The sequence below is a fragment of the Peromyscus leucopus genome, chromosome 7 (genome assembly GCF_004664715.2).
Source record: "Peromyscus leucopus breed LL Stock chromosome 7, UCI_PerLeu_2.1, whole genome shotgun sequence".
Classification (NCBI taxonomy): Eukaryota; Metazoa; Chordata; class Mammalia; order Rodentia; family Cricetidae; genus Peromyscus; species Peromyscus leucopus.
In genome coordinates this window covers 23,583,966-23,728,144 of record NC_051069.1, presented here as the reverse complement: position 1 = coordinate 23,728,144, position 144,179 = coordinate 23,583,966, and the positions used below count along the sequence as shown (strand labels likewise).

The 144,179-nt window shown below is 46.0% G+C and overlaps 1 protein-coding gene, 1 long non-coding RNA gene and 1 pseudogene across 4 annotated transcripts; 1 reads left to right on the top strand and 2 right to left on the bottom strand.

The window, feature by feature from the left end:
* Positions 1-14,658: 14,658 nt before the first annotated feature.
* Positions 14,659-16,323, bottom strand: LOC119088413. The gene is made up of 3 exons (XR_005092084.1): positions 16,221-16,323; positions 15,724-15,888; positions 14,659-14,760 (listed from the first exon to the last, which is right to left on the bottom strand). It is a non-coding gene; the product is annotated as an uncharacterized LOC119088413 (long non-coding RNA).
* A 38,837-nt stretch (positions 16,324-55,160) lies between these two features.
* On the bottom strand, positions 55,161-75,428 carry LOC114690355 (annotated as a pseudogene).
* Positions 75,429-75,821: 393 nt separating this feature from the next.
* On the top strand, positions 75,822-142,568 carry Drd2 (dopamine receptor D2). Of its 3 annotated transcripts, XM_028864871.2 has the most exons (8): positions 75,822-76,153; positions 129,427-129,742; positions 133,934-134,043; positions 134,997-135,133; positions 136,340-136,530; positions 137,459-137,545; positions 139,049-139,379; positions 141,212-142,568. In XM_028864871.2, exons 2-8 carry the CDS (start codon positions 129,458-129,460, stop codon positions 141,403-141,405), a joined length of 1,335 nt encoding a protein of 444 aa, XP_028720704.1. In that variant the 5' UTR covers positions 75,822-76,153; positions 129,427-129,457; the 3' UTR covers positions 141,406-142,568. The 3 variants fall into 3 exon arrangements, with proteins under 3 accessions (XP_028720704.1, XP_028720705.1, XP_037063411.1); XM_028864872.2 differs by lacking the exon at positions 137,459-137,545 and having other exon boundaries at positions 75,918-76,153; XM_037207516.1 differs by lacking the exon at positions 75,822-76,153 and having other exon boundaries at positions 129,066-129,742.
* Positions 142,569-144,179: the final 1,611 nt, after the last annotated feature.

Below are 144,179 nucleotides of genomic sequence, written 5' to 3'. Positions count from 1 at the left end.
CAAATACAAATGAGTATGTGTCTAAGCAAGAGTCCTTTCAGAATGTGTGGGCAGAGTGTAGAACAACACTGAGTAGCCTTTTGTAAGACCGATGATGAAGGAACAGACAGGAGTATGGAATTAGTTTTCGATGCAAATAGATGGAGATTTGGTGCTTTCTCAATATTCTATTTACTTTGAAGTTGGGTAGGTTCTTAACATGTTCAAGCTTTAATTTTCCTCCCTCCCTCCCTCTCTCCCTCCCTCCCTCTCTTCTTCTTTCTCTCTCTTCCTCCCTCCTTCCCTCTCTCCCTTCCTCCTTCCCTCCCTCACTTTCTTCCTTCCTGCCTTCTTTCCTCCCCCCCCTTTTTTTTGAGATAGATTCTCACATAGCCCAGGCTGGCCTCAAACCCTTACATAGCTGAGTGTGACTTTGAACTCCTGATCCTCTGCCTCTACCTCCCAAGGATTACACATCTGTATTACCGCTTCCAGCTCTGAGCTTTAGTTCTCTCATTTGTAAACTGATGACATTATATATTGTCTCTACATCTTGAAAAGATATGTGAAGACCAAAGAGGATAATAATATATGCAAGTGGCCTGGCATATAGAAAAAATACTCTGTCAACATTAGATATTATTAGATGGTCCATACCAGTTCTTGGGGAGAAATTGTTAGGTTTAAATCTGTATGTGTGGATCTCAGTGGGAAAACTTGAGTATGTTTTTGGGCTATTTTAGTTTTGTTACTTCTGTAAAACACAGCTGTTCACAGACCCATGGCACTATGTGTCCTGAGCATAGGGAGACCTTGAGAGAGAGGATACTGTAATAGTTTATATTAAGAGTCTAAAGAATGAGCTGGGGTCACAGCATAGAGGCACAGCACTTGCCTACCATGAATTAGAGACAAGGTTCTCTCCCCACCAGCCCCTGGTCCCTGAAAAAAGAAAGGGTGTCAAAATGTAGGGATCTGAAGAGTTGTCTGTCTTTGGGGATACAGCTCAGAAGAAGGTAAAGTAGCCCTTCTGAGACATGAAGGGTGTCAGCGAGTCCTTTTCTTCCAAAGGGCAGAAATAAGGGCCATTAACTCCCCAAGCTGGTGGGAGATGGCTCTTTTTCCTAGGAAGGGGAAGCCCTGCCACAGGAGGGGCATACATGGAGGCTGATTGGCCATCCACTTTAGACCTCTTCTTGTCAAGAGGCCAGAGGAGAGCTACCCAAGAGTTTCCCCACTTGGCTTCCCGATTGGTGCTTATGGAAGAGAGCGACAGCCAGCCCATGTGTTTCCTCAAATGCAGCTCTGACTTGGAGTTCTAAGGCGCACAACACTTGTTTTTAGAAAAAAAAAAAAAAAAAAAAAAAAAAAAAAAAAAAAAAAACCCGGCAGCCAGCTCAGGGGTGACGAGGGTGACAGGGCTGCAATTATCACCTGTTCCGCAGCACCCAGTGCATTGTGAGAAAGGTGCTGACAGCTGGAGCTCTTTGTGTGGGGAGCTGAAGCCCCCCACCTCTGCTCAGAACATTTGACACAGACAGACAGCTGTGGGAATGGCTCGGGGTTGGAGCGGGGGTGGCGGGGGCACGTCACCTCCTCCCATCTCCTCTCCTTAGGCTGTGGGAGTGGGCTGAAGGGCACGACACGTGTTGCCATCCTTGAACGATTTTTAAAAGTAACATCCCGCTAGATATCCCTTAAGAATCCCCTCAGGGTGCCAGACCTTGCAAATAAGAAAATTATTAAAGGATGCTAAGACCTTTATTGGTCTGAAATCAAGGGGCAAGTTGAAGGAGGGACCTCCAGAGGGCGCCAGAGTGATTCCATGCTAAGTGGCGGCTGAGCCAAGTCCAACAGAACAATGTGAAAAGAGTGAGTGGTTTGGGTTCAAACAGGATGCTGTTCCTTTCGGACATGGACTCTGGGACACTGTGTTAGCACTTCGACTTCCTCGTCTGTAGAGTGAGGGCTGCAATGCCTGTCCTGCACGGTTGTTGAGAAGGCTGAGGTGGAAGGTTTAGGATTAAATGCAAGAGTGAAGACCAAGGTGGGAGCGAAAGAAAAAAAGCTCAACAGACCTGCATCTCCACCAGCATCTGAGGCATGCAGTAACTCTCTGGATTAACTCTGCAGAAACAGATATGCCCAGCCCCCGCTCTGAGGCATGTTAGTGCCCTTATAGTAAATAAAACCTGGATTCCGTGGAGGCATCCCAGAACTAATTTGCGATGATGCTTTTTTCCTTTTTCTTTTTCTTTCATTCAACAGATACTAACAGATTGGTTGCTCTCATCATTCAGGGTCTGTTGATGGATTCTCATGAGCCGTCAGCAGGTCCTGGAAGGTTGAGCTAATGCTGGTAGAGCTCCCACTTCCTGCCTCTCCTAGGCCTGGAGGAGGAGGGCCCATGTGACCTGAGTAGATCTCTGATGATTCTCTCCCAGGGCTGTTCAGAGGTGACAGGAAATGTCCTGCAGGACCTCAGGCAGGCCCAGGCAGGGGATACTGAGCTTCACAGAAAGCCTGACATTGAGTTTTCTCCTCCTTTTCTGCAGTACCCTCCCAACAAGGGAATTACACAGGGGGACTTCCTGGTCTCCAGGACAACACTTGTCACTTGTCCCCCTTCTGTGATTAGTGTTAGGAGTATGGGGGCTTTTATGGACTGACTGGGTTCTAGTAGGTGGCTCTTTCTATTCTGTAAAGGACAGCTGGAGTCACTCACGAGAACACATTTAGCCTAGAGTTTTATAGTCCAGAACATCCAGGATGACCTTTGTCTCCTCAGGTCTCTTTCCATGTGGTCTCTCACCATTTTTTTTTTTTTATGGTATTCTAGTCTTCCTGACAACATACTCTCCAGCTTCCAAGAGGAAAAGCTCTGGGGTTCAAGCGCTTATTTTACTTGTCTTTCTTCATGCCGTTCTTGCTCCTGACTTGCTGGCCACATAAGTCCCATGGTCAATCTCAGAGTCTCTGCAGATGCAGATTCCAAGGACCACAAACATCACACTGTACTTGCCACGTGGCTTTTGAAAGCACAGCTGCTGGGAAAAGCAGTACAGGGCTTGATGGAACTAGATGGCCGAAGAGCAGTTCTGGGAAGCAGACATGGCCATCTTGTAGTTCATCCAATCAGTTGTTCCACAAGCACTAAGTCATCCAGATTTCTACCAGGGGCTGTGACATACACCTTCTGCTGTACCAACCTGCTCTCAGGGAGCTCACAGATCAGTTAGCTGTGACCGACAAGTGAGCAATACCACAACACATGTGCTTGAGCTGAATTTGGTTGTGGCTACTATGAAGTCAAAAAGAGAAGACATTTAAATCAGACTGAAGACTCCCATAGGGAAGAAAGACTTGGATGGAGTCCTGGGGACAATCAGAAGTAGCAAGTATATTTCCAGCCGGGTGTTCCAAGTATAGAAGATACCAGTCTAGGTAGAGGCTTAGGAAAGAGCATGACTTCAGCTAGCTAGAAAGGTGGATGGGCTTCCTTGTTCCACATGAAGAAAGGAAGGAAGGAAAAAAAAGTGAAAGCAGGAAGGGAGAAAGAGGGAAGGAAGAGAAGAGGAAGGGAGGAGAAGGGAGGGGAGGGGAGAAAGAGAGGCAGGAGGCTGGATAGATGGAGGGATGAATGAATTACGTGGGAGAAAAGACAGGAAAGCCTAGAGCTTAAATGTTCTTGTACTTTATTATGCTCCAGTCCTTTGAAAGAAAGGCATCTTCTTTATGCATAATGACATGTAAATTGTTTCCTATAATAAACATGTTTACTCATACAAAATATAAACGAGACAGCATTATCCTGGCTGCCACCCATTGAGCAAGGAGGCTGGTATCAAAATGCAGTTATAATTTGATGGAAGCTTTAACTGAACTGAAGGCAGTTGGAATGAGGAGGAAGGAGGGTAATAAATGAGAGGCCCTTAGGGGGCTAAGTGTGAAGTGCTGTCTTCCTAAACATAGTTCTGCTTCTAGTGAACACAGATAGCCTAGCCTGACCATGGGAGCCCTTGACAGGCTGGGTATCCAGATGAGATGTGACTCTAAAAACAAGACTCTAGGAAGGAGCAGGACTGACTATTTGGCTATCTGGTTTAAGAAAATTTAATTTTTACTAATGTGTATTTTCTGTCTGTGTTTGTGTGCAGTGCTTGGGGAGGCCAGAAGAGGGCATTGGATTTCCTGGAGCTGGTCTTTCAGGCAGTTGTGATCCACTTCATGGAGGTGCTGGAACTGACTCTGATCCTCTGCAAGAGTCACAAGTGCTCTTAATTGCCAAGCTACCTCTCTAGCCCGGGTCTACCTTGCATATTCTATGCAGATACTTAGGGTTCATATGCTACTGGGGGACCCTGGGACTCTTAAGCAGGATCCCTGAGGTCCCATCCATATTCAAGTACTTTCTAGCTCTGTATTTTAGCTTCCCTAAATGCTTTATGTCTTAGCTTCATATCTAAAAAGAAGGCTAATTCAGAGGGCTTTAGTGAGGATTATATAGGATAAGGCTTGTAAAGTCTTGCAAGAGTGCTGGGCTATAGAAAGCATTTGATAAGTAGAAGCAATAGCAATGTTCAAAACTAGTTTTTGTCCATGCATGGGACAGAGAAAGCTTTCATATGATTCAAAATCTAAAATACAAAATTCAATGTAACACTGTCCCATAGCTAGGCTTTTTTCTTGCCTGTGTCTAATGTTACTCACTTTGTGAACATTCTTCTCAAAATACCTTGAGTGAATCCAAGAGAATACGTGTACCCCTTTTCCTGTTGTTGAGTGAATGGTGATGTACTTATACACTATACTATACAAATGGTACTTTCTTATTTGGTTACAATTGCTCTTGAGTTAGGAAGTTGATGCGTTCATTAACTAGTCTCTTTCTCTAAAAAGTGACATAATAAAGATTAAATGACAACATTTCACTCATGCAGCAGTTACGAATGAACAAGGAGAAATTCCTGGAAATATGATTTTGGAGCCAGAATTATTATTTTATGTTATTGTAATTTTTTTATTTTGTTTTTGTTTTTTGAGTCAGGGTTTCTCTGTGTAGTTTTGGTGCCTGTCCTAGATCTCACTTTGTAGACCAGGCTGGCCTCAAACTCACAGAGATCTGCCTGGCTCTACCTCCTGATTGCTGGGATTAAAGACATGTGCCATCACCGCCCGACATGTTATTATAATTTTTAAAAATTCTCTTCACAGTTCTGGGCATCAGATCCAGGGCATCATATACACCAGGCAAGTACTATTGCCAGTAGGCTACAGTCCCAGCCCAGGTACATGCATTTTTAATTTGTTAGATATTGCCAAGCTCCTTAGAAATGACATCAATTTACCCTCAAGTCTTGAGGTTGATGAGCACTCAGCTATATCAAGGAAACCTAATACATTACCCAAATATATGACAGTTATGTTTTGATGGCAGCCTGAACTGAGGTAAAGGCAGAACATTGCACATAAATTAGTACAGTAATGCCCAATGCCTTGAGAGGCTGGGGCAGGAAGATTCCAAGATTGAGGCCAGCCTGGGTCATGTAGTGAGCTCCAGACCAGCCTGAACTATACGGCAAGACTTTGCCTCAAAAACAAACAACCCCTCCTCCACAAAAGATGACATCATTTAGTTGTGCACTCAGTATTTATTCTCTTACTGTGTGTGTAGCACATGTAAATAAAAATTAAACAGATTGCATTTTGTCATGTACTTTCTAAAGCATCGGGGGAACTGATTGATCTGTCATTTTCTCTTTATATCTAGTACTGACAAAATGGATATGTTTATTTACTAATATTGAATCTCTTTTGCACTCCTGGAAAAGACTCTTACATAGCTAGGCTTTTGTGTTTTGCCTAGAATTTTGCATGATTTTGTTATGGAGTGAATGTTTATATCTCTGTCAAACCTTCATGCATCGCAACCCCAAATCTAATGTGGTGTAATGGCATTTGAAGATAGGGGCTTTGGAAAGGAATCAGGGTTAGATAAAATCATGAGGCTGAGCTTTAGTGAGGATTACACGGGCTAATGCATATAAACTCTCACAAGAGTGCTGGGATGCTGAGGGCATTTGCTAAATTGAAGCTTTAATACTGTCAAAAGCAGTGTTTGTCCATTTATGGAATAAAGCTCAAATTCAAAAAGTATAACGTTATGTGTGCAGAGGACAGTGCCGGTTACCACTCTGAGATCCAGATATCTGGGCCACTGAGGCCACAGGGGAAAAAAAAAAAAAAAAAAAAAAAAGCTCTGCCAATGAGCTAGGAGTCCTTGATCTGCCTGTGTCTTGCTTCTGGGTTCCTAGTCTGTAGAGCTGTAAACAGCGAATGTTTGTTGGTTAAGCCTCCCTGCCTGTGGTAATGTCTGTTACTAGCATCCTGAACTGATGTTTGGGGTTGGGGCGCTCGCTGGTCAACAGTTCCCTTTTGGAGTCAGTGTTTTGCTTATTTCATTCAAAATAATGTGGAGGAGTTCTTTCCTTTTTCTTCACTCTGGGACAGTGAGATGGCTGAGTAGGTAAAGGTGCTTCCTACCAAGCTTGCCAACCTGAGTTGGGTCTCTTGGGTCCACACGGTAGGAGGAGTGAATTGACTCTTTCCAGTTGTCCTCTGACTTTCACACTTGTGCCTGTATATACATGTGTATCACACACACACACACACACACACACACACACACACACACACACACAGTGAATAAATGTCTTTAGTAAAGGTCTTTCTCTCTTTTTTTTTTTTGGTCTTCTTGTATTCTTCAAAACTTAAGATTAGAGAATACATATATTCTTTAATACCTTGAGAGACTGGCATATATTTATAAATATAAACTCTCACAAGAGTGCTGGGATATATATATATATATATATATATATATACATATATATATATACATGCATATATGTGTGTGTGTGTGTGTGTAAAAACAAGTTGGTCTGGTCATTTCATGGAGAGAAGGTTTTGCCATCGTTTTCTGTGTCTCCTTCCATGATTCACCTGAACAGACTTTCTATCCACTGTAGAGTCCACATAGTGAACTGCATGACCTATGCTGTTCATTGTCTTCAGGTTGTCGGTGATGCCGGCCAGGCCTGCGGAGTGTGGTGTTTGCATGTCTCCTTGTCTGCATCTGTCCCTCTTCATACCCTGCATGTTGTGGGCTTCCCTTTCTCCCTATTTTATTGGTTGGATTATTTTCTCAACATCAGCTCTTGGGTTTTTTCCCTAGCATTTTAAAAATTAAATTAACATGTTGATTTCTACCCTTAGCTATGAAGCCCTACCTTTTGCTTTCTTGAAGCTTGCTTTATTATTTTTATAATTTCTAGAATTGAAAGCTCATCTCATTTATTTTATTTGCCATTAATTATTATTAGTATGTAAGAAATTATTTAAAAAAATTTTTTTGAGACAGGGTCTCACTATGATGCTTAGGCTCATCTTGAAACCTTGAGCTGAAGAAATCCTCCTGCCTCAATATCCAAAGTAGCTGGGACAGCAGGCACTTACTGCTGAGTCTACAGGTTCCTGGTGCTAGTATTTCAGCTCTGTGAATTTTCATATTCTAGCTGCTCTGCTATATTTATTTGCCTTTTCTTGACCTAAGAGTTGTTTTAAAAGACCTAAATTCTCTCCCCCCCCAGTGGTAATGGTTTTTATTTTTCTGTCTAATTATTGATTTCTACTTTTAGTGCACTGTAATCAGAGAATGGAATTTATGTTGTTTTATTTTGGTTGCTTCCAAAGGAAAGATGCTTTCCAAGTTTTGAGGATTGGGGACTTTAAATGTATCAACTATGTGTACTTGTTGAATTGTTATTCTGGTCTTCTGGTAATAATACTTCAGCTACTTGATATTTGGTTATAAAGTTGAGGCTACTGACATGGCTTGTCTGTTCCGCTTACAGCTTCTCCTACCTTTTCCTTATTAGTATTGATTTGCTCTTTTGTGTATTGTCATGACTGTTCCAGTTTCTCTCTTTGCATGTCCGTCTGTCTCTGACTCTCTATCTGCCCCCATACTCTGTGTGTGTGTGTGTGTGTGTGTGTGTGTGTGTGTGTGTGTGTATGTGTGTAATACATGTGTGTGTGCACACATTCTTGTATATGAATACAGCACTTATGTGGCAGTCCGAGGACCACCTCAGGTGTTGGTCCTTGCCTCCCATTTTGTTATTTTTCTACAGTACTTAGCAGGCTAGCTGGCTCATGTGCTTCCGTGAAGTCCCCTGTCTGTGCCTCCCATCTCTCTTTAGGAGTGCTGGGATTGCAGACACTTCTACTATGCATGTGGTTTTTACGTGGGTTCTGGGGATTTGAACTCAAGTCCTCATACTTGCACTGCAAGTGTTGGAGTCATCTTGCCAGACCTGTTTCCTTGGGAACTGGACCTTTTAGTCAGACACGGTGTCTTTCTGTGTCAGAAGCTTTGCACAGAATCCATCTGGCCTCACATTTAAATCTTGACCCATCTAATCTTTCTGTGTATGGCTTTGGTCTCATATAATGCTGTAGGTCTTGTGTTTTCAGTCCTTTAAAATTTTTTCTTCTTTTAGACTTGTCTCTTATTTGCAGATGGGTTGATTTTGCTTTATGATACAATCTGAAGTTACTATCTTTTAAAGGTGAGTTTATTTTGCTAACATATGTTTATATGACAAATATGTTTGTCATTATTTTATGCTGTGCCTTTTGCTTTTAATAGTTTAAGAAGACCTTATTTATTTATTTATTTATTTATTTATTTATTTATTTATTTATATAATTGCTAGCCCAGGTTGACCTCCAACTCCCTATGCAGTCGAGGGTGACCTTGTCCTCTCTGATCCTATCACCTCTTGAGTCTCGGGATTGCAAACATGTCCAATACACCTAGTTAAGGCAGTGCTGGGGTGAAACGCAGGGCTTCCTGCCTGTGAAGCGAACACTTCACCACCTCAGCTTGCCAAACTTCTCCAGGTGCAAGTCTCCCTCCTTTCCTTTGTATTTCTAATTTGGAAGGAGTTTATTTTTTTTGACAGTTATCTTCATAACCATAGCCTTCCATAAACTTTAAATTCCTACTTCCTTGGACAGTGCCAGATAATTCTCTACACAATATATTCAACCCTTTATGTCTTTAGATAATAGGTAGTAATTTCTCTTGTATCTTGGTTCAATGCTTTTTTCTTTCTGAGATAATTGCCTCATTACTTTCTTTCTTAAAAGTCTTGGTGAAATATTTAGTCACAATTTATTCTGCTCTGTGAAAACATTTTTCTCTCAACTCTTCTACCACTTGCTTTTCCTATTTCTTCCTTCCTTTCTCTTTCTTTATATAGACAGTTTTTCTGATATTGGCTTTGAAAGGAGGGAGTCCTTCCCACTCCCACTAGCTGCTGCACAGGTGAGGTGGGTAGTGCCATTTCCTAGGCTTAGCTACTGGACTGTATGGAAGAAAGTAAACTGAGCACAAGCATTCATCTCCCTTTGCTTCCTGCTTGCTAATGCAATGGGACCAGTTCCTTCAAGTTCCCGACACCATGGCTTCTCCAGTATGATAGACTGTATCCCAGAACTGTGAGGCAAAAGAAACCACTCCTTCCTCAGGTTGCTTTTGTTATTTTACCACAGCAATGGGAAAAGTAATAAATAAAGATATTGTTTCTTGAAACGATGGCTAGACTGTATGAAATTTCTTTTTTCTATCTGCCCTCTCTATTCCTGGTGTTAAGCTCAGGCAGCTTCTTGTAGACATCCATGTACTCCATCCCTGTGGGCATGACCTCAATAGGGCTGACATTCAAGGTGGGCACTTTCCAGACACATCTTTGCAAATATTCTCCCAGGACTTGGCTGCTAGGGCTCCTCTCTGCATTTCTTCTAGCCCGACCTCCAAGATCCAGGTGGACTCCCACTTGCCCAGTGATTCTAATTGTGTCATTGTGACAGGTCTCTCCAGTCACTAGCGGGGCTTCTTTTCCTGCCTCTCATTTGCCTCACAACTGAGTTGATATGCAAGAGAATGAGGGCATGCCAGCCTCCTGATGTAGTTGTATCAAAACTGGGAGTTGGCAGTTTTGATACCATGGCTGTACAACTCTGCCGACAGGCCCTGAGTTGGTTCTGCTTGGACGCAAGGCGATGGAGGTGGGGTGGGGCAGTCTGAGTCTCAGGGGTTATAGAGACGGAAGAGCAGATGTGGATGAAGTGGTCCTGTTGCCAGAATTTTTAGGACAAAAGCCTGGGCAAAAGGATAGGCTTGGAAATTCATCCTCTTGTGCCTATAAAAAAGATGAGCAATGAGAAAAGTAACAGGAGGTGTTTTATGTGATGTGACCACAATGAGAAAAGAAGATAATGGGGTCTAATATCCCAAGTCCATCTCTGGGTACTGAAGTCTAGATTAAAATAGAGGGCAAGAAGTAAGCTGTTGTAGTGGTGAATGAGAATGGCCCCATAGGCTCATGTATTTGAATGCTTGGTCCTCAGCTAGTGGAACTGTTTGGGAAGCATTAGGAGGTGTGGCCTGGTTAGAGGAGGTGTGTCACTGAGGGCTACACTTTGAGGGTTCAAAGGCACGTACCATTCCCAGTTAGCTCCCTTTCTGCCTCTTGCCTATGGATCAGGTGTAAGCACTCAGTTACCTGTTCCAGTGCTACGCTTGCCTCGTGCTGTGCTCCTGCCATGGTGGCCATGGACTCTGAAGCTGTATGCCCCGGTAAACTCTTTCTTCTATAAGTTGCCTTGGTCATCGTGTCTCTTCACAGCAATGGAAAAGAAACTAAGACAGCTGTCAAGGTGAGGTTCCATCCAGCATTGACTGACCGCCCCCTCGATTCCAGTTCTATAGGACGGTGGAAAGACGTCTTTGGGTTGGAGGTGTAGCTCAGTTGCTAGATTGCCCGTCTGGTAAGCATGAGGCCCTGGGGTCAGTCCTAGGTGGCATATGCCTGTAATTCCAGCACCTGGGGAGTAGAGGCCAGAGGATCCGAAGTCCAATGTCATCCTTAGCTACAAAGCAAAGTTGAAGCCAACCTGGGTTACATGAAACCTTGTTTTTAAATTTTTTTTTTAAAGTTTTCACTACTGTCTTCTGTCAATACTTTGAAGAGATTAATATGGTTTCTACATGATGCTCACTTTTACTCCAGGGTGCAACAACTTTGTCCTCATAGATAACAGCCCTCAGCCCTCTCTCTCTCTCTCTCTCTCTCTCTCTCTCTCTCTCTCTCTCTCTCTCTCTCTGTGTGTGTGTGTGTGTGTGTATTTTGTGAGGTTTAGATCTTTTGGGTATCCAAGGTGATTGCAGGTTCAGAACAATGGCTTACCTCTGTGCTTTCAACCATGAAGGAGGATGAGGCAGGCTAGATATGCAAAGCTAAGCAGGAGCTTGAGCCCAAAGCGAGGGAGACAGTCACAAAATGAAGGCAGAGAAGGCAGGAGCTCATCTTGCTTTTACTAATCTTGTGGGCCCAGTGAGGACTCAGTGCCTCATTAGCAAAAGCAGATTTGAAGTACCTGTCTCAATCCCGCAGGCCACCCCGCCAGCAGTGCTCAGGTACGGATGCCTGGCTGTAACCAGCAGAGGCATCTCTGCTGGCAGACGACCTGCAGTTCTCTCCACAGGCCCATGGCCCTAACCCCTCAGCCCATTTAGTCCACAGAGGAGGACTCAGAGTGCCGTGTTGCATTTACCACAGGGGAAGTGTAGAGTTAGGGGGAAAAGGGATGTCTAAGCAGATCAACCTTTTGTCTTCCAGCTGAGCCTTCTGCCCTCTCCACGCTCTGCCACACAAACCTCCCCACAAGGCTTTGATCTCAGCACGGTCTCCTAGGAAGGTGACCTTCGCAGACCTTCGCAGGCAAGCTCAGAAGCGGGGGCCTTGCTTCTACCAGCCCCATTTCCAGTCCTGCACTCTGCACCCCTCATCAGCCAGCCCTCCGCAAACTTTCTCCAATCCCCCTCTAATTAGATACCCTGACCTTGAGCTTCCTGTGTGTCCCTCACTTTCTTCACTTGGAAAAGAGCCTTTTCCTCTTTTTTTGTTTTGTGCCCAGGACCTTTACCTTCCGCTTTTTCTACTGGGCTCTGTTTAAAAGTTGTCATCAGCTCAGAGACATTGTTCCCGACCCTCTGTGGGGACCAGCACCAGCAAGATGCCCACAACTCCTTTCTTTTCCAACTACTTATTTTCTGGATGTGTGAATTTGTAAAGTGTCTGCTTTTCTTGCTGGAATGCAAGTGTCATCGGAGCAAGGGCTGTTTTGTGCCTTGCACTACATTCTCAGCAACTAGAAAGATGTATAATAGGTTCTGCATCGATATAAAATATGTGAGGAGATAGTGAGATGGCTCTGCAGGTGAGGGAGCTTGTGGCCAAGCAAGATGACCTAAGTTCAGCTCCCAGAACCTAGGCTGGGAGGAGAAGATTGATTCCTGAAAAGTTGCCCACCGAGTTCCACACACTCACACCATGGCATGCACATGCCCCACACTCACATGCGTGTATCATGCACAGACACATAATGATAGTAAACATTCTTTTAAAGGGGTGAATGAGGGGAGGGAGAGAGGAAGAGACTCCTGTTCTCACTCATCCACTGTCTAGTCCCCAGACATTCTTTACTTTTGGAAACATCTATTTTCTAATGGAAATCTCAGCTGTAGACCCCACGTGGTCAGGGATAAGAAGTATTACTAGAAGCACTAGCTGAAGCGTCTCTTCCTTTCTTTGGGGCGCGAGCTGTGCTCTGCCTGTTGGGATGTCCCTGGCTGATTAGTCAAGGGTACCCCAGAACACGTGGCTATCACTTAAGGACTCATGGGAAGTGATAAATCATCCTGGCAACTCCAGAAACTCATTGACAGAATAGAGATGGAATGGACACCAGGGTCAAGTGCTTTGTTTTCTCTACAACTAACAGAAAATTGCTTAATTTCCCTCCTGGCCCTTTCCTTCAATCTGTTTCCCAAAAAAGAAATGACCGCTTTGATGCCATGTTCTGAAAGTGTTTCTATATAGATGATCTGTCTGGTGCTAATCCAGCCACAACCCCCTCCAGGAGTCTGCTGTGCTCAAAACCCTGATTGCTCAGGCTCAAATAATTAATTGTGATATTTACTTCAAACGGGTGAATATGAAATTGTTCAACAGGCCCAGAAACTTGCCAGGAGAGGAAAGAAGGGGCCAAGGAGCCAGGTCCTACGCACAGCAGCCCCGTCTATTAACCTGTTGGAATCTGACATAGGATGGTCCCTGTGGTGGTTTGAAAGAAAAGGGCCCCCATGAGCTCAGGGAGTGACACTATTAGGAGGTGTGGCCTTATTGGAGTTGGAGGAAGTGTGTGAGGGAGACCAGCTCCCTCTTTTCCCCCCAGGGTACTCTTGAGGAGGGACAAAGTGAGAAGTATGTAGATAGAAATATAGAGGAGAAAGACAGTTAAAAACACAGGACAGCCTCGGGAGAGCCTGGGTCAAAACCCACGAGCCCCTTCTGTCTCTACTAAAGGGCTTTTAAAGGAATGTCAAGGGGTGGAGCAAAAGACCTCCCCCCAGCATAGCCAAGTGCAGACCATCCCAGACACCTGGTGACCATGCATGTGGTCAAGCCATCCCCTAACACAGTCCTGCTGTGTAAAGCAAGCTCAGATCTCACTAGGAAGTTTTTGTGGGTTCCCCCTAGTGTGTCATGGGGGTGAGGGGTGGGGAGTAGGAGGATGGGGAATGGGGTGGGCTTTGAGGTTTCAGATACTCAAGCCAGGCCCAGTGGCTCACTCTTTCTTCCTGCTGCCTACAGATTTATATAGAACTCTCAGCCCCTCTCCAGCACCATGTCTGCCTGCACACCACCATGCTTCCTGCCATGATGATGATAGGCTAAAACTTTGAACTGTAAGCCAGCCCCAGTTAAATGTTTTCCTTTGTAAAAGTTGCCATGGTCATAGTGTCTCTTCACAGCAATAGAAAACACTAACTAAGATGGTTCCTCACTGGACATCTTGCTCTGAAGTTTCTTACTGAAGGGGTAGTTTGGAGGGCTGGGGATAAGTAACCAAGTACTAGGAGTTGCAAAGAATTTATTACAAAAAATTGCAGTGCATATAAAGTTACAGTTTATAATTCAATTGCTTTTTTAAATATGTGTGCATATGTGCATGACATTCATGGAGGCCACAGGCTCAGGGGTCTTCCTCCGTCACCAGGATGACAGGATGACAGGTGCAGAGATCAAAGTCCACCTGCTTGCCTTGGATCCAAACTCCTCACACTTGCATGGCAAAGCATTTCATGTACTGGGCCATCTCACTAGCCCGAACTTAAATGCATCCTAAGCTTTCCTGGTTGAAAGTAAGAGCTGGGAATTGAACTGCTATGAGGGTCTCAGGTTAGCAGTATCTGCTGTGGGAACTCCTGCGATCAAGCAGAGACTCGCTGTTCCAGGTCAAATTTCCCGAGAATGAAGCCCTTTTTATACACCCTTGACACCTGCACCCCTTTGAGAATGGCCAGCATGGCAGCTCTCACAACCCCCAGGCACTTATTGCAAAGAAAGCTCTCACCGCTACAGAACGACCTGCGTTTTCATGCCTTGTCTCAGCTTTCTCTCAAAGAAAGAGACTTTCCCACCAGGACCCCAAGACAGGTGTATTGGTTACTTCTCTGTTGCTATGATAAAACACCATAACCAAGGCAACTTATAAATGGTTTATTTGGGCTTTATTTCCAGAGAAATCAAAGTCTGTCATGGCACAGCAGCAGAAGGAAGCTGAGATCTCACATCTTCAAATGCAAACCTGGAGTGGAAAGAACAAATTGGATGTGCGGTGAGACTATAAACACTCAAAGCCTGCCCCAGTGAAGAACTTCCTCCAGCAACCATATCTCCTAAACCTCCCCAAACATCACCACCAACTAGAGGCCAAGTGCCCAAATGTCTAAGCCAATGGGGGGGGGGGAGCATTCTCACCCAAACCACAACAACAGGGTTTGTAGATGCTGTGTTCTCAACTGCAAAGATGGTATCCTTGATCTTGAATTTTTGTGACAGGGCTACAGGGTCTCATTTGCCTGCATACTCTGGACCAAAGAGCCTGGGAATTAATGTCTTCCCAAGTGCAACCTTAAAGCTGATGAGTTGTGACTGCAGTGGTATACATGTCCAGCTTCCTTGTCCCAGGCCTAGGATAATTCTGAGGCATGTGTATTGCACCATTTTCTAGACTTGCCTTTTCTTTGAGGATTAAGCTGTAGTTGCCCGTGGGGACATGTTAATGGTTAATGTACTTTATTGCTTTCTTTCTGCTCTTGTACTACTCCTTGTGTTTCTTGGCCTTTCTACAAGCCATTTTGGGGTTGAACCTATAGCGCAGGAGTTGCTTCTGGGGTAACTCAAACCAATATACCTAACCCACAAAGTCCAAGACCTTGCTGGAGTAAATTACCTTGAAACAAAGAAGGAGATGCAAACATTGGTGAATGTGAAGACTCAGCACCGTAAGGCCACCGTTTCCTCCCAATTCATCTTTAATGTTTTGTGCAATTTTAATCAGATTCCCAGTGGGATAGTCTTACAATTTGACAAAATGATTTCAAAAGGTACATGGCAGAATAAAGGATGCAAACAGATAGAGTATTTTGAGAAAGAACGGTTAAGGGAGATGAAGAAGGGGCTCAATGGGTAAGAGTGTGCTGTGCAAACATGTCTGAGGTCAGATCTCAGCACCCACGTGTAAAGTCAGGCATAGATGCTCACATACCTTTAACCCCAGTGCTGTGTGGGGCTGAGTCAGGAAGATCTCCTGATTTTACTGGTTGCCAGTCTAGCTCCAGGTTCAGTAAGAGACGGTCTCAAAAGAGTCCTAATAGAGCAGCGTACCTGGTGTCCTCCTCTGGTCTCTAGATGTGCACATAGGTAGATCTACCTACATATTTGTGTGCAATACAATACTCATGAGTGTGTGTATGTGTGCACACACACCACACTCAAGAAGATCTAAGAAGGGAATGAATTCAGCGGTGCTAAGATAAAGTCATCATGATACATGGCACAACAGTGAATTAAACCATGAGGCAGACAGCCGTGGAGAGAATGAAATGGGAGTGTGGTGAAGACGGAAGCATGAACTGACGAAGGAGGGAGAGGCCAGCACCATTTCTACTGAGACCAAAGGGTATGGGGGTTAGGTAAAAGAAAGACTGTGAGGTGTAAGCCTAGCTGACTCATTAATGGTTCTCTGGAGAATGCCAAGCTCACCCGGTTCTTTGTTCTGTCAGACACTCCTGAGTTTGATAAACATGCCAGGGGCTTCTTGGGACAGGCAGTGCATCAGCCCCATTAATCAGTAGGTCAGCCTGATGTTGAGTCTTTTGATGTGACACTTCCTGCTTAGCCCTTCTGTGATCTCACAAAGAGCACCCTGAGCAGCTGGATAATGGCAGCCTTTCTGGACAGTGATGCATCATCAGGTCCAGGAAAATGGCAATCAACATGAATGGGAGGACCAGGTGCTCAGTTCATTGATCAGTGTTGAGAGACAGGTTTTCTGTGACCAGCATCTGGCCACACCTGTTCTTTACCACTCAGGACTCAATAATAGGTGACACCCATGTACAAGGGTCTCCATAGAATACAACAGCTGGGCCACTATAGCGTGGGAACATGCTCACATCAAGGTTAAGTATGATCCCTGCACATTTAGGAAAGAATGTGTGGGTGAGATATATTTTTCTCATGACTTGAATTCCATGGCAGGGACCTTTCTTGGCTTCAGTGTTGGAGACATTATACCTTCAAATTCATCACTCATCACCACATATACTTAATGTGCTGGTCACCTGATTGGGTAGGAAAATGACTAAAGTTTTGGTCAAATACTTTTCTGGGTGTCTGGGTCTTTGGATGAGATTATCCATAGATTGGTAGAATTTAGTGGTGGAGTAATTGTTTAGCTTATGTGAGCCTTGAACTCAATCCCCCTAACTGTAAACAAACAAAAATTTTAAGATAAAAGTAAAAGAAGTGAATAGAATTTGAGTGGATTGGATTGCCCTCCATAATGTAGGTGGGCCTTACCCAAGCAGCTGAGAACAGGACAATCCCTCCCACCCCCACCACCCGAAGAAAGACTGATATCTGACATCACCTGCAACACTCTTTCTATTTCCATAGCAGGCTGCCAGGCTTAAACTGGAACATTAGCTATGCTTGGTTCCAAGTTGTCCTGTTTACCTGCCCATTTTATATTTGCCAGCCTCCATCAACACTGTAGTACACAGTATATATATATTTTCATTCTTTTTCTCTGGAGAATCCCAACATATACAACACAACACACACACACACACACACACACACACACACACACACACAGAGACAGACAGACAGATCCAGACACATACACACACAGACATAGATACACACACACACACACACACACACACACACACACACACACACACACACACACTTGCCCCAGTGAGGTAATTCAGAATCAGGCAATGGGGTTTGGAGGCATAACTCTTTCAAGTCCTTCTCTTCCTACTTAATTCCTCTATCTCACACTTATCCACATGCATAGTCCCCAGGAGACAAAGATGGTATGAATGCTGCTTTTAAGTGTCACCTTGTCAACTTGATCTTGGATCGTCTGGGAAGGGATTCTCAATGAAGGATTGTCTAGACTAGGTTGATTTGTGGGTGTGTCTGTCAGAGACAACTTGATTAGCAAGACTGGCATTTTATGTGGCACTACTCCCTGAACAAGGCATCCTGAAGAGAGGAGAAAATGAGCTAAACACTAGCGTGCATGCATGAATTCGTTGTCCTCTGGTCTTGGCTGTGTATGTAGTGGGATTATATGCTTCATGTTCCTGCTGCCTTGACATCCTCGCCATAATGGACCATGACACAGAATGTGAGTTAAATCAGCCCTTTCTCCATTAAGCTGCTCTTGTTAGAATATTTTATTACAGTAACAGAAAAGAAACCAGGATAAAAACATAGGGATGGACTTCTAGACCTACATCCCAAGAGAAAAGAGGAGACCCAAAGGCTGGACCTGGGAGAACCACCTGGAAGAATTTGGTCCTAATTCAATATTTGTGTTTCTTCAGTGTTGCCACGACCACCTAGAATATTCCTAGAGGGCTCTACTGGACATCTACTCTGCCTGGGGACCCAATAAGATCTCCTCCTTTTATTGTTTTTCTTTTCTCTTCCTTCCCTCTCTTAATTTCTACTATCTATCTATTTGAATTTCTACTACTATCTATATATTTGAGACAGCGTAACTACTGTTGCCTCACATATTTGGGAAACAGAACCTTGATCTTATTTTTAAGAGCAATGAGAAATATTTGGAATAGAAGGAGCTAAGACCAGGAATTGAAAGCAAGTCTTTGAAGCTCAACATCTATTGTTTCCCAGTCCCTGTGTGTGTCACCAAGAAGAGCTCCCTCTGTCACTGAGAGATGAACACGATGAATGAGATGGTCCACCATGGGTGTCTGGGGGAGCTTCTGGCCTGTATCCAGCCATAGTGTAATGGAAAGGATATCATGTGTGCCTGGCCACTGGTGGGGGCATGATGAATATTTGTAGGTCATTGAGGGATTTAGTGACAGAAGACATGGGTTTATGTCCATTTGGCATGAACTTTGTCATGTTAAATTTTAGTGGAAAGGAGTGTTTCTAGAACCCTCAGGCTATGAATTCAGATCAGTAGTAGAGTGCTTGCCTAGCATTCATCAAGCTCTGGGTTTGATTCCAAGCACTCAATAAACCAAGTATGGTGGTGCCCTTCTGTGCTCATGCAATTGGGAGCAGGAGGAAGGAGGATCCTCATCTGCATAGTAAGCCTGAGGCCAGTTTGGACTACAAGAGTCTCAAAACAATGACAGGGCTGAGAAGATGGCTCCAAAGGTCAAGGTGCCTGCTGTCAAGTATGACAGCCTGAGTTTGAGTCCCCGGACCCATATGGTGGAAGGTGTGAACTAATTCCTAAAAGTTATCTTCTGACCTCTTCGTGTACACCAGGGCATGGGTGTGTGCAGATAAAATGAAATACATTAAAATATAAAAGCAACAGTAGCAGCAACAATACCAATAACAAAACATGACCACCTGGGAGACTATACTTATAGAAGGATATTCCTCTTTATGGTTGTCTAATTCCCTACTGGCTAGTCAGTCATTGTACTGGACTCATAGTTACCCTACCAAATCACTTTGGCCAGTCTATGCATGACACTTTATAGTCAGTGCTACATGGAGCTGGGAGACTTTCAGAAGGATTTGGCAGGTGGAATGACCTCTGCAGAATGAGAGCATGGAAGTGCCCAGGCTGAGCCCGAGTGTTCATTCATTCACAGATCCTCCAGGCTTCCATTCAACATGGACCATGGTTGTAGGTCATGGTTTCTTTCTTTCCCCTGGCACTCTCCCCTCTTGTTGTAAGGACTGGAGCTCCGCGTTCTAACGGTGTGAGAATACTGTTGACTGTACCACCTAGGGGGATGGGTAGAGGAAATAAGGAGAGCATGGGACAGAGATCCAAATGGGGACAAGAAGCAGGTCGTGGGCCGAGATCTGGTTAGTTTGTGGAAGGGAATCAGGAGTGCAGGACAGCTGCAACCATGGACCTCGGATCTTTCTGAGACCTTTTCAGAGCTGCTCTGCCTTCATTTACCACACAATCTCCAGAAGGTTCCAACTCTACCCTCTGGTTCCGAATCGCTTAGTCAACCATTGCTCTTGCATACCTGACTTCCACCTTGGGCTGGCAGGACCCTCCTCAGCCCTTTTGAGACAGATGAGAGGAACGAAATGAGCGCTTAGTTCTGGGTCTCACCCGTAGTCACTCTGCATTCAAGACATTTGTCCTAGTGTGGGCCACACCAACTCCAACAGAGTAGCACAACCACACATAGTGTCCCTGGGGAGATGGAGTCCAGGACAGGCCAAGTTCAAGAAGAGAAGAGTGGGGAGCAAATGCAGGTGTGAGACAGCTAAAGGTACCAGGTGCCTCTCAGAGAGATGTGACATCTGACCACGAGAGTCTCCTTTTTTTTTTTTTTCGTTCTCTCTACCAAACCAGCCCCTTGAGTGCTTTGCAAAATGTTTCAGACACCTCTGCCCACTTGGTCACCCTCAAACCAAGTAAGGTACTTGTGACTTGGGTGTGTATTCCAGAAGATTTTATTCCAACATCTGAGCATGAGTCTGTTGCCAATACTCACCACATTCTAGAGTTCTGGAGGGCACAGGCCCAGACCTTAAAACAGGTGCTATATGCAAAAACAACATTTAAGAAATGATTTAAGAGTGAATGAATGAATCAATGTAGAGCTATGTGGCCGTTCCTTGGGAGAATGTGAGGTCATGGAGGCTGAGTTCAGGGTTGCATGCATGTCCCTTGGGTCATCCTTCTCTAATGGATGGCAGCCCTTGGCTCCTCAGCTTGAACACACAGCTTCCCCTTCCTTTTTGGAGTTCATAATTAATGTAGCACCTTTGGTAATGAACATGCATCTGTGGGTACCAATCTTTCTCATTAAGAGCTAAGGCAGATTGCTAATTCATGAAACATGTGGTCTAGCATATGGCTCTGTCTTGGGGCTAAAGGACCCCTCTCCCTTCAGGATCTAGAGCTTAGGATCAACACAGAGATCTCTAGCAGAGGAGCACAGGCTCAGAGTTTCTGTCTGTGGCTGGAAAGTGGTTCAGATGGTACCCAGCACCTACGGATTTCAGGATAAAGCCTCAGGCCTCCATCTGGCCACTCTAGCCTTCAAGGTCTTCCCAGGTGTTGTCCCTGTGGAGTTGGATTCGCTCCTCCAAGCCTCTTCCCACCTGTTCCCATGTCTTCAGGATCTCATTCCTGCAATTTCATCCTTGGATCTTCTTTCTTTCTTCTGTGTTCCTCTGAGCTCACTCACCATGAAAAAGCCTAAAAATGTCCAGGCTCTCCCCAGCCACTCCAGTCTGTACACGCTCTTTTTATAATGGGCATGGGGTGCCTCCCAGCCCTGGCTCTTTTACCAGCTCTGTGCCGCCGCCGCTGCCCCCAGTAGTGTCTCCAATTCCTTCCCTTTAAAGGAAAGAAAATCCCTCCACAGACATTTTGGGAAGGTTTGGTGACCTTTAACCATTCACAAATATTTACTCATATTCTCATCAAAACATGCCAGACCAGGCGCAGAAGCAAAAAAAAAAAAATGAATAAAACAGTGTCTCTCTCTCAAGTAGCTTGCAATCCATGAAAAATATTGTAACAGCACTAGCTTTACATTTATGTTCTCCAGGGCATCTAAATGCTTCCTATACAGACAGATAAAGAGGAGATTACAGTTCCATGTAAGTAATAAGTGTCTTGAGGGTGGTGTCGTCACTTTCTGGCTTTAAATGGTCACCTCTCTGTCTATACACTTTGAATACTCTGTAAATTAGAAGAGAAATCTTCCTTCTTTGTGAATGTCAAAGTGTATCCCTTGGTTGATCTACTGATCTCTCCCTGGAACCTGGAGGATCAGAGGGAGTGCTGCCTGGACGGGAGTAAAGGTCACTGGACATTTGCCCAACAGGGCCCTTGAGGGACAGTAGGTGGGGAACGGCTTACTTTCTTGGAGAGTTTCAAAGCAGGGCCACAAGAAGACCTGGCCTCAGGTTTCCACCCTGGGACCTGACAACTTCTGGGCTCAGTTTCTGTGTCTAAACTCTTGTTCACCTTTAGGATCATTATGAGACACAAAAAAGATGACCTAGTCCCGGATCCACCCAGAACATTGGAGCTGGGGTTTCTGTCACTTCGATCTGAAATAGAAACCTTTAGGTGTCTAGTCTAAAACGTTTTAGTAGGGCTAGGGATGTAGTTCACCTGGTGGAGTGTATGCTTGGCACTCATGAAGCTTTGGGTTGGATTCCTCAGGACCACTCAAAATAGGTGGAGTGGCACACACCTGCAATCCCAGCAACGGGGAGGTGGAGGCAGGAGGATCAGAAGTTCAAGGCTGCCCTTGGCTGTGTAGTAAGTTCGAGGCCAGCTTTGGCTGCATGAAACTCTCAGTTTTCTGTTTTCTTATGGTTTTTAAACAACCAAAAACACAAACCAAGCAAAACCAAAACATGAACTGAGAAAAATCCCACATACACAGAAGCGAAAGGCTCGAGGATGGGACTTTAGGTTAGACCAAGTGGCCCCTGGATAGGAAAGTATAAAGCCTAAGCTCCATCCAGTGGAACATCCAGGTGAACCAGTCTCCTGTCAGTCTGTCTTTGTGCCCTAGCACCCAGGACACATGCTGTAGGAGAGCAGAGACAGAAGGACAGACTCCTGCCATGTGGGGCAGGAGTGGAACAGGTTATTGGTGTCAGGCGAGGGCAGGATGCTCCCTGGGGCCCCCAGCAGCCTCCAGGTCACTTCCTAAAAGGTCACTACACCTGCCTGGTGAATTTTCCAGCTTTTAATGAGGCTACCAAGGCAGTGTGTGGACAAAGTTGAGCTTCTAATCCCCAATTAAGGCTCTGAGCCCAACTGCTTCCGGCATCTGCTTGGTAGCGGCTGGGGATTACACTACTTTCTCTCTTCTTTTCACCTTCCTGTATGGTTTCCAGAGAGAGGGAATCCCTCCTCCAGGACCAGGAACACTAGACACGTCTCTCCCAAAGTGGCATCTTAGCACATGTAGGGAAACCAATCCAAGCTTCTTACACTCCACCCCCACTCTGTGCATCTTGTGACCAAGGCCATTGATAAAAAACCTACCCTGCCAACAATTTACATACATAATCATTTAGTTCTCGAAATAAGCTTTGGTGCAAGCATCTGCTTCTCTCCTTCAGCTAAGAGAGGCCTGAGATCTGGGAGGGTCTGACTTGTTCCAGCTCTGCACACGGGGAAGTAAGAGTTCATTCAGGCCACCCTGTGTTTGTCACCCAGATCCGTCACTGTATATCAGTTTCTATGTCTCTGTGGATAAGACCTCTTCAGAAACCTGGGCTTAGGACAAGCAGAGATGACCTAAGGGCTGTCAAGCAGCTTGTTACAGTGGTGATGATTGCTATTGTTGAGTCAGGAGCCTCCCATTCAGGATGCACTGAATGATCAGCTTTACCTGAAAGAAGTGTTTCAGGGCTGGCACGATGGTCCAGCAGGTAAAGGCACCTTCTGCCAAGTCTCACTACCTGAGTTCCATCTGCAGGACCCGTATGGTAGCAGCTGAGAACCCACTCCTATATGTGATCCTCGGGCCTCCACATAAATGTTGTAGCACAAACATTTCCCACCTCAAACAAATCCTTGCCAAAGGGGGAAAAAGTATGTTCAGGTACCCGGGCACCATCACCTGATTTGAGCTGCAGGGTAAGTAGCCCCCGGATGCTGCGTAACTTTACCTCTTGTGACCTCTGTGCTTTCTGCTGTGGCTCCCATCATGCTGCTCACTGCCACAGTTGCCACCATGATGGACTCTTGCCCTGCATCCCTCTGGAACCATAAACCAAAACAAACTCTTTCTTCTGTAAGTTCCCTTGGTCATGGTGTTTTATCAGAGCAACAGATAAGTTAACTAGTGCACCCCAGCTGTACAGATGAAGAAACTGAGGTGAGAGAGCCTAAATGCATGGTGTACAGTTGCATTGGGAGGCACCTTGTGCAATCACTTTCTGTAGGTAGCAGTGCAGAACCACCATTGGCTGCATATGGCTCAGCCTAGTCATAGGGAGCCAAGATTTGAACCCGGTTCTTTCCTAACTCCAGTTTTTCTTCCCTCCCCAACGGTCACACAGCCTTCCTTCTGTGGGATCTTAGAACTGAATGATAACACAGGAAGGGGTTGGTGTTATTGTGTAGAATGGACTGTGAGCTTTGCTGCTTTCCTCCCTTGATTCTGGAAAGCCTTTTTTTGACCTAAGAAGCATGGCTTCTCTGAGGAGGAGCCAGCTCTCAGGATTGTTGGGCAGAGGCAAACGACACAAATTCTGGACTCAAATCAAAACAAAGACAAAGAAACTACATAGAAACATGCAGATCCACACACAACACTGCCTATGAGCTTGGCAGAAGGGAGGCAGAGACTCTGGAGGGAACGGGCCAGGGTTTTATCTCATGTCTGCTCCAGGCTCAGTGGAACATATGCCTCTCATCAGAACCAAATACCTGACTTTGGACTTCCAAAAAATTCAAAAAGTGAAGTCCTGGGCTAGGTTGTAGCTAAAAAACAAACAAATGAAAAATTTACAGTGCCGTGATTTGAGTGTGAAATATGCCCCACAGGCTCAAGTGTTTGGACAACTGGTTCCCACACGGTGGCGCTGTTTGGGGAGACTGTGGGACCTCGTCAGAGGCAGGGCCTATTTGGAGGAAGCAGGACTCTGTGAGGCGTCCAGCCCCACTTCTGTTGTCCTCCCTGGGTCTGCTGCTTAGTTCACCAAGATGTTGGAAGCAGCCGTAGGCTCCTGCTGCCGCAGCCTGCAGAGGCGCCTGCGACCTTCTTTAAACCAGGAGTAAAAATACAACCTCCCTCTCCCAAGATGCTTCTTGTCAGCATTTGTTCAGCGACTCGAGAAGTAACCAAGCCCACCAGCCATTTAGGAAAGTCAGTGTAGGAGGCAAAGAACATCTTTCTGTTTTCACTGCCAGCTACCACAGTATCACAGGTCCATGAGTCACTGGAACCTTCTGGCATCATTAAGATTTCCTTTCATCACTACTGTGATGATCAACTTGAGAGGATCGAAAATCACCTAGGAGACGAACTTCTGGGCATGCACGTGAGGGTGTTTCTAGACTGGGTTAGCCAAAGTGGAAAGGTCCAGGCTAACTGTGGGTAGTGCCATTCCATGGCTTGAGGTTCTAGACGAATGAGCAAGAGCGAGTGGACTGAGCAGCAGCATCCCCTGCTTCCTGAGAGCCCACACAATGTGACGGGGCTGCCACAGGTTCCTGCTACCACACCTGCCCCACAGTGATGGGTGGTACCCTCAAACAGCAAGCCAAACTAAACTCTTGATTTTGTCCCAGCAGTGAGAAGAGTTACAAACACATCCTCATTTTATGATAAGGAAACCAAGACTTGGCGTCTACCTTGCCCAGACCATGCTCTCCCTAAAGGTTGACATATCTTTTTCATTTCATTTCACCCAAGGGTCTGGTCCATGGCAGGTATTCAAAAGTGTTGATAAGGGATGGGAATGGAGCTGTGTGGTAGAGCACTCATCTGACGTGTGTAAGGCCCTAGGTCCAAACCCCAGCACATAAGGACACACATACAAAATCAATACAATATAGATGAAATTACTGACAAGCAGTAAACAGAGTGGGATGTCAGCAATGGCTGCTTCTACTTCCATCCCCAGCAGTGGTGACACCTCCACATCTACAACCTTGCTTGGACATGGATTCCGTGTTCTTAAAGGGCTGAGATATTTAAGCCTGCAGTTTGATGGACTTCAGCAGCTTCCGTCTCTGGACAGCACACATAACTATGTCCTTTGAATTCTGCCCTGGGCTGGTCCTTTGCGCCTCGTCTACCAGGAGGATAATGAAGACAGCAGGCTGGGATGCTCATTGTAACTATGTCTCTCTACTGGGATGCTGTGTTGATCCCCCACCAAAGCTAAATGGGAGCTTCATCACCGCCCCCCCCCCACCTCCCCACCTCCCTGAGCTTTTAGAGAATCCTCCTATCCTGAAGTGGCAATCCTAAAATGCTGGAGCTTGGGTCTCTCCCCAAGGAGATTTGGAGTCATTGCTTTGGAGGCAGGCCTGTGCATTAGGGGTTTTCAAAACCTTTTCAGAAGGTTTTGAAATGGGTAGCCAAGCCCCGGGAACCTCTGTGTTTGAATGTGAGTTCTGTTGCCACCTACCATCCAAGGTATATTTGCTGGCTGAGAATGTGGCAACCGCGGGGAGTGAATGCAGGGTTCCCACCCAGGAGCCAGTAACAGAATGCCCAGGGAATGTTTTGCAACACCCAAGCCCACAGCCTTCCAGTTCTACCCACTCTGGCCATCCACTGATTCAGATCCAGCTTGCCTGGGCTACAGACTGGGATTGTGCCCATTGAAAATAAGAAATCTTCTCCAGGTGACTCAGAAAAATGAGTGAGTGAGTCGACCACTATCAGATGGTTTATCTCATCAGGTTTAGTTGCAAAAAAGAAATCAGAGCATTGATGCAGAGGACCCACTTGTTGCTTGTTTAAGGCAGTTGGTGGGCGAGTTCTTCCACTAGGCTTATTGCTTCCCAACTGACAAAATAAACCCTTGCTGGGGAGCAAGAGCAAGCCTTCCCTCCTCCCTGCAGCCTCCCCTTCTCCCTGCTCCTCCTCTTCCATTCTTGGGGAGCCAATAATTGTCGGGAATCAGGAATCTGGCCTTCTCTCTTTAGATTCCCATTTGCAGGAAGCAATGGTTGCTATTGCAGTTAGCACATACATTGGACTGGAAATTGAGGTCATGGCAAGAAGAGGGGATGAGGAAACAATTAATTCATCATCCACCCCTCCTTCTCCCCTGTACTGTGCCCAACCCAGCGGGACCTTGGCACCCAAGGAAGAGTTCAGGCTGTTTAACCTGCAGTCCCCAGGGAGCTACAACCAAGTCAGGGATGAAGTTAAAGAAGAAAAGACACAAACAAGCAAGTCAGCACACGGTCAGCCACGCGGGGCGACCTGATTTCCGGCCATCTGCTGTTCCAGAGGGAGGAACCTCAGCAGCTCGGCACCAGTGCACCCCTGCAGGGCTGTCCACAGCCAATCAGGAGCAGTGAGGCAGCGTGCGTGAAACTGTTTTCCTTAAACTCTGGGTTCTGGAAAGAAGCCAACAGCTGGGCTTGTGGCAATTTTTGATTGGAACAGTAAAACATAAAGGAAAACAAGGAAAGTACAGAAAGGGGCCTAAACTATCAACGTGCAACACAGCAGTCACTCCTTATCCAAGTGGGGTGAAGTTTTAGACACACCCCTCCCATCTGTGGATGTCTGAAACTACAGATCAGGTCAAGCCCTACCAGTGCTATGTTTTTGCCTCTGTATTCACATATCTGTAGTGAACTCTCGGCTTCTCGTTTCACTCATGGCACACCTTCTCTTTGGCATGTGGTAACTGTCCACTGCTCTTCGGCATCGGGGCTTTCTTATAGTTTTTCTTGAAGGCAGACACAGTGGTACTGTGACTACTAAGTGATTAAGGGACATATGGAGTGTATGGTATGGCTAAATGTGACAAGGAGAGAATTCAAACTCAGTACAAAGTTCTGATCAGGGTAGCATGAGATTTCTGCCAGCCACTAAGATGAGCATGCAATTTAAAATATATGAACTGAGAACCAGGCATGATAGTGCCCAGCTGGGATACTGAGGAAAGATCATGAGGTCAAAGCTAGCCTGAGGATCCATAGGAAATTCCAGGCCAGCCTAGGCAGCATAGCAAAATCTTGTCCAATTAACCATCCAACCAAACAACCAATCAACCAACCAACTAACCAACAACCAACCAACCAACCAACCAACCAACCAACCAACATAAAACAAAACAAAACTTATGAGTTGCTTACTTCTGGAATTTTCCATGTAATATCTTTGGACTACAGCTAACAGTGTTGGACTTTTTGTCACTATGACAAACACCCAACAGAAGAGCTTTAAAAAGTGAAGATGGGTTTTAATTCATGGTTTGAGAGGTTTCAGTCCATTGTGGAGGGGTGGGTGGGTGTGGAGGAGCCACTCACATCATGGTGATCAGGAAGGAGCTGGCTTTCTACCCCTCCCCCTTCTCCCATTAGAGCCCAGCCTATGCTATTGTACCCTGCACACTCTGGGCAATTATCCCTGATTACTTAGTCCTCTTCGGAAACACCCTCACGGTTGTACCCCAAAGTGGGTTTTCCTAACCTGCTAGGTGCTGGCCCAGCCACTTAAACTGATGATTAACCGTCACACTGAACATAGACGATGCAGAAAACACAGAAAGAGAAAGCATGGATAATAAGGGGGATGCTGCGGCATTTTCTGAGATGACAAGAATGTTCTCCACTGACGTCCTATGTGATAGCCATCGGCTACATGTCACAGTTGAAGTACAGTGTGTGGAAGGCCTTGAGATTTCCATTTTATCTTCTCTCAATGACTTTAAATGTAAAAAGCCACACTATCTAGTAGCTGTCATGGTGGCTGGTGTCAACCTCTATCTTGTGGGGTGAATGGATGGGGAGGAAGGAGATGAGTTTGGGGCAGGATAGGAAAGGGGTAACTGAGGAACAACCCCCAAGTCCCAGTTATCTGGAAAGGACACTTTATAAAAATGTTATCCTCATAGTGAGACCGTGGAGTCCCTCTGGGCTGTGGTCTTTTAGAGTCTTGGGCTGTCTCAGTCACTGTTCTGTTGCTGTGAAGAGACACCATGACCACGGCAACTCTTATAAAGGAAAGCATTTGATTCATTGTCATCATGGAGGGAAGTGTGGCAGCAAGCAGGCAGACACGGTGCTGGAGAAGGAGCTTGAGAGTCCCACATCTGTATCCGCAGGCAGCAGGAAAAGCAGGAGACAGCCTGGCTTAAGCATTTGAAATCCCAAAGCCCATCCCCAGTGACACACTTCTTCCAACAAGGCCACACCTACTCCAATAAAGGCACACTTCCTAGTCCCTGTCAGTGAGCACCACTCCCTAATGACCAGGCATTTAATGATCCATGGGGGCCACTCCTAATTCAAACCACCACAGGGGCTAACACAGAAGGCTCTTTTCTTATGATGCCATCCCCAGCACCAGGACAGGAGGCTACAGCTGAACCCTAGTTCACGCAGCAGAAAGCAATTTTGACCAAGGCAGATATTAAAAAGAGAGATATCCATTTTTTTTCACTGCTGCATTTCGCTTAATTCTTCCCACAGGAAACTCTAAAAGAGCCAGACCCCAACCGCAGGGCTGGAGGGAAGAGCTGGGATTGGAACTCAGAGCTGACTAGGGTCAAAGCTCCCAGACTCTCAGATCTGTACAGTCACCTCTCCGATCGGGAACCGAGCTTCCCCTGAGTCAGAATCTGTTATTAACTTGCTGAGTGGTATTGAGAAAATAATTGAATTTCTCAGAGCCTTCTCTGTCAAATGAAGGAGTGGAGCAGCCCCTGAGATGTCCAGGTTTCTCCTAGCTTTGGAATAGCATGTGGCTGAGGCAGCTAAAATCCTCCCTAGGCACCAATCAAAGCTGCGTAGGAAGTGGGGCGCTCTCCCTGAAGCCAGCTTTTCTTTGACTTAATAAGCCCTGCCTTTAGTCTTTTTTATTTATTAATATTATCATCACCACTATAACGGCTTTTATTTTCTGCTGTGTGGCCTGGGTCACCCTCCAGGGAAAGCACTATCAGTGACAGCCAGTTCTGAGCAAGTGTGGAGGGACAAAGTCATACAACCCAGACTGAAACAGAGAGCTCCTGCGACTCACCTCCCGTCTTCTTTCCCCACCTGTGGTGATATTTTATTTGTGCTGAAATGTGGTGATATTTTATTTGTATGTTAATACATAAAGTTTGCCTGGAGGTCAGAGGAAATAGCAAACCATTAACACAAAAGTCAGGCCGTGATAGCACACGCCCTTAATCCGATCACTTGGCAGGCAGGGTCTCTGTGTGTTCAAAGCCATACTAGGGAACAGAGCCAAGCGTGGTGACACACTCCTTTAATCTCAGAACCAACCATAGAGACCTGGAGGTCTGTGTAGACAGGAAGTGACAAGGAAGTGAGGTAGCTGGGATAAGAGCCAATGAGAGGGCAGGAAAGCAAGACAATAAAGGCACAGGTAGACAGGAAGCAGCTCGCATTTTGGAAGCTACAGAGCTGGTGAGGTAAGGTGACTGGTGGCTCTCACTAGTTCCCTGATCTCTAAGGCTTTCACCCCTGTATTTGGCTCCCTCCGTGTTCTTTATTTAATAAGACCACTCAGAAGTTCGTCTACACCCACCCACCCCTATTGATGTAACCAACCGTCTTATTAAATAAGAAACACAGAAACAATGCAAAAGAGAAAGCCGAGAAGTCAGAGCTCAGAGCTAAAATCTCACCCTTCCGCCTGCGGTGTCCCAGCTTCCCAAAGAGAGCTCTATCTCTTGTCTGTTCGTCTATTTAAAGTATTTTGTTCTGCCTTCTCATTGGTTGTAAACCCAAACGCATGACTGCCTCGTCACTGTCTGAATGTACAGCCCCCTAGGTCTTAAAGGCATATGTCTCCAATGCTGGCTATATCCCTGAACACACGGATATCTATGGGATTAAAGGCGTGTGCCACCACCGCCACACTCTTGCTATGGCTCTAATAGCTCTGACCCCCGGGCAACTTTATTTATTAACATACAATCAAAATCACATTTCAGTACAATTAGATTACCACCACACACCCCTTCCTCACTTTATCATTTCCCAGACCCCTCCTCTCCCTCATTTCTGTGTTTGTTACTTCGCTCATTGTAGTGATAACACAGCTGACAAATACAACGTAAGGAAGGAAGGGTTTGCTTGGCTTAGGGACCAAGGGTACAGTCCCTCGTGGTGGAGGGAGTCATGATGGCAGGAACAGGAGGTCACGCGACATCCATAGCTGGGAAGCGGGAAGAAGATGCACATCGGTGGGCAGCCCGATTTCTCCTTTTATTTATTCCAGGACACACAGCCCATGGAATGGGCTCCCCACCTTAATCTACTCTAGACATGCTGCCTGGAGGCTAGTCTCCTAGAAGATTCGAGATGCTGTCAAGTTGACAGTCAGTATTGACCATCACATCCTCTTTCCTCCTTTTTTTCTCCATCGCTTTCACCCCTCCCCCACCTTGTACTTTTCCTTCGATTCTTGCCTTCTTTTACCCAAATCCTGGGATCCCTGGTGACCTGCTTTTACGCTCTTGCCAAGCCACAGAGTGGGCAGCCCTGGGAGTGGAGGTACACACAAAGGCTGGAGGTGCTGCTCCCACAAATTTCTCCAAAGAAATGGAGTCCCCCAGAGAGGAAGAGCTTTCGTTGCTCCCTGAAGACAAAAAAGAAAGATAAAACCCTTCCAGCCTGAGAAACAAACATTCCAACCTAAATGGTCCACAAAAGCCTGTGTGGTGGTGTTTGGGAGCTGGGTTCTGAGTTGGGGAAGTTACCCCCATCCTCATGCTCTGGGTAATGCACCTGCTCCCAACCAATCTCAGGGAGATCTCTCTCTCAGCAAGAAGCTGATGAGTGGGACCCAAGTCTGTGGGCAGCTTGTAGCTTTAGCGGGGGATCCTGGATTCTTCCACCCACATTTCTTGCTTCCTTAGTCTGGTACCTTTCTGTTAGATCTCAGTGAGGCAGTTGCCCTTTGGGCTGGAGACATGTGTGTTTGTATCTCACGAGTGCTTCTGATTTTCTTACTCATACCAAGATACTAAGAGTGAGTAACATCCTTAGGAGGGTGCTCCTGCCCGGCAATCACGTTTGCAGGCTCTCCCCAGGCTCCATTCTACAAAGAAGCCCTTTTAGAGTTCAGACCTTCGGCTCCCATCCTACCGTCTTTGCACTTGGTCAGAAGTAGCTGAGAGGCAGGAGACTGGCCAATGACCTGGAAATGTTTTCTTTAAGGTTTCAAGGCCATTGCTGAAACCAAGCCTACATCTGTGTTCCTGGCTGTCTCCTCATCAAAGCCAATGCTTTCATCTGTGAAATGAGAATAGAATACCTCCCTCACTGTGGATCTCATGACTAAACAAAATGATGGACACTCCTTGGTCTTAGAGTCTGGTTAGCCTGGACACTAGAGGATGGACCCCATGACCTTGTCAGGTTCCTGTCTTTCTTGGGCATCTATAACACTAGGGAAGCCTGAGCCCTGCGGTGACCACACACTTGGATAGGGTAGGTGAACTTTAATAGCTTATTACTTGTGCGCTGACAGGTGACAAGGCCCCCAAGCAATTCTGAGACCTTCAAGAGAAGCTGCCAATCATGGGTTTGTCTTTAGCACCCAGAGCAGCTTGTCAGGCATCGCATATCAGTTTCCAGTTGTTTCCTGCTGACTCGGTTTTCACGGTGATGTGGTGTGGATGGGTTGAGGCTGATGAGCTGGGAGGAGGGGGGCAAGGGCAAAGGAAGCATTGTCACATTTGAGTAATGTCGACACTCAGCCAGGAACAAAGACACTTGTTATGCAATACACAGAATAGGAAGGCCAACCCAGGGCAGCAGCCCCCCCCCCCACCAGATCCTGGCACTGTACAGCGAGGCTTTTGCCAAAGGGAGGTAAAACCAAACAAACTTCAATTTCCAGACTTGGGTGATAGGAAGGAAGTAGAGGAGGTTGGCCAGCCTTCCCAGAGAGCGATTTTATCCCAGCTTCGTTTCTGTTTCTGTGACAAAATACCACAACCAAAAGCAGCCTAGGGGAAGAAACAGTTCCAGCTTTATTTGTCCATCTTACAGGGAAGACCAGGCAGGAACTTGAAACATCATGTCCTTGGTTAAGAGCAAGAGAATAAATGAATGGCTTCTCGCTTACTTTATATTCATCTAGATTTCTTCTGTCCTATACAATCTGGGAACCCCTACTCAGGTAATGGATCTACCTACAATGGACTGGGTCCTCCCACACTAGTCAGCAGTCAAGACAGTCCCCTAAAGACCAACCTGATCTAGGTAGTGCTTCTTTTGAGGCTCTCCTCTTAGGTAATTGTCAGCTTACAGTTAAAGCCAACCAGCATGATTGCTTTCACTGTCTACCCCTTAGGGTTGTTATGGAAAGTGACTCAGAGTTGGGGGGCAACAGATAGGTGATACGGTCACGGTACTATAAAAATGCAAATGGCAGGGTGCTGCTGAGGTCAAAGAATCAGGTGAATCTTGAGGACTGAGGCTGCTGTGGATAATTCCAGCTGACAGATGATACCTGGGCCCTAACCTTAACCTTTCTTGGAAGCCATCTCTTCTCTTTCTCCCCATCACCTCTGAAGTGTTGGTGGGACCAAAGGGTGATGGAGAGTAGGGTGACCCCAGCTACTTGTTCGTGATGAAGGCAGAATGTGAAGTTTCAGTGGAGTTGGGTATTCTTCATGGAGGACTATAATGAGAAATCCACGGGAGTCTGCTTAAAGGGTAAAAGGAATTTGTTAGGAAAGAAAATGCACTAAACAGAATAGGAGAATCGCGACAGGGTCTGAGGTACTGTTCCATGCTGTTCTGCTGCCTGAGTCAGTCTGCACTGTCCAAACCCCCGAGGGAGAGAAGAGAGCTCTCTGTGCCTCTCTGGTCTTAAGGGTAGCCATAAGGCCATGCCCCAGGAGCTGGCACTTCAAGGTCATAGGTAGAACAGATATCCACTACAGAGTGCAGACTCGAACCTGAAGTTCTATGAGCACTCAAGAAGAAACTGGTTTTCCTTCCCCCAGGGAAAGAGTGGTGCGCTACGGCAAAATTGCCAGGGAAACCCAGCGAAGGTTTCTTGCCTGTGAGGGCTGTTGAATGTGTGAGACAGAAAGTCAAAAGATCTGACTTCTTTAGAAAGGAACAAGGTGGAATGCAGTGTGGGAAGTTTTTGGAGGCTTTCCCTCCATCTGAGATGTGATGGTGCCTCACCCGGTAGGTGAGGGGATGGGGAAGGACCTGTTTGATTTCTGGGCTTCTCAGTCTGGAGGCACATGGGTATATCTCCCGCCATCTAACTCATTTAACCAGACAGAGTGTAGGACAGGGCTGGACCATGGGATGTCCCAGAGTGGAACATTCGTTCTAAACATGCCCAGAACTAATTTATGGAAAAGGGTAGGTTACTACTTTCTGGTTCTCATGAATAATGCCTGAGCTTCATATCGCCTCTCTACCACTTTGTCCCTGAGAAAAAGCCCAGCTTTTCTTGCTCCAGTCTTGGCTTCTTTTCTGTCTCTCTTCTCCTCTTCCCTACTCCTTCCTCCTCCTCCTCCTCCTCCTCCTCCTCCTCCTCCTCCTCCTCCTCCTCCTCCAACTGCTGTCTCTTTCTCCCCCTCCCCACAGAGTAATTAAACTCTGTCTCTGAGCTGGATACCTAAGCTCGGTCCCCAAGCCCTGATGTCTTCATTGGCACAGTGCACACATGAACCATTTGCCTGAATGAATCAGGGCCAATTATCACCAGGACACTGTTGTGATAGGTTCTTCCCTTGGCTTCCGGCCATTTGAGCTGTTTAAAGGCTGCATTCCTCAGCTGCACAGAGATAATAAAAGATGAAGAAACAGGAGGCTCCCGGCCTGTGGAACAGAAAGCGGGGAAGGCAGAGTGTTTCCCTTCTTTCATCTCCGAGGACTAAGAAGACATCATGATACTGTTGGCAACAGTGACACGGTTGAGCATCTGTAATGAATGGTCTGCACAGGAAGATGTGATAATGACTGTTGTCATCCTTGCAGAGCACCTGCTGCATGAACTCAGATACTAATAACATGGCTTTTGCCTGTGAACACTGCCGCTCGGCACCTAGCTCTATCACCACGCACTCTTCCACCTCTTTTACAAACAATGAAACAGAGTGAAGCGTGTGCCTTGCCCCACAGATAGTGGAAAAGCCAGATTCTCAAACCCACATTTTCTGGCCCAAGTCTTTCTAGTAATTTAGCTTTCTGCTGTTCTCCTGCTGGCTCCTATAGGAGTTGAATTCTCAACGAATAAGCCCCATTGCCGTCACCAGATCCAAACTCCAGTGTCAACCCTGTTCAATGGTTGGCTTTCTCCGTCAGCTTGCTTCCCTGGTTTGACTCCAGGGTTCTTTCTTGCTTCTGCCCCTGACCTCAGGGTCAGTGGCTCTGGTTACCCTTCGATGCCTCCTCCTCTTCCTCCTCCTTCTCCAGTTGGGTTGAAGGAATGACTTAGAAGATAAAGTTGCTTAACTACTACTGGAGTCTTCACAGGAGAATGTCCTGTTTCAACCTTTCATTAGTTCTTTATGATGCTGTTATATACTACATCATTATTGAGACTGTGCAATGATTTTTATAGTCCAGGTTGACATACAGCATGGGGCAGTGGCTAAGAGTATGCGTGCAACCATGCAGCTGCAACTCACTGGACTGAAACACAGTGTCCCACAGATGAACCACCATTTAGCATCATCTCTCAGGGGATGAGCAGCCAAGCTGCTTCCAGATTGTTTGTATTGTCACACATAGGACAGTGAAACAAGTGAGAATGTACTTACACAGAGGTGTTTTTACTTGATGGTTTTGGAATAGAGTTTCTAAAGGAGTTCTGAGTCAACATGTAGGGTGTGCACGTCTGTCTGTCTGTGTCTGTGTGTGTGTGTGTTAAATGTCACTGTGGATAAGCTGCCTGCTCTTTCATCTGAAGCTCTTTGCTCTTTTCTAGGTGGGGAATTATCTTCTCACGAAATTTCTAGGAATGAAGTCACACCGTGGAAGAGCATTGTTTTTCTTTGCTGAAAAAGAATACTTGGTGATGGTCTTTCTCTCCAGACACTTGCAGTTTTTTAAACCCAGCAGCAATACTGAAAGTGCTTTGCAGTGACTGTCTGGAAACCAGGGCATCCATCACTCAAGTTTCCAGCTCTTGTTCTATTACATATGTGTCTATCTACGGAGCCTCTAGCCATTCACTATCCAACTGTATTAGTTTCCTAAGGCTGGTGTGATAAAGGACCCAGGACTCGAACTTACTTGGCTCTGGAGGTTGGAAACAACAAATCACCATGGAGAGAGAGACAGATCAGTTTGGGGATCCTCTGTGCTACATGGACATCTTCTCTCTTTTCTTCAGTTTTCCCACTAAGTACATTTTCACTTCCAAGTTATCTCTTCCTATAAAGACATCAGTCATATGGAACAGCAGTCCATCCTAACAGCCCTGCTTTAACATCAGGACCTCAATAAAGACTGTCTTCAAATAGGGTCACTTCTGGGACCCTGGACTTGAGCACATGAATTTGGAAGGGGGACAATCTTTAACCCTGTGTGTTGAAGAAACCATTTCTCCTCTGCTCTCACATCTCAGTTACTGACACAGAAAATCTGTGACTCGCCCATGCCACCCCTCAATGTGGGCATTTCTTTCCACTGGCAGTCAGTTACCCTAATTCTTTTACAAATGGTTCTATAAATTGCATGTATATATAATGTACCATGGGATGTTTCAGTGCATATGTACTTTGTGGTTAAATCAAGGTAAGTATATCCATTTCATCAATCATTTATCATACTTTTGTAGTAAAAAATTTAAAATCTTATCTTCTACTTAAAAAAAAACAAACAAACAAGTATATAGTATTTTCATTATCAGCAGTCCCTGACCATGCACTGGAATCTTCCAAACTGTGAATCAAAATAAAACCCTTTTTTCCTTTTAATTTTAACTCAGACATTTCATTACAATGGCAGAAATCTGGCTGATTCATCCTACAATCTCTGAGATTTTGCATCAGAACAAAAATCTATAAACATAGAACTCTGGAATGCACCGTGAGACATGTCTGATGAGCAAAATTTGCTCCTCTCTGCATCACAAAGTGAATTGTTATGGTATGAGACAAAGTGTTTCTTGTCATCCACAGTACCCTGATCATTGAGAAGCCATCACAGTCAAATCAAAGTAGCTGTCCTCGAGGCAACAGATGAGGAGAGGTGGGTTATGGTGGGTCTGAGGATCACTTAGGCAATGCAGCCGTTTTTACAGCGTCAGTCTGTGAGCACAGGATTCTTGCAGCTGTCCACTGCCATCTTCAGTGTTTGAGAACCGTTGCTATAGAAATTGTTCACCTCTTTCATTGGAGTTTGTTTCCACTTTCCTTTTCTTTTCCTCCCTTTCTTTTTTTTTTTAAAGCTAGTATGCATGATACGTCCCCCTTCCCCCAGCACACACACACACACACACACACACACACACACACACACACACACACGCGCGCACCATGATTTCATCCTCAGTAAGTATGTTGGTAAAAGTAGAAAGGCACCCGGTGGTGGTGGCTCACACCCTTACTCTTAACACTCGGGAGGCAGAGGAGGCTGGCGAAACTCTGTGAGTTCAAGGACAGCCTGATCTACAGAGCTACTTCTAGGACAGGCTTCAAAGCTACACAGAGAAACTTTGTCTTGAAAAACCAAATAAATAAATAAATAAATAAATAAATAAATAAATAAATAAATAAATAAATAAAATAATTAAATGAATAAATAAATAAATAAATTAATTAAAAGAAACTACTTTTTTGTTTGTTTGTTTGTGTTTTAGACAAGGACTTACTCTATAGCCCAGGCTGGCCTGAAAGTCACTCTGTACTTCACTACAATCATTCGGCCTCAGACTCTTGAGTGCATTACACGTGAACCACTGTTCCTGGCTTGAAAAACTCTCGGTTAAGGTATGCTGATTTTACATCCTATTACTTTGCTGAAAGTGTCTAACTGGTGGAGTTTTTAGGGTCTTTTAAATATAGGATCATATTGCTTGTCAATGAGGGAGGTTTTATTTCCACTTTCTTTTTCTTTTCCTTTCTTCTTCTTTTTTTTTTTTAGCTAGTATGCATGATACACCCCTCCCCCAGCACACACACACTCCTCTTTTCCCATTTGTATTCCCATTGTATTGAATCAGTACAGAGAGAGTGGGCCCCTTTGTCTCACTTTTAATTTGAAATGGAATGCTTTTGGTTTTTCTCCATTTTCTATGATGCTGGCTATGGAATTATTATACAGTCTTTATTATGTTGAGGCATGTTCCTTGTGCTTCTACCTTCTTTGGGCGCTTTTCTAGTAAAATGTATTGACTGTCAAATGTATTTTCTGCATGATCCCTTTGATTTGAGAAGCCATGCGGTTTCTAGCCTCGAGTCTGTATGCTGTACTACATTTATTGATCTATGATATTGAACTACTCTTACACCCATGGAATGAAAACAACTTGATCGTAGTGTGTGGCTTTTTTAAATGTGTTGCTGAGCTCAGTGTGATAGTATTCTATTGAGAATTATTGCATTTATGTTCATCAGAGAAGTTGGTCTATTAGTTTTCTGTTTTTGTTATGACCTTACCCAGCTTTGATACCAGAATATTACTGTCCTTAAAGAATGAGTTTGACTATTTTTTATGAAATCATATGGAATTTGTATTTTTTTTAATTTAGCCTGGTAAGATTCTGTGGTGACCCTACCTAGGCCTGGGCGTTTCTTTTTTGGGAGACTATAGCACAAATCTTAAAAGGTCTTATTAATAAAAACAAACCTGGAGCCAGGCATTGGGGTGAGTGCTGAAAGATCAGAGAAACAGAACCAGCCACAGCCACCGACCTAGCCAATTCCTCATCTGATCCTGTTTCCTCAGACTAGAAGCCTCTGAGTCCTCATCCAGAATGAATCTCAGCTGAACTGCTGCTAAAGGCCTAAAAGCTTAACCAGCTCTAGTTCCTGGTTTTCACGCCTTATAATATACCTTTCTGCTTTCTGCCATCACTTCCTGGGATTAAAGGTATGAGTCACCATGCCTGGCTGTTTCCAGTGTGGCTTTGATCTCACAGAGATCCTGATGGATCTCTGCCTCTCAAGTGATAGGATTAAAGGTGTGTGTGCCACCATTTTCTGGCCTCTATGTCTATCTAGTGGCTGTTCTGTTCTCTGACCCCAGATAAGTTTATTAGGATGCACAATATATTGGGGGACACAATATATCACCATAGGAGACTCTTTGTGACTGTTTCAATTCATTGCTCATTGTAGATCTCTTTAAGATGTTTATATCTTCTTGATTTAATTTTGGCAGATCAGGCGTGTCTACAGATCTATCATTTCTATCCTTTCAGAAATCCATTTTCAAAGTATTCCCCAAAGAGTCTCTGGATTGGGTTAACATCTGTTTTAATGTCCCACTTTAATTCTAATTTTATTGATATTAGCCTTTCCTTACTTTCTTTTAGTGAGTTTGGCCAAGGGTTTGTCAAGCTTTTCAAAGAACCAACTTTTTTTTTTTTGGGTATTAGGTATTTTTGTTGTTGTTATTGTTGCTATGGCCAAATATCTTACAAGAAGCAATTTAATGGAGTAAAGATTTATTTTGGTTCATACTTTGAAAGCATGCAGACCATCATTGTGGAAAAGGCTTGGTGGTGAAATGTCTGTGTGTTCGGCGGAATGAGCATGAGGTGGTTTGCTCACATCTTGGAAGATCAGGAAGCAGCAATTTTGGGACATACCTATGACTCTCTGGCTCTATTCCAATGGCCTTTACTTGCCAGTTAGGCACCAGGTCTAAAAGATTCCATAACATCCCCAAACAGTGTCATCTACTTGGGGCCTGGTGTTCAATCACATGAACATTTCACGTTTAAGCTGTAACACATTGGTTCTTGATTCTTTGGGCTGGTTTTTTTTTTTTTCCATCACTACTTCAGTAATTTCTGCCCCGATTTTCAGTATTTCTCTCCACCTACTGATTTGGGTTTTACTCATTCTTTTCCCTTCCTTCCTTCCCTCTCCTCTTTCTCTCTCTTTTTTCAGTATTAGAATTCAATAAGAGATTTCATCTGTGCCAACAAGTGCTCTGCCACTGAGCCACGTATTTATATCCTCAGCCCTCTTAAAATTCTTTTCTCAAGTTTGACTCAAGTTCTCACTAAGTTACCTTGGCTGGCCTTGGCCTTACTCTGTAATACAATGGGTCTTGAACTTGTAATCTTCCAGCCTCAACCTCCCAAGTAGCTAGAATTACTGGCCTGCACCACCAGGTCTGCCTTGTTCTTGCTTTGTTAAGGCCTCATGGTGTATATTTATCTATTTGAGTTTTTTTTTTTAAGGTGTAAATGCTTTTAGCTATAGACTTCCCTCTTAGAACTTGCTGAATCCCAACATTTCTGATAACTCGTGCTATTATTTTGCTTTATTCTAGGATTTAAAATATTTCTCCTGAATTTCTTCAATGACCTATTGATCATTCAGGAGTATATTGGTCAACTTTTCATGTATTTGTAGAGCTTCATTAGTTTATTTTGCTAATAGTTTCTGGTTTTATTCTACAATGATATAAGATACAAGAACTAAATTTGATTTTTTTCTTAGTATTTGTTAAAGTAATATTCCACAACAAGCCAGTGTTCTGGCTAAGTGTCTCCTGAGTACATTGAAGAGTAGAAGGAGAAAACATCTCTATCTGTAAAAAGAGAATCAGTGTCTGTGCTTTCCAAACCTACTCAGCAGCAAATACACTGCTGGAGGGTCGGGCTGTAGAAGTCAAGGAGGACACTGCAACTTCAGAGTTTTCAGTCCCATTGGTAATCAAGTTTGTGATAAATAGGTGGTTCCAAAATTTGGGCCGCCCACTGACTTCAGAGTCAGGGCTATCAAATTCTATAGCTATTGTCAGGTATTGGAGTCAATGGCTTGCTACAGAGAATGGGACTTCCAACCACTGTATCCTTCAAGCTGACCCTTGGGGCATCTGTACTTCTTTGTATGTTCACCATGTCCTCCAGACTGCTTCCCAAACCTGTGTCCACCCTGGACCTATGGTTGGTTGATTTCAGTATCCTTGACTTGTGATTGTTACTGTTGTCAGGGTCTCAGGGTAGCTCAGTCTTAGATACTAGGTGTCTTCTCAAGAGGGTTTCTGAGCGAAGCCCTCAAATATACGGTGACTGATAGAATGAACCTCTTCTAGATTGCTGGCCCATTATGCTGGAGGACTTCTTTCCTAGTCAGGGGTCCTGGGTTCCTTTTAATAAATCTGCGTAGCTCACCTTTTCATTGTCATGCTGCAGAGCCATGGCTGAAGCCATGTTAACCTTGCTCATTTTCACCATCCTGTGCTTCTGTGCCTCTACAGTTACCACCTTTCCCACTACCCCTTTAATTATTCCAAGTGAGCTTGTCATTTTCTCTCTGGAGTAGAATTGATCATTTATTATCCTGACTCTTCTAATCTACTGTGTCACATGGAGGCAGTATCTTATACCATGCAACCCCAGAAGCCTTGATTTCCATTTTAGCAAAACTCTTTAATGTCCGTCATAGTGGAAGACAGATGTATTCCTAGATGCTGACAGTTTTTGATGGTATTACAAAATATGTAATTCATACATTTCATTTTCTATTAGTGGCTGGTATGCAAAATACCATATTTTATATATAGCATGCTTACTAATCTTTTATTAATGATAGTAGTTTAATTGTAAACTCTTTCATAATTTCTAGGTGCATAATAATTTTGTCAGTGAGCAGTGACATTTTATTTCTTCATTTGTAATCTTTGTATTTTTGATTTATTTTTCTTGCACTAATGCTCCAGACAAGATCTGCAATACAATGCTAGGCTGCAGGCATTAGTATTAAACATCTGTTTCTATTTCCTAACATTTCTCTCTAGTGTTAAGAAAGCACTCTTTCTGTGTTTTTCCAGGTAAACGAGTCTTTAAAATCATCAATAAATATTGCATTTTGCCAAGAGATAATTTCCCACTTTGTGATAATGTGTTTTTCTCCCCATCACTTTCCCCAATGGCTTTTCTTTTCTTTTTTTTTTAAAATTAGTTCAAATATGATTACATCGTTCCCCCTTCTTTTTTCCCTCCTACTCCTTCCATGCCACCCCCCAGTTCCCTCCCAAATTTGTGGTCTCTTTTACTGTTTTTCTGAAAATAGATTTTTTTTCTCTCATAATATATCCCAATTACAGTTTCCCCTTCCTGTATGCCTTCCAATTCCTTCCCACTTCCCCTCCCATTCAGACACACTCCCTTTCTGTCTCTCCTTAGAAAACCAACAGGGATAATAATAAAATAATAAAATAAAACAAAGCCTGACACATTGGAATTTGACAAAACAAACAGAAGGGGAAGAGCCCAGGAGAATGCACAAGAGTCAGAGACCCACTGTTCACACACTCAGGAATCCCATGGAAACACTAACCTGGAAACCATAAAACCGATGCAGAGGCCCTGTGCAGACCCTGCAGGCCCTGCTCGTGCCACCCCAGTCTCTGTGAGTTCCCGTGACCTTCGATCATGTTGGTTCGGAGGACCTTGCTTTCTCGGTGTCTTCCATCCCTTTGGCCTCTTCTGCTCTTGCTGTCTCCTCTTCCACAGGGTTGTCTGAGCCCTGGGGTGGGAGGGGCTTGATGGAGACACTCTGCAGAGAGTAAGAGACCTTGGAACACTCAGTCCTCATTACCTCATCATAAAGTAAGTTACTTCGGTTTACTTTTTTTTTTTTTTTAAACAATTTTGAATCAGTCTTTCATTTCTGTGTTACATTTATAGGGAGGACATTTGCACAAATGGATGATAGAAAACAACTTCTGATTGTCAGTTCTCTCCTTCCACCCCGTGGGTTCTGGGGATCAAACTCAGGTCATCAGGCTTGGCTGCCGGTTCCTTCACCTCCTGAGCCGTCTCCTCAGCCCCTACTGCTATTTCTTAGATGCTTTTTGAAAATTTTTGAACCTGCTAATGAATCATGATTACATATAATTTTCCTTTTAAAAATTATTTCTGTCAACTTTTAGAATCAACATTCTGCCTAACTTGGGAATTCTCCCTCTTCTCTTTTTCTTCTTCAAGATTGTTTGTATAAAGGTTTATACTGTTTTCCCCCATAAATTGCTGGTAAACTTACAGTGCTGTCTAGTTTTATGTCGTTGACAGGAGCTAGAGTCCTTTTAGAAGAGGGAACCTTGATGGAAAAAACGAGTGGGCAAGCCTGTGGTATCTTTTCTTGATTGATGGTTGATGTGGGAGGGCCCAGCTCCCTGTGACCAACGCCATTCCTGGGCTGGTGGTCCTTGATAGCATAAGAGATCAGACTGACTGAACAAACTATGAGGAGCAAGCCAGTAAGCGGGTCTTCCAGGGCCTCTGCATCAGTTCTGGCCTCCGAGTTCGGCCTTGAGTTCCTGCCCTGGCCTCCCTGGATAATCAACCACAAGCTATAAGATGAAACAGACCCTTTTCTCCATAAATTGTTTTTGTTCATTTAAAAAAAAATCACTAAACTAGAAATCCCAACTAAGACACCTACTAATTAAACCATCTGGATTTAGAATTCTGAGGGTTTTTTTTTAAATGCAAATTTAATGCTAGATGGAATTATTCGGCTTTTCTCTGTAATTTATTCAACTCTATTGATATGAATGTCCATTGCTCTCTCTTTTTACTATTGAGAGGATGCCACAATGAACCTTTTATAAAGATGATTACTTACATCTTAGACACATTTTTATAAGGCAAGTTCTTGCCAGAGGAATTTATGGTCTAGAACATGACACTTCAGTTGTTTTGCTATTTTGATCAGATTCTTTCTTTCTTCAAGAAACAGCATTGAGGGCTGAAGAGATGGATCAGTGATCATTGGCTGCTCTTGCAGAGAGGACTTGAGTTTGAGTCCCAGCAGCCACACAGATGCTCACAACTTTCTATAACTCTACTCCCAGGATTAGACACCCTCTTCTCATTTTCTTGGGTTACCAGGCACAGATGTGGTGCACAGACATACATACATGCAGACAAATCATGCACATTTTAAAAACAGCATTGAAAAAATGAATTTCCTATGTATTAGTTATTGTATGTAGCAGGTTACCTCACAACTTGGTGTCTTACCCTGGTTGTAGGACATAGAGCAGTCAGGCTGGAACTGGGCTGGGAGCTTCCTTTCTGCTGTCTAGACCTCACAGTATCAGATGATGCTATACAGTCTGCTTACAGAGAACTGTCATCAACAGTTTTACTCAGCTGTGGACCCTGTGGGCAGCTATACTGATAAGACAGGCAAGGTGTGCCCAAAGATGCAATAATGGCCAGTCTGTTATGGGGTAACCAACTACTTTCTGATTGGATTTGAGGCCTGATTCACAGGAAAGAGTTCACTTCTGGTTCTGTATACCCAGTCAAAAGACCATGGCAAGAGAGATCATAGACCCTAGTGAGGATGCTACCATTGTTTTGCTAAATAGAGACATGATGTGCCTACCAAGCTGCCTTCTAATTGACTATGCTTAGGATCATAGAATGGCATATTGGTGAAATTATTAAGGCAACTCCACGTAGTTAAAAGGGAGGTTTATTTGGGGGGGGGTAACTTACAAGCAAAGGGGTTGGTTACAGGGTCTGGGAGAAGTGAAGTGCAGTCCAGCAGTGCTCTCTGGAGAACTCCGCTCGGTCTACCATTCAACATCCAGGATTACCAGGAACAAAGAGACCAGCACATCTGGATCCCGGGTCTTAAGGCTCCCATCTCGGCCCTGCCTCTGGGGCAGGCCATAAGTAGGCATGACAGTTACCAAAAGCCTCAGTAGGGGTAGTACTTCCAGGTCAAAGCTGGAACAGCTACCCACTACAATAGCACTCCTGTCTGCTTTGGTCAGAGAAGCTTCTTTTTGCAGTGGGCAAAAATGCCTGCAGAGACTCATAACTGGTTAAAGTAATTAGGAGAATGACTGTTAAATGCTCAGTCATAAGCGGTTCATCAATATCACTCCCTCCAGGGCTCAGGGAACTTCGGAAGACAGGGCAGAAGGAATGTAAGAGTCAGAGGATGGGCAGGAAGTGTAGAATGCTGATTTATGGGCATGGTATGTCTGTTACACACTTGAATTCATAGAAGCTGTGATTAATCTGCACAAGGCCTGCACGTAATTGAGCCTATCAGTAGCCTGTCATGGTATGGGTCGGGAATCATGGGGCTCAGCCCTCCCTGAGAATTTATTTGCAGCTCACGATTGGTGGAGGAGAGAGAGAGAGAGAGATTTTCTTCTGTTGCGTAGCCACTGGGAAGGTACCCGTGCTTCTGCAAACAAATCCTTACCCATGCTCCTGTGAGAGGCCTCCATAAAATCCATCGGGTATGAAAGTGGAAGAGGATGAGTGAGTGAAAGAAAGGGATCAGTAAGAGTGTGAGGAGGACAAGAGAGAATATGGTGGTGAGAATAAGATGGTGAATGTGATTGAAATAAATTATGCACATGAATAAAAATATCATAATGAAACCCTTTGTTGTGCATGGTTTACTTATGTAATAAGTCATTTTTAAAAAAAACTTATAACCTAAGAAATGTTATACTATCTCACAGTCAGGAATTTGGGGAAAACTTGGCTGGCAGTTTCTTTCTTGGGGTCTTATAGGCTTGACTTATGGGCTGCAGTCATTTGAAAGCTTGGCGGAGGCTGGAGGACTCACTTCCACTGGAGCTCACTAGTGTGGCTAACCAGTGCATGCTGTCAGTTGGAGGAAGGCCTCAGTTTCTCCCTAGTGTGGGTTTTCAGTGAGCTTTTTGAATAGCATCATAATCCAGTAATCATCCCTCCACCCCAGAACAAATTGTGAGGAAGAGGAGGAGGGGCGTGGGAAGGAGAAAGAGAGAGAGAGAGAGAGAGAGAGAGAGAGAGAGAGAGAGAGAGAGAGAGAGAGAGAGAGAGAACTGTTGCTGATCCACTGACTGGTCTATACTAAAGGGAAGGGTAACTGGGCTTTGTTCTTTGAAGAAACAAGAATGAAACTGTGAAGATATTTTTTAAAAAATCAGAGCCTCTCTCTAAGTCCAGTTTTAGTAGACTAATCTCCTTGGCATCAGCCTTCAAATATATGTGTCTAAAGAGAAGTTCTCAGGCCACTGAAGTCACAGGGGTAAATGGGATCAGCTGGTAAGACCATAATGCTGGGACTCCAAGCTGTCCTGCACCTGCTGCCCTTCATGTCCAGTCTCCAGTGCCCTGGCTACTATCCAAACCTAAGACTTCTGTCTTAATTATGTAAATGGACAGATTATGCCATCAAGGGCTCTGGTAAGCTAATTACTAAACAAGAAATCAATGCCACTGAAGTCAAGATTAATGAATCCCAAGGCCACCAACACTCTGACTGTAATTGCTTCAGTGAGCATCTGACTTCCACAGACTACCTAGCAAGGAAGAGAGGGCCCTGTCATTGCTAATGATTCATTGAGACCCTGTCCCAGATTTTCTTTCCAGTGGATACTGGGGCTGGAAGAATTCCTGCCATTCATTCTCCCACCCACGGGTTCTTCAATCAGCTTTAAAAGCTCAGGTGCTGGAAGTGACCAAATGGACCATTACACACATTGACAGTGGGAAGGCAGGGACTTCAGCCAGTCTTTGCTCAACTGGATGTGGCATTTGCATTTGGAGGACAAAGTCGTTGCAGGGTTTCACTAGGGCCTCTTCTACCTCTGTAGTTTGCATATGATATCTGATTGCCCCTAACAACAGGTAAGTCTGAACAAGAGGTTCCTGACCTTCCAGGCTTGCGGAGGCACAAGAGCCAGTACTTCTTCGTGGTCCCGCTCTTTATCCTCCCAGAGTCCTGCCTTGCAAGATCCTGGACTCAACCTCACTTCTCTTACATGGGCATTTTCCCTTTAATCACAAATGTCTTAGTCTCACCTGCAGCTTTTTTTCCCCCAGTGTTACTTCAAAAAAGAGCCAAATGCGATTGATTTCTGCAATAATTACATAAATATTGTTGTGGATTAGGATGGGCACATCTGCAGCAAAATGATGAGATTATTATGCTGCCCAGAACTGCTGCCAAGACCCAAACCAAAGCATGAGAGAAACATCAATGAAGCCTGTGTTCCAATTAGATAGGCTGAGGAGCACAGCCAACACATTCTGACACTGCTGTTTGGAAGTCCCACATTGCAGGATTGACCTACCACCCAAGACCTATCTTCTATTCTGACCTCTTTCCCTCTACTCTCATTTATATAAGGTGAGGATAGGAAATGGTGTGATGAGACGGCTACAGAATGATTACAATTACAGTATCATGTCCTTTGTCTCCCCTTGGAGACATCCATGGCCAGAGACCAGTGGCCATATGTGGTCTAGAGATTTTTGCAAAAGAGTTATGAATGTAGCTCATGTCAGCAAAGGGGGAGGATGCTGTGTAGGGTTGCTGAGACATGAACAAATCTCTGTTCACCCTAGATAGAGTACCAAAGGCCGGAGAAACCACTGGTAGTGTATTTGAGTACCTACAGGAGTATGGGTAAGGAGTTATTTCTAAGAATGTGGATGACTCAAAAGCAGTTACATCATCTAAAAGCCCACCTCAACATGGGCAATGAACCATAAAGCTGCATTTCTGGAACTTCCTATACAACGTGCAGGCAGCTCAGCCTAAATCTCCTCTTCCTATCCATTGCTGGTGCTTCTATAATCTTAGGGAGGGACCTTGTGAATCCTGTTACTTTCAGGAGCTCCTTGAACCTAATGAGTTGTACTTTCTGAGCCTCCTGAGCCTCCCGACACCCTTGAGGAAGGACTGCTTCATTTTGAGGCAATAGCTTCACAACCAGGGCCTATGAAGGAAGAACTGGAGGTGCTTCCATTCTTTTTCCCCTCGATATTTGAAGGACAGAAAGGAAAACCAACCTTTTCTGTGGACTGACCTAAAGGGGTGTGGGATTAGGAGGGGCAAGAGCTGGGACCTGCCAGGCTGGTTGCTAGAGCAAGTGATGATATCTCCTTTCAGAGGTGGCAGGGCACATGTTAGTGGAGACTTCACCTTTATCCAAGTGAGTTAGTCCTTATATGAAGTTGAAGTCTTGGTTGAGTTGAACATTGCTCCAACAAAGAATCCTATAGTCCACATGGGAACTGCCATACCAGAGCTGATCACTGACTTCCTGCAGAACCAGAACTAATTAGATCAAGATTGGTGAAGCCCCATCATGACTTCTGCTCCCCTCTGGAATGAAGTGCCTCTCATCTCCTCATCCCTTTTTCTACTCCCAAGTCTAGAAAAGCTAAAGACAAGAGAAGGAAGAGTAGAGAAGTGAAAGAAGATGCCACACAGCTCCTCCCACCTCTGGGTCCCTAGAGCCTCCTGGGCCTTGAGATGGCAGGGGGAAAGTAGAGCTTTGAAACAAACACACATTTTGAGTTTGGAACTAACTAGACTGAGTTTTTAATAACTAAAAGTGACAGGAACATTTATTTTTTTTGCCCAAAATATCACTAAGTGATGGGGAAAGGGAATTCAACAGAACACAGCAGAAAGCAAAGCTTGGAAAACATGAACTTTCATGTTTCTACCCTACTGTGCTGAGCCTCCTCCACGAACCACTGCACATCATTCCAGTCAGGGCTCCCTAGACAGATCCCATAGAGAGCAATGGTTCTCAAATTTTCACATGCATCAAGGCTGTGGGGAAATGAGTAACTTTACACACTGTCAGAGCAATAGCAAGTCAGTGCAAGGCCTTGCAAGGGACCAGTTAGGACATGCATCGCATGCCTTGACAAGTGGGGCCTTTGGCTTAGCAGTCTTGTCCTGAGGAATTTAGTCATTGAATACTCTGCAGATGTTGATGGAGTACTGCTTGTGTGTTGGCATTGTTTCCAGGAAGTTGACCAAGACAGACATTATCCCTTCCCCGATGAATGGACCTTACAAATGAGTGAGAGGTAAAAGAAAGTGATACCTACTACACCTGCCTTCTGTTTTAAGAGAATGAACAATGAGTGTTGGTGAGGAAGGAATTGCATGTGGTGGGAGAACTTTCTGAGACACGAGAAGAGTAGATTCTAGAGCAAAGGCAGAGAACGTGGTGGTTTAAGGGGCCCTAGGAGGTACAGTTTGGATACAAAGATGACAGAGTGAGAGGAAGGCAAAAGGATAAAGAAGGGAGAGCAGAAAGGAGGGCAAAGACTCAAGGGGGTAATTCAGAATGCATGAAGAGGTCCATGGAGCCATCATTTACTGCTATGACATCTGAAGCTCGGTGACAACTTAGATGTCAGACAATAGATTATCATCACCACCACCTGTAAAGTAGAACGCTGCACAGCTGTAACAATGAGATGTGTGGGGAGTGATTTATGGACATGAAAAGATGTTCAGTGCACACTGTCAAATAAAAATGAGGATATAAAATTATATGCACAGTATGCTCTAAGTTTTATTTTAGAAATTATGCCAAGGTTCAGGGGAATTATATATCAGCCAGTTAACGGCAGCTATCCCAGGTTGCTGGGACTACAGTTAGCTGAATCTCATTCCTTACATTTTTATCCAGCTATAGTTTCTCCTATACTTCATTTGCATGCAAGTTATAAAGAAGTGCAAGTTCCCAGAACAAAAAGCCACCAAAATGTAGGTTTAAAGTTGTAGTGCCAGGAAAATCCTAATCTCTCTGTGATATAAGAATAAAATGACGCAAAATTGTGAAGAGCAAGTTGATGTAGATACAATTGACATAGAATAGCAATCAACATTATAGGCTTCAATAAACTCTGGATGGTCACAAAGACTGTGTGCACTCCCTTCCCACAAACACACCTGATGGTATTACCCACCATGTGCAGCCATGGCTGGGACTCAGGCAGTACCACTTTCCCATAGAGCACTCTTACGATGGTTCTGTTAGCTTTAGTGGTTCTCTTGTTTCATCTCAGATACTTCCCAATCCATTAAGATTTGCAAGCAAATTAAACTGACAGTTACATTAGGGCCCATTCAAGGCTTTAGAAATTCCAATGGACTTGCAGCTTTGCCTAGGAAATGGGTCTCTGGTCTTAGTGGTGTGAGTCAATTTGGGAGTTGTGCATCCATGTCTACTTTTATGAATGTATGTCCCTGTCTTACAGGAACTTGTATATAGAGAGGAAAAGGTGATGGTGTTTTTTCTTCTGCCTGGTAACATTTATGTATATGCTAACACATTTTCCTTTTGATCCAGATGTTTTCAATCAAAGTCCATTTGAGACTCAGCTATTAGGGAGCAAGAGTTATTATTTGACGTTGAATTCAATCTGGCCTTTGGTTGTGGTCTTTCATAACAGTGTGGACCCTTTGCCCACCAATCTATCCATCATCACTGTTTCTGTTCCAGGGTTGCTGTTGGTCACTTCGCCATCAGTTCCCATTCTCAACACATTTTGGTTTATCAGTGTTTGAACGGGTGTTCCTCTATCATCTCATCTTACAAAATGACACTACATCTCAGGTCCAGCTCACGATTCATCTGTGTGAGACTTCCTCAGTGCTGCAGTCTGCCTGTATCTTGACTCAATTTGCTCCAAGGAAAACCATAGACTTTGCCACAGGAAGCTTAAAGTATGATGAGATCAGTACTTATTCATGGAGTATTCTTATAAAAGTGTCATATATTTTCAGAATATCATTTTCTGTTCTCTGAGACTGGATTGCAAACTATAGGTTTATAGAATACCCCAAGTTCTTGAATACCAACCATGGTATGCATTTAATAAGCACATATGGAGCACCAACTCTGCACATGGTATTGTGCTGGACAGGAAACAAGTACTGGTTTTACTCTAGCACTTAATTATCAATAACACTGTGCCAAGGAATTTAGGAAGTGACAATGTCTAGTGATGCTAATGTTTTACCAGAGAGAAACATATTAACTTTTTGTTTGTTAATATCAGATATTTATCAAATTCTTATGATAAGCACAGTGAGGATAAAATGACCACCAAAGATCTTCTTTCACACAGCTGCACAGATTAAAAACAAAAACAAAAAAAATGAAGGTTTTAAGCCTGGGAGTGATGGGATTTGTGTCTTTAAGGGGGGCAATTCTTTCCCCTCAATGGTTGGAAAGTGTCCCTCCCATACACCTTTTTGTTGCTTGCTGAGTTCTGCTTATTCTTTGTCAAACTTGAGGCCTCTAGATAGGGAAGAGTCCCTGATCTCTGGATTTGGGTTTTTTTTTTTGTGTACTTCCTTGCATATCCTTTTCACCCCTGTGTAGCTTAGTATGTTGGGTATTCACATATCCAAATGCCCCACCAGACGGTCAAGGCTCCCTACCAGTGTTTTATATTTGTATCCTCGATGCCTAGGCAGAGCACAGAGCAGTTACCCAGTAAATATTAGTTGGATAAACCCCGGGAAGAGCAGGTTCAGGGAAGTGGGGAACACAGTCAGACTGCAGGAGGGTGAGGCAAGAAAAGGAGGTGAGTCTGGAAGACTGTAAGAAAAGGTGGATCTCACCTGAGAGGAGATGGTGAGGTGGCAGCAGGTAGAAAGGCCACAGAGGGGGCAGGGATGGGGGAGAATTATATTTCTTTACAAGATGGGAGAGATACACATTTGAATATTGATGGGAAGGGTCTGGAAGGAGGATTAAGATCCAGGAGACTCTATTAGTTACTGATGCAATGATGTCATGTAATAAACTACTTCCAATCTCCGTGGTTTATAGTTATGATAAACAAGTATTGAGCTCATGTGTCTGCATGCTAGCTGTGTGGTTCTGGATTACATTGCAGGTTTGTGTATCTGAGTCTGCTCTATTCTCCTCAAACTCAAAGCTACCCAGACATGTTCTTCTCCTATGGCAAAGGCTGAAGAAGGAGGACCAGGAATATCTGAGGTCTTCTAAGGCCCTGGCTCAGAACCAGCGCATCATCACCACTGCCCACACTTGGCTATTCAAAGCAAGTCACATGGAAATCTCAGTCTCAACCACCATAAACAGGGAGAAGTACTCTGCCTGCAGTGAGCCATAGCAAAGAGGGGGAGGAAGAAAGAATTGTGGGTTAGTAATTGTTTGGAATGGCAAGAGAATAAAATGGTGGCAGGAAAGTAATTTAAATGATAAATGATAACATGATAAAATTTAATAATTAAATTTAAATCATAAACAACAAGGTCCAAAGTAGATGGTGGAAGAGGAAAGTGGAATCTATGGAGAGGATACGGGGAGCAAGGGGTGATGACCAGCATAAAGATTAGTGAGCGTACAAGTGTCTGAGCAGAAATAGTAAATAAGATATTGAAGGAGCTGTTGGGATGCTGTCAGATTCAGGCAATGGTTAGATAGGAGGCGAAGGAAGTGGAAGCCGTGGAGAACAATCCTGAAAGAGGCCTAGACGTTAGAGAGGTGGTCCATGCAATGGACAGACGTGCAATGAAAGGACAGCTGGATGAGGGGGTGCATCAAGGGAACCTAGAGGTAGCATTGGAGTTCCCAGTGAAGAAAGCATGTTATCAGGGGCTCTTGGAAGCCAAGATTGGAAGGGTGCTATCCTGTCCTGAGAGTGGAAGGGAAATGTCTGCACATAACACTGGAGAGGGTAGGGGATGCCACCCTCAGGTCCTGATGGAGATCTCTGTGTTGAAGAAGGAAGAGAAGAGATCCTAATGTGAAGCCTGCAGGGGAAGCAGCAGCCCCGGGAGAGAGCAGAGTTGCAGTTAGGGTGAAGAGTCCATGTGGTTGAAGAGGCTTCTAGAAAGGCAACATTTGTTTACCAGAGAGTTGGTTCTCAAGCAAACTTGGGGGATTGTGTGTTGTGATGGGACAAGTCCAAGATGGTGGGAGAAAAGGGTCAGCACAGCAAGGTGGGGGGTGGCCGAGTCAATATGAAGAACATCCAGCCTTTTGGAAAGAAGGGATCCACGGCCAAAAGAGCACACAGACAATGAACTGAGTATTCCTACTCTCTCTCTCTCTCTCTCTCTCTCTCTCTCTCTCTCTCTCTCTCAAAATTGTTTAATATGTACCTCATGTATCTCAGTGAAGATGGGGAGAAAATGTACAGAGAGAGAGAGAGAGAGAGAGAGAGAGAGAGAGAGAGAGAGAGAGAGAGAGAGAGAAAGTGAACACACTAAACAGCCAGAGGACTCATTCTTCGTATTGATAAGACTGCAGCTCTCATCTTTTGGTCCAGGCAAAGGGAAAGGCTAGCACCCCGAGGTGCTAAAGTTGTAGAAATCAGCTCTGTTGTCTCCAAAGCTTAGCAATTACCTGCCCAGAAACTCCAGAACCTCTGCTTATGAGTTTTCATTTCTTATTAACCTTCATAGGGCTTGCCCTGATAATTAAATCACACATATTATGTACCAGTTCATCTTCACCAATTAAGATGATAATTAGCTTTCACATTCTGCCAGGTATTTACCAAACACTCTATGAAAAGGCGCTTAATGAAACAATCACCATGTTTAATCGCATTAACAAGGGAGGGAACCCATGGGGAGGATTTGAAATGTCTTAACAGTAGAGTGGTGAATAATGGGACTTCCAGGTAAACACAGACCCTAGAAGAGCTACCACAAGTCCAATGGCATTTGAAGGAGAATATGGGTCATCTGAGAAGACTGGGTGCTCTCTACTTTGGGAGGTCATAGGAACAGGAAGCTGGTATCCACTACAGTATAGCTTGTAGGCTTTGACATTAATAGAATGACAGCCAACAAGTATCACTTGTCAAAGGCTCGCTTTGTGTAAGGTGGTGTGCCTGGTGCTTTATGAGCCTTGTGTCAGTTTGTTATACAGAAGTCTTATGACGTCGGAGTGACAGTTTAAAAGCTAAATGTCTCCCACAGGTACTATTTTCAAGGCTCTGGAACCTCTTGGAGGTAGCTAGAAGTACGTCACTGGGAGAAGCCCTTTAAAGGATAAACCCAAACCCTAGTTCCAGCTGTTCTCTGCTTCCTGGCCCACCACATGTGAGAAGCCTCCATCACGGGCTCCAGCCATCATGTCTCCCTCAACACTCCAGACTGATGTTTCTCTAAAACCTTTCCTGCTCTCTTAAGTCATCTCTGTCACGTATTCTGTTCACAATGAAAGGAAACCATATAGTGGATCCTGTGATTGCTGCAATGTACAAACGACTGTGTCCCAAAGAGGCTAAGCAGCTTGTCCTGCGGTTGGGAACAGCAAAGCTGAGGCTTGAATGCTGACTGTGAAGAGGCTAGCTCTTCCTCCTGGTAGGAGACTGATGGGAAGCAGGGTTTCTGAGGACAGTGGTACCCAATACTGCCATGTAGCTTCCACAACAGCTTAGTCCATGGGTGGTGAATGCAGGGCACCTGTGTAGACCGTCACTCTCTGGAGCTACCCTACTCCCAGATACCTCTAGCATATCACATGCTTTCTCCCACTGAGTCCAGATATGGTTTTACTGCTTCTTGCCCCATCACTTCAGGCAGCCAATCAGGACTGACATTTGAGATGAAGCTTCTTTGCCATCACTGACTTAGAGGCCCCATGAAAAGGGGCTGAAAGCAGAGTCCTGAGTTTTCACACGTTTAGGATCATGTTTCTTCCTCTTCAAGTGATTCCCAAAGATGTTCCACTGTCAGTGAACTCTGAAAGAAGGTGAGGACTCAATGGGATAAAAATCTGTTAATGGGGTGTTGTTGATTTTTTTTAACTCTTTGGCTCTTTTGGGGGGCCCGCCACCCAGCTCTCAGATAAATCACACAGAGGCTTATTCTTACTTATGAATGCCCGGCCTTAGCTTGGCTTATTTCTAGAGAGGTAACATTTGAATAAAAATGCAAAGCTGAAGAAAAAGACCAGGTGATCAAAACTGTCATGTCTGTGTTTCATGGGGAATCAGGAATCCCCACAGTACGCAGCCGCACAACCCAGTGCATGATATGACACCAGCACCCGTTGGTAGAAGCCATGACCTCCCTACACAGTCATGTCTACACAGGTATCGCAGAGTGTCTGTTTAGCTTAGACAATCAATAATGAGGTCATGTGGTAAATTGTCATGCCCCCCCAAAAGAAATGCAAAATCAACTTCTACGACTCAAGATCTGACCCAGGTCAAAGCTTTGGTATATGCTGGAGGTTGTTTTGGTGACAACCAAAGCTTACTAAGATTCTCTGCTCTAGGGATTGTCCCCAAAACAAAACTCCTGGTCCACAAAGCTCAACGACTATAGAAATAAGAAACTGTACAAAGAGAACAATGCACAATCCCCTTTCCAAGGGCTTAAAGGTTCCTGTGCAGCAGTTCTGAAGGTGCCCACTACAGCCACACACTTTGACCATACTCAACATGCTGTAATTTGTGAGATTGTTCTGAAGACAAGCACCCACAAGCAGGCGGCTGCTGTGCAACAGAGGAAAGACTTAAGGCAAGAAGAGGTGCTGGAGAGTCAACCCCACGGCCTCCATTAGGAACGGGTTCTTTCTTTCTTTCTTTCTTTCTTTCTTTCTTTCTTTCTTTCTTTCTTTCTTTCTTTCTTTCTTTCTTTCTTTCTTTCTTTCTTTCTTTCCTTCCTTCCTTCCTTCCTTCCTTCCTTCCTTCCTTCCTTCTTTCTTTCTCTTTCTTCCTTCTTTCCTTCCTTTTTTCCTTCCTTCCTTCCTTTCTTTCTTTTTATGGTTTTTTGAGACAGGGTTCCTCTGTATAGCTTTCAAGTCTGTCCTGGAACTTGCTCTGTAGACCAGGCTGGCCTCAAACTCACGGAGATTCTCCTGCCTCGGCCTCCCATTTCCTCCTCCTCATCTTCTTCATCTTCCTTCCTGTCTATTTCAGAGCTGCCTGAAGACTCATGGAGCAAGACATACTCTGCTACTGAACCTAAATTAAAGGATATCTTTTTCTTTCAGTTCACGGTATCTCTGTGGCTCAATACGCTTGTTGTTCAAGAAGGTTCCATTGCCTGAGCCGAGGTCAATGAAGGAGGGCTTCACCCTTCGTCAGCACGCATGTACTCCATAAGCCGGTACTGGAAGACTGCATGCTGCTTTGAGCAAGAGGGATGGTCGATGGGGATGTTGGCGATGATTTCCACCCAGAAGGAAAGCACTCTGCCGACTGATGTACATGACTGGAAGTACCTCATCATTTTTAAAGGGGTAGAGACACCACCGTTTTTCTGGGATCCGGGCTTCTGGGGGCTCGCTGTACTTAATAACCACACCTCGGAAGGTATTGGTGTCCTCAAGAAGTGCCCCAGAAAGCTTAAAGCTTGTTTTTTCTTTAACTGACGACACTTGTTGCTACTGTTACCAGTAGGGCGAGTGATCACCTCCCGAGCTTCACCGCTGGCGCCTTCATTCTGCCGGTGATGCTCCCTCCCAGCGAAGGCGCCTGGCATTATGAAAGTTCCTCTCTTCTTCCCGGGTCTGCAGACTCTGGCTGTCTGGACCCTGCCCACCGACAGGCCTCTCATCAGAGCTCCTCCTCCTTTGGTGGGAAGGGCCCCAGTGCGGCTTTCATTCACTGTTAGGAGCTCTCTGCTCTCCTGTTCTGATGGATCCTTCTGGGGCTGCTGATCCTCTCCTTCACCAGGGGGATGGTTCTCACGTTCCTGATTCACTTTGACCGTTCCTGGTTCACTTTGACAGTGCAGTAGTGAGGACTCTGGATTCTGTTAGCCGGTGGAGACTTGCTTCTCCCTGAGGACTTGTTTTTCCTTTTGCCTGGGGACCGGCTCGCTGCCATGGTGACCCCGGGCAGCCCAGCTCAGGCTAGCGGCTGGGGCATGGGGAGTGAGACAGGCGTTCAGAGGCACCTTCTTCACTACCACCGTGGCCACCCGTCCTCTGCCCTTTGTCGCTGTTGGCCCCGACGCTCCAGCTTGCTCTTTCCAGCCTAGAGCCACTTAGGCTGGCTTAGAGCCACTGGCAAGGTGGTTGAGCGACTCCCAGTTTGTTTGTTTTGAACTTAAATTAACCCGTCTATCTGTTGCCTTTGGACTTTTATCTTTCTCTATTTCCGTATACCTTTCTTTACTTCTTGCACCGTGGCTTGCTGTGTAGCTGGATGACTGGCCCCTGGAGTCCTCCTTTTCTTTTTTTCTTGCTCCTGTTTCTACTTTCTAATGTTCCTGTCCTTCTGTTTATTCTCTGTGCCTGCCAGCCCCACCTATTTCTCTCTCCTGTCTCGCTATCGATAACCATTCAGCTCTTTATTAGGCCAATCAGGTGTTTTAGACAGACAAAGTAACAGAGCTTCACAGAGTTAAACAATGCAACATAAAAGAATGCAATACAGCTTTGCATCATTACAGAAATGTTCCACAGCATAAACAAATGTAACACATCTTAAAATAATATTCTGTAACAATGGGGGAAGCAGAGAGCCTGAAAAGTCTGTTTTAAGGTGGGTGCTAGCTTCCTTCTCTCACAGAGGCCATCATCAAGTTCAGACTGCTCAGGATCAAGTGTAGATTTCTCAAGGTCCTAGAAACACTTCTGTTGGAGAAAGAGTGAATGATCCAACCACCCAGATCCCAGGGGAGGTATGGGAGTTGAAGGCCAAGGGCCAGAGACTGGTGGTGGCTAGATGTGTACCAAAGAGCAGTCTGGCAAAGATGTAGAGAGAGGCCCCGAGGAATAGCATGGTCAGTAACTCTATTCTAGAGGATGATGCTGAGAATTCTGAGGCCAGGCCCAACCTGGATGTAAAACTAAACCTTAAGTGACCTAGGCAGGAGGCCCAAGGAGCCCTGGGATAAAGACTGTGTACTAGACAAACAGAGTGTGTCTTGGTTGGCCTTTTCATTATTTTCCATTTCATTATTTTTCCGTTTGGGCTGTGTTTGATTTTCCCTCAGTTTTCTACAGTTGTAAAATATCATCTTCTTTATTGATCTAAGGGGAGAAAGGAACTGCCCACAACAAGAAAGGAAGGTGAGGAGTTATGAGTAGCATGGAGGGCACTGGCCATCTTGAGAAGAACCGTGAATCTGGAAGATTCAGGAGGACACTTGGGGGTGGGGGAGGATACTCAGGAAAGCAGCCATCAGTGGGCTTTAAGGTCTTCCTCTAACTCTGACTTTATCTATCTATCTATCTATCTATCTATCTATCTATCTATAAATATATAATTAAATATATAATTAAACAAACCATTGAATATTTCCCTTGAGTTTTAGTGGTCTCCTGTCTCATTTACCCCATTGAGGTCTTGGCTTCAAGTTGACAGAATTAGGAAAGGCTCAGAAGGAGTCCCTAATTGGCAATGCTAACAAGTCAACCAGAAGAGGGCTTGGGTCCGGGGGAGAAGGAAGGAAACTGCTGTTCAGAACTAGGTATCCCCCTAGGTTTGAGGGGGTGTTAGGCCCTTTTGAGGAAAGGACTCAAGCCTTCTTGGGTTCCATCAAGTAAGTAGTGTGCATGTGTATGGGGTAAGGGAAGGAAGGCTGAGAGAAGAACATAACACTTAGTGATTAGAAATCTCAACTATACAGCCAGGCCTTAAGGATGCCAGGAAGGGTTTTCCAACCTGCCTCCCAAGAAGCCTAGACTAAACCTGATTGGCTCTAGCTCTTCACTGAAGTGCACTGTGCTTACACATCTGCTTTTTGTGTGGTTGTCTATGTCCCAGGCCACAGAACAATTCTCTAGCTTCTCTCTCATCTCTTCCTCATTCATAATTTTAGGTTGCTCTGAAATGTCACTTACTCATGATTGTTCATGGTCGTTGACTCATCCTGACTGCCTTCCACATTCATTTCTGCTCCCAATCCCAATACAGTCCTATCTATAGAATCCCATAGTTCCATTTTCTGACAGAGAACACCTAAAAGTCCAAGTTGAATCTGATTGTCTCCAATAAGAGAAATTTTACACCAGACCACCTCATACATTAACTGTCTGATAATGAGAAAGAGTTTCTCACTGAACTCAGCATGCCTTCCCCATTGTCTGTCCAGACTGGAGGCTCCAGGAGAGTGATTCATCAGAACAATTACCCCATCCTAAGTCAATCAGAGATGGTCCTGAAACTGATGGGGTGGAAGCTGAACATAATTTAAGGGTCCGGTACCCCTCCTGTGATGAATAAGAATGGCCCCCATAGGTTTGTATATTTGAATGCTTAGTCATCAGGGAGTGGCACTACTTAGAAGGATTAGGAGGTGTGGCCTTGTTGGAGGAAGTGTGTCACTGGGGATGGGCTTTGAGCTTTTAAAAGCCCTAGGCAAGCCCAGTGTCCCTTTCTCTCTCCTGCCTGTGGATCCAGATGCAGAACTTTCAGCTCCTTTTCCAGTCCTATGTCTGCCTGTGTGCCACCATGCTTCCTGCCATGCTCACAATCCTCTGAACCTGTAAGCAAGTCCCAACCAAATGCTTTCCTTTATAAGAGTTGTTGTGGTCACGGTCTCTTCACAGCAACAGAACATTGACTAAGACACCTTCCTGTATGAGAAAGAAATAGGCAGTGTCAGGCTGTGTTAGTCAGCTGAAGTCAGCTCCAGTTTTTAACTGAATCTAGTTGTCTAGTACAGAGACTGGATGCTGTCGCACATCATCTTCCCCAACTTTACCTTTCACAGTGTATGAAGAGATTTTCCAGAGTATATGAAGCCAAATCATATCCCAGGACCAGGTTTTCTTACTGCTGTGCATCTGAATTAGGTCTTATATTTGTTAGATTGACAAGGTTTGATCTCTGAGCTGTGCTCAGGGCAAGCCTCAATGCCTTCATGCTGTCAGTGGCCCTCTAATTTTACGAAGGCACAGTGGACTGAGAGGGCAGATGCTCAGGACACTGATGAAGCTGGGTAAAGTAACCTGGGAGGAGTCTCTTGGTGTAAGTCAGTCAAAGGGTCCAAGTGTCCTAGGCTGCAGATTAGTGTGTGATGGACTGGACCTAAAGAGTCTCCTCAAGGGTAAGTTCAGCCTGGCCCGTGGAGTTCCTTCCCAGGATTTCTTTTCAGGGAACCTGGTGCTGGTGTACAAGTCAGGGCCCTTGCTTATGGACATTGGGGTTTGATGCTGCCTAGCAAAAATAGGCAAAACAGTTGAATAGAAAGGCACAGCAACTCTCAGAACAAAGACCTTCACATGAAGATGGCCAGGCACCAAGGTTGCTGTGAGAGAAGGGGACACACATGTCTTTTTATCAGGGACAGTCTAAGATGTCACTATCTCCTACAGGGTACCCCAATCACGCTGTGCAGTACTCCTAATGCTCTTCACTATAGGGTCACTGGCTCCAGGGGCAAAGTAGAACTGTAAGCATCCTTTTGTTCATCCCAGGCCACATGGTACTGCCGAGGGGGAGGGAGACAGAGAAAGACTCTACCTGAGAATGTACTGGAGGGCTGGGCAGTGAGACCCACCAAAGGTAATAACAGAGCAGGGTGGTGGTGCATGCCTTTAATCTAAGCACTTTGGAGGCAGGCGGGGTTCTCTGGGTTTGAGGCATGCTAGGTCTATAAAGGAGTTCCAGGACAGCCAGGGATACACAGAGAAATGGTCTTGAAAAACCGAACTGAACCAAACCAAACCAACCAGCCAACCAACCAACCAAACAAAACCCCAAAGACTTCCCAAAACAAAAATACCAAAAAATAATCATAATAGAAGATTTTTACCAGATATGAATCAGAATTAGCCAAAACAAATAAATAAATAAATAAAAACCAAATCTACTTTTATATTCAACCTGCTGCTTGAATGAATTGGACCTGCTTTGTATACTGTTCAGCACCCCAACATGTCTAGCCTTGTTTGGTTGTGTGAGGTCTTGATCTTGGTTGTCACTCATACTTGTGACTAGGATCACTGACTTCTCCTTGATTGAAGCCCCTGTCTGTGTACCTTGATTTTCACTTTGAGCTTTCTGTTCTACCTTTCAGACCCCCAGCAGGCAACAGATAGTAAACTCAAATGGGATCATTTGAAAGGAATTTAGTAAGAAAGGTTACTACACATGTGTAGACAGCATGTAGAAGAGTCAGAAGGAATAATGTAGCTTTCTGGGGCTAGTGGCAGTGGGACTTCATTGCTATTGGAAGGGGCCAAAGGGGTTGACAGGAAGCAGTTACTCTCAGGCAGGAAGAGAGGGAGGGAGGGAAGAGAGACAAGAGCATGAGAGGCCTGAGCTATGAACCCGCAATGGAGGAGGAAGCCTAGCTAGCTCCCAGGAGTAATGGCCTCCCTTTCCTTGATTCCCTTCCAGTATCCCAGTCAGAGTCCTGGAAGGCAGAGAGCAGCATCCTTGATGCAATCCATGCTGGCGCACGAGGTGAAGAAAAGAGAGGAGGCCTGGAAGGGCAGATAAGAGATCTCCAGCTTACAGGATTTTCTCCCCGGAGAGCCACTTCCAATCCAGAACTAGAGGACACTTCATATGGTACCTGCATTTCCTGGTTTGAGTTTTACTGATCTGTGCCATGGCTGGTAGAGATCTGGGAAGAGGAAAAAGAAGTTTATATGGTATTATAGGTCACCTGGTGTCAAGCAAGCAGAGTGTAGGGCAAAGGTTGTGAGGTACGGATAGCTGGCTAGTCTGACAAGTAGATGAGAACTGAGCAAAAGGCACCAAGATGGGTGCGATCACAGGCACGGGGAGGTCCAGCTTGGAGGGACACAGATGGTCTATCCAGTGGGTTAGGCACAGCCATGTGGACTCTTGGACAGGATTCACAGACTTCAGCAGATAAATTCATCTCAATGTTCCTAAGTATTTTCTTCCAGAGTGCCATACTAGGCACTGAGAAACTGAAGATGGAGAAGAAAATCCTTTCCAGAGCCAGATATGGAGGTGAACACCTATAATGCTTACACTTAGGAGACAGAGGCAGGGGGATTATGAGTGCTAGGCCAGCCTGGAATACACAGTGGGGCATCCTTTCTAATTAGAAAAACACCTTTTAAAATAATTTCAGTCTAATGTGAAGTATGATTACATAGAGGTATCAAGGGGTTTTTAGGATCCCTCCCCCATTCTGATCTGGGACTTGCTAGAGAGAAAGATTCCAGAACTCCTTCATAGGGTGAGAGTCAGGCCAAGGATAGAGGAACAGGCAAGCCTGTGAAGGAAGGGCTGCAGGATGGTCAGGCATTGCTGTGGAGGAAAAGGAGAGGTAAAAAGTGGCGAAAGATGTGGCTGAAGATGGGTTAGAGGCACTCTTTGGCAGCTTGGGTACCTCCCAGGAGCACACATCACAGTGTGGCTAACAGGTAGGTCTAGTGCATTTGCAGGGTCCTCTAGAGCATGGGGGAAACTGGATCTAAGGGGCAATGGAGGGTACTATTGTAATAGTGCAGACTGGTGAAAGTGAGGGCCTGAGCTAGGCAAGAGTGTCTACTAGAACTGGCCTTAAAGAGCCAAACCAGAGCCCATCAGAGCCCCACAGAGCTCCACAGAGCCCATCAGAACCCATCAGAACCCATCAGAACTCATCAGAGTCCCCACAGAGCCCATCAGAACCCATCAGAACCCCCACAAAGCTCCATAGAGCCCTACAGAACCCCACAGAACCCATCAGAGCCCATCAGAGCCCCACAGAGCTCCATAGAGCCCTACAGAACCCCACAGAACCCATCAGAGCCCCACAGAGCTCCATAGAGCCCTACAGAGCCCCACAGAGCCCCACCAGAGCAGATGCTCAGAACTCTTGGCTGCCGTTCTCACCACACTTAACATGAGACTGAGAGCCCTCCCCGCAGCGCCCATCCACTCTGGCTGCTGTTCTTCATTGCGATCTGTCTGGGCAGCAACTGGTCCTAAACTACTTAAAGGTCACAGATTTCAGCAGATAATTCTGCGTCCAGGTAATTAAGGATTTCCGAAGCTCTCAGGAAATCCAGAGAGTTCTTAGGCTTCCAGTCTAAAGCGGTAAAAGAAAGCAGGAAGCTTAGTGGAACGGCCAGGCTCTCTAGTGAAGATTTGTAGGACTCTGCATGGCGCTGTGGATGATGGGGAAGGATGGCTATCTCCATAGTTAGGGAGCCTCACCTGTCCGCCACAAGAATGCAATATCCATGGATGTAAATAAGTTCATTCTCCAGTTCCTGCACTTCAGGTGATGGAAGTGATGGACCTGGAAACTGTGTCCAGAAAACAGTGGTCTCTTCCATCCCACCAAGGAGATGCTTCTGCTGAACATAGGCAGAGGATGGGATTCCTGTAAATCCCACCGCCAGTTTATTCTCTGCATGGAAGAACCTGATGCCCACAGTGATTACCTTCTCTCTTCTCGTAGTTCCTGCCTACTCTTTAAAGGAAGGGGCCGGAAGGTGTTGGCCTCCTTCCATTCTTGTCTGAGGGCTTGCCTTGAAGCACCTCCTGCCAAGAGTTCCCACTGCGGACTCGTCAGCTCCACTGCAGATGCACCTGACTTTGGATCTGTGAGAACACAGGTTGACAACTTGGGTGCCTCTGTGGGGTCCTGGGGTCGCAGCTAATCTTTCCTGATGGCCCCCTTTCTCCTGGGCTGACCCTCCTCCCCCAATGTTTGATTTCTACAAGTGTAACAACAGTCCTCCCTCTGATTAGCTTACCCACCATTTATACCTAATTTCATATGGCACAATAAGGAATCGCACTAAATGTGTCAAAATAACTTTGCTCACATTTCTGCTTCATTACAATAGTGGATGAGGTGCATGTACCTTGAGAATTTAACCTCTTTGGCCTTTGGCTCCCATACGTGGAAAATAAGGGCAATAGATTAATGTGTCTTCCCTTAACCCCAGCTGGAGCCTGGAACCACTGGAAGGCTTTGTGGAAACAGGGAACCCTAGCTTCTGCATTCTAAATTCTGATCTAATAGGTGTGGAGTTGGGATTCTAATTATGTATATTTTTCTTAGTTCTCCAGATTCTGTCTTTGCCCTCAACCCCATTACTGACCTGAGGGAAATTCTAGCGTAGTTCCTCTCAGCTTGCTTTTCTGAACCTCATTCTCTCACTCACGGATTCATTCCCTCAGAGGAAAATGACGGGCGAGTAGCTGGAGATAGGCAATGAGAGATGAGATGAACTTTTAATTCACTTTAGTAAGATTAGAATTTATCTCAGTGACAACAGGAATGACTCTGAAGGGTTTTAAGTAGGTGATTCAATCAGATTTATGTTTTAGAAACGGTGTTCATTTATGTTTTAGAAATGGCGTACTTATCCAGCGGGGGAGACGGCTCGAGGCTGAAGTCGTCGGAAGGCTTTGTGATGATCTGAATAAAGGAGTGTGTTGGACTGGATGAGAGCCGGGGCAGGAGTTGGAGACTGGGTGATTTGTGTTCTGTTAGTAAAGTAGATTGGGCAGGACTCTGGAATCCCACACTTTGGATTTGAAGGGTGGTGGTGGTGTTTGGTTCTGTGGTACCTTTTGACCCATTTCTGTGTTGAGAATATGGGGCATACGGCTCTTGGTGGAAGGCAGAGAGAGCCCTTATCCCACTGAAAGATGCTCATGACCCAGGTTGGCCCGTGACAGGCAGCTACTCCACGCTGCCACTGAGGAGTTCACAAACCTAACAAGTGCAGACAGGGGAGCATCAATTACAGAGGTAGCACAAACAGAGAAAACTTCTAGTGTACAAGGAGACTAGCATCACAGAGTGCCTGGAGGATGCCAGCCTCCGGCGCCAGCAGCCGTGGACCTGCCATCTGGTGCCTTCATTTAACTACAGTGGTTGCCTTCTTGCTAGTATTGCGCAGACTTGATTTTTGCTGGAAAATAGAAGAGTCGAAGCATTTTGTTACTGTCTGCTTTTACAAACCAGGTTCTCTAATCTTCCCTGTGACTTGGCAAGCTACTATGATATTTTCAGTGAAATTTGTTTCTGCTCAAATTACCAGAACTGTTTCCCACATCTGTGGTCCCTGATTCCATCCCAACTGTGTTGGCAGAACAGGGGGCCATGAGCAGTTGGATGCTGCAGTCCTCAGAAATGGCAATGTACACCCGGGAAAAGGGGCAGAACCCCCCTGGCTGCCGGTTAGTTTATGGACTAAAAACACCCCTGTTCCTTATCTGATCAACCTTGATAAGTCTAGCTGGGGTGGAGCTTTCTTCATAGCAGAGAGTTATCTTTGAGCTGCACGACTCCATTCAGAACGGTTACTGGAGCCTTGTATTCACAGGTCATTGTGAAAACTGTCCTATTCTTGCCTAGTCTTACCTTCTGGAAGGGGAAACCTTTCATAACCTACATGGCATCCTCCTGAGTCCATTGTCGACATCATGAGGCCACTGGAAAGTAGTGAGAACACAGATGCAAAAGGGCCTCATGCTCTGGGGGTGAGGGGGGGTGGAGAATTTCAGGGCTTTGCACTATAGTACAACCTCATTGCATCTACTTATCAAGGTGTTTGGTGGTTTTCTGTTTTTTTTTTTTTTTTTTTTTTTTTTTTTTTTTTTTTTTTTAATATTATCACCTGTAGTGACCACTGGAAGAGAACTGTGTATTTTATTTGTTTGTTTTTTCCAGACAGAGTTTCTTTATGTAGTTTTGGTGCCTGTCCTGGATCTTGCTCTATAGACCAGGCTGGCCTTGAACTCACAGAGATCCGCCTGGCTCTGCCTCCGGAGTACTGGGATTAAAGGCGTGCACCACCAGCGCTTAGATGAATTGTGTATTGTTAATTGTGGCAAAATACAGAAAAAGGTCAGATATGGTGGCACACGCTTTTAATCCCAGCACTTGGGAGGCAGCAGCAGGTGGATCTCTGAATTTGAGGCTAGCCTGGTCTATATAGTGAGTACCCAATTATCCAGAGCTACACAGTGAGACCTTGTCTTTTTTTTTTTTTTTTTTTTTAATACCAAAATAAAGTTGTGGCACAGAGGTTCTTGTGCTCCCGGATAAGCCCTAGGGGAACCACAGCAGATCCTCTCCCACACCTTTATCAGGAGCTTGTTTTTCTCAGTTCATCTAGAGAAGCCATCTTGTAAAAGATGTCATATGTACTTTACAAAAAGTTTCAATGTGGTCTTGTCTTAAGCTTTGTTGTACCCACAGGATTGAGTTATTTATCACCAAGAAACTTTTCACCAAATTGTGCTGTGCTTAAATATATCTAAAATAAACTACTTTGGGTCAGACTTGAAGTTGGAACCAACGCCAGCTACTGAGTTGTGTTGACGTGAACTACTTTCTTGAGAACAATCTCACACGGATTGTTGCTCTGCTGGCCATGGTGGTCACAGTGACCCCCACAATTGGCCCCCAACCTGTGGGGCTCAGCCCTCAGAGAACATAAGAAAATGTTTCTTTAAATAAAAACGGAGGGTAGGAATCCAGTCCTCTTTAAGTAGGCTCATGACTGTAAGTGAGGGTGAAATAGCATGGGCTCTTCTCATTCCTCCGAGGCAAAGCATCTTATACAATTATTAAGATGCTTGCAAAGACAGAGAGGAACAAAACATTCAGAGTAACAGCTCTGTAACTTTGTATGAGTGACTGTGAAGTTTGACATTGGTTTCCTGAACAAGGAATCATAGATGCTGATTGTTGGGAGCACATAGGAGCTAATGGAAAAAGAGCCCTTGAGAAAAAATAAAACTCCAGTTAATTATTTTGTAAGCTGGACTACAGTAATGTATTGCTTGGACCTTCTCAGGAGGATCATAAAAAAATTTCTCAGCTGCACAACTTTGGGCAGACTGAGTGGACTTCAAGGTTACTACAGCTTACCTGTGGTCACTGAGCCAGGCACAGCTTGGGAGCATGACCTGACCGGAATTTAGAGCCCTCCAGCCTTGCAGACCTTTCAGCTACCTGGAGGCATCTGATGAGCAACATCTGAGTTCCAAGTGGTGGTGGGCGGGGCTCGACTGCTGTATGAGTGCCATGGCTGCCCCAGCACCTAGAGCTTGGTTTTCCCTCATAGCAGGAATGGCCTAATACAGATTTATCAATGGACTCTTCATGGAGAAAAATTGGAATACATCCAACTTCTAGTGCAGAAATAACTGCAACTAGGACATGTAGAGTTTTCAGTCGGTCCTTGGAATTCCCTTATTTTTGTGATTCATAAAAGGGGAAAAAAATTCGGCTCTTAGGTGATCACAGGGACATAAATGCTACTATGAAAACAATGGGGCCCCTCTAGCCAGGACTCCCTGCTCCTACCATGATTTCTCAAGGTCATTGCACTATTATACTTGACTTAGAAGACTGCTTTTTTTTTCTCTCTATTCCTTTACATCCTGGTGGTAGACTTGGTAGACAGGCCGAGGAGACTGGAAATAGCCAGAGTGGTCAAGATCCCTGTCTTTCAGGAGAACAGAAAAGGCCCAGAGGCAGAAATGGGTCTTGAAAAGCCAGACCCTGCTGTTCGTTTACATTTGGACGGCAGTTCATTGGGTTGACTTAGTAGGAATCAGACCTCCAGTCATGGCGGGTAGCTTTGGAGCCCAGCTTATACATTTTCACACAAAGTGGGTATCCTGAAGGAAGACTGGGGCTCAGCATGCTGACCTCACCGTAAACGTGGGATAGACATGCACTGAGAATGTGAACTGGCTGAACTTGAGAGAAAAGGAATGTCACAGAAGGGTTGTGAATGTAGAGAGGATGTAGTGGAAGGGTGGAGACATTTGGGCTGGGCTCCTCAAGGACCGGGTCTAGTAAATGGAAGGTTGACACAGATGGGACATGGAGAAAGATACAAAAGAAAGGGTTAGCAGGCTCCTTCAGCTGAGTTTCCTTGCCTGGAAGATAAAAAATGAGTTGGAAAATAAACTCAACCCTACTGAAACATGACAGTAATACTGAGCTGCTGGCACCTCTGTCTCTAGACAACACAAGCAAAAAGAGCCTGCCTAGGAGGGACACCGTGAACAGCCATGGCTGCTGCTGGTCGGAGGCTGTTCCAGAGGGTCGGTATGGAGTTGTCTGTTACGGAGACTGGAGGCAATGCTTGCCCTGCTGAAGCTTGGTCAAATTATCAATCTATCCAACCATGCACTTGCAGCGTTACCCGAGTGCATTAGCAAACTAAGGAATCTTATCTTGTCCTTTACCATCAGAAGTGGAGACTTTCGCAGTCCAGGCCTTTCATGCACTGAGAGTCCAAACACCACCCAGATTCCTCTGTATTTATGACTACTAAAACTTCATTTTTTAAAATTTGTGTTTTGTACAACATAAAAAAAGTAAAAATAACAATTCAAGCTGTCTTGGGATGGATTTTAAAAGGAAAATGGGGGTAAATGGAAATCAAGAAAGTTTTTCTAGAATATTTTTTTCTGGATAACACAGTGGCCAAGGGATGCAAATAACTGCATGCTCCTCAGGTTCCCTTGGAGGCCAGAAGGGGTGGAATCAAAAGTGCAGTCAGTAGGAATTAGACTATTTTCAAGCTTGCACCTACAATTATTTTTGGTACAGCCTGAGAATCCGTAACGTCAGACTGTCTGCGAACCGTAGTAAGAACTTTAGAGTCTCCTGTTACCCAGTAGGCGAGCCTTCCTGAGCTGAGAATTAAAATTGCCCTGAATTTTGAAGATTCCTAAATCTTACATAACTAGCCTTAGGTTTAAATCTTTAGAAATGGATGTCCATTGTTAATTAAGTGGGTGTTGTTTGATTTTTAGTTTCGTTCTTGTAGTTGGTCTGACATAAATGATCAGACTCTGGCAAGGTGACAAGTTTGAGGAGGCACACAAGAGCCTATCCTTCACTGGAGACAAATTTTACACAGCATCCCAAGCTTCTAGTGTATAATTAGTAATGGACGGTTCTCACATCAGCTTGACATCTGGGACTAGGGATGTCTGTGTCTGAGGCCTTCTCTGCTGTCAGGTGTGTAGAAACTTGTGCTCAGAGTACACCACTGGAGTGCACAGTGTCTCTCCCTAACTAGTCAGCTGAAGGGCATGGCCCCAGGCATGGCATGGGCCCTGGGGGCTCCAGGAAAATAACATTGTGTCACATGTTGAACTTGACTTGTCAAATAGCTCTTTTTGCATTTTCTTTCTAGGACTCCCATTACAATTAAAAACTAATAATAGTCCTGTTTATACTAGCAAATGCTTTAGGGACTTTTGCAATTTATGAAATATTAATCATGTTACAGAAATCCCTTACAATCCACAGGGTCAAGCTATTGTGGAACAAGATCATCAAACACTTAAATAGCCAACTTTAAAAATAAAAAGGCGGTGTATACACCTGCCTGAGTCCCTACATACTATGCTACATTTAGCTATGCTGACTTCAATTTTTTTTTCACTTTAAAAGATAACGCTTCTTATGCTGCCCCAAAGCATTTTGCCCTAAAGATGACACAGTCTAAAGTATATATTAAATGAAAAGATCTAAAAACCAATCAGCGGAAAGGGCCTGCTGTTCTTCTAACATCAGGGCAAGGTTACACTTGCATATTTCCAGAAAAAATGAATAAGTCCCAGATGGCTCTCACTCAGACGCATCTGACCAGGAGATCACCACAGAGAAATGAAGCTTCTGAAGATCGACGGCCAACCCATGAAGAGGAAGAATAAGCCAGTGATGCAGGAAGGCAACAAGGACACAACATTACTGACCCCCAGTGAGGCTGCTATGTTAACTATTACATGTTAATACTCAACTTATCAATGCACAATCCAAATGCCTTTTGTCAGGGGTGACAAAAGGCATGCATATAATAGGAGCCAGTACAATGTTGTTTTGCCATGCCAAGGACTGTTTTTATCCTTTTGGACCAGTTGTCTGAACAAAAGATGGTATACAATATGCAGCCACGTGAATGGTTGTACTAATCTAAATGATCAGTCCAAAAGCAATAATATAGAATATTTATTTTAATAGTTTACAATAATTAAGTACTCTTTAGAAAGCACTGAGAGTGAAAATTATAGTTGTATGAAGATAAAAAAGGAATATCTGATGTATTGCTTACTCAAGCTGATGTTATTGTACCTAGAATAGTGTATCTGTTGCCAGTAGTCTAGAAAATGACCTCTGGCTTCTTTTGGCACATGGCACTTGACAAGAAAAATCATTTTGTATCAGAGGAGACCTGTCTATTCCTGGCCTCTTAAAGAGAAATTTATGACATAGGAGTCACTAATAGGCATTATGCGCAAGTAACGGGACAAAATAGAGTCACACACACCTGTATTCATAGGGCGTCACCTGTCAGTGCTGTGTTTATTTTTGAAATCACATTATGCTTTAAATGTACGCATAGCCCTCTTTTATTGCAATTCCACCACTAGTCATACCCTTCTCTTTGGTAAACAGGTCTCTTTGGACCATTTTTTTCTCCAAAAATTCTACTTATGCTGCTTGTCCTGCAGATTATAAAGGTTTATGTGGGGCAGGCCACACCACACCCATTTTGTTCAGTAAATCTTTGCATTCGATCTAGAGAATTAAGAGAACTTTTTCTGAATATTGTTCTGATTCTTTGATCAATTGAATCATGTAATGGTTGCAGCCACAACAATTTTTTTTTTTTTAAATTGCCAGTCCCAGCAATGATTACTGGAATATAAAAAGAGGTTTCAAAAATGGCCCTTATATTTAATAAAACTAGTATTACAACAAAAAAATATTAGCAGAAATCAGTCAAGAGATAGGCAAATTGAGAACCACAGTTTTACAAAATAGAACAACTATAGATTATTTGTTGCTCAAGCATAATCTTGGTTGTTAACAATTTACTGGTATATGTTGCTAATGTGTCAGATTTTTCTCATACTATGGATGGTCAAATTAATGATCTGTATAAAGAGATAAACAAAATCTCTCAAGTGACCTTTGAATGGCCATCATGGTTAAGATGGCTTTCCCCTTTCCTTGGTCCTCTGCTAGCTATTCTTATCATTTTCTCATGCTTGCCCATGCTAGACTAGCCATGCAGGCAATGCATTCAACCTTGGTCTTTATTACAGCCACAATTTTCTCTTTCAAAAAAAAAAATGGGAGGAGATGTGGGAGGCACAGAGGTTCTTGCTCTCCCAGACAAGCACTAGGGGAGCCAGGAATGTTAAACATAGAGGGTCATCTCTTTAAAGGGAGAGACGTATAACTTGTTTTCCTCTCAGAAGGCTGGGAGCAGACATGATTAATAGGCTGGTGAGCTTTGTGCTATCTGTATGGCACTACTCTGGATCCTCCTCTAGATCTTTATCATGAACTTGTTTATTATAGTCAGTCTGTAGAACCCATTTTATGAAAGATGTCCTATGTACTTTATAAAGAGTTTTGATGTAGTCATGTCTTACTAAGTTTTGCTATGTACATAAGATTGAATTTTTCATCACCAGGAAACTTTTCACCAAATTGTGCCGTGCTTAAATATGTCTAAAATAAACTAATCAGGGTCATACTTAAAGTTTGGCTACAACACTGGCTACTGAGTCATGTTGAACTGAACTACCTTCTTGCTTCCTGCAGATTATTACTCTGCAGGCCATGGTAGTCACAGAGAGCCCCCCAATATGGCTTAGTCAGCAAAGTGTTTGCTATGTAAGCATGAGGACCTGAGTTATATTTCCAGAACCCACACATAAAAGCCTGGTGCATTGGCATGCACTTAGAATAACAGAGCTGAGGAGCAGAGCAAGGCAGATTACTGCCACTTGCTGACCAGCTGGGCTTAACAAACCAGTGAGTTCCAGTGAAACTGTGAGACCCTATCTCAATCAATCAATCAATCAATCAATTTTAAAAAGTAAGAAGCTCCAGAGAATGATACCAGAGGTTGTCCTCTGACCTCCACATTTATATATATACATACATGCATGTGTATGTACACAGACACACACAGACACACACACAGACACACACACAGACACACACACACACACACACACACACGGCATGTCTTTGTTACTTTTTTATTGCTCTGCGGAGACACCATGACCAAATCAACTTATGGAAAAAAGAGTTTAATGGGGGCTTGATGTTTCAGAGGTTTAGTCCATGACCATCATGGTAGGTGGCATGGCAGCAGGTGGACATGCATGGTGTTGGAGCAGTAACTGAGAGCTTACTATGATCTTCAAGCTGGAGGCAGAGAGAGAGAGAGAGAGAGAGAGAGAGAGAGAGAGAGAGAGAGAGACAGACAGAGACAGAGACACAGAGAGAGACGGAGAGACACAGAGAGAGGCAGAGACAGAGAGACAGGGAGAGAGAGAGAGAGAGAGAGAGAGAGAGAGAGGCAGATAGGCAAAGACAGAGAGACACAGAGAGAACATAGGCCTTTTAAAACACCCCAGCTCCCAGCGATAGACCTCCTCCAACAGGGCCATGCATTCTAATCCTCCCCAAACAGTTCCACCAACTGGGGAACAAATATTAAAACATATGCACCTATGGGAGCCATTCTCATTCAAAGTACCACATTATAAGAAATAACTTCCCACATATTTACTGTTACACGACTATCCATTTACTAATACATTATTACTATGTAAGTGTCCAGTTCAGTGACATTAAGTACATACATACTCTTGTGAAACCATCACCACCAGCCACCTCTCAAACTACTTTGACTTCCAAAACTGAACCCTGAGCCTTTCAAATAGTTCCCCATTCACGTCTGCCCCCAGTCCTTGCAATCCCCAGTCTACTATCTATATGAATTAGCTTCTTTAGGTTTCTTGTATAAGTGAGACCAGGCAGTGTCTGTCCTTCTGTGAGTGATTATTTAACATAATGCCTTCAGAATTTGTCCACATGGTATCATTTGTGAGAAACTCCTCCTTTTTTTTTTTTTTTTTTGGTTTTTCGAGACAGGGTTTCTCTGTGTAGCTTTGCGCCTTTCCTGGAACTCACTTGGTAGCCCAGGCTGGCCTCGAACTCACAGAGATCCGCCTGACTCTGCCTCCCGAGTGCTGGGATTAAAGGCGTGCGCCACCAACGCCCGGCGAAACTCCTCCTTTTAAAGGCCGAATAATATTCCATGTGTGTACATATATTTTATTTATCCATGTTGATATAATTTTGTCTACTATTAATGTTGCTAAGGACATGGCTCAATTTTAGAGTGCTCGCTTGCCTACCACGCATAAAGCCCTGGGTTCAAACTCCAGTAGTACATAAACCAGGCATGGAACTAGGCATTTTATAATACCAATACTTAGGGGATAGAGGCAAGAGAATTAGCAGTTCAAAGTCATGTTCATCTACACAAGTTCAAGGCCATCCCAGGTATTTGGAATGCACCCCCACCCAAAAAAAAAAAGGACAAAGTAAAAGTCATCTGCTAAAAACATTATTTCTGTGAGCATGGGTATATAAATAAGTCACATACTCTCAGGACTCCTTTCCAGAAGGCAAGGAAATAAACTACATGGGTAGCTGCACTCTAATTTACCTGTTTTGTAACTAGGAAGAGTTGTACAGTTGAATTTTTTAAAGTGGGTCACACCTGTATTTTTGTTATTTATCATTAGAAGGATGCAAGAAACATCCACAAATGTCCATTTCACACCGAGGCGCAAAGCCCCATTAGAGCCTGCTATTAAGGAAATTGGTCTGTGAGGGTGCTGTTCACACACAGCTGCCAAAGCTCGCAGGTAACTGCTCTCCTGGGTTGGTGAAGAGCAGTGCCCTGAACCCCTGTCCTTCTGGAAGAGCCTCCTTCCTCATCAGGGGGATTAGTCTAAGCCACCATCAATCCCTTCACTAGGGTTGTCCACGAGGGTCGTGGCTCTCAGCAACCTTAGTAACTAGGAACACTGCACCTCTGCCAGGGTTTCTGCATCATGACAGACACCACCAGGCAGAAGAGGCCAAGTTCATTATTTTTCTTCATCTCCTGGCCTGGCCAATCCCCTTCCTAGCCTTCCTGGGAAGCAGACCCACAGCAGATGCTGAATCTGCCAGTGCCTTGATCTTGGACTTGACAGAAATTTCAGGCGATAAAGTGATTGCAGCACAGACATGGGAACCTAGCCTACACCCCCCCAGGACACTCAAAAGCAAAAGTCAATAGCTCAGGCCCATAATCCCAGCACTGGGGAGGCAGAGACAGCTGGACCACTGGCCAGCCAGTTTAGCCAGATTGATGAGCTTCAGTACAATGAGAGACCCTGTCTTGAAAACCAAGGTGGAGAAGGATTGATGAAGACACCTGGTGTGGATCTCTGGCATTCATGGGCACACATACACACAGGCCCACACAAATGTGTGCATCTACCTTCCCCACACACCAAAGGCAGAGGTAAACTAAAGATTTAGGAGGCATGTGAGGTAGAACATCTTAACCCCTGAGCTCTGCAGCATACAATTAAGGAGTAAAAAAAAAACAAAAACAAAAAACAAAACAAAACAACAACAACAAAAAACAAACAAACAAAAAAAAACTTTTGTAGCCCCTCCCCCTTTCCAGGAAGCTTATGAGGAAAGGGGGTATCTTGTCAACCTCTGACCTACTTGGATTGGATCCAGTTTGGTCTGGTGGTAGCAGAGGCACTGAATGACTCCTAGAGGGTTCTGGCACAGGAAGGTGGGAGTCTTTGGTGTAGCCTCTGCCTGGCCACAGATGTTCCTTTCCATCAATCACCCAGAGCATCTGCCTGCTGTACTGCTTGTTTAAAAAACAAGGCGTTTGCTAATTGAAAACTAAAAGATCCATCCGTCTCACTCACAGCCAGCATGAAATCACTCAGCCATGCAAGATGTGGGGAAAAAAGGCAGTGTGGAGGTGTCCTTGGGTGGAGGCCTCTTCACCGAGGTCACCTGGCTCCTGCTTCTATCTCCTCAATTAGCAAAACTAACCTCCCTATTTAAGAGCAGCCAGAGTGTTTATTTATATTGAGAATTCACCTATTATCCTCAGTGCATCCCAGAGAAATAGGCACCGTGTGTACCTGTGTAAAGATGTGAACACTGAGACTCAGAGAGATTAAACAATTTAGGCAACATCTTACAATTGGTGGATGACAGAGGCAGGACCCTGGGCTAGGTGAAACTTCACAGAGGTGGTGGGTTGAGAAGCACCAAGTCCCTCTTTAAGTCAATCGTAAGAACATGCTGAGGGCACATAGGGAAACGGGGCATTCAACCATACCTGTAATGTTTGAATGCCTTAAAAGCAAATGTGAAAAATACTGATGCTTCTGGTGGTCCTAACATTTCCCTACCAAGCCTAAAGGAGAGCAGGGACAGGCTAGATCCATAGCATATTGAACAGGGGCAGGGGAGGGTACATAGTCTCACCTCCTCGGTCTTCATAGATAGCCATATATAATGGACAGGGGGTGTGGAGAGACAGCGTTGCATTTCCTCACAGTTTCCTCTCCTCCAAATGCCTCCCTAGATGGCAACATCTAAGGAAAATGTGCTAGATCTCAGGAGATAGAGACTGTTCCACTGCCCAGTCCCTGTGTGCTTTAGAAGGGCACGGCTTCTCTCTGGGCCCAGTTTTCCTCTTTGAAACCAAACAGGAATAAGTTGAATATCACGGTCTTTTTCCAATCCCAATTTTCTAGCATTGTGTGGGCCGATGGAAGAAATTTTTTCTTTGTGTCTATCTAAGTGGCATGACTGTAGGTATGAAGGGCTGACTCTCTGCTACGTGCAGACAGTCCTCTGTGCTGCTGTTGAAATTCTGGGCCACCTTCTCCTTAGGGACTTGCAAGGGCCCTTGAATACTCAGTTCCTGTGAGTGCTCCCTTTTGATGCTCCCCAGTACCTGTTTAAGCCCAAGTATTTTCCCGGAAGTCTCTGCTTGGGTGGATTGGTCCCACGTGAGAACAGTGACCTGGCTTCATTCCTCTTTGTGACTTCTGAATCTGACGTAGAGGCCAATGGGAGCAGGGCAGACAGCACCAACTGCATGAAAAAGGGGCTAAAGAAAGAGGAAGAAAGGAGCAATAGGTCCCCCTGTGTGGGAAATGACCGTGGGAAGGGCTGAAGAAGAGCGTGTTTTCTCTTCCTCTTTCCGCTGTCCTGGACACGCACTCCAGTGCTGAGACAAGGGTGAGCTGGGACCCCTGGGCCTTCTCTATCATTTCCATCTTAGAACAGCTCTGCCAAGGTCTTCCTCTGGGAAAACACAGCAGCAGGACTAACCGTTGTGACCTTCAGACCTGAGGTCTGTACACAGACCCTAGACATCCTTCCGGAACTTGTTTCTCCTTCAAAGTCTTGATGTATCATCCTTAGCTCCTCGCCCAGTCTTTGGCTCTGACTCCTCAAAGGAGGGGGATCGACCAGCTGGTGTTGCCAATGCTGGGCCAGAGTAGGTTTAACTGGACAGGGTGCTACTTGATGAGTGTAGGGGCACACTGGTGGGCAGTCCAGAGCTCAGGCTATCCTCTATCCACAGCCAGGGATGGATGCGCTGTCTCAGCGTTCCAGGGTTCCTTCCCCAGGCCCGACAGTGCAGAGATTGCACTCGGGCCCTGGGTGGGTGGGGCCTGCTCCAGGGGCGGGGCTCCCGGCTCCTCCTGGCCAGGGCGGCCCCGCCCCCTCCTCCCGCGCTCGCGGCGCTCCGACTCCGCGGAGCTGTCCAGCCTCAGTGCTGGAGCTGGTCGCCTCTTGCGCGCAGCGCCGCCAGCCCGCCTCCGCTCCTGGTCCCCCGCGCTGCGCTCCCGCCCTCCCGCCCCGCCCCACCCTGCCCCGCCGCGGCCCGTCCACTGCTCCCCGCGGGCCCGAGCCGGCCGAGAGGCTGCCCGCCGGGGATCTGAACGGCGCGGCGGGGCCGGGAGCGGAGGGACCCGCGGAGGGGACCGGCGGCCCCGGACGGCTGCCGGAGGGGCGGCCGTGCGTGGATGCGGCGGGAGCCGGAAGCCTCGAGCAGCCGGCGCCGTCTCTGCCCCCGGGCGCCCTATGGCTTGAAGGTAAGCACCGGCGGGATGGAGCGACAAGTCGCCCGTGGCATCTGCAAGGGTCGTAGCGGGAGGAGAGGGAGCGTCCAGAGCTGAGCGTCCGGAAACAGAAGTTTGTCGGGCCACTCTAGCGCCGCCTGTCCCGGAGCACCCTTTCCTCTGATTCTCCGTCGGGCAGATTGCGTCCCGGGCGTCGGGAACCCGGCAGATGCCAACTCCTCTCCCTCGTCCTTGTGCTGCCTGGGTGGGAGTCCTTATCCTTGGTACCAGGGGGTGTAGCCGCGGCTTCGGAGGGTGGCAAGGCACTGTCCTCCTGGCATCTAAGATTAGGACCCCAGGTCCGCATCAGAGTTTCCCACCACCCCAAAGGAAGAAGGGTTGCTTTTGACATCCCTGTTATTGGTGCAACTGAGACTTTTGAAAGGGCAAAAAGCCAGAGTAGTCTTCCACCGAGAGGCTTTCCGCTGTCTTTGGTGCTGAATGTCTGTCTGTTCTCTGTCTATTTCTCTGTCACCCAGTCCTGAAGAAAGCCAGGGATTTCAGACCCTTTCCCCCCTGGGAGCGCAGGTGGCAGTGGGGGCGGGAGACAGAGGCAGAGGGTGACTGTCCATCTTTGGGATGGATCAAGAGGCCCACTAGGTCCCTATGCAGAGATGAAAAGCTTCTCTAAGCGTCAAGCAGAGCACATCCCCATCCGTTTTTGCAGCAGGCAGCCTGTGAGGTTCCTCTTGAGGAGCAGAGGTAAGAGAGCATGTTGCCATCTACACAACAGGCTTTGCCATGGACACAAGGCACATCACTGCAGCTCCCTGGGGATAGGCCCTGGTTCCCAGCCACAGGGAAGCTGCCTCAGCGACTCATTATTTCCTCACTGGGTGTCCTGCTACTTTCTGCTCTGGAGCTCCCGAGGTTGGATGAGGTGCGAGCCAGTTTGTGGACTCCCTCTCTAGGTCCTTCTATACATCCAACCGTTTATGGCTTCTGACGAGGCTACAAACCTTTTAGGCTAATCCTTGCTCCTCTCCTTGGGAACTAGATGTTCAGTGTTGCCCGCCCCCCCCAACCCTGCTTCAGATGAAAATACTGTGCTTACTTCTGATTCATCCTGCTGCATTGGGGCCACTTGAGAAAGCATTCTTTTCATCTTTCTCACGTGCTGCTGTTTGATGAGGGTGGCCAGAGAGCGGCCTAAGTGAATGCAACCGATTTCAAGAGAATCAGGAAGCTGATTTGCTAGATGTCAGCTTTGGACTTCACTGTTTCATATTCACTAAATGTACTGTAAATTTGTTTTCTGGGGGCTTTGATAATATCTCTGAGCTCTGATGTGGAACAGGGGAAGAGATTTGGGAGGGTAAGACCCAGAAATAAGTGGGTACCTCCCAGCTGTGGTCTTCTTGCTGTTTTGTTGAGCTGGGGATCAATCCCAGGGTCCTGGAAACACTAAGCAAATGCCTCACTATTGAGCTACGTCCCTAGCATTTCTCAGTTTCAGTCTCCTAAAGAATGATTTGAGTTCTATCAACCTTCCTCGCCTGGAACACAAAGCTTCTGATCTGCTTTAGAGGTCCTAGGCAGCATTTCCCTGAGGGATTGCAAAGAAGAATTTTGCATCTGAATCATCTGGGAAGCTGGTTAAAAATGCATATTTTTGCTTCTTTTCCAAATAAGATGCTGAGTTAGAATCTAAAGCCAAGGCCTATAAAGTTATATTTTAACAGGGATATGGGATATGTATATATATATATATACTTGCTTTGGAGGTAATCACCTCTCATGAAAGCCTAGATTTCTAAGAGAGTCTGTGAACATTTTTTAATAGATACAAAGTATCCATCAAAAATTATCTCTCATTTATTCAACTCTCTCCTAAAGTTCATGTTAAATTCTCCAAATATGGGCCTGAAGGTGGAAGAACCATCCATCTGATTTAGTCCCTTTGATGGCAGCAAAGATGCACCCCAATTTCCTCTCCCCCAGGATTCTTCAGGCTTTGATTTCTCTCAAGTGATTTTTTTTTCCCTTCCCAAGATTCACTGATATGGGTGCAGATGGCCTTGTGTAAATACTGTCTTTCTCCAGAGGCCAACCTAATGTGTGCCTCCTAGCCTCCCCCTCTTGTGAGTGATAGTCCTTCCTGCTAGCACAACTGCTCTTGAAATGCCAAGACATGATTAGTTCTGCCTAGCACATGGCATGCTTCCCAAGGCTGGTAGCCACTCATGCCCTCTTGGCAGTGACTCTTTAACTCCACTGATTTGAGTCTTTGTTCCATAAACTGGAAGGTTTGTGGGGATGAATCACCCATCAGTCTTCTAGCTTCCAAGCTGGATTACTTCTGTTTATAACATGCAAATGCAATATTGAGAATAATTTAGAAGAACTTCAATGCGAGAGGAACTCATTGGCTTCTCTTCTGATACCAGGGAAAGTGGAGGGAAGCTCAGAGTCTCATAAGAAAGTCTGCTTTAAATATTCCCTGGATCAATCTGCTAAGGCCAAATGGGTCTCCTGTCACTGTTCTCTGAGAAACAAGAGCAAGGGGAAAGATCCATGGACTCTGCTTGGAGAGAGCTGTCTCCATCTCCCCTGCTGGTGAAAGCAGCACTATGATATTAAGAAGAAGCATGGCTGTGAAAGTAATGCAGTGCCTGTATACATGCATCTCTCTGTGTGTGCAAACATTCATGCATACGTGAGCACATGGGATGAAAATGATGTATGATGAGCCAACCCTCCCTCTTCCAGAGACTCATGCTTTCTTATCTGCTAGTCCCTCTTTCCTTTGAGGTTGATATCTACAGAATAAGAGCAGGGAAGGTGATTTTGCATCTTCACAGGTTATGGAGAATCCAAGCTGAGAATTTTTTTGAAGCCATATTTGCAGAACCTTCCAGAATCATGTTGTGTACCAACCACTTACTATCACCTAAGGTTGTAGGTCTTGGAGAAAACTTAGAATCTGGCCCAGTCATTCACATTTCTCTCAGATACTATTTATAGGACTTTAGAATCTTAGATTCTTTGGGATCCTTGGAGGTCATCCCAAAAGATCTTGTGGCCAAACAGGGCAACTGCCCCCCAATACGAAGCCTCCCTCCTGTTACTCCTCCTCAAAAGAATGGTGTCAAGTTTTTAGTTCCTGGACTCTCTGATTTGACTTATTGACTGAAGTATTTCAAACTTATTGAGTGCTCTGCTTAGCAGGGACCCTTCCGGGCACATAGGAAATGCATGAAAACCACGTGTGCTAGAAAGGAAACAGCCTGGCTCAGCTTCTCATCAGGAACCTTCCTCTGTGTCTCACTGTGTTGCACTTACAACTGTGTGTTGTATCATGTCCCTTCCCCTTAATCCACAAAAGGTATCTTGGGGCCCTGGGAGGACGTCATAGTTTGTCTTTGGCATAAGCATCCTCCCAGATTTCCGTGATAATTTATGGAGAGACTGGGGATGTGGAAGGTGTTTATTCACCAAGTCTGGCTGGTAAACTGATGTTATCACCACACTTTTTAATACCTCTAAGAGTGCTGGAGTCCAGTGCTAATATTCCCTGCCTTTCACTTCTCCCCATTATCAGTGTAATTGAAGATTTTTTCTTATTTAAAAACATAATAGAATCATATTATCTAAATGCATAGGCTTGGAAAATAGCTTGTCAGTATGTGAGGATGGAGGAGAAACAAACCTGTAAGACTCAGCCACTCAGTTTGCAGAAGAGTCCAGAGAAAGGAGAGAAACTTGCCTGTTGGACAAGAGGCTTTGCCTCACTCTGTCCCTTTCAGTTCAATCTGACAAATGGGTTAAATCAACACCCGTGGCAGACAAGCTCTTCCTGGGAGAGAGCACTTCATTCTTTCCCTAGGAGGCACAGAGATGTCCTTCAGAGGAGCCAGGGCTCTTGTTGGCTCCGGTGTACAGGAAGGAGCCAGAGATGAGTCACCAGGACCTGGGGACTCCCCAAACTCCCCTAGGTAGAAGAGGCTATTTTGCTGCAATGCCCCAGACTCAAGAGACTTGGAGGTTGATTGGAGCATTTTTTTAAAGATTATAGGTCTCTCTCTCTCTCTCTCTCTCTCTCTCTCTCTCTCTCTCTCTCTCTCTCTGTGTGTGTGTGTGTGTGTGTGTGTGTGTGTGTGTGTGAAGGTGGGGGCAGAGGAGAATTGCTTGCTTGTGGAGGCTCTCAGGATACACTGACATAGACATCAGTTTCATGCAATATGGGCAATTGTGTTGTAATTTTAAGGCACCTGCAAGGACTTCCACCTTTCCCAGGAGGTGAAGAGGGAAGTCTGCTCTCTGCCTAGGTAAGAAGAGCAGGGAGGACTCCTGGGTTCCCTGGAGCCCTGGAATGATGTCAGCTTGCTCCCACGGAGAGGTTTTAGCTCCAGTGGCTCAAGGCACAGACCTGCAGCTGTGGCCCCAGGGACTCTCCGCTGTAGATGTCTGGAAGACAAAATGAGTCCTGGGGACCTGTCTATTCATCATGGAGCTCCTTCAGAACGTGCCTGCCCCACTTGTTCCTGCCTCCGCCTTGTTGTTATTATTTGGGTCTAAAGTGGCCCAGCAGGAGAAAGGCATTAGAAATGAAATTATTTCTGTTGCATACTGTATAATTGCCTCAGTTCCTTCCTGTTACCCCAGGCAGCAACATCATGAGCAGTTCTCCGGGAACCCTTGGTCTGGGAAAGAGCCTCCTCACTCACAAGTTTCCTTAGAATGGTTGCTTATGACAAGTGGGCCTGCTCCCCAGCACTCCCTTCCCGCATTTCTGGCCTCATCATCACAGCATCCAAAATTTAGGGCTCACTAGCTGAGGGCAGGGCATTGTGCTCAGCACTTGACGTGTGTTTTCCATTTCAATTCACCATCTTGTAAGAGCTCTAGAAATGGTTTTCCCGTTATCCCCATTTGGCAGAGAAAGACACATGTCCTTAGAGAAATAAGTGGCTCATACAAGGTCACACAGCTAAGGTGTGGGGTAAAGATTCAAAGCTGGGCGGTGTGGTGTGATGGTTAAATAACAGGCCTTGCTGACTTATGTAAGTGGCATAAATAATGAGAAAGGGAGAAGAATGGGGATGGGGGGGTAAGTCTTCCTTTATTCCTTTCATGTGTGGGGAGGTGGGGAGAAGGAAAGAGAAATGTGTGTTTGTTCGTGTGCTCTTGCACACATGTGCAGAGGCTAGAGGGGGTGTGGGTGCTCTGCTTAATCATTTTCTGCCTAATTCCCTCAAAACAGGGTCTCTCACTGAAACTGGAGCTTGCTTTTTTCAGCTAGACTGGCTGGTTCCTCCTCCATCACTCCTCTGCTGGGGTTATAGGTGTGCATGGCTTTGGTTGGATTTTATGTGGGCGCTAGAGATGTGAACTTAGGTCCTTAAGCTTGCACAGCAAGTACTCTTAACTACTGAGCCATCTCTTCAGTCTGGATAAGTCTTCTTTAATAACTGGAGTGCTAGTAAATTTTGCAGATGTTACCAGGAAAGGAGAAGATGCATGGACTTATTCTGTGGTGATCTTAAATTTAGGATCAGCTGAGAAGTATTGCTCCATCCTGGCTCTGATTTCCTTTGGATGCAGTACACCAGGACCATATCTCAATGAGCAACAGAATCCTAGGTGCAGGAGGCAGGGGCAGAATCGAGGCCAGAAACGTCATTCCAGCCTTCCAAGTTGGAGGGAGGAGCAAGGGATGAAGGGTGGATAAGGTGTCTCTCAAGCTGGACCGAAGCTTGGTGACGTGGCCTTCTTTCCCACACCTGAGTGACTCAATCTGTGGAAAGAATGAAAAGCAAACGCCTGTCAGCATTCATGCCCGTTTGTTGCTTTCTTCTAATAGACACCTGGATGGAACAGTCACTGGTCTCCTGGACTAAATAGACAGGAGTAGACAGTCCTGGGATCCAATTGATAGAGGGGAAATTCCTGAGAGCCTTTTAAGAACTAGCTGATTGGTGCTTTTCTGGTTGGCAGAGACAGGAGAGGGCTGGGTATCATTGATCAGAGCATCTAACCTACACATGAGTTTCGCTAGGTACAAAATAAGGGAGCCAATATGCTTCCTAACACATTTGAATTGCCCCAGGATTCAACAGCACCAAAGCTCTATTAAACTGATGAAAAAATGATATTTATCTTGAAAGAAGCTAGAAGGTGTCTAGTTTGTTGTTGAATCTCACCATGTATTATATGGATGACAGGTACCAACAAGTTCCTTATTTAACTCCTTAAAACAAATTAAGATAGCAGGTAAGCCTGCAGACTCTGACCTCAGAGGCTTGGGGTCTGATTCTTACTCTGATACTTTCTTACTGTGTGATCAGAGGTAGACTAATTAATCTCTATCATCCTGGGCATCTATGTGGGTGAAGAATATCAATGCTAAGATTGCTTGACGATAGTCACTCAAAGGTAACGAACAAAATGAGGTATTTGAAATGCCTTTTTTTTTTAAGTTTTGAAAATTGAAATTGCTAAACCCTGTTTGGCAATCTCTGGGTGCTTGCTGTGGGGGCTGTTACTGCTAACTACCATTCCCCCTAATTCAAAAGCTGAATTTCACATCTCTGAAATGACATTCCTAAAACTTGTGTAGAATTCAAACTTAGAATTCTTTCGTATGCTCTACAGTTATCCTTACCAAAATTATTTGGCCGGCACCTGTCAAGAATGCTTACTCATCCCAAGGGAGAGGGTTTGAGTTGCCTGTCACCCTTTGAATTAGGCACTGCTGAGCTCCCAAACCACCCCACAGAAGCCAGGAGATGTCAGTCTTCCTTCTGATGGATTTACATGGCCTCATCCCATCTCCCAACTCCCCCAAGTCCTTCACCTCCCCAAAGCGTCCGAAATCCTTCACCTGCTGCCTCGTGGCTGATCCTTCCTGATCGGCAGAGATGTGTGGTGTAGTGTGCACTCTGAAAAAGGCCAAGTTTAATTTAAGATAAGAGCTAAGGCCTGAAGAGAGGCTCAGTGTGCGACTGCTAGTGTACAGGCAGGGGGATCTGAGTGTGAATTTTTTTTTTTTTCTTGGTTTTTCGAGACAGGGTTTCTCTGTGTAGCTTTGCGCCTTTCCTGGGACTCACTTGGTAGCCCAGGCTGGCCTCGAACTCACAGAGATCCGCCTGCCTCTGCCTCCCGAGTGCTGGGATTAAAGGTGTGCGCCACCACCGCCCGGTGAATTTTAACAGTCATGTAAAAAGCTGGCCATGATCAGGTGCTTTTATAATTCCATCAGCATGGGTTGGGCAGACAGGACTACAGCTCAGATTTTCTGGATTCCATCCTGCGTTCAGTAAGAAACTTCTTCTCTAGGGAATTAGGCAGAGTACAACAGAACAAGACCTCCCCCACCCCCAACATCCTCCTCTGGCCTTTACACACACACACACACACACACACACACAGAGAGAGAGAGACAGAGACAGAGACAGAGAGACAGAGAGACAGAGAGACAGAGCAACAGAGACAGAGACACAGAGAGAGACACACAGAGAAAGAATAAACAAAAAAAAAATACCAGTATTTTTTTCCTTTTCTAAACTAAGAGGGCCTGAGCAGTTCATACTGAACAGATTCCTAAAATTAGCGCATGCAGGAGCACACACAAAACAAGAACCCAACAACAACAAAAACACCCCCCCCAATAAAAAACCAGCCCATGTACTTTACACCTTTTGGGGAGGTTAGCAGCAGAAGCAAATGCCATTCATGTATTGGATGAAGCACAGTCCTGCTTGAGAAAGAAGTGGAATTTAATAACTTCTGGTGCTGATGCTTTCTAATCCAGAAAGCGACTTATCCTTTTGGGCCTTTACATTCGTCTATGAATTTTTCTGTGGGAGGGACTCTTGTATGTGATATGGTTATGGGCCGATTACATGTGCTTGCTTCTCAGTGATGGGTAGAGATTTTGGAAGGTATGGCACAGATTCTGTTCCCAGGTCAGCATCCTCAATTGTTCCTGTTTTACATTCTGAGCCTCTTCATCTCTTTCATTCACTTACAGCAGGTCCAACAAAAGAAGTACTGACAAGCAGAAACTAGAAACAATTTCTAGAAACTAGCAAAAGGTACAAGGATCTCCAAAGTAGATCTGTGCTTTGATACACAGATTTTCTTTAGTGATATGTATAGTTGAAGACCTGGTATGACTGGGGATAGGAGACAGCATGTCTGTGGCCAGTGTTCTCTAGGTGCTGGGGAATCTGGTAATGCCCATGGGCCAACCCTGGCATCTAATCTTCTTGGCAGTTCCCTTAGGTACAATCTATGGTAGTCAGCCTTTATGAGTGGCCCTCCATGAGCAGGGAACACCTATAAATCAACAGGATAAGGCCTGCCTGAAAGGACAGAATGTGATTTCTAAAGATAAATCCAAAAAGGATCACAGCTTCTACCAGGTCCTGTCTTGGATTGCTTTTCTGAGGAGAGCTAGAAAATGTCAGGAGGATATGCCCGGAACCCTCTGGAAAGATCTACATGGTGAGGAACTAAAGTTTCAGCCACAAGGTGAACTGTCTTAGGAGCAGGCCTTTCCTCTCCAGAGGAGCTGCTTCAAGCGACAGTAGCCAAAGCTGTCACTGGAGCCTTTTGAAAGACTTTGAGGCAGAACCTCCTGAGCTGTCTATGTTCCTGACCTATGGAATCGACACGGCAATGTATTTATTATTCTAAGTTGCTAAGTTCTGGGACAATTGGTTATGTAACCATAGATAACAGATACACAGTCAGAAATTATTCTCTATGGTTATGCCAATTTGTCTTCTGAAATGGCGTGGAGTCTATCACTGCCTGTTGTATAAAAGTGACCTGACTTTTGTAAGCCTCCTCAGTGGCCTCTGCTTATGTTATCCTAAAGATTGGAAGCTTGTGTTTTGCACACCATGGCCACGAATCCCCTCCACCATCATCTTTTCAGACCTGCTTCTGGTTTTCATGTTCTGTCTTCCTGAATTCCTCTTCTCTGGGTATCCTCTGCTATGGTATTCATGTAGCATGAATTTTGTTTCTTATTCTCTAACTAGCATTGTTGAACACCCCCTGTTTACCAGGTAATCATGTTGGTTGCAAATACATCCATGAACATAACAAAGATCTCTGCCTTCCTAGAATTTATATTCTACTGGAAGGAGACAAATGGTAAACAATATAAAGGGCGAATTACTGAATATGTCAGAAGGAAAGAGAGGGAACAGATTAGGATTACAGTGATCTGGAAGGCAGAGGGGCAGAATCAGAGGCAGCTTTGTAGCAATAAATAAGATGTGCAGGATGGATGGACCCTGTGGAGAGAAAGACACGTGAGGGAAAGAGTTAAAGGATATGGAAGTGAGCTGTTCAGACGTTGAGGGAAAAACAGACACTCTAGACAGTGGAATCATCCAGTCTGTGCTCACTATCAAGCATTTAAAATAATTGTCTTATTCCCTGTGAAACAATAGCGATGATACTCTGCATTTCGGAATCCTCTTTTAATTTTCAGAACTCATCAAGCAACAATAATCTCTTTTATCTGGGAAGCACTTTTGTGTATGCTGTCCCCACAGCTCCTTGCAGTAACCCATTGAGACAGTCATTACGATCTGTTGTGAAGACTGGCTTAGAGTTGCTAGTCACAGCCTTATGACATCTCACACTCTCGTGTTTTCAGTGCTGCAATCGAACCAGGCCCTTAGGATGCTCAGCAAGAGCTCTACCACCTAGCCACACCCCCGGCCCTCATAGTCCTGTCTTGTATTAACATTTTGTTTTTCTAAAATTGTGTGTGTGTGTGTGTGTGTGTGTGTGTGTGTGTGTGTACACCAGTGCTCTCACTGCTGTGTGCACATGTGGAGGAGGTCAGTGGTCAATGTCTCCTGTTTTCCTCTATTGCTCTTCTCCTTCTTTTTTGGGATGAGGTATCTCATTGAACTGAGAACTCGCTGTTTCAGCTGTACTGGCTGGCCAGCAAGCCCTGAGGGGTGGTCCATCTGTGTCATCCGCCCACTCCAACACTAGAGTTACAGATGTGCACTGCCACACCTGGCTTCTATGTGGATGCTTGAAATATGAACCCATGTTCTCCGGTTCGTGCAGCAAGCACTTTTCCCACTGAGCTGTCCCCCCAGATCTTCACTTGCCATCGTAATGTTAATATTTTGATTGTGCATTTCTTATTTCCCTCTACTAGATTATGAGGGTTTTGAAGTGGCGAACTTGTCTCATATTTCCCTGGAAATTGTTATAGCCAAAAGTGATGCTAAGCACTTGGTAGTCACTTAAATTGTGGAGTGGGTGAGTGATGGGTCAGTGAGTAATGTTACTTCCTGTCAGATTCGCACACTCTCTACTCACCTAAAGCTCAAGAGTCTGGCAGTATGTACAGTGTCCTCCATGTTAGTGGGTTGACAAGATACTTCACTCTTCTTCATCCTCAGCCAATACCAGCTAGCTGCCATAGCCATGTTGTGGTTTGGCTGAAATATTTTCATAGTTGCTATAGTCTGTGGGAAGGCAAGATAATGAGCTATTAGAGCCTGGATCAGCCAGACACTCATGCCAAGATGAAGGTACTGAGAAACAAGATAACATAGACAAGTATATTAGGTCAGGTCAGCGTGGGGACCCAAGACACTCAGGGCGGAGGTGTCCTTGGGGTTTGTCTGTAGGACTCTCAGTGGAGCCTGTGTTTTGAAGCTGAGACTCATAGCTTGGCAAGGTGGGCCAGTCATCAGTTTTCAAGAGTGTCAGTTAATCCAAGACTCTCCAGAAACACTAAGATCTTGTGCCTCTGTTTCTTAAGAGTATTTCTTAAAATGGTATATCGATGGGGTGATGGCTCTATCAGTAAAATGCTTGCCATTCATGCATGAGGACCTCAGTCAGGGTTCTCAGCACCCATGTAAAAAGCCAGGCATGGTGGTGTACATCCAACTACAATCCCAGAGCTGGATAGGCACACAGAGACAGAGATCCCTGGAGCTTGCGGTCAATCTAGCTGAGTCAGGAAGCTTCAGGTTCAGTGGGAGACCAACTCAAAAGAGTAAGAGAGAGAGTTGATATCAAAAGATATCTGATGTCAACCTCTGGCCTCTACACATGCATGAGCATGCACACACACATACACATACATGCGTGCACATGCGCACATGTGCATACACATACAAGGTGGGATAGACCATCTAGTATTACAAAGCAATTCAAAATATGAACTTGGAAGCCAGAGTGATAGAGGCTCCTCTCAGATTTTTTTCTTTTTTCCTTTTTAGTCACTAGTGAGTGGGGTGATGTTGCTGAAGTTACTGTCACCTTTTTGAGACTCAGACTTTTCTGTTTTCTTGTAAAATGATGGTGGTACTTACTTGATGGGGTTTTGTGCTAAGTCAATGAACCATGCATATCAAGTGTTTGGTTTGGCACGTGACATATGGCATTTACTGGAGTCTAAAGAGATGACTCTGTGGTTAAGAGCACCTGAGGCTCTGGAAGGGAAAACTAGCTTTGGTTCCCAACACTTTCATCAGGCAGTTCATTACCAGCTGTAGCTCTACTTCCAGGGATCACAATCCTCTTCTGGCCTCTCTACATACCTGTATTGCACTCACATGGTACACATAAACTCATGTAGGCACACATATATGCACATAAAACAAACAAATACATGATTAAAATAACATTTATAGGTATTTGTCTTATAATTATTAGGATGCATGGGGATGTCTGCAGGACCCTTTCCAATGTGTGCTCTGCATTTTCTCTTCTCTTTTGTAGAGAAGAAAGACATCATTGCAGACAAGGCAACTAGACAAGTAGGACTTGACTCTTCCTGAAGATCCCAGTGTCACCAGCAAGGGAACAGTCGGGCTGAACTGCACCCTCTTCTGCCTCAGGCCTTTCTTTCACCCTCTGTGTAGCGGTTCTCAGGATAGAGTGTGGAATGTTTCAGGAACTCAATGGATAGAGTAGATTTTGAGTTGGAGATGGTCCAAAGTATGACCCGAGGTATCAGCAGGGATCATACTATGAACCTCTGGGTCTTATGAAGGAACCAAGAAACCATTTTGAAGGGTTGGATTTTGAGCAGAAGAATAGCTTCATTGATTTGAATTGCATTAAAAAATGCAGAGGCTCCTGTGTGGGAGAACTAATGACAAGGAGGGCATACTGGCAGAGGCACAGAAAAGGGTCTGTCATTGTGCATGACAGCAGTGTAGGTGACCTGGACAAAGGTGGACAATGGAGCTAGGAAGACAATAGAGTCTGGCAACTGGTGGGATGTAGAGGGTGAGGTGAAGAGAAAAGCCAAGGATGGTTATGGGACAATAAGGCATAGTGTATTAAGGATGTTCAGAAAAGTGTCTCAATTCTGGGCCAAAAATCTGAGTCAGTGAGACAGGCTGTGGATACAGGAGGAAGCAGAATCAACAGATTGATGGTGCTGATGTTGCCAGGGGTCTGGAACAAGCTGGAGTTGTTGCATGATTGTGCTGGGATGCAGAGGCAGCTGTGGTCCCAGTGTAGAGTCACAGAATGGATGATGCAGGGTCCAAGATGCAGTCATGGGAAACACTGGTTGAATTGGAAGGTCTGATGGTCACAGAACTGAAACATTAAGATGTTGCAAGCTGATTCCACCCACGTCAATGGAAGGGCTTGAAGCTGGGTGAAAACCAGTGAGCTAGGTGCCGAAGGCTTCAGTGAAGAAGGGAGCAGACAAGGAATCCATAGACAACCATGACAAAGAGTGATGGGGATGCTGTGATGGGGCACGGGCCCCTGAAGACCAGAGTCTTTACAAGAGAGTAGAGGAGTGATAATGAGCACAGGAATTGGAGAGAATTCAGAAGAAGTCATGCCCTTAGATGAGGCTGGGAGAGGTGGGCCTGCTCTGAGACATGATCCATACCTCTGCCCTGCCTCATGTGTTACCATTTTTCTCTTTTGCTTCCTCACTAGCTCATAGACTCACTAGATCTAATTCCCCTCCCAAATACAGAATATAAGAGAACAAGGAGGAAGGGTGGCGAGTTGGTAGAAAAAGAGAGATGAGAGATGGAAGGAGTGGAGGTTAGAGGGAAGGGAAAGAGAATAGATCAGCTGCATTCATTGCCTATCTGCACCAAGTACATCAAAACCAATCTCTTAGCATGATATTTCTCAACCTGAATGCTTGGGCCCTTGACCTTGAAAGCTGATTCCTACTCAATCTTTACAACTGAACACAAACATCTCCTCTTCTGGGGAGCCAGCCTGGATTGTTGTCTGGCCAGCCGGCCTGGATTGGGGTCTTTTCCTATGTGTTCCACAGCATACAGCATAGGATTACATGCTACTGCATTGTAATTGTCTACTGCTTGGCCTGTTTACCTTACTCAGTGTTTAAATCCATGGAAGGTGGTAATGGAATTCTCATCACTCAAGGTGACACCATCCGCCCACGGCAACAGCCCATAGGGGGATGGTGGTCAGGACCCCCAGCAACACACATGTTTAATCATAAGTTGGCAGTCTTGTTCCTAAAATCCTTCACATGATTAAGGCAGCCTGGGAATCCAGCAAACGGTTTAGTATGGAGAGATCTCAGAACACCAAGGGTGTAAAGAGCTTTGAGGATGTAGGCCACTGTTTGTGTGTGGATGAAAACATCCTTCTTAGAGAGGATAGCAATGTGGCTGGTGTCCCATGACTGCTTTGCAGATAACCAGACCCTGACCCTGACCCCTGGGGCATGTCACCCATCTAGGTCATTTTACCAAACGAGCCCGGCCCTGGGCCTTGTAGCCAAAGATGAGATACTTTACACTCCTCTAAGAACAATCTCTTTTTCTCTTTTCTTTTCTTTTCTTTTCTTTTCTTTTCTTTTCTTTTCTTTTCTTTTCTTTTCTTTTCTTTTCTTTTCTTTTCTTTCCTTCTCTCTCTCTCTCTCTCTCTCTCTCTCTCTCTCTCTCTCTCTCTCTCTCTCTCCCTCTCTCTCTTGGCTTTTCAACACAGGGTTTCTCTGTGTAGTTTTGGTGCCTATCTCAGATCTCTCACTCTGTAGATCAGGCTGGCCTCAAACTCACAGAGATCCGCCTGGCTCTGCCTCCCGAGTGCTGGGATTAAAGGTGTGCACCACCACCACCCGGCCCTCTTTGTCTTTTTATGTTTTAGATTCGATGACTACTTAGATGCATACTCTCTCTCATGGGAAGTCCAGAGAAGTGAGAAAGTCCAGGATAGCACTTACACATTTTGGAGGGTTGATGGCATCGAGTGTCAGGACTGTAGAGCCACCGGTGTTCCCATTATCTCACAAAAAAAGCACATCGTGGGCAGGTTGGTGTTCTGTAGATCCAATGACACAAAAAAGTTCATTAGCAGAATTGGAATGTAATTTGGTTGCTGGAGTGCCTACCTAGCATGCACGAGGACCCGGGTTTGATCCTTATCATCAACTGTGGCGGTGTATGTATGCAATCCCAACTCATAGGAGGGAGAGGCAGGAAGATTAGGGGTTCAAGATCATCTTCAGCTATATATCAATCTCAAGGACAGCCTAGGTTACATGAGACCTGTCACAAAACACAAACAAACAAATGAACAGACAAAAATCCATGGCTAATTAGACGCTATCTTGTTGACATTTAAAATAATAGACCAAGTATGGTGATGGCTCATGTCACTAGTCAGATCTTAAGCACTGGGTACTAAGGAGAGAAGAGTAGAAAGAGCCGTTCCCAGGCTCTGCACCTAGCACACACTAAGGTTAGTGGGGCATCAATAGATGCTAGATACATGAGCAGAAACTTCATCTGACTGGGGCACTAACGGCCTAGGGCATCAAGAGACTCTCCAGAGGGAGAAGGGATCTGGGAAGTCTCCTGCCAAGCTCACAGTCATGTGCTCAAATGTTGTAGGGCTGTGAGAACTTGAGGGATCTATTAGCTTCATGTAACTCTCATAATAAAATACCTCAAACTGGGAGGTTTAAAATAAGAGACTTAATTGTCTCTCTTTTCTGGAGGCTAGAAGTCTAGTGTCAGCACACTGGTGGGGCTGTACATCCACTGAAGTTTCTAGGGGAGGAGCTTCTCTGAGCCTTCCAGCTTCTTGTGGTTCCTAACATTTCTTGGCTTGTGGGAACATCACTCCAGTAGTGTCTTCCCCCATCTTCACACTGTCTTCTCTGTGTCTTTGCTTCCGCTCTCTGATGGAAATACTGGTCACTGACTTAGGTCCCACTCTGAGTCAACATGATTCCATTTCTACTAACTACATCTACCAAGGCCCTTTCCCCAAATGAAGTAACATTCCCCAAATGAAGTTTAGGGTGGCCATGAATTTGGGGGGTGATACTTTCAACCTAGTGTAGAGAGCTTCCTGCTTCCCATGCTCCTGGTCCCTGTAGGCACTTTTTGCTTCCTCCAGGGTAGGACCACTTCCCTCCCAGTCACCTATTTGGGAACAGCTGCTCATGTACCTAACTGAAGTCTCACCTCCCAAGTTGGAAGGCAAATAAGGACAAGAGAGAAACCAATTAGTATAACTGGGATTGGGGATTAAAGGGATTCACTGACCTGCTAGCATGGTGGCTAGTGTGGAGGGGAAAGATGAGAGGGTTTGGAGGAAGATGAGTAGAGGAAGAAAGTCCTTTGAGTGTTCCAGAAAGGAGGGGCCCATGGGAACCTGAGGTCCAGGGCACCCTGTGATCCTAAGGACTGGGTGCACATGTTGGGTTCCTTATACTGGTTCAAAGAACTCCGAGATTTGGCCTTGTTCCCTCAATGTTCATTCTAGAAGCATTTATTTAATCCCATCTGAGCATTAGGTTCTATCTAATGTACTTATTTGACAGGTAACCGTACTGAGGCTCTGGCAGGCCAGGGCAATTGTCTGAGATCCCAAACTCAGCACTTCCAAGTCTCGGTGAATGTCACACATGGCTAAGTTCCGCTCCCCGCCGCAGGCTGCAGTCTGTCAAGGGCACCTATGGCTTCTCTAGATAACAAGGCATCCCTGCATCTGGACAGGGATTGACTGAATGGTGTTTGTTTCCACAAGTCATTTTACTGCTGCTAGCTGCTGAGTCAGGATTGGAGGTGGAGGGAGGATAAAGAAAGCTTCTGGATTCTTGTCATCAAGCTCAGCTTCACCAGGAGTGACAAAAGGAAGCCACAGGATGCAGACTCCCATGGAGAAGAGAGAGGGCTTCACAGACAGACGAGTGGGGCCTGAAGGACTTGCATTAAGTGTACCTCATCGGCCAGTGTGCCAGGACGTAGGGGGAATTACTGGTGTCAAGGAGATTTTTGTTGTGGTTGTTGTTGGACCACTTGAAAGGCACTTGAGTCCAGAGATAGGTTGAATGCCCTCATTGTGGCACGTGAGAGAAGGTATAGGAAAGGAAGTATGGAGGTGGGGTGGGGTTCCCTAGATCTTATTTCAGTCCAGTGTTGGGACTTGAGTTCTCAAGGGCTCCAACCAGGATGTGGCTTGTAACCTGCACTGGCATCCTGAACTCCTAGGATGATGCCTCTCATTCCCCATTGCCTCCAGCTTCTCTGGTTTCCATATCCCCTGCATCCCTGAGTGGCTGGCTACCTGCCCTCTGTTACATCTCTCTTTACCCAGTCTCCATGGTAATGTCACAGCCACTAAGCCTATGGTTCTGGTGGAGGAGAGAGGAGAAAAGGGCAGAGGCAGGAGGGCATGTGGCCAGCAGTGCCCGTGTGCTCCTTCTGCACAGCGCAGCTGCAATGGGCCGTGAGGCAGGGGGGAGGGGCAAGGCTGAGGGTCTTACTCAGTGCCTCTGAGAATGTGTCTGCCCAGAAAACACAAACAGACAAAAACAACAGCGATCAGGCGGCTCTTGAGCAGCAAGGGGAATATCTGTATCCAGGAGGTTTTTAGAGTTTGGTGAGTTGTGTGTATGCAGGTCTTCCTTAGGTGGGAATTACATTCCAGGGGTACAACCCAGGCCCTGTGTGGTTCCAGGAAAGCCCATGTGTCACTTTGTTCTCTTGTTGCGGGTGTCAAATACCTGCTGTGAAGAAACCGAAGGGAGAGAGGGCTTATGTCGGCTCATGGTTATACAGTCCACCATGGTGGGAAAGGCGTAGTGGAGAATGGGTGTCCTGAGCCTCCTTGCCTCCTCAGATCTCGGCAGGCAAGGAAGCAGAGAGATGAGTGCCGATATCCAGCTGGCTTTTTCCTTTTCCTCTTTGAGTTCAGTCCAGGACTCCAGTCCATGGGAGGTTGCTGCCTACATCCAGAGCAGATCTTAACGATCAGTTACCCTCTTATCCTCTCTGGGAAGACCTGACAGGTGCACCCAAAGGTCCAAGCAAGTTGACAAAATTAACCAACACACACACACACACACACACACACACACACACACACACACACACACACGCACACACAGCCCTGGTGGTCCCCAAGTTCTTTAGATTCCATCCTGCCTGCTGGCAGCAGTTCCTAAGCTCTGCAGGGTTTAGGATAGATAGATAAGGACATGGGAGACATAGCTGCCTGGGAAGATTCAGAGCCCTCACTGAATAGCTTCTTTGGCCCTGGGAACAGTGTGACCAGGTGAACTGTAATGTTGACAGAAATGAGCCACTTGTCTGGACAGTCAATTTGATAGTGTCTCTAATGACAGTTTCCAAGTTTCTGCCCTCCAGACAGAGTCTCTGGAAAATATAACAGAATGGGGGAAAAAAAAAGAAAGAAAAAAAAAAAAAAAAAAAAAAAACAACCCGAGCCGGGCGGTGGTGGCGCACGCCTTTAATCCCAGCACTCGGGAGGCAGAGCCAGGCGGATCTCTGTGAGTTCGAGGCCAGCCTGGGCTACCAAGTGAGTTCCAGGAAAGGCACAAAGCTACACAGAGAAACCCTATCTCGAAAAACCAAAAAAAAAAAAAAAAAAAAAACAACCCAAAGAAATGACAAGCAGAGCTGGAGCCCAGTGCGTGTCTTCCAGAACTGTGACTCTGCTCTTCGCCTCTCGTCCGCAGGCTCTGCCTGTGTGTGTGCCCATCTTGTGGGGCTTCCAGCCGCCTCTGGGGTCTGGGGCCTTCTGGTTCTAATTCTACTTCTCCACCCTCATTGGCAGCCTATGTGAATTGAACTTTCCATTCCCTTCTCCCTTATTTCTAGAAAGATGAGTGGGATTGGGTAAAGTTCTTTCCAGTATCAACAGACTGCCACTTCCAGCAGTTGCTCTGTGCCACATCCTTCCACCCCAAACTGCATTAGAGGATTCCAAACCTTGCTCATGTATGGACACTACTAACTGCCAGCTCGAGGGCTAGATACCTCTTACCCACACAGATATTCTCTTCACATTATTTTGGGTGTTTGTATGTAAAATTTAAAAGTATAGCCAGGCATGGTGGTGCATCCCTTTAATCTTGGCTCTTGGCAGAGGCAGGTCTGTTAGTTCAAGGCCAGCCTAGTCTACATAGTGAGTTCCAGCTTAGCTGGTGTTACATGAGACCTTGTCTGAAAAAAAGAAAAAAATGTAGAGAGTATTGGGGAGGTGGAGACAGGCAATCTGGCTTTCACTGGCCCCGAGTTTCTCTGGCACACACACACACACACACACACACACACACACACACACACACACACACCCCAAACAAGGAAATGAGCAAATTGATGGTAGTACAGGTTTTCATTTTGGAAAAAAATCCTGCAGTGTTGGAGATCTCTAGCAAAAGAAAACAAACACAAAAACCCAAAACAAATCAGAAGAGAGTGCAGGCTGTGCTAACAGGCGGGGTGACTGTAGGACGAAGAAGGGGAAGGAGAGGGGTCTAGATGTGTCCTTCTTTGGCTTATGGTTGGCAGGTATTAAAGGCAATTAGTGAGTTGAAAATGTCGAGATCGTAAACAGGACTTTTAGCCTCCGTTATTGGGGGTCAGTAGGATGGAGAAGACAAAATTCTAGATCAATAAGTTACTTTAATTATAAACCTGGTTACTCTAATTCCTGCAGTTGTTATTTAACCAAAACAGAGGAGCTTTACAAAATGCTGTTGTGTCGGCTAACCATACACACACACACACACACACACACACACACACACACACACACACACAGAGAGAGAGAGAGAGAGAGAGAGAGAGAGAGAGAATCTCCTTTATCCGTCCATGCTATTTTTAATAGTTGTGAAAGCCATCCCTAAGGATTAGAATTATTACTCCCATTCTTAGACAAGGACATTGAGACTCAAGAGACTTTAAGTAGCTGCACTCTAGCCTGCTCTGGTGATGAGAACAGAAGCTGGTGTGGAGCCCGGCCTTGACACCCCTGAGTCCCATTCAACTCTACCTTGTGCCACTCTGCTCTTTTCCACACTTATTACAGTCTATAGCACAAGGTAATACCATGGATCACCTCTTTCTTCCTGGTGCCCCATCCGTGGCCCAGCACAGGAGGTTAGTGATGGCCTCTGAGGACCATTTGGAGAATGCCTCCGTGAGAGAAGAAATGGCACATTCCAAAATTTAAAACACAGATAACTTAGAGATTTATGTAAGAAAAAAATGTGTAAGTACAGCCCACAGCACCATGTACGAGAAGAGTGTGCAGTCTTCATGTGAATTCACACACTCACACACATACACCAAACACACTTAAATTGCATTCTCTTTAACAGCACGTATCCTTTCAAATAAATTAAGGCTTTAATTTCAGCTGATGCTTTGGGAGAAAGCAGGAGGGATACCCGGCAGTGCATGGCTGACCCCTGTGGCCTGTCCATCAGAAACTATCAAGGACCACATTCCTCCCGCAGAAGCAGTTAGACATAACTCTTCTCTCTCTCCTGCACTTTCCTGATGAAGTCTCTCTGTAGGTCCAGACCTGGCATCCCACCTCACCCACATTGGCCAGAGAATACCAAATCCAAGGAAAAGGGACTCAAGCAGGAAAACATTTCCAAAAGGGCGACTCGTTACCCTCTGTGCTTCAGGGACGTGTGTATTTGTGTATGAAATCTGCTAAACGCTCAGGTTAGACACCGTTTCATCAGCTAGTCTGTGGCCTCAGGTAGTTGTTTTCCTAATTGCAGGTCTTGATTGTGTCACCAGCTAGCTGGGAGCCTTTGGGGAGCTAAGCTAATTGTTATTACTATTTTTTTTTATTATCTTAATGTCTAGCCTCCCTGTGTACTTCCTTGTAGAGCTCAAGTTTTTGATATCCATCTCCTGTCAGGCCGGGGCTTAACCTGCCAGATTCTACCCACTATGGGGCAGCCCTTGGAGCCAGAAGGTCAGCTTGCCAGGCTGGGGGTAACTGGCCTTGTCTCTAATGAGCAGAACCAAGGTGACAAAGCCTATGGCTGGTTAGAACTGCTGCCTGCAAAGGGACCTGGATCAGCATTAAGCTGGTGGCCTGGAGAGCAGCCACAGACAGCCCATAATTTCCAAATTAGATGCTTCTGAGGCCTGGATTATTTTGTGGTGCAGACAAAGCTCCGAGGCAGCTCTAGCAGAAGCTGGCCAAGGCAGGCACAGAAATCTGACAGGGGAACTGATTTCATTCATTGTCAAGCAGGCCCAACACTAGCCCCATTTCATTTAGATGCAAATGGAGCTTTAGTTCCCAGAAAGTCCCTGGATGCTTTGGTCCTGCTTCTGGGTGTGATGTGGTGTGTGTGTGTGTGTGTGTGTGTGTGTGTATGTGTGTGTGTGTGTGTGTGTGTGTGTGTGTGTGTGTGTGTGTGTGTGGTTTTAAAGCCTTATTCTGACTTCCTAGAGTTTCTGGCAGTAGGATGAGGTATTTGCCAGGGAAACCAAGCTGGCTTAGAGCTCACTCTACTGCAGCAGGATCTCATTTGATCCTGCAGATGCTGAGGATTCACCCCCAGGTTCACTGCCTAGGCACAGGCAGAGCTGTACAGGTCAGGAAGAACACAGGGCACTGTTTCTGTGTGTGTTGGTGTGACTGCACATGTGTATGTGGTATGTGGGTGTGACTGCACGTGTGTAATCATGTGGTGTGTGTGTGTGTGTGTGTGTGTGTGTGTGTGTGTGTGTGTGTGTACTGTTCACTTCATTTGAGACAGAGTCCCCAGGCCTGGAGTTCACTAAAGCAGGTTGGCTTGGCTGAGCACAGAGCCCCAGGGACCCTCCTATTCCCACCTCTCCAATGCTGGGATTACAAGTACGTGCTTTCACATGGGCTCTAGGGATTGAACTCAGGTCCTGATACCTTTAAAGCAAACTTATTGACTGAGCCATCTCCCCAGCCTAGGCACTGTTTCCTTTTTCCATCTTAAAACAAAACAAACAAAAAAAAAAGATTTATTTTATTTTTAAAACTATGCACATACCTATATGTCTGTGTGGTAAAACATATTCATGAGTGCAGGTGCCCATGGAGGCCAGAAGAGGGCGTCAGATCCTTTGGAGCTGGAGTTGCAGGCAGTTGTGAGCTGCCTGATGTGGGTGCTGAGAACTGAACTTGAGTCCTCTGCAAGAGAAGTGTGTGCTCTTACCGGCTGAGTCATGACGCCAGCCTCTAGGCAGCATTTCTTACTGTAGAGCAAGGTCCTTCTTCAGTAATTAGTCTCCTGTAGTTAAACGAATGTGTATTCACTGAATCATGTCACACTCTGTAATAGACATTGTCCCTTTAACAGTCCAGACTCTGGGGAATGAGATGCTATGATATGGCCTCCAAGCCTCTCAGAGATTGAGTGCCTCACATACAGGCAGGACTTACACACACCCAGGATTCCCACGTACTCCCATGTTTCCAAGCATCATCTGCCTCTCCCACTAGACTGGGAGGCGGGAGGAGAAGCATTGTGCTGTCTTTACATCACCTATGGGGCCTGAAAAATGGTTTACACACAATAGGCATAGGTGCCTGTTGATATAAATAAATATAGATAAAACATATGCATTCATTTTTAAAACTTAGCTGCAGAGCTGGTTTAGTCATTTGAGGCCAGATTCCTGCCTCAGTAGCTCCCGTAGGGATGGATGCCCCTCAGATGATGTGTACAAGGTCCACCATATCCATTCATTCATACTTGTAGGGGGTGGGGTGCAGTATGAATTCCACTAGAGATCGAAGATTCTTTGTGTGTGTGTGTGTGTGTATGTGTGTGGTGTATGTGTGTGCACGTGTGTGTATGCCAGCATGTAGAGGACAGAGGCCTTCCTCCATTGCTCTCTATTTTTTGAACCTGGAGCTAATCAATCCAGCTAAGCTGGCTGACCACAAGCTCTAGGGAGTCTCCAGTCTTTGCATCCCCAGTGCTGGGATTGCAGGCTTGTATCATTTCTGTCCAATTTTTTACACAGGTCATGGAATAGAACTCAGGTCTTCGTGTTTGTGCAAGGAGCACTTGGAGGAATCATCTCCGCAGCCCACTGACGGATCATTTAAAGTGTACAGTTGAACAGTGTTAAGAACATCTTCACTGGTGTACAACTGTGTCTCCAGCACACTTTCCACTTGCAATGCTTAACCTCTACACCACTGAGCATGAGCTCTGAATCTCCCCACACTCCTGCACTTGCCAACCACCAATCTGCTTTCTTCCCTGTCAATCTGACCACTGCAGATACTTTATATTAGTGCAATTGTATACACACACACACACACACACACACACACACATATATATATATATATATATATATTGCTTAGCATAATGTCCTCTAGATTCACCAATGTTGTAACATGTGATAGGATTTCCCTTAAAATAAAAAAGCAATTACTACCTTAAAAACTCCACTAATCTTCTTAGACTAATGCATAAAACAGCTTTTCACAGCATCTTTATGTACATGTTCCATTGAACTTTATTCTCATTTTTTCACTTGCTCCACTCTTCCGCCTCCCCCTTCCCTCCTGTACAATTATTTTTATTGAAAGTGATAATTGCACATATTTAGGACTGCAGGATGAGGCTTTGACATGGGTTTTATTGTAGAATGAGCAAAGCAGGCAAATTAATGTCTGTCATTTTCCACCACTTCTTTGTGGTGAGAACAATTCAGATCTACTCTTTCAGATATATGCAAATACTCAGTGTATTCCTCTTAATGACAATCGCCTTGCTATGAAGTGGACAGTTAGAACATAGTCCTCCTATCAGCTGGAACTGGGCACCCTTTGACTAGCATTGATTACCTGGCCCACCCTCTCTCCTTCAAAACCTGGTAACTACTATTCAGGCTCCCAACTTTTGACAGTAACATTTTTCAGATTGTGGGCAGAAGTGAGATCATGTAATGGGTATCTTTCTATGGCCGGGGTATTATACAATATAATGCTCTCCATATTTCTGCTATTTCAAGTGAGAGGAGTTCAGTCTTCTTAAAGGCTGAATAATATTCTATTGTATACGCATAAAACATATTTAAAAAATCCATTCAGCTGTGCTTGGGAAGTTAGTTTTCAGATCTTGGTTGTAAATAATTTTGTAATAAAGGTGGGAAAATGGATATCTTTTCCATATATGGATATTGATTACTTTGTGTGTGTGTGTGTTGTATTTATGAGAAGCAATATTGCTACATCATGTGGTAATTTTTGGTTTTTATTTTTTTGGCTAATTTATTTATTCAGTGTGTGTGTGTGTGTGTGTGTGTGTGTGTGTGTGTGTGTGTGTGTGTGTATGTGTGTGTGTATGCGGGTGCGTGCGCGCGCATGTGTGCATGCCATGCCATACATGTGGAAGTCACAGGACAACTTGCAGGAGTCGACACTCCCCTTCTACCATGTGAGTCCAGGGACGGAATAGGACTCTCAGGCTTGGCAGCAAGTGCCTTTACCTCCCAAGCCATCTTGCTGGCCCTACTTTAATTTTCTAGGAGCTTCTTTGTCCTTTTTTTTTTTTTTTTTTTTTTTTTTAAATAAAATCGCTCCACCACATCACGCTTTCTCCATCGTACAAAAGTTCTCCTTTCTCTGTCCCGAAACCCTCATTGCCTTTCACCGTGGTGATGATCGCCATCCTAACAGTGGGAGGTACCATCCTGGGATTTTAAATTACTCTTCCTCATGATTTATTTTTGCTTGTTTTAATTTTTAAGAAAGGCTCTTAATTTGTAGATCAAGCCTGTCTAGAACCAACTGTATAGTCCAGCCTCTTTGAACTCAAATCAATCCATCTGCCGTAGTTTCTTCCTAACTGTTAAGATTGCAACCCTGAGCCACCATGCCTAGTTCAAACTTTTTTAATTTAGTTGTCTGACCTTTAATGTCTTCTTTTGAGAAATATCCACTCAGCCCATCTGTCTATATGTTTATAAATTTGTGTGAATAATGTACCGTATATGTGCAAATGCCTCTGGAGGCCAGAAGAGGGCATCAGGTCCCCTGGGTCACAACTGCCCAGGGTGGGTGCTGGGAATTGAACTCCAGTCCTCGGCAAGCACTCTTGACCTCTGAGCTCTAACTTCAGTTTTTAAAGCTTACTTGTTTGCCAGTTACTAGAGAGTGTGAATTTCCTGTGTGTTTGGGGTGTGAACTCCCTGGCTGATAAAGGATTTGCGAATACTCACATCTCGTCATTCTCCCAATCATTTCCTTTACTCTTCAGAAGCTTTTGGCCAGGTGGGGTTCTGTTTGCCTGGGTTTGCTTTTGTTGCCTGTGTTTTGGGGGCCATGTGAAAGCTAGGTACCACTCCCCAGTTCATATCTTAGAGTGGCTTTTATTTTCTTTTAGTAGTTTTACAGTTACAGGTTTTAGTGTTAAATTTTTAATTCATTTTGAGTAGATTTGTAGTAAGGGGTGATGCAAATGTCCTAATTCATGATTTTGCTTGTGCCTAACCAGTTTTCTCCAGAACCACTTACTAAAGAAACTGTCCTTTCTGAAATGTGTGTTCATGACTCTTGTTGAACATCAAGCAATCATAGCTGGGAAGGTTTACCTCTGCTCTCTCTGTCCCTCCAGGCCTTCTTTCTTTTTAATGGCCGTGTCATATAGTCTATCTTATGGACAATCCACATTTGCTTTATCATCTTTCAGGGTTGCTGCAGCTGCTGCTATTGGGAATAATGCTTGTAGTAAGTGTGGTGCACTGTTCTTTCCATTCTTTCAGATCTGTCCCCAGAACTGGGTTGCTAGAGCTTATGACAACCCCAGCTGTAGTTTTTAAATAACCTCTTGCTGTTCACTGTGGCAGTCACACTTTTTACAGTTGTGTTAAAAGGCTTACAAGGGTTCTGATTTTTCCACATCCTTGTCAATACTTGTTCTTTTCTATTTTCCCATAATGGCCACACTAACTGATATTTATACTCCTGTCCTGCTTAGTGAGACTGAATATTGCCCCATAGGTCCATCCTTTCTGATGGAGTCGAACAACGAGTCCTAAAGTAGACAATAAAAGAGACAGATAGCTTGGGGTTGCCATGGACCTTGGCCTAGACCAAGAGAGCTCTGGGTCTTCTGGGGAGTCTGAATAGAGCCTCTCTTCTTCCCCTTTAACCAGGGCAAGGTACAGGCAGTGGAGTGACCCACGCCACATCAAGCAACCAAGGGACAAAGGGTGGGCCACAAGAAAAGATGGGGTTCCGAGTGGACTGAATTCCTTAAGGACTCTGAGGTTTCATTTCCTCATCTATGAAACAGATCCACTGAGGAGTGTTATAACAGCCAACCCATGAAGAAAAGGTAACACTATCATGTGCAGTGCTGGGCAGTTTCCTTGTACAAATATCATAAGTGAAGCTGCCAGCAAATTACAGCAGACTGCCAGCCAGACACCTGAGCGCCCAGCCGGGGAAAGCGATCCCTACAGTGAGTGTTAGCACACCACATTGGTGTTGGTGAAAAATGCCTTTCTTGGTGCTTGGGCTGAGTGAGGCTATTCTTCCTCCCCTGCAAAGGGACTTTGCATGACCTATGCACTAAGAGAGGTCACTCAGCTCCGTGTTTATTCAACAAATATATGCTGATGTACAAAGCTGTGTTCTAGTAGCAGGACATAAAGATGGGAGGAACAAGGAGTCGACTTTGCAAGTCATGTGACTCCGCCTTTCATTCAGGGACCTCAGCCTGGTCAGATGGCCTCCAGGTACTGTCATTTCCTAAACATGCTGTGTTAGTCACCTCCACCCTTGTATTTCCCTTGAGCTGTGATCTCCTGGAAGACCAGAACTCTGTCTTATTTATTTTTGCATTCCCACTTACCAGCATTTTTGTAAGTATTCAATAGACACACCTGAAGAGGCAAGACTCACCAATCTGAAGCAGGATAATAGAAGAAGATAAATAATCATAAATATAATACTCCAGAGTGGGTGCAAACTCCACTGCTTCAGGGAGTTTATAGTTAGAAGAATTAGCATTTTCTACAATACTATGGTATTGCCAGACTTTGATATAATCACTCAGCACACATTGCTCAGTACTACAGGTCAACTTGACAAGGACTCAATCTTTAGACTGCTCCGTCAGTGTCAGTACTGTCCTCGCACCTTACTCGTGCGTGAGTGAAATGAGCAGCGGCAGTTGAGTAGGTACTTCTACGTTCTTGGCTGTTGACATTGCATGTGGAGAGCCGACATGCAAGCCTGATGCTCATTGTCCCATTAAGTAAGAACGTAGCTGTTATTATCATTTGATAAAACCGGGGCTTTGGGAGGGGGAGGAGAGAGAGAGAGACGGGGGGGGGGGGGGGGGCACGAAGTGGCTAATCTTAACTGTGCAGCTAACGAGATGCAGAGCCAAGGTGGCGACCCAGACCTTCTGATTCCTGATCAAATGACCAGCACGACAGTGTGGTCTGCAGTAGTCTAGACGACAAGGGCAGGCTCTGAAAAGGGAAGCATTGACGTCAGGGAGTCGGAGAAGCTTGCAGAAAATGTGTGGGCATTTGTACCCTGGGGAATGAAAAGCTGACTTGTACAGCGGGTGCATCTCCTATCCTTCCTCCAGCTCGGGCCTAAACACACACACACACACACACACACACACACACACACACACACACACACGTACCTGTGGCTGCACACATACACAAACACACCTACCTGTGGCCATGGGCATGCATTCGAGAAAACACACACACACACACACACACACACACACACACACACACACACACACACCCCTATGGCCCTGCCCCTACTCCCCAGTGTGGAGAGCAAAGGAAAAGCCTTAGGCAAACTCACCCCATCTAATGGGACCCACAGGGGAAAGACAGGGTAGCTGTTGTCTTTCTTATGTGTTTGTTTTCTAACTATAAGTACCGAAAGAAGCCACCTGCCCCCAGGCTGTGAAGGCAATACTGGCCTTTCTCATAGTGTGGTTGTGCTGCCTGGGACTAGAGGATGTCTATATTCCTCATACATAGGCAGGTCATGCTGCAGCACCCTCCCCCCCGGCCCCACCCCAAGGTGCTGGTAGGAGGCTGATGGAACTCCAGTGTGCTAGGCTGCAGGGTCCAGGTGAGAGAAGAGGGGAGACACCAGACATTTTTCTGCCTGCTAATCCAGCCGGCTGAGTCCTTCACAGGTGTTTGTCTTTTGAGTCACGTAAGCTGTTAAAGTAATACTTTTCAAAAGGTTAAAAACCCACTTCTCAAACGTGTACGAGCCAAAGATTTGCATAATTCATTAGATGGGGAACCAGTGAGCTGACAAAGCTGGCTTCCCAAAAGTGTGCAAGAAATGCCTGTGCTGAGTGTGGGGCGCATGCCTGTAATCCCAGCACTCGAGAGGCTGAGGCAACTTCGGGAGTTCAAGGCCAGCCTGCCTTACCTATCGAGGACCAAGTTAGTCTGTGTCATAAAGCAAGACCGAGTCTCAGAAAAATCAAAGAATGTTATGGACGGTGAGGGGCCTCTCAGGACCCAACCTGAGTTGAGGAATGAACGGCAGTTAGTGGCTACTAGGGGAGGGGAAGCTCATTCTTTTCTTCAGTAGCAGAGCCACTGGGAAGTTGCCTACACTCTAGTAAATCACTGCACACTCACTTGCATACAAGCATCTCTAACTAAACTTAGTGAGTCAGACACACAAGATAAACACATGCAGGTGGGAAGAGATGTTCCTGGGTGAGAAGAAGAGGTTCAGAGGGAGTAGAGGGGAGTAAGAGAGGGAATGGAGGGTGTGAATATGATCAGTATATATTTGATACATGGATGTGATTGTCAAAGTGTAAATAAAATACTATTTTAAAAAACCAATGCAAAAGCAAACAAGATGTATGTATATTTACACACATATATCAGTGGAAGAAAGCCGGCATGAGATTGCTATAAAATTCAGTGTTCTGTAGATTATAGTACTCAATACAATCTAAAAGCATGGGGTTACCTTCATCTTTTCTAAAGTAGGAATATTTTGCATGTTTTCAGGTTTTATTCTTGTTAACATCTACCATATTGGCAGCAAACCCTAAACACATAAAATGCAGCTCCCTGGGTTAACATGATCCTTAGATACCCTTAGATAACATCACCCTTAACAGCTCTAAGAAATTTAGCTGGTCCTGTGTTATGGAGGATTTTACATGTTGTTGGATATGCCTGTCTCAGCTATGAATTCTAAAACCAGAGAAATAACTAAAAGCTGGTTTGGGGGACCTTCTGGAGCCCCTGGGAGGAGGATCTAAGATAAAGCTCATTGACTCCATGATCATAAGTACTTTAGTGGACTAGAGACCCACAGTGATGTCTTGGGCCACTGGGAATTAGTGTCATTCACAGTCACTACCCAGTACATTCCAAAGACTTTTTGCAATGTGCAGTTATCCTGCTAAAGTCCAGAGGTCTCTTTGGGGAAGGCTGGCAAAAAGATCACTCTGTGGCTTTTGACAATGAAGCTGGGACCTTCCTCAACAGGACCTTCCTACAATTCCTGGTATCCCTAGGAATTGATAGAGGACCGTGGCTCAGTTTTGGTGATTCAAAGAAGGCACCTATCCATTTGATCCAGAACTCTTCTACCTGTAGAGACGGAATGAGAGTGCAACAACCTGCCTCACCATTTCTATTTTAAGAATATCAAGACTAGCAGCCAATGTCAGAGGTCTCAGACTGTCCTAATACCAGGGCTCTGTTGTCCTTTCCAGCCTGGAGACAAAGCAGCATCTAAAAGTGCTACAGAGAGAGTATTAACCATCACACTCTGGCCTTGCCTCTCCTACTAAGTAGCTGAAAGATTCTGGGCAAACTGATATGCCTCTTTGAGAACAGTTTCTTCAACACTTAAAGAGGGCTCTTATGAGGACTTTGGAGAGTACAATGTCCTTAATTGTGGCCTCTGTTTGGCTTCGGAGAGAGAGCAAGCTAGATCTGCCCCATGAAAGAGCTTTGGCTGACAGGGTACTATCAGTCACTTACAACCATTTCCAAATTTAGGGGATTTCAAACAACAGCACACATTTCTGTATTCTTTGGAAAAACAGAAAACTCTGGTATAGTACATACATTAATAGTAGATCAAGGGACTAATTATGCCCGTGGCCCATCCCTTTCACACTATTTATTCATGCATATTGAATTCATTGAGAGGACCCGCAGGAACAGGTACATGCAAATAAAAGGAGGTGAATGGAGGTGGATGGTACAGTGAGTCCAGTACAGCCAGCCACCAGGGCTGCTCCAGTCTGAGTGCTTGTTTTGGAAGCAATCAGCTCTACCCTGATGAACATGAGCCTTGGCTTGCTAAAACTACCCTCACATTCTTCCTTGGTCTTCCAACCATCTTGCTTTTACTTCTGGGTGATACTTATCCACTTGGAAAGTTTCTCTGCTTTCAATTGTGGATGACATGCCTGTCTCTGAGACTATTCACTTGCCAAATATGAAGGCCTCTCCTCCACTCTCACTCCAGCTTAAAATCTTGGGCCTAACCTCCTAATAATTGTTCCATTGGAGACTTCATCATGGTGGAGACATCTCTGTCATGACTGTCACTCTGTGTACTTGTTACTTTATGTTGCTGTAATCAAAAACCACACATAAACAACAATATATCAAGGAAGGATTACTTTGGCTTATACTTTGGGAGGTATCTATCTATCATGGCAGAGCAAAGTATTTCACATTATCCTGGGCAAGAAGTAGAGAAAGGGAGCATGGGGAAGGGTTAAGGCAAGATATAGCTCCCAGGTGCACCCCTCCACCAGGAGCCTACTTCTGTTACCTGTGACCTACCGCCTACCGTCTAGCAGCTCCATATAATGCCATCAAATTATGACTCTGTCCAGTGATTAATTCTTGATTAGGTCAGAGCCTCATTATCTAATTGTTTCTGGAAATGCCATCACAGAACCTGGCAGAGATGAGCTTCACTAATTATCTAACTGTGTGTCAGTCCAGCCAAGTTGATGATAGTATTAACCATCACACTCTGCTCGCACAGGCCTTTATTCACTGAATGCTTTCTGTGGTCTGTGGGAAGACACTGTTCACAACCTGCCCTTGGCTCGTGTATTGGTCTGACTGAAAAGAAGCTGGCCGACCACTGCCCATGCATACTCTACCAATGCTTGACGTTTCTAAACTGAGGGAATGCCAAGATCTTCCTTCCTTACCTGCCTAAATTCCCAAGGTGTGCCATGCCCTACTCTCTCAGGGATCTAGGATACTCATTGGCATGCAGCTCCTCTGAGCCCTATGTGAGAACACAGGAGACCAGAAGGAAGAGGCCACAGTGAGCTCAGTAGTCAGGGCTTCCTTCAGGAAGTCGAAAACTGACAGGAGTTAGACAAGGGGAGAGACAGTGACTGTCAAGCGGAGCGACGGGGCGATGATGTAATATACGGAGGCAGGAAAAGCCACACAACAGAGCAGCTCCGGACAGAGCCTTGCCTTTTCACAGGAGAAGAGCCAGAGGCTTAGTGTAGGAAGGCAGGCATGACAATACAAACATAAAGCCATGGCTTTGGCTTTGGCTGGTGGATAGGAGGCGGTGAAGAGACCTCCAATCCAGTGTCCTCCCAACAACCCTACCTAGGCTCAAGGCCTGTGAGCCTGGCTTCATTGACATAGGCTGCACTCGGCTCTAATCAATCAAAGCGTCCAGGGAGAGCCATCCTGTTATTGATGGATTTTTCATATCTGGGTGTAGCACGAATCTTAAGTGGTCTTATTAATAAAAACAAACTCAGAGTCAGATATTGGGGTGAATGCTGGAAGATCAGAGAAGCAGAACAAGCCACAGCTTCCTCACCTCTCCATTTCCTCAGCTGATCCTGTTTCCTCAGACTGGAAGCCTCTGAATCCTCATCCAAATGGATCTCAGCTGAACTGTGCTGCTCCAAAGCCTAAAAACTTAACCAACTCTAGTTCCTAGTCCTCACGCCTTATATACCTTTCTGCTTTCTGCCATCACTTCCTGGGATTAAAAGCTCACTTCCTGGAATTAAAGGCTCACTTTCTGGGATTAAAGGTGTGAGTCACCATGTCTGGCTGTTTCTAGTGTGGCTTTAAACTCACAGAAATCTGGGTGGATCTCTGCCTCCCAAGTGATAGGATTAAAGGCGTGTGTGCCACCATTTTCTGGCCTCTATATTTAGTGGCTGTTCTGTTCTCTGACCCCAGATAAGTTTATTAGGGTGCACAATATATTGGGGGAACACAATACCACCATATCTGGGGATAACCCACATGCAAGAATTGGATTGAGGAAGGGACAGAGCAGGAAGCTGTGCCTTTGAGGGAGGACGGTTAAGAACACCAGGCCTTGTAGTTCTGCTTCCTCAACTTCCTTCTCCATTATGCTGGTGCTGGGGACAGGAGATGTTCAGGGCTACTGTAGAAGGAACACCATGGTGCCATCACTGAGAGGCCACCTCCTGCAGTAGGAAACAGCATGGCAGTGGCTTCTGTTCTCACAGCAGTGGGAAGCTGCTTAGAGGAAGTCAGAACTTCCTATTCCTGGAATCACCACAGAGGACCAGGGGACTCACAGCTCACCTGAGCTGGGGTATGCAGCCATGAGCCACTTGCTTCCAAGGCTGGGCCGGACCAGGCTGAGGCTAGACTCTCTTTGTCATTGCTCCAGGCTTGGACGCTCTACTGTCCAAGAACTACAGATCTCACTGTGATTGGAAGAGTGTAAGACTTACATCCCATTTGGAGACTTGTTATTCCTGGTGGCTCACTCACCGGTTCCTCATCTGGCTCCATTTCACACTGATGATGATTTCCTAATTGATATTCATCTATTCACATTCACTGCTGCTAGGCCCACCCCAAGGAGCACGTCTTACCTTCATCATAGCCACAGACTCCTGCTGGACAGGTACAGTAGCCACAGTAGACAAAAGTCTCATGACTGACAGCCCAGAGGGTTCTGGGCAATCCTATGCCCATTGGCTCATAAGCACAGATAGGGTTGGAGACCTTATCATGTAGGTTCAGCCCATAACTGGGAGGATGTAGCCTCTGTCACAGACATAAGTATTTAACCTGAGGGCCAGAGGAGCAAGGTGACTTGCTTGAGGCCATATGGTAGGAAAGGGGCCAGAGTTGGGACCAGACTCAGGTGCTGGCTTTAAGCCTGGAGCTCTTTCCTCACATCCTGCTCCCCCTACCCCCCACTCCCCACCCCTGCCATTTTGTATTGTGTGCCTCATTTGGCCCAGGGGCCCATCTGCATCCTGGATGCTGAGTCTTGTGGCATTGTTTGTATTCAAGGTAAGTGTGTTTGCTGGCTGGCTGCTTCACATCTTTCTCTGAATGTGGATCAAGATTTCTTTTTCTTTCCCTCAAAGGGTCAAATAGGAATCTTGAATAGGGCCAAACATGTCCCACCCTGCTTCTCAAAGCAACTTCTGTTCATGCCCATCCAACATCTTGTACCATAGATGTGCCAAGAACTGCCCAGCCAATGGGAAACCTGAGAGCAGGCTGCAAAATGGTGCAGGATGGGGTGAGGAGAGCCTGGGTGGTGGCTGGAGCTGCTCCAGTGGAGACCAGCATGGGCACCACAGAGCAGGGTGTGACTGCTCAGCTCTGTCCATCTCCTCAGCCCACTCCTTTCTCCAGCCAGGCCCAGAGTATGTGTGGGCTCCTATCTGCAAGTGCTGGAGCACTGAGATGGGCTAGGTTGAGGCCTCAAGGGGTGTAACATGTTGCAAGATCCGTTCCCCAGAGCTGGAAGACTTCTGCACAGGTCTTTGTTTACTTAGTGTTTGTTGAGCCACATTCTTGGCTGGGTACTAATCCTTCTTAAGCATCAAAGCCACAGACAGCTCTGCTTGAAAAGTAGATTCAAGTCTCAAGTCTGCCCTTTAACTGCATCCTCCAGAGTTATAGATGTGGGGACGGCACTGCACTATACTTCTGCAGATGCAGAAGGACTTGTACTTGCTTTATGATGCATGGTGCTGACCACGCTTCATCAAAGCTGTTTTTAAGGCTGTTACTCAAAATGTTTTATTTCCAGATGATGACTAAGAATATAATGATGATGATAATAAATAATAATAAACCATGCCAGGTACCATAACAGTTATATAACCATGCTGTTTTATGGGGTTCTTTTTTATTTAATATTATTTTTAATGTTGTGAACTGGTTGTCTCTACCATTTTGTTCAAATGACCATAGAGTCTTAAAAAGCTGTTGCTGCTAGTGATGCACAGTGTACAGTTATTGGTCTTTTCACATATATCTTTGAATTCCTATATAATATATAAGTCTAATAAAATACAATGTTGTATAGAATATATTATATATTTGAAATTTTGGAACTTTAGCTGTGCTGTCAACTTTCTAAAAAAAAAAAAGTCCTCTAGTTTACTGTGCTGAGTTGGCATTTACAGAAATTAACGGCCATATCGGTCTATGTCTTAGTTATTTTTCTATTGCTGTGATGATGACACCATGACCAAGGTAACTTATAGAAGAAAGGGTTTAGTGAGGCTTACAGTTTCAGAGGGTGAGTCCATGGCCAGCATCACGGTGGGAAACATGGCGGCAGGCAGGCAGGCATGGTGCTGGAGCAGTAGCTGAGAGCTTGTATCCTGATCATAAGCACAAGGCAAGGAGAGTTGACTGGGAAAAGGATAAGGTTTTGAAACCTCAAAGCCAGCCTCCAGTGACACACCTCCTCCAATAAGGCCACACTTCCTAATGCTTCCCAAACAGTTCCACCAACTGGAGACCGAGTACTAAAACATATGAGTTTATGGGAGGCATTCTTATTCAAACCACTACTGTCTTGAAACATTGAATTTATTTTCTTCCCATTTGAACAGGGGTGATACACTATATTAAATATGCAAGGCCTTATTTTTGTGAGTATGAATATAGAAAATAATAAAGTATTCTCAAATTTAAAAAAATAATTAATTTTTAAAAAGTCACAAACAGGTCAGCAGCAGCCAGTTAGGAATTCTGTCCCATCAGTCCATCTGCCTGTTTAGCAGCCAAGCAGATAGGAAACTGTGATGGCTCCCTGAAGACACAGTGCATTACTATGCTTGACACAGACACCTGCATCCTGAATGGTAGCACTACGACACCACATTCCAATTTCTGCCTATCTGTATAGGGTAAGGCTAGTGGGACCTGGCTGTGAAGTTGGTGGAGAGATCACAGGTTAGAGACTATAGATTAGCCATGTGTTTAACTGTGTCTCCAAGGAATGATTTGTGGAAGCAGGCAGCATCCTGTCCCAAGAGAGACAGCAGCATGCCTGCATGCATCAGCATTGGAAACATCGTAGGATTCTTAGCCTTGTTTCCAGAGGTACCTGTGTCAATCAGTATTGGAAAATCCAGCCATTGAAATTACTTGAGAGTGCAGGTCGGCAGCCACATGGTTACAATATCCATATGTCCCATCTTACTTTCACAGGACAGTGGTAGGTGGCCTTATTCCCAGAGGAGACTAGGACTTTACTGGTAGATAACTCAGACTTTTGGTACTCCATTTTTACTCACTAGCTATACTATGATATTGGCCTCCCTGGACCTCTTGCTCCATCTGTAATAAAAAAGGGTTATAACATTTACCACTGTGCTTCTTTTGGGGCTGTAGAAAGAGACACATAGAGTGGGCAACATGGTGTTCACTACCTGATCAATCATCTTGCACCATTATGATTACTCTTACTGTTGTCCTAATGTAAACAAGAATCAATTTTCTTGAACACTGGCCCTACGTGGGTCTCTCAATGCAGGTGGAAGGGACCCATCTTCTTAGCAGAAATGACACAACAACCACTCAATGACAAGGACCTGGTAATTAGATGCTGGATCCAGCCCAGCCCAAAGAGCAGCTCCATAGGCTGTCTCACATCTAGCAGCACAGGAAGGGGTGGGTGGACAGCTCGAGTGGAAGACCCAGTGGGAGCCTGGACCAGGAAAAGGATGCTACTGAAAAATTGACACAGTGTCCAGAGAAATCCGTCCTTTTGTTAACAACATTGAACAACAGTTTGCTGGTTGTGTGACGTGATGATACTAGGGAGAGCTGGGTGAAGGATGTATGTGAACTCTCTGAACTGCTTTTGCAACTCTCTCTAAGTCTAAAGTTACCTCAGATAAAGCACATGTATCAAGCTGGGCACGGTAGTACATGCCTGCGATTTCATCACTCAAGAGGCATTGGAAGCGGGGTCAAAGTTCAAGGCCATCCTTAATTACGTAGAAAGTTTGAGGCCAGCCTTAGTATGTGAGATCCTATCTCAAACCAACCAACCAACCAACCAACCAACCAACCAACCAACCAACAAACAAACAAACAAACACAGACCACAGATGCTCCAGAATGGGTAGGTGAGATGTCCCTCTGATGCTTAGGTACCCATGTGAAAGGGCAGCTTCACAACTTCTTGACTATCTAAGAATGACATTCTCTCCACCTCCCACCTGGAGGCAAGGAGATGCCTTTCTGTCAAGCCTGCTTAGCCTTCTCTAACCTGGGGCATTTCTCCTCTTTTTCATTGTCTTTGGTGACCCTTGAGACTTTTTGAAGGGCTGCAGTGAGGCATTATCGAATATGTGACACCTACTTTGAACATCTGTGGTGGAGCGGGCAGTGCAGAGCTTGGCAGGCTTGCTTTCAGACACTTTGCTTTCTTATATTTCTCTGCTGCCAGAGATACTGCTCCTGCCAAGAATCTGCCCTACGGAGCGATAGATCCTACGCAGCGACAGGAGTGGCAGCGAGTTAATCTGTTTAGCTTGCTACATAAGCCATGCCACCTTCCCTCTGCTTTTTCCTTCTTGCTCACTCTGGGCCAGCGTGTGCTCACAGTCACTCTAACTAAACAGACTCCCAAAGGACAATGGGTCTTGTCTGTCTTCTGTGAGGTGTACTCACAGCTCTTAATCAAGGCTGCAGATACAGGTTCAATAAGACGTACTAAATCAGTAGAGTTGCCATAATCAGTATCAGCAGCCACCCAGCCTACACAAGTCCTCTCTATTCATTACTTTTCTAATTACTGTTACAAAATACCCTACAGAAGCAACTTGTGGAAGGAATGGTTTACTCTGTCTCAGTTTAAGGATGCAGACCTTTGTGGTAGGGAAGTCATGGATGAGGCCGCTAGATACATTGTACCCTCGGAGAGCCATGCAATGCTGGCATTCACCTCTCTTTCTCCTTTCTATCTAGTCCAGGATCCCAGCACATGGGATGCTGCTGTCCATCATTTAGGGTTGGCCTTCTCATATCACTTAACCCAGTCTAGAAGCTTCCTCAGAACGACAGTGATCTGTCTCTGGTGCTTCTACATCTTGTCAAGTTGACGGTATTTTATTAACCATCACACCTTTTTATTCAGCATGGTTGATGGGCTCCTTGAAAAGGACCTTTAGAGAAGGAATTACTAACAGATAATAAATTAATCAGTGCATTTTACCTTAGGGCACTCATGTATGTTCATACTCCAAATTAATTGGGTATGCCTTATGTCTGAGTCCACTATTTGAAGATTAACTCAAATTATTTTGAAGCAGTACATCTATGTTTTACAAATTCCAGTGCTTTTAAAGGGAAACAAGTATCTAAATTTCAAAAATATAAATACAGATTTTAAACAATTTTTGGAGTGATCTCATTCCTTTATAACTAGTCAGGATTTTTTTTGTCTCTAGCCCCTTTTCTTTCATTGTTGTTATTGTTGTCATCTCTTGTTGTAGCTTTAATTAAAACATTTGTGTGCAATTCATCTTTGTCAGAAAACTTCCGCCATGTATTTCATTTCATTTTCATGGGTCAATAACACAAGTTGATGTCTGTATATAGTGGTGTATGAAATAGTGAATTAAATTAATGACATTGTCAAAAACAACCTTTTGGCCTGAGGCGGACTAACTGCTCTTTTTGGGTTGATGAAGACTGACCAGGTAGTCAGCAGCCTTGATTTTTCCCACCTGTCATCACTGCCGTCCAGCTCTCTCTCTAACTACATGGATTGATTCTGTGTTATGGACCCTTCAAGGCTGCTACTCTCCAAAAGCTTATGGAAAGTGGCTGGCTCATCGTAAGCCCATTTCCTATAGCTCTTCCAGTACTGGGATGATGGGGAGAGACTTGGATCCTCCCAAGGAATAAGCATGATGGGCAGGGCTCTGCACCTTCCCAGGATTGTTCATGATGGGGCAGAGCTTTGCATCCTTCTAGCAATAGTATTCCTGCTGTGGGCCTCCATCTGTTTCCTTTGCCGAAGCAATGATTGGAGAGCGATGGCTAGTCCATTGCACCGAGAACTCAGAGGTCATTGGACACCTTCTCACGCATAGGGTCTCTCATCAGCCACTGCCTAGATCCCACTTTGTACTAGCAAATTTCATATGCTCACATGGCTAAGAAGGAATACAACATAAACCTCGCTATTGATGAACCTAGGAGACGGAAGAGGCAGACTTGTGGATTTTGATACCCCAGCATCAAAAACAAGTTATATGCTGTTCCCTGAAGGGGTGTCAGCAAATAATTCTTCCTGGGAGAGATTGAAGCAAGCTTCCAGAGGAGGCAGTCTCTTATGAGTGATACATCTGTTCAGAGAGAAAGGAATTTGGCATCATTCTCTCAAATGAACCAGTTGTACCAGCAAGCATGCTCCCAGAGTTGCTCTCTGGCATGGAAATTGCAGATACCAGCAGCTGAGTGCATGTTACATCATGTTATATTATCAGCATCCTAGAGAGGAGTGGAATCCTTGGAGCCTGTGACATCCAGCAAACCTTGGCGTGTGTGTTAAAATTACAGATGAGGAAAGGGGATGAGGTAGCAGACTGCAGCCATCTCTCAGAGGTTTCAGCACTACACAGAATAAAGACACTAGCAAAGATACTAAATTAAAGCAAAGATAGAAAATTAAAGGCAGGCAGGGCCTACCCTCTGTTCGTTGCACGCCAGGAAGATGGAATGTTTTGTTTCAACCTGCAGGGTGTACCCCAGTTCCTGGAGAGATAACGACTTTCTTGGCTGCTGATGTAATTAGATGATCAGTCACAGAAAATCTAAAGCAAATACAACTTTTCTTTTCTTTCTTTCTTTCTTTTTTTTTTTTTTCTGAGACAGGGTTTCTCTGTATAACAGTCCCAGCTGTCCTGGATCTCACTTTGTAGACCAGGCTGGCCTCAAACTCACAGAAATCTGCTTGCCTCTGCCTCCTGAGTGCTGGGATTGAAGGTGTGCACCACCACCACCTGGCTTCAAATACAACTTTTGAGGAGGGAGAGATGATGATGATGATGATGATGATGATGATGATGATGATGCCATTTCTACTGTCATGAGGGAGAGAAAGAGATCCAAGGGAAATAGTTCTGAGATTGGGTTCCTGTCTCTATGGAGGGGCTGGAAAGGCATACCAAATCATCGCTGTGCTCAAAAGTCACCAGAGTTACCTCCAGCCTCCCCAACTCATCCTTCTACTGCTACCCTGTGATGGGGGTGGTCAGGGGAGAGGGTACCAGAGTCTCATTCACACATAGCCTTAGTTGATTAGGAGTGTAACAGCTCAGTTGCTCTAAAAACATAAAAACAGGAGACACAAACTTAATTGCTTTCTGGGACCTGACAGTAAATACAAATGGAATGAAACCAGTCTGTTGTAGGGTTATAAGGACTGGTAGAGTCTGTGGCACACCCAGGAGCTTGTGTCTCCAGCCAGCCAAGATTGGGTGTCACTCTGGGCTTTTGTTTAATTCTTGAGGTCTAACCTCTTCTGAGATGAGGCAACCGAGGAGAAAGTAAAAGGGGATGTAGGGCAGAGATGGCGGCCCTCCCTTTCTCACACCCTCGGAACACGATCGTAGCTCATGCACAGCCCTCCCTCTGCCTTCCTCAGCCAGTGTGTCTGTAAAGTTGGCTGCCTCTGCAGGCTCCAGCATGTTACTACCATACAAGAATGCTGATCCAGCGCCAGGTGTGGGACATGTCCACAATCCAAGCATCGAGGAGGTGGAAGCAGGGGCATCAGGAGTTCAACACAGGCAACACAAAGCCAACTCTAGGCTACATAAGACCATGTCTAAAAATAAATCAAATAAATAAGCTGGCCCAATATTCAAAAAAAACCTTAGCGTTCTTTAAATAAGAAAAGCTAGAGCTTCATCTTTTAATATGAAATCTCCAAATGTTAAATAATGGCAACAAATTCCATTTCCCCCACAACGTTGTGTGAGCCCAACACATTCTATCTGCAAAACTAAATGTGGTCCATAGGCTATCAGGTTGCACGTTTGAGCTAAAGAGGATTAGCTAACACCACTGGGTTGGCGGAGACTGCCAGGGAGTAGGTAGCCTTGATGGCTGCAGCCTGCTGTAACTGACCTCCATCTTCTCCCACATACGAACACGGACTGATGTCTGTGATGAATGGTTCAAGATTGCTACTGCCTGAGAGCTTATGACAAGTGCATGACTCAGTTTCTCAGATCTGTAAAGGCTGATGGACTTTCTTGGGTACTGACTTCATGTGTGAGGGAGACTGCACGACTTACAAGGGAAGCCGGGGTGCATGAACTTGACAGCACACACTGACGCCTGCAAAGAGAGGAGTCCCCCCCCCCTTCGTGCCACAGCCATCAAAGCTCTCGTCAAGCCTCTGCCTCAGGGAGCTGTCACAGCCTCATTACTGCTAATTCATCTTCACTTAGTGCATCAAAAGACTGATTTATAAAATTGGGTGGGTAGGCATAGGAAGTTTGATTAGCAACATTATGTTGTTTGCCACGACAACGGGCTCAGGGAACTTAGTTCATCAGTGTCTCAGGAGCTGGAGATAAGATCCAAGTGTTTGTTCTGCCTCTGGAGTTCTCCAAATACAACTGGGAGGCTGGAAAGAGAGCTCACTGGTTAAGAACACTTGCTGTTCTTGTAGAGGACTGGACTTCGGTTCTCAACATCTACACTGGACAGCTCACAACAGCCTTTCACTCCAGATTCCAGGTATTCAATACTCTCTTCCAGCCTCTGCAGGCACCTGCACATATGTGCCCCCCCCAAAAAAAAATCTTAAAAGAAAAGAAAAACAATACAACAATACCCGGACTTGCAAGATGGCTCTGCAGAGAAAGTTTCTGCCCCTAGCCTGAAAACCTGAATATCTTGCCTCTACCTCCCAAATACAAGGATTTTATGTGCTACCATGTTACTTTTATACAATGCTATGGATAGAATCCAGGACTTTGTGAATGTTAGGCAAGCACTCTGTCAGCTGAGCTTCATTGCTAGCCACCACCCTCACCTAGTGATAACACATGCATCATCAATCTGTGGACATCCAGAGGAAGACCTGAACCGGCGTGACAAGAGAACACTACTTTTTCTGTAAGACATTCAAGTTTGCAGATCGCTTTGAAATGTATCATTTTATTTGATTTCTCCACTCTCTGAAATTGGGAACAAGAGCCCTCGTTATCAGATTCTTATTGAGTATTAATTATTTAACCAAGAATTTGGGACATGGCTCATCAAGGGACCCCAAGTAAATGGCTGCATGTCAGACATCTGCAGTTGGATGAACCAGTTCATGGTTGATGATTCCCTTATAGATCACAGAGTCCTATGGTCCTGATTGAGTTCTCTGCTTGTCCACCTCTGCCTTCAGGGGAAGGGCATGCCTCATATCTGTTCCCTGCCAATTTACTAGAGAGACTACAGGCTAGATATGAGTTACTTCTGTGAGATTCAGAGGGAAGAGTCACGGCTGCTGCAAACTGCAGGGCACACATCAAGAAAACTTTAAGGTTAACTGCAAGGTGCCTCAGCATCTCAGGCTTTCAGCTCATGTCTGCTGGTGGGAATTTTATGGCCTTATGGCTGAAGTCTCTAGGTATGAAGAGGATTGGGAGCTATGGTGAAATCAAAGGGCTCTCTCACAGCCCCTCATCCTGGTATGAGGTGTGTTTGTTTATTTTTGTCTTGAACCCTTACACAGCTCAGGCTCATCTACATCTATGGCAGTTGTTACATTTCTCTTTATGATATTAGCAGCCAGTTATTGCTGCTAGTGGAGACACACACAGTTTTTAAGTTAATTTCACAGCAATTCCAATGAGGGAGGAGTTACTGCCTGATTTTCCAGGTAAGAAAACTGAGGCACAAAGCCAGGCCATGGTGGCACACACCTTTAACCCCAGCACTTGGGAGGCAGAAGCAGCCAGATCTCTGTGAGTTCAAGACTGGCCTGGTCTACAGAGTGAGTTCTAGTGCAGCCAGAGCTACATAGTGAGACCCTGTCTCAAAACAACAAACAAACCAAAAAAATCCAAAATAACAACAACAACAAAACAAAAACAAAAACCTAAAACCCCAAAACCTGAGGAACACAGTGCTTGAAGTGTTTAAGCTGAGACTGGGAGCAGGTGTGTCTCTGTGGTGAAAATATACAAACACAGACTGCATCTACTCTTGTCCATCACACTGCATTGTGGTTCTCACTGCCTAGAAAAGCCTGAAAGATTGGAGATGTTGGGAGGAGGAAGCTCTGTGCATGTTCCCAGCCTGTAGCTGGGAGAGGGCCACCGCCTCCATGCTTCATTCTGCAAAATGCATATCTTGTTTTCCTCTAAGGATCTAACAGCTCAGGGGAACAAGTGATCTATACCTATAGTACTGCTGGGAAGTAGAGGGGCTGTGGCCCAGGGAAGTAGAAGCCCTAATGGACAGGAGGAAGTCAGGTTGACTGGGCCTGAGGGAAGATCTCTGAGGCTGCTCTGCAGCCAAGAGAGAATAGGGGTCACTCAAGCTTTTTTTTCCCCCCATACCTATTGGGTCTACCCTGAATCCCTGGGTTCAGTCATTCCCAGAGTTCACTTTTCAGAGCATCTTGGTCTTCTCTAGGTCTGCATCTTCACTGGTACCATGGGATCATCTAATGTCACAAGGCAGAGGCACAAAGCCAATGCAATGCACAGCATATTACACGATCCCTGGCATACAAAGGAGCTCAGGAGCTGTCTATTTGCCATTAAAGTAGGAATTAGACTCTGCCTCCTGCTCTGACCAGCTGAGCTACCATCCCCTATGGAAAGAGGACACGATCCATTAGGCCGGGAGATGTGTTCTTGAGGAGGCATCTCAGACTACAGGATGTGCACATCAGCCCAGTTTGTCAGTTCTTGACTCCCAGAGGCACTGTTTATGCTGGACAAGGCCAACAGAGTGACCGATCAACCAGCCTGGCTGAAAAGGAAGCCAGCATTTATAATGAGGGATTGGAAAGAGAACTGGAGTTCTGGTGTGTACTTATCATTTTTAGTGTTTGGGGGGAGTTGGTAAGGAAATTATAAAGAGATTATTAGAGAAACATTTTGTTAGAGAAAATATCAGGCAGCTGAGATTATTCAGCTATTATTATAACTTCATTTATAAACATTTCATTGTGTATCTCTAGAGCACAAGGACTCACCAAAATTTAACCTGAGTATAGCTGGGCATGGTGGTACATGTCTGCCATCTCACCTCTTGGGACTTGGAGGCAGAAAGGTTAAAAGTTCAAGGTCATCCTTAGTGATATAGTAACCTGGAGACCAGACTAGGCTATATGAGACCTTAAAAAGAAAAACACCAGACCAGAATGCTCCTTAGTCATAGTCCTCATATCAAAAAAATCCCCTGCTAAGATTCTCAACTGTCTCAGAAATGTCATGGACTTTGAACAGCTGGTTTCCTTGATTCAGAATCCAAATACTTTCACACATTGTAACTGGTTAAACGAGATGCTCCTTTAACCATCTCGGAGTGGCTCTTATCCTAGAGGCCTCTCTGTCTTGTTTCTTTGTCTATTTGTTTGCTTGGCATTTGTTTTTTGAAGAAAGCAGGCCATTTGCCCTGTAGCATGTTCTGCTATCTGAATTTTCTATTCCTTTGGTGAAGTTTACTGTCTATTGGTCTTGGAGGTCGTGAAACTAAATTGCTATTTATTTGGGAGTCATAAAGTTCAGTCTTGCTTGGCCTGTCCACTCCACTGCAGGAGGGGTCCTTTCTCCTTCTTTGCCTGGGACAGAAATAGCCCTCGCCCTCATTGGCTGCATCCTAGGAAGGAAAGGTAGGGGAGAACAGCTTCCTGAATGTCCCCAGCAGCAAGATCACAAGGCTGCTCTGCTGCCTTTGCAGTCTGTGTCCTTTTTTTTTTTTTTTTAAAAAAAATGAACAGGGCTGCCTTCTCATAAAGCAGAACAATTTTCTGCCAAATAGCCAGGATTGTTTTCTCTCTTTCTAGAGCAATAAGGTTCAGGATTTGTTTCCCTCTTGACTTTCAAGAGTGTGTTTTCTCAATTCTTTCCTGAAATTAAAGTAAAGGTCAAGGAGGCTGGTCCGAGGCTTAGCTCCCTCCCTTCCCAGCTCCTGCAGAAGGGGCGTTGGTCGGGGCTGCATTTTGATCTCAGATGTCCAGACAAGCCCCCTTGGGAAAATCAAACTCACCTCCCCAGGTCCCCGGGTCTTTTCTTTGTGTGTTTGTGGTGGGTGGGGGGTGGGAGGGTAAAGAAGGATGAGGGGAGAGAGAGAGAGGAAATAGAACAGTTCCCAGAAGCCCCCCTCTCCCCTCCGTGTTCCCTTTCTCAAGGAGGGGGCTCTGGGCCCCACCCCCTCCGCCTGCGTCCCACTTGTCAAATTTCTGCTGCACGTGAGCTGTCCTGGAGATCTGCCCCTTCCCTCGCACTGTGAAGATTTTTAATCAAAAGGCAGCGCATGCTGAATGGTACCTCGCTTAGCACCTCTGGAGCTTTCCTCCCTGCCCCTCCCCACACTGAGTCACTCAGCTAACAGTTAATTAATGTGTGACACTTTGACAGTTTGTGCGGAGACATTTTTTACGGAGCCATCAAAATCCACAGGGATGAGCCTGGGAGCCATCCATGCCTGCTTGCCCTTGCTGAGTCTCCAGGTGCTGCCTAATTCCAGTGCAGACCCTGAAGGCCGGCACGTGAGGCAGGTAACAAAGCTCTGACATCAGTCCTCTGCTGCCCGGGCCTTCTGGGGGAGATCCATATTTTCAGGGATGCTTGGATATCCCTGTGACACCTGGTCACCCTGAGAAGGAGAGAAGCAGGGAAGTATGCCTGGGATGAAAGTCCCAGAGGTGAAGACACTCTAGTCACATTCAGCCCGGGACACAAATGACCCTAACCCTCACATTCAGCCACATTCAGCTCCCTTCTCTTCCCGAAGATTCTCAGTCAGGGATTCCTCTGTGGCTGAGTGATGAAATGTGTGTGCTCCTACCTATCTGAGGGGACCCTAGGCTCCTCTCCATGCCCCATAGATAATCGAGTTCTTAGTTCTTCTTTGCAATACTTGAGTATCCAACTCAGCACCATTAGAAACTGATAGCTCTGGAGACAACTTGGACATGACAACTTCACTTCTTCAGTGGGTGAAGAGACCTAAGGACTCTTCACCCACTTTTCAAGAGGCTAGGAGACCTTAGGCCCCCTGGCCTTCAGTAGCCCAGAGTCCAGCTGGGGGCTCCCTTTACACAGAATGCAAGTTCCCTGGGATCCAGCTCCACCTCTTGCCTACCTGCACTCTCCTCTCCCACATGCTGTAGCTCTGTGTGCCACAGTATACACTTCAGGGATATCCTAGAAGGACCCTGATAGCTAGGACTCTGTCACTGGGGCCCTGAAAGCCAGGTGAGTTCTCAGAAGAGAAGTGTGGTCTCATTGAGAAGGACCCAGGGGGAGAGACTATTACAAGGTGGGTAAGACCCAGAGTCAGGTGCCTACTAGCTGTACCCTTGCGTGAGATCCGAGCTCCACAGATGTCTCTTCATTTATGAGGCACCCTTGGTTGCCAGGCTCTGTGCTGGGAGGTGAGCATCTGGAGTGGACAAGGTGGGAGCCGTCCTTATAAAAAGTGACTTACATTTGATAAGACACACTGATCCGGAACAATTGACAAATAATGGCCTTGCATTCTTGGAGTTACCAGAAGTTATCCTGTGATGAAAGGCATCATCGAAGCTTCCCTGGAGAAAGGCTGGGAAGACAGGCCTGAGGGCGGGGCTGGACTTTGAATGTGACGGGATCCTAAGGCCAGGTCTGGGCTGGGCCCACAGAGGAAGTTAAACACTGAAACCCAGGGAGGTAGCAAGTGCTTCCCTGTGCTGGAGGTTTGTAGATTCCGTGACAGCAAGTTGGGTGAGGGTCCTCAGAGAACTTCCGTTTTTTTTTTTTCTATGAAGTAGGAGGCTGGAGGCAGCCAGGAAGGGTTTAATTTTCCTCAAGTGGGGGATGGCGGTGAAGCAGGGGTTCCGAGTTGATGGCTTGCTTAACTACCACCCTCAGACTGGATCACCCTTGAGACAGGCTGTTCCTTCTGGCTCTGGGAAGGCAGGGGCAGACACAGTCAGAAAGAGAGAGGGCCGGAGGTCCTTCTTGGCTTTCCCACACTTTCTAAGGAAGCATTAATAGTGTCCTTTCTGCAAGGAGATGTGCTTTGCTGCTGCGCTGTGAAACTTGAGGTTGGGTGACCCATGTCAGAAATGGGGGGGGGGGGACATAAACACATGATGTCAGCCTGTGGTCTCTCCTACTTCCTCTACAGAAACCTGTCACCCCCCAATGGTGGGCCGGGTCATGGAGGGAAGGGTCCCTTCAGTTTAGGTCTCTAAATAGTACAGACCTGATGTCCCACGGTGGCGTTGATGCCGAGGAGGGGGCTGTTCTAGAGCCAGAGAGTAATACCTAAGACTGTCACAGACACAGGAGATAATCAGCTTACGAAGAAGGGTTGCGGTAGTTCTCAACCTGTGGGTCATAACCCCCTTGGGGGGTGGCATTTCAGATCTCACGTTACAATTCTCTAACAGTAGCAAAATTACAGTTATGAAGTAGCAACGAACCAATTTTATGGCTGGGGGTCAGCACAGCATGGGGAACTGTATTCAAGGGTCGCGGCATTAGGAAGGCGGAGAAGCCCTGGTTTAGAGAGAGAGCTGGCAGTCCTTTGGTTCTGTGGTTTGGGCACCTGTGTGGAGGGAGCGCATCATGCCAGGCGCTTGTGGCAGTGACAGCTCCCCTCCTCACAGTGGCTGGGGGGCAAAGAGAGGAAGAGGAAGGGTAAGAGTTCCCGAGGGCTCCCCCCAGTGCTATCGAATCCCCGATGTGCTCTTCCTCTTATTATTACCACCACCAACCAATAATGCCAACGTGGGGAGTAAGCCATTAGTCAGCGTATGGACCTCGGGGCACATCTAAGATCCAAACCACAGAGCCTCTTTTCCTCCAAATTGTTCACTCACATGTCACTTGCTGGCACCTGAGACAGACCCAGCTTCTCATTGTACCTGTGCTTATGGTGTTGAGAGAGCTGCTCAGGGGTGAAGGGGGGGGGGGAGTGAGCCAGGAGCTAACAGGACACACCCTGCCTCACGTCCACCACCACCTTTTGCTTCATCCTTACACTTAGTTTCATCCCTCTTCTTCGTCCTTTCCATGGACCCCCCAGACCCTCCGCCCAGGATTTAAGAAACCCTGATATTCAGATAACACTAATGCCTCTGTCCACCACTTCAGGCTCTTGGGATCTAGGTCTATGGGTCTCCATGGTGGGCACCTCTGGGGTGGATCCCTGGTAGATGCTCTACCTATGACTCTTGGTGTGGGATCTGTCCATCCCTTCACCCGAGGCTGAGACTTCTTCCTGGTCAAGAACACATAAAGCACCTGTCACTTGATGGGAGCATCTCCTCTCCTCCCACCCTACCCACCTTCCCGTCCCACTCTGCCTTCCTGAAGCCTCCAGAGACTCTTCCTGAAGCCTCCAGAGACTCTGGACAAAGAGCCAGTCCTGAACTACAGCCTGTCCCTCCACCTAGAGGAAGGAGGTGGTGGCTGGGGTTGCCAGGGGCCCTGGAGAGGAGCACCCTACCTACTCGCTCCCAATTCCCATCCAGCAAGTCACTCCACCAAGCCGCTTTTGACATGTAAATGAGAAATGCTCCCCCCCTTTACTTTTTCATTGAAATGCTTAAAGTCTTAGAAAAGAAGGAAAAAAAAATTGATGTGTTTAAGACAGCAGTGTCTCACCCGCCATCGAGCCTGATAAGGGATTGTTAAATTTTAATTAGACAATTAGATTCCTTCAAGTGCCAAACTTCAGAGGAGGCAGCGTGAGAGAAGCGGAGGGGAGAGCGCAGGAAACAGGCTGCTGGGGTTCACGAGGCAGCAGCACTCGCTCGCTCAAGTTGCTCTCTCCCCACCTGCCAGCTCTGCATTCCGTGGGACAGAAACGGGAAGGCACCAGAGGCAGGCGTGAAAGGATGATGCCACCTCCCGGGACCAACCAACTTTCCTTTGGTGACCCAAGCTGTTCCCAACAGATGGAACCCTTTGGCCTCACCCCAGCTGTCTGGGGACTAAATTGGATCACCTCCCTCAAGTTCTGTCCCTGAGAAAATGCCTCATCTGCGAGTCATCCTTCAAAGGTGCCATCTCAAAGAAGTCTTTTTTTCTCCCAACCTGCTTGTGAGGAGCCGCTTCTGTTGACAGGCTGGGAGCCTGCCTGTCTCTGGGATGTGACTGGGAGAAGGTGGGGGCGGGGGAGGGGGCCTCCATACCATAACTTCTGCTCTCCTCCCTGTCACATGCTCTGTGTGCTCCCCGTCAGCAGAGGGTGGTCTCTGCAGGGTGTCAGTCTAGGCTGCCTGGGGCTCAGCTCAGCACCAACCTGTCTCTCAGCTTCTCTGTGGGAAAACTGGATTATTTCCAAATTAGGGAACACACAGGAAGTAGGCCTTCAGGAGGCCCATAGAGCAAACAGTAGACGCTGCCAAGTTTGGATACCCTGGCTCCATCTTCTTGGCTTGCTATTTCCATGCATCCCAGTTTATTCCAGACATCTGCCCTAAGCACCACTGCTAACTAATTCGGGCTGGAGCTGGGCTGGATGTTTGAGGGACATTTGTGGGGCAGGGTACTGAGCACCAGAATAGACAGTTCTGGAAGATCTCTTAGTTGACCTTTGCCTTTCTAAACAAGGGCAGAAACAGCGAATATTGGGAAGAGATGAGGGGCAGATGGTTCCTGTTGCTTCAGTGGCCTGCGGCTTGTAGGCCACCTGCATAAAAGCCTTTCCTATGATCCCATCTGTCATGGGATCATCTGAGAAGGAAAGCCTCAGAGGTCTCGCGGTACCCATGGATCCCTGTCTCCTGGTGGGGTGGGTGGAGAGCCGTTGTCACCACCCTTTTGATGCTCAGGGAGATATGGCAGGTACTTTAGGGAGACTGACCCAGACACTCCTTGAATGAGCCTAGCGTCTCAGGCTTAGATCATCCATCTATTTCCCAGGAGACACAGTCTGGGGCTACGCCTGTTAGGCTAAGATATGGCCACGACCATATCTGCTTGTTGGGCAGTAAGTGCTCATTGACTGGGAACTGTGAATAGGGAGCTTTTGTACTTTTGCAGGAGGTAGGAGCCACCTACGAGTAAATGGGGGTTGCGTTTGGAGGCTGGTAAACAATTCCTTTGTATTTTTAAAACCCCAACCAAAATCTTTGTCCTGACATGTGACCATATTTATCTGAAAATTCTTTTAGCCAGAAGAATAATTCACTCAGGGCAATTCTCAGAAAAAAAAAGGAAAGAACAAAAATTTTGGTCTTTCCTGGTCAATCCAGTGTCTTGGCTGCTGTATGGCTTCTCATGTTCTGCATATAAGTCTTGGAATGGAGGCTGACCACATCTGGCTTCTTTAGAGTCACAGCCAGCTCAGGATACCTGGAGGAACCCCATGCTGCCTCAGTATGGACGTTCTCATTGTCTGCCACACAAGGATAGTCTCTGACAAGGACAAAAAATCCAGAGGGTTAGAGGGAAAAGACCTGGGGCAGAGGAGAGGGTCTTCCAGGTGCTCGGTGTCTCTTGGTATTGTGTGTGTGTGTGGGGGGGGTCTGACAACCTGTGCAATCCAAAGATTGAAGGACAAGAGGAAGGAGATGAATGAATGCAGGCACCTGATCCTGCCAGGTTTTCTTGGCCTTTCTCAAGGTGCCGGAGAGGTATTCTGACGACTCCGTTCTAAGGTGCAATGCCCTCCCTCCCATTTCAGTGTCTATAAAGTCAGAATCCATCTTTTAACTGACAGCATCTGAGGTCTGTGCTGGAGTTTAATGGTATTCTCTTGCTTTCTCGGTATTGCCTAAATCATCACTGAAGCCTACATTCCACTCTGAGAGCCTAAGAAGTGTGGTTGACCTTACAGCAGTTGGCTAGAGCAGGTGACCCCCCCCCCCAAAAGGAGAATCCTTCAGGCTAGCTGCCACCTCACTTGTGTGTTTGTCCCATAGCCATGGCCCAGGCAAGGCTTTACCTCATCTTGGAACACTTTTCTCTTCACACAGCAACCCCATGTGGTCTTTCTTTTGTTTATGCAGTCCTGGCAACTCTTTTGGTGTCCAATGTTCCTCTTCCTGTGGGACACAAGTCAGATTGGAGTAGAGCCGCTTAGGGGCTTAATTTTAAGTTAACTTCCCATTTAAAGGTCCTATCTCCATCACCTTTTGAGATACTAGGTTTAGGGCTTTAACATGAATTTTGTAAGGCAGACATGAGAAACGCAGTAGAACCCATTACTGGAGCCACCATTCAATGTCTGGGATGCTCTTGGGCTTCATTACTTTTGGACATTTGTGAATCTAGTGGCCAGTGTTAGTAAGCACATTTCAGGGCTAGAGGGGTTTTCTTCACAGGTCTACTAGTGGGACCTTTGATTGAGCTCAGCAAACATCTGTTCAATACTCAATGCCTGCAGATCACAGAGTAGAACAAAGCCGTGTGCTTTTTATGTATTTACTCCAAGCAGGAATCACACATGCATGCAGCCAAGGCTGCATATCAGTGAGAAAGCAGACACACAAGTATTCCAGGAAAGAACCCAGAATGGAGAAGCAGGAACCCTGAGGAGGGTAGGAGATAGTCCAGGCTAATTCCAGGAAAGGAGAGCTCTGAGTCAGTCTTTGAAGCATGCCTATGCTCAGACTAGAGTTTTCCAGATAATTTGCCTTGTTTATGAAGCTGGGGTAATGTTGAAAGCTTGCAGACCGTTGTTTAGAGGTTGAGACACTGTATCCAAAAATCACCTGGCAAACTCTCAAGCCCATAGGTACATGGCTCTCTCATCTTAGTTCACCACTGTGTTGCAGAACCACCACTCTGACCTGGTGGGAGGATGGGTGGAGGGAGGGGATACAGGGAACTGAGAAGCATGGCAGATACCACTAGCCAGACAAGGAGAAGGACTAATGGTGATGAGAAGGGGAGCAGAGAGATCTGGGGTAGAGGCAGGCCTAGCAGCACAGTCCTGCTATTCTGGTGACTGAGAAGCCTGAGGCAAGAGGATTACTAGTTTAAGTCTTCCTGGGTGATAGAGTAAGTTTAAGGCTAGCCCAAGTGATTTAGTAAGGCTGTCTCAAACTAAAAAGAGAAAAAGGACTAAAAGGTGGCTCAGAGGTGCTGCTTAGCAGGTACTAAATCCTTAGGTCAATTCCCCATTGCTAAGAAAGAAAGCAAACAGAATAGGAGTGAAGAGTTCCTCTAGACTTCAATGCATTGCACGGTGCTTCGTGTGTGGCAGGTTCAATAGATGCTGATTGAATACATTAATGTCAGAAGCAACCAGGCTGCCTGATCAATATGTACATACAGGTCTCCTGCTGTGTGTTCCAAGTAGGAAGAGGGACCCATTGGCTTTGCTGAATACAGCATCAATAAGACATGATGCTTCACTGCCTTTGAATTGGGAAACTTGCTGCAGGATGGCACTCCATGTCGCACCACACTGAATTAGACATTTCCACTTCCCCAGGGATCTCAGAGTGGTGATGCTGAGTAGGCGATCAGCCATCTGCTTTTTCCCCCCATTTTCATCCCAAATGACATTGACTGTCTGCTTTCAAGGCCATCTGGGTGGCGGAGCACCTGGAGGTCATAGTGCTTTGTGTGGAACGCCTCAGAATGCCAATACATTTCATTGCATCCCGTGAAACTGAAACATTTTTGTTAGCATTGTTGAGACTGTATTATGTGTGCACTGTTTCAATCACAACCATAACCCAAGCCAAGCCTGATACAGCTCAAGTCTGCTTCTGAGCCCCCGACTACATTTTCTCTGTGAGTGCATCACTGCCAGCCCTAGGGAAATCCATGAGTTGCCATGGATGTTTCTTTGCCTTCTTAGCCTTGTTCCCTCTCCTGTCTCGGTCTACTCTCCCACCAAGCTCCATGACACTGACTGCTAAGGTCTGTCTACGTCCACTTCCTCTGCTTCCATCCACTGACTGCCATCTCTTACTGGAATTAAAGTTACCTCATTTCACTCTACGCTCTCTTCCACTCTATGCAGCCAGTGAACTTTCCAGAACCCCAATTTAATGCTATCATTCCTTTACTCCTGAGTTTTCACTGACTCCCATCCTGAAAAGGCTCAGTCATTTTGGCTGATGAATGCCCCTCTTTTCATTTTGCTCAACCTTATTGCCGTGCCCTATATTTTTAGTTGAACAGAATCATTTGCTGTTGGGACTGTGCTATGTTCTCCCTGGATGAAACATCTCCCAATATTTAGTCGCTTATCAGGCTCCCCTACTTCATCTCAGGCCTACCACAGTGGTTTCCTGCTGGTATCATGCTCCTGCTGTAGACCTCTCCCATCTAATCTCTACTATGCTCAGAATCATCACTCTGCAAGGCAGATCTTAACATGTGGTTTCTGCTGCCCCTAGATCAAGTCTAAATGCCTTTTCAGGACCTCTGTAATCTCCCCTATATGGCTGCTCTGGTTCAACTCACACCAAGATCCTCTAGGTTTCTGTTTTCTCAAATCTCTTTTAAGCTCTCTTATATGGCACCTGGGCCTTTCTGTCTGGACTCCTCCCATAATCTCCAGCTCTCTACATATCCTTCAGGTTTCAGTTGAATGCCACTTCCATCAGAAAGCCTTGCTTGAGTACATAAGCTAGGATGTGTATCTTTCTCCCCATTCCTTTTCCTAGTCCCTACCACCACAAAGTTTATTGCTTGATTAATTGGCTATTGTTTTCTTTCTTTCTTTATAGTACTAAAGATTGAACCCAGGGCCTTGTGTATGCTAGGAAAACACTCACCCACTGAAATATACCAAAAGGTCTTCTTTTAGTTGTTTGATTTTTTGAGACAGGGTTTCGCTAAGTTGTCAGACTGACTTTTGAACTCACTCTGTAGCCCAGGCTGGCCTGCATCAGTGTTGGGAGCAACGGGAATTACAGGTCTGTGCCACTGAGCACAGTAGCTATTATTTCTTCCAGAATATAAGATACAAATCCATGTATCGGGGCTGGAGAGATGGCTCAGTGGTAAAGAGCACCAACTGCTCTTCCAGAGGACCCGGGTTCAATTCCCAGCAACCACATGGTGGCTCACAACCACTTGCAATGAGATCTGGTGTCCTCTTCTGGCCTGCAGGGACACATGCAGGCAGAATACTGTATACATAATAAATAAATAAATCTTTAAAAAAATGTATATTTTGTTTACCTGTATTTTCCAGCCACAGAGAGAAAGATGATAAAGAAATGTTCATAGCATCAAGCATTAAGGAATGTCTGTTCCTGTTTCCATCACTAGATGTTAGAACTCCCATCCTAGCTTACTGTGCATGTGAGTGGGTTGAACAAATGAAAGAATGGATAAGCAGCTCCTTTGAAATTTATTTTATTACACATGAAAATGTGTTTTTCCTTTATTATACCATCTGCTAGAAGAACAGAAGCAGGCCCCAACATTAGAAGATCACTGAATATGAGCATAAAAACTCTAGGTTGGAAAATCCTCTACTTTGCTGGTGCTTGGGTTTTCTTCAGGGAATGCTCTGCTGAGAAGAAGCCCGCCCAGAAAGTCCTCCTGTTCACTCTCTGTGTTCATTTCTCCCGGCCAGAGCCTTGCCACCCAGTGGCCCCGCTGCCCCAATGGATCCACTGAACCTGTCCTGGTACGATGATGATCTGGAGAGGCAGAACTGGAGCCGACCCTTCAATGGGTCAGAAGGAAAGGCGGACAGGCCCCACTACAACTACTATGCCATGCTGCTCACCCTCCTCATCTTTATCATCGTCTTTGGCAATGTGCTGGTGTGCATGGCTGTATCCCGAGAGAAGGCTTTGCAGACCACCACCAACTACCTGATAGTCAGCCTTGCTGTGGCCGATCTTCTGGTAGCCACACTGGTCATGCCCTGGGTCGTCTACCTGGAGGTAGGTCTGGATACCTGTCTTACTCGAGGAGGACCTTGTACTGGAGTCTGGATTCTTAAACCCCAGAGGTTTCTGCCATTTTCCCTCACCCCATAGTCTTTCCTTCTCCTCTGGACTCAGGTTTTCTCTTTATGAAATAGACAGTCATAATAATTATGACTGTCATTCACAGTGTACTTAGTAAGTGCAGAGCCCCATGGTAAGTATTTTATACACAAAACTCCCTTAGGATCCTCAAAGTGGCTCTGGGTAGCTGGCATTGTTGCCATTTTGCAGATAATGGGCACTGGGCAGAGGAGATACATGTCTTCTCTACTCACACAACTGGAAGGTCCAAGCTAGAATTCTGTCTTGCCCTGGAATTGCTTGTACTAGAAGTGGGACTAACTGGTGAGACTCACTAAGGAGGGGGCAATGTCTGTGCTCCAAGGCCTGAAACTCTTTTTTTTTTTTCTTTTTGGTTTTCTGAGACAGGGTTTCTCTGTGTAGCCTTGCACCTTTCCTGGATCTCGCTCTGTAGACCAGGCTGGCCTTGAACTCACAAAGATTCACCTGGCTCTTTCTCCTGGGTGCTGGGATTAAAGACACCACCACTGCCTGACTGGCCTGAAACTCTTTATCACTCTGTCCTATCTCAGAAACCGGGGCTGCTATTCTGTGGGGTCCTTACCTCCTCTTTCCAGTTTAGTCTAGTTTAGTAGAGGCAACCATGGGCAGCCCATGCTGCAACCTCTTTCCCAGGGAGGATTGTGCAACCTCCCAGGACAGAGTCCAGCTGCACCTCAAGCTGGAGAGCAGGTAGTCCCCTGCTGAGGGCCCTGTGGCTGACACAATATGGACACTGATGGAGAAACTGAGAACTGCAAGTTCTATGCTTAGTTCCTAGGACAGCAATCAGAGGCTCTGAGGAGATGCTGTCCATCTTCACCCAAGCCTCACAGTGAAGGGAAAAGCTGCTGGTGGAGAAGTCCCAAAGTGGACCCCTTCTCCTCGAGAATACTCTCCCAGCCTAGCAAGCAGATATGGGAAACTGGGGAATTTCTGTGGGCACAAGTGAGGTGCCAGAGCTTTCTCTGCCTGGGACCTAGGATGGACTGTCAAGGGAAGAAGACAGTCTCAAGCCTGAGTATGTAGGAAGATGGGTGGATATTGAATATTGTCATTTTGTTTCTGTTGCTAGAAAATATTCTGACAAAAAACAACTTAGGGCAGACAGAGTTTATTTTGGCTCATAATTCCAAGTTCCAGACCATTGCTGTGACAAATCAAGGGAGGAGTTTGAAGCAGCTGGTCACATCTCATCCTCAGGCAAGAGCAAAAAGAAATAGATGTGTGCATGCTTAATGCTCAGCTTGCTCTGTCTACTCTTGTACAGTCCAGGGCCCTGCCTATGAAATAGAACCACCTACATTCATGGTGGGTCATCATGTGTCAATTAACCCACAAACACACACAAAAAAAAACAAACCTTCTCAGGCACAGACACAAGCCAACCCTATTCTCATTGAGACTCTCTTTCCAGGTGATCCTAGGTTGCATCAGGTCGACAACGGGAACTAGCCACCACAGGCCCCCACTGCATTTCCTCCCTGACCCTCTTGTTTGTGAGAGCCCTGGACTCTGTCCAGCCTGAGCTATATGCAGAACTTTCCCCAAAGACCCTCTTAATTCTCAGACTTGATCTGCTCCTGCTCCCTTAAAAAAGGAGGTTCTACACATTGAGCAATCAAGGAACAGTGCTGGGGAAATAGAAGCACAAATGACCTTCATGTGCTTTGGTTCCCTTGCTTGTAAGTTAGGAAGAACAACAGTCCCTCCCTTGTAGGACTGTTTGAAAATCAAATGAGTCCCTATATAAAAAGTGCTTAGAATGGTCCATGGATCGTACTATATACCAAGATCGATGAAGGTGAAGTAGTGACAGATATCCAGAATCCCTCGACTTAGAAAGGATTTTCCCTTCCCCCTTCTGTCCAGAAGTGAAACATGTTCTGCTCAGGGCTGTACATGGGTTCTGTTGGCTTTCAGCTTCCATGTCCTTATTAGACTGTGGAATAGGGACAAATCTCTACACCAACTGTACTGGGATCTCTAGGAACCTCAGTCACTCAAGAAGATGCCTTATTCATAATTTTTCATCATTATTTTAGAGGTAAAGCAGAATGCTTCAAGAGTCAAGGTGCAGAAAGGCTTTCTCGACTCCACCCCTTTCCACTTAGATAGCTGAGAGAATGATTCCTGAGAGAGGGCAGAGAGAGAGAGAGAGAGAGAGAGAGAGAGAGAGAGAGAGAGAGAGAGAGCGAGCTCCTGCCTACCTGGAGACTTCCAGGTCTCCCACCCTTCACAGAGAGAGCCACTGTGAGCCTTTTTCTAGAAGAGATGAGATCGCAAAGAGGTGTCAGAGTTGTTTGATCACTTATTCCACACTGATTAAGCATTTTCTCCTACCCTCCCCTTGAGCCTGGGAGGAAGTGCCATACCATGAATGAAAAAAAAAAAAAAAAAAAACTGATGAGGGCTTACACAATACAGTCTGCTTGAGACAGCATGGACAGGTCTCAACAGGAGGCTGAGAACGTGCATCCAGGCAGGAAGTACCACAAAGGCTTGTAGCAAGGAGGAATCACTGCTCCTAACTACTCTCCAGAGTAACTGTTCCCAGGATCATAGAAACAGCACCTTCCTCCTTCACCCAGGCACCAGGCAAGCTGGAGAAAAGTGGGTTTGAGAGATCCTTGAAGGCAGGCACTGTCTGGACCATTACCCCCTCTATCCAGAAGTTTAGGCCAGTGTGTAGCACACATCAAGATGCTAAATAGATATCTTTAGAAAGGATGGATGGCCAGTGGGAGAGAAGAGGGTCAGAGAAGATGGGAGAAGAGGTCCTTGACATCTCAGACCTGAGTCCTCAGGGACATGAAGGCAGTTTCTAGATACCAGTCTCAGGAGGGCCTCCAAAGCTAGTGTGAACCAGATGGGCCTAATGCCCTGCCCAGTGGTCCTTTGAAAATAAATTCTATATCATGGAAGCCCTGTCTGTTTACAGCTGGATATCCAGTAGTTGTCAGCCCCGCCACAATGCAGGAACAGGTTCATGTGAACCCCCAGAAGATGTACACAGAAAAACTGCTGCTCCATCCGTGGAGGTGGTGGCAACTCTATGACCCCCAATGGAGCTTACATGGTGATGTTTGCTTTTGTGTCTGGAAAGGGAAGAAACGGCAGTGTTGGTGAGGAGCAATGTGGCAGCTAGTATGGGGCCCTGCTGAGCTAGGGAGCACACAGTGGGTACTTCCCTGCTCCAGTACATGGGTGGGTCTTCCTCACTCCTCTCTCCTGTGAGTTGAAGCCAAAGGTTTCCTCTATGGTTGGGGTACTCCAGTCTTGTAGAGTTAGCTAGCCCTGCCAAAAATCAGAAAGTAGAGTGACTATGGTTGTCTCTGTGGTGTATAGATGCTAACTAGACAAAACTGGATGTTTAGAAGACTCATAGAGATCATTAGTTAATCAGCCAGGTGCTTTAATAGATTAAAATTCAAAGTTGAGGCACTTAGATGAGGTAAGTCATCTTTCTTCCAACACAAAGTTCTTGGCACAAAGTAGTTTCACATGTCTGAAAGAAGAGAGGTCAGGGGTACAGGCCCCACGTCCTCATAGGTACTACTTGCTCCCCACTGCTACTCAGCTAAAGACCTGTAAGATTTCTGTGATGGATAATAGGGAATGTCAGTCTGATGGGATCTAGAACCATCTAGGAGACAGACCTCTAGCATGTCTGTGAGAGATTTTCCAATATTCAGTTACCTGAAGTGGAAAGACCCACTCTAAATGTGGGCATTGCTACCCCTGGGTGTGGAACACAGGAACTGAATGCAAAGAAAAAAGCAAGGTGAACACCCACGTTCATCTTCCTCTGCTTCCTGACTGTTGACTCAACATGACCAGATGCCTCCAGCTCCAACCACCGTGCCTTTTCCACCATGTTGGACAGTATCCTAAAACTGTGAGCCAAAATAAACCATTCTTTTACATTGCTTTTGCTAGGTATTCTGTGACAGAAAGGAGGAATGTAGCTAATACAACTACTAGGGCAGTCCCTTTGAGATTGTTGTGCAACCTTCCCCAGTAATGAGCCGCTGGGAAATCATCTTCACAGCCCTGCTTCCGTCCATGACATTGTTTTGTCGCCAGGTGGTGGGCGAGTGGAAATTCAGCAGGATTCACTGTGACATCTTTGTCACTCTGGACGTCATGATGTGCACAGCCAGCATCCTGAACCTGTGTGCCATCAGCATTGACAGGTAAGGGCAACCAGGTGGGGTGAAGTGATCCTCGTCATTCACCTTTCTGCTGACTGCCTCCCCTCCCTTCGGGGTCAGGCTGTCTGTGGTGCTGTAATTACTGACTGTGTGCATGTGAGTCCGTGTGAGTCCGTGTGAGTCCGTGTGAGTCCGTGTGTGTGTGTGTGTGTGTGTGTGTGTGTGTGTGTGTGTGTGTGTGTGTGTTTGGCTAGGATAGTGTACGTTCCCCATGGACTACCCAGACTGTAACTTGTATGAAAGAGTTGGTTCTGACTGGAGCTCATAAGAAGATTGTAGAAATTATTTTAACTCCATGATTCATTTTCTGGACATGAAAAGGACATCTGTCCCTTAAGCCATGGTATTGAGTTTGAATTTGGTGTCCCGCAGAAGCCAACTGGTCAAGGGGGCCCAGGCCACACCCTCTTTACTAGGCTATATCCTTAGAGTCTTTCACTCCTGTGTGCAGACATACCATGAAGGTTTCCAGCGGCCCTGTACCTCCCCCTCACAGGATTGTTGGAAGATCAGATGTTATTGGGTGAGGCAAGCTTGGTGGAGGAATGTGAGGGAGGATTAAAAATGGTTGCCACTGTAATCACTTAATGCTAAATGGGGTTAAAGCCTTGCTTGCTCTGAGGGACAGAACTGCCAGTTGTCAACAAATTCTTCTACCTTCTGCAGTCCAGTATAGTGAGCACGATTTCAAATGTGCAGAGATCCATCAGAAATTCTGCAATCCAGGTGGGAAAATTAATTGGTGTGATGGCCCAGGAGCTGCTACACAGTAGCTGCTGCTCATTAAGTGCTTGCTTGTGGGGACAAGGGGAAGGGTTGAGTGAGTGCATTAGTCAGGCATCATAGAACCAAGCAGAAGGGGCATCTGTGGTGCATCTTGTAGAGTGAGGGGTCTTCTGGTCTGCAACCAAGACTTAGGATCTCCACCTTCGCAGGTACACAGCTGTGGCCATGCCCATGCTGTACAACACACGCTACAGCTCCAAACGTCGGGTCACTGTCATGATCGCCATTGTCTGGGTCCTGTCCTTCACCATCTCCTGCCCACTGCTCTTCGGACTCAACAACACAGGCAAGTCTGGCCTTTGCCTGGGGCTCAGATATCTCCATCTCTCTGCTCTATTCGGGACATTGAGTGGCTGAGTCTTTGATACAGATATGGGTGGAAGCCCAGTGGTGGCCCATTCTTATCCCCAAGGAGGCCGGATGCATCCCTCCAGGTCCTGCCCAACTAAGAGTTGTTCCAGATTGGGCAGGAGAGGAAACAATGGCTCCAGGCACATTGGAACTGGGTGAGGAGCAAGGAAAATGACTGAGAGGAAGGAGGCCTGACCATTTTCAATTTCATTTAATATGTTGAAGCAAGCCAGCCACCCTTGCACATGTGTGTGTATGCTGGTGTATGTTTAGCAGGGAGGAGGTTACTCCATCCATGTCTGATAGTGGTATTGGAGGGAGGAGATTCAAACCCAGTGGGTCAGCTGAGTGAAGGTCCCATGATGCCTGGAGCAAAAAGCTAGAAACGAGTAGAAGGTGAGCTAACCTCAATGCCCTTCCCATGTGAGGCAGAGTCAGGAGCATCTCAGACAAAAGAGGAACAGAACACTTGTGTTTTGGAGCTGCTTCTCAGCAGAGAGACGAAGCTACAGGTCCCTCTGTGGTTCATAGGCTATAGTGAAACCCCAGAATTGTGTAGTTCAGAATACAGCTGCCATAGGGATTCCCAGGAATGGGGAAAAAGCTAATTATACTTGAATTAATACAGAATGGGCTTGATAGCAACAGACATCTGGTCTACTTGGAAGGGACTATGGATGCCTATTAAACACTAGAGCACAGGTAAGTTAGTTCAGTAAGTAAATTATCCTGTTACCAAAATTATGGAGTTGCAGGGTCTCTCCTTCCCCCATTACATATGAAAGGCTAAAGAAATGGTTTCCCCTCTTGAAAATGTTTCCTTGTGTCATTTCTTCTGAATCATGGCTCTCCTGTGTGCTTAGAAATGACAAAACTAATGAGCAAGTAATTAGAGAAGAGGAATGAAAAACCTGGAGGCCGTCAGTAGTACCAGCGTTACTTCTTGCTAACAGTTGGGGATTTTATAGCTTGTTTTTTAAAACTGAACATTTATTTGCATCTACCATTTCCAGGCAAGCATCAGTACCCAGTCTGGAAAATTGCCTCTGGTTCCCAACAAGGGGATGGCTGTCCTCTGGCGGTGCGATGGCCCTGTGGGCCTGCTGACACGTTGTCCACACGGGTTTCTCCTTTCCCCCAGATCAGAATGAGTGTATCATCGCCAACCCTGCCTTCGTGGTCTACTCCTCCATCGTCTCATTCTACGTGCCGTTCATCGTTACCCTGCTGGTCTACATCAAAATCTACATCGTCCTCCGCAAGCGCCGCAAGCGGGTCAACACCAAGCGCAGCAGCCGAGCTTTCAGAGCCAACCTGAAGACCCCACTCAAGGTCCTCAGACTCAGCCCCAACAAGGGTCCCTACTACACTTGGGTGGGGACCTGCGCCATCACAGTAATGTGGAAGTCTAGACTGGAGGAGCTTCTGGTGGTGTGGAGGGGCTGGGTGATGGTGTGGACCTTAGCTGAGTGGAGGAATCTTTAGAAAGGGAAGATGGGGGTCCATAGTGGAAGCTAACTAGGATTGTCTGCGTGAAGACCTTTGTGGCTGCACAAAGAAGTTCTTGCTTGGTCTGGTCCTTGGTTTCTCTCTTCCTCCTCATGTCGTTTTGCCTTTATCAGCCTGACCTCTCTGCTTCCTGTTCCCCATCCTCATCTTCTCCATACTGTTCTTTTTGCTTGTGATGCTCTGCCCTTCCCTCCACGTACACCCCTGCCTCCCCTTTTCTACTTCTCTCCTCTGTCCGTCTATCCTTTCCCTGCCTGTTTATCATCCGATCTCCCTCTTCCACTCAGCACTCCACAACAAAGACAGTATGGAAAGAACAAGAACTTACGGCTTAGATGCATCAGGTCCAAATCCTGGTATCCTCACCTCTTTTGATGTATGTCCTTGGGCATGTTGCTTAGCTTCTGTGAGCCTCGGTTTCCTGGTCTGTCAAATGGGAGTCCTGTGCACTTCACAGGGTGGTCATGAAGATTTGATGTGAGAAGGGATGTGAGCACGTGCCTAGCATGATCCTGAGCAGGCCCTCCACAAAGAATGGGTTCCTTTTGCTCCCCACCCTGTCCACTTCTTCTCCTCACAGTGCCAACCTTCATTCTCACCCCAATGGTCTTCTGCAGCCATATTCCTCTAATTGCTGAGCCTCTGCTCAGAGTCTGAGTTCTCCATGGACTCCTTTGTCTTAGGTTTCTGTCCCCTCACCACCTCTGCTCCCCTCTGTCTTGTGTGACCCATGTACTGGCTCACTCCACAGGGCAACTGTACTCACCCTGAGGACATGAAACTCTGCACCGTTATCATGAAGTCTAATGGGAGTTTCCCAGTGAACAGGCGGAGAATGGTAAGTGCTCAGGTCAGGGACCCAAATGCCACCATCTTTCTGCCCCCAGTGGATTCCACAGTCCCTGATGCTGAGACCTCGTTAGCTATTTCAAGGGAAAAGTGCCTCCTGGCACCCTACTTTGCATCAACTGAGAGCACATTCACCTCTCATACTTCCAAATATGGGTGCAGTAAGATACCTCAGTTCTGCAAGGACAGATCCACAGAAGCTTACATGACCCACCCATGTACAAGTGACAATAGGAGCATTTCCACTTCCCACACATGTGACCAGAGGAGCTATTTCTACTTCCCAAAGACCTGCCATGCTTTCTGCCATCTCATCAAATCCTCATGTGACCCTGGGAAGTAAATCTTATTGGTCCTCAGCTCACAGAAGAGGAAGCCAAGGCTCATGGAGTACAGGTAGCTCACCCAAGTCTGAACAGTTAGCATCGGACATATACTGGAGCCCAGATCTACGTGACTTCTGAATTCATACTCAAACTGTTCCATTCAGCATATGCTACCTTCTGGATAGGCAGCTTCTGGGGCTGTCAGCTGGTGGCTGGTGATGGGGAAGGGGAGGAGCAGAGCAGCTGGGGTGGGCAAGAAGCATATCCTGTATGTGGAACCCGTAAGTACAGATTCATAGCATACCTGAGTGTTTCCTAGTACTAGTTAGCACCAGAGTTCAAGAAGCAGGCCTTGAACCCACAGAGGAGTGTATGTAAAGTCCAGCAATATGTCTCTTAGATAGCAGGGCCCCCACAATTTGCCTGTGTTCTGGGGATAGGACTCTAATGTGCTCTTTGTGAAGCAGGTACTAAAACAGATCTCAGGTTATATTCAAGGCAGCAGTCCGTTTTCACCATCTGGGCATATAGGCTCTATTTCAGAGGCTGGTCTGAGACCACCAAGGTCCAGGACAAGAAAATCTAAAGAGGAACTTGGAAGCCATGTGTGGATCTATGCTGGACCTTCCAGGTCAGCCTAACAGGGAAGATATGGAGCTTCCAAATCAGCCCTTGGTTTCTGGATCAGGCTAGTCAGCCCATATGCCCAAACTGGTGAAAGAGTCTGTACTCCGACCTGGCAGAGGGGAACGGGGAACATGATTTTCATGTAGTCAGAACTGAGTTCTTGAAGGTGAGCCAAGACTGAATGTCAGTCAGGGGCTTATCTTAGTAACTGGTTTGGTGTCTGTCCCTTAGTTAGAACCCAGAAAGTGTCACTTAGGTTCTAAAAAAAGAGAAGTGCCTGGGTGCTTTGCACCCAAGTGTTTCTAGGGTATTGAGGCTTTCCAAGGACTGTTCTAGGAAGTGGGCCAGGAGTGACTGCCATAAGTTTGAGTGCTGTATTCAGATGACCCCTACCTCTCCAGTGACGGTGACAGTCTTCTTTCTTTTCCTGTCAGAGTAACCTTGTTGTTTGCAGGAGTGTGCAGAGGGGCAGGAAAGCCACGGAGGCTTGGTGGCTTCTGCCCAGGGATTTCATCCTAAGTTCTCTGCCTCCACCACAGGATGCTGCCCGCCGAGCTCAGGAGCTGGAGATGGAGATGCTGTCAAGCACCAGCCCACCAGAGAGGACCCGGTATAGCCCCATCCCACCCAGTCACCACCAGCTAACTCTCCCCGATCCATCCCACCATGGCCTCCACAGCAACCCTGACAGTCCTGCCAAACCAGAGAAGAATGGGCATGCCAAGATTGTCAACCCCAAGATCGCCAAGTTCTTTGAGATCCAGACCATGCCCAATGGCAAAACCCGGACCTCCCTAAAGTCAATGAGCCGCAGGAAGCTCTCCCAGCAGAAGGAGAAGAAAGCCACACAGATGCTTGCCATTGTTCTGGGTGAGTCAGATCTGGCTGATGGCTACAGCCCTGGCATGTCCAGCCTCGGCAGGGGAAAGGGTAATCCCCGCAGGTCTCAGACCTGTCTTGATAATCATGACTAGAGGGTCATGGATTGGGTACTTTCTTAGTAACGGGTCACACTCCTTACATTTAAATAGTCAATATTCAGTGGAGTCTCCCATTGTGCCTACTGTACAGAAGGGCAAACCAGGAGTTTGTGTAGTTACCTAACTTGATCACGGTTATGTCAATTCAGACAGTTTGACTACAGTTTCTGAGCTTCACTGGTGTGTGGTCAGGCACCGTAACCTGTCCCACGTTGGTGTCTTCTCCTTTTGGTCTCCCAGTCTGTGGAGTAAGTTGCCTCTCAGGGTTGTTGTCATAGGATAGCGTAGGGTTGGGAAAGCATCACATATGGGCGTTATTGTGTGTTTTGTTACTATTGCTATTGATGAGGAATTTTGAAATCTACATTTTCACTTAGCCAAGTCCCCATGGGATAAAACTGTGAAAAATAAGATGGGCTTTTGAGAGGTAGCTCCAGCTTCTATGGGCTGGGAGAGGAGGCTCAGCTGGTAAAGGTGCTTGCCACCACCGAGCCCGACAATCTGAGTTCAATCCCTCAGTCCTATATGGTGGACTGGGAGAATCAGTTCCCACAAGTTATCCTCTGATCTCCATGTGGCATATGGATGCTCATGCACACACACACACACACACACACACACACACACACACACACATGCAATTAAATTTTTTTCAACTTCTATAAAATTGTGTAATGAAAGCCCTAGGAAGTAGACTGATACAGACAGTTGGGAAAAGGAGGGTTGGGTGCGAGTGTGCCATTCTTGTGACACTGGGACCCCCTTGATGGTCTGAAAATGCTGGCAAATCAGTGGGCAGGTTCTAATGCCCTCCTGCTCAGAAGCACAGGCAAACCCCAGAAGGGCAAGGGATTATTTTCCATTTATCTGGGTGTGTGACAGGATGGGTTTGGAGCAAGGCTCTATGTGGCAGTCCACCAGGTCTTCTTTAGGGTCTTGTTACCACAAGACAATGCTCTGTCCCTAGAATATCCTCCCACACCTTCACACTGAGTGTCCAACTGGAGTAAGTGGTCCCGAGGCCTGCCTGTGTAAGAAGGCATGGTCTTCTGGTAGGACCAACAAAGGGTGTGTCTACCAACACTGAGACATCTTGGGAAAGGCTGGAGCAAGAACCTTGCCATGTGAAGGACCTAGACAGATGGGAATCGGGTATCAGTTGTGTTACTAGAGCAAAGTGGCCCCTGGGGACATTGTGGAACTGACATGAACTTTAGTTTCTCATTGAATTCAAGGGGCCGTCGTGACCACTGAGTAAGATGGACTTTTAGCTCTCTCTTTTCCTAATTTGTATGTCCCGCACTGCTGAGAACAAATTCTCTCCAGTGTCACCAGCGTGAGGATGGCATTGCCCCAATGGTAACTGGGAAGTAGTCTGTGTGTGCATTTGCAGAGACCGACCAGGGTCAGAATGTTTCCCACTTGTATTCAAGTCATTTCCTTCCCCAGCAGGCAGCCGTCGTGTCCATTCGGAAGATGAAAAAAAAAAAAAAAATGAGGAAGGTACAGGGACCCTTCCCTACAGATAAGTGTCAGAAACAGGATGCTTAGATCTGAGACCAGAGCTCCTTTTGCTCCGATTCTGGGGCTACCACATGCAGTTAGCAGCCTGGGTGCTCCAGGAGAGCCTGTGACAGAGCAGACAGGTGTGGAGGGAGCAGGGCCCACCCAGGGCCAGCCTCTCCTTGGCCCGCGGCCAGCCTGACCCTGCCCTCTTCCCAGGTGTGTTCATCATCTGCTGGCTACCCTTCTTCATCACGCACATCCTGAATATTCACTGTGACTGCAACATCCCGCCCGTCCTCTACAGCGCCTTCACGTGGCTGGGCTACGTCAACAGTGCCGTGAACCCCATCATCTACACCACCTTCAACATCGAGTTCCGCAAGGCCTTCATGAAGATCCTGCACTGTTGAGTCCGAGTCTGCCCCTCGCCTGCACAGCAGCTGCTTCCCGCCTCCCTGCCTAGGCAGGCCAGACCTCATCCCTGCGAGCTGTGGGCAGAAAGGCCCAGATGGACTTGGCCTTCTCTTGACCCTGCCGGCCCTGCTGTGTTAGCTTGGCTCGGTGCCCCTCTCTGCCCACACACCCTCATCCTGCCATGGTAGAGCCAGGGAGACTGGTATCTTACCAGCTCTGGGGTTGGATTCATGGCTCAGGGCAGCTCACAGAGTGCCCCTCTCACATCCAGACCCTGTCTCCTTGGCACCAAAGATGCAAAGGCCTTCTTTGATCTTTCCTGGGAGCGCTGGCGTGGCGGAGGCCAGAATCTGGCTCGGTGGCCGAGCACACACTGATGGTTGGCTTGACCTGGCCCTTGCTTGCCCAGGTTGGATCATGTGGTGGGAGGGAAGGACAGTTCAGACTTCACAGGGACTACACAGGAAAGCAGGGGACACACCATGGCCCCCAGGCGACATTAGTGTTGGGAGACACACACATAAACACCAGATAGCTCCACGGACCCCAGAGAAATTGAGGCTGAACAAATCTGTTTTCCACCCTCACTCCAGTGTGAACCCCGACATTTCATAGCAGTGGGTACTGCTGTGTCCTACACTGTTACAGCACCCCATGTGGTTTCTGTACCCTTTGAAGGGAACCACTCTAATCCTCACAGGCCCCTAGAGGGACCGTAAGGAGAAAAGCAGCTGATCTTCCTCTATCCTCCAACCCACCCAAGCCACCCTCTGACAAGTCTTGGACACATCCATTCCTCACAGCAAATGCTGGCCATCCTGGGAAGTCAGGCCTCGGACCTGGGTTGGGCCTCAAGTTGGAGGTGGTAACTTGGAGCTCTTTGGGGGAGTGAGTGGGTAGCCTCCTACTGCTTCCTTGCTGATCTCTTCTCTTTCCAATTCCTCTTCCTTTCCAGTGCCTCTGCCTCAGAGGAGATTGTGGGTAGGAAGCCACTGACACTGTTGGGCCTGGTGTCCTCCAGCCCTGAGGGGGGAGGGGGAGCTGCAGCTTGGAGGGCCCTGGGCTCCAACTCTGTAACATCACTATACATGCACCAAACCAATAAAACTTTGACAAGAGTCATTCCCATGGGCCCTTGGGTGGCCTGGAACACCATCAACACTGTCTTTCACATTTAGATAAAGCATAAAGGGGACAACAATAAGAGGTAGTCCAGCTACCCCCCCCCCCCCCCCCCCCTGGATCCTGGTACTTCTGAAGGACCAATCGTAGCCACCAGGGCAGAGACAGTTCCATGGTAGAGGTGTCTCCTGGGATGTTGGCTTTGCTTGAGTCTGTCTGTCCCTTGTCCAGTCTCTAGCATGGGTAGTGTGAGGAGGCAGGGACGTCTGAGGGTAGTGGTTTGGACAGATGCCCCTCTTCCCACTTCCAGGCTTGTTCACAGCTTTAAGCTTTCAGGGTCTGCAGGCCGGCATTGCCCCGACAACAGAAACTTGTCTCCTTAAAAGAGAGCTAGAAATCAACCCAGTGAAAGGGGAATGTTCTTGGCACCTTAAAAATCGGGAATAATGACAAACAAGGTAGTGGCACCCACGGGCTCAGGCTCTGGGGAGCTGTCAGGGCATAATTTGCATGCTAAATATAATATTTTTAGCACCAAACTTTGGAGCACTTAACTTGCCCTGAGCATTTAATTATGGACTTGGATCTTCTTGCTGAACTTGAATGTAGTGCTAAGCCTTGGGAAAGGCTCTTGTCCCCAGGAGCACCCTGGTGCCAGAAGGTAAGCTAAGCAGGTCCCCTAGAGTAGCTCAGGGCCACCTTTAACTTGGTGGCCATCTCCTGGAGTGGATCAAATCCCCGTTGAGTCCAGAAACCCTAGGAAACTCTCTACTGCTGACCCACCTAGTAATCGATGCCCCCACCACACACACACACACATGCGTGCACTCACCATGCCGTCAGTCTGAGGATGGATGATGATCTTGACCTGCCTGGGAGATTCAAACTTGGTTTCATCATTAGAAGTCTTATGAGGACACTCAAGTTTACCAGCTTCGAGAACTGGAGGAGATGACAAAGAGGGAGGGAGAAGAGAAAGAGGAAGGGAGGCCTGAAAGCGGGGTGGGGAGGCAGGCCCCAGCGCATTAAGAGAAGAGCCCTGTCAGAGAGAAGAGGGGAAGAGGGCAGGGCAGGGGCGGGAGGCGGGGCAGGAGAGAGTTGCCCACAATTGTCAGGAGGCTTCAAGTCTTTCTTCCAGACAGCAGATTGACAGCTGGAGTGGGCAGGGGGAGGGCTGGGCTCCACCCTCTCCCCCTTGAGCACTTGGGAGCAAAGGGATGGGAGGAGTGGTACCTGAAAACACAGAGCAGAAAGGGGTATCCCAGGCTCGGCTCTCCAAAAAGGCCCCGCCCCGTCCCTGCTCCTCTCGGTGGGTTTGGGAAGGAAGTACTCAGAGCCCTCCCTCCCCACTTCCTTACACTGACATTTCCAATGTCTCCACACACCTGGAGCCCATTCCTAGACCGTCCTTGTCTCTAGCGATTACATGGCTTCCTTCGCCTGTTGTCCAGTCTTCCCTGTGCCAAATGGTTCACTGTCCTCCTCCTGGGTGCAAGGACAGAGTCTGTATCTGTGACTTCAGAATCTCTCTGTACAGAGCAGCTTTGGACTTTTCCTTCCCGGATAGTCTGCTCCTCCTGGTCCCAGGGGGCCATTCCTGTGCCCTGAACTCACTTGAGGAGGTGGTTTGCTTGGGTGACAGGCCTGG

Bases quoted from the DNA above. Each gene is read 5' to 3' on its own strand.
- Drd2 (XM_028864871.2), top strand. From the start codon at position 129,458: ATGGATCCACTGAACCTGTCCTGGTACGATGATGATCTGGAGAGGCAG. The intron at 129,743-133,933 runs GTAGGTCTGGAT...TTTTGTCGCCAG, and splicing joins CCTGGGTCGTCTACCTGGAG to GTGGTGGGCGAGTGGAAATT. The intron at 135,134-136,339 runs GCAAGTCTGGCC...CCTTTCCCCCAG, and splicing joins CTTCGGACTCAACAACACAG to ATCAGAATGAGTGTATCATC.